The sequence below is a fragment of the Talpa europaea genome (assembly GCF_964194135.1).
Source record: "Talpa europaea genome assembly, chromosome: 6".
NCBI lineage: Eukaryota > Metazoa > Chordata > Mammalia > Eulipotyphla > Talpidae > Talpa > Talpa europaea.
Genome location: NC_140072.1, coordinates 33,058,187 through 33,180,245, shown reverse-complemented (window position 1 = coordinate 33,180,245; position 122,059 = coordinate 33,058,187). Strand labels below are relative to the sequence as shown.

At 37.4% G+C, this 122,059-nt stretch overlaps 4 protein-coding genes across 8 annotated transcripts; 2 read left to right on the top strand and 2 right to left on the bottom strand.

Moving 5' to 3' along the window:
• Window positions 1-6,073: 6,073 nt before the first annotated feature.
• Window positions 6,074-121,066, top strand: LOC311172325 (ankyrin repeat and SOCS box protein 3; the record flags this gene model as incomplete). Of its 2 annotated transcripts, XM_084235660.1 has the most annotated exons (10): window positions 6,074-6,177; window positions 70,527-70,735; window positions 73,223-73,381; window positions 98,015-98,127; window positions 98,712-98,847; window positions 101,370-101,547; window positions 104,211-104,408; window positions 105,765-106,022; window positions 108,897-109,030; window positions 120,861-121,066. In XM_084235660.1, the coding sequence occupies 10 exons, from the start codon at window positions 6,074-6,076 to the stop codon at window positions 121,064-121,066; spliced, it is 1,695 nt and encodes a 564-aa protein (XP_084091786.1). The 2 variants fall into 2 exon arrangements, with proteins under 2 accessions (XP_084091786.1, XP_084091785.1); XM_084235659.1 differs by lacking the exon at window positions 6,074-6,177 and having other exon boundaries at window positions 70,540-70,795; window positions 73,184-73,381.
• Window positions 10,539-12,295, top strand: GPR75 (G protein-coupled receptor 75). The gene has a single exon (XM_084235658.1). It carries the CDS (start codon window positions 10,554-10,556, stop codon window positions 12,174-12,176), a length of 1,623 nt encoding a protein of 540 aa, XP_084091784.1. The 5' UTR covers window positions 10,539-10,553; the 3' UTR covers window positions 12,177-12,295.
• On the bottom strand, window positions 26,998-51,548 carry ERLEC1 (endoplasmic reticulum lectin 1; the record flags this gene model as incomplete). Of its 3 annotated transcripts, XM_084234419.1 has the most annotated exons (14): window positions 51,307-51,548; window positions 46,212-46,316; window positions 45,041-45,121; window positions 44,144-44,221; window positions 43,948-44,011; window positions 43,361-43,395; window positions 41,234-41,457; window positions 41,012-41,141; window positions 36,937-37,098; window positions 36,262-36,321; window positions 33,541-33,665; window positions 30,843-30,920; window positions 30,465-30,540; window positions 26,998-27,069 (listed from the first exon to the last, which is right to left on the bottom strand). In XM_084234419.1, the coding sequence occupies exons 1-14, from the start codon at window positions 51,466-51,468 to the stop codon at window positions 26,998-27,000; spliced, it is 1,452 nt and encodes a 483-aa protein (XP_084090545.1). In that variant the 5' UTR covers window positions 51,469-51,548. The 3 variants fall into 3 exon arrangements, with proteins under 3 accessions (XP_084090545.1, XP_084090546.1, XP_084090547.1); XM_084234420.1 differs by lacking the exon at window positions 30,843-30,920; XM_084234421.1 differs by lacking the exon at window positions 36,937-37,098.
• Window positions 61,166-67,968, bottom strand: CHAC2 (ChaC glutathione specific gamma-glutamylcyclotransferase 2; the record flags this gene model as incomplete). Of its 2 annotated transcripts, XM_084235656.1 has the most annotated exons (3): window positions 61,166-61,549; window positions 62,995-63,030; window positions 67,834-67,968. In XM_084235656.1, 3 exons carry the CDS (start codon window positions 67,966-67,968, stop codon window positions 61,166-61,168), a joined length of 555 nt encoding a protein of 184 aa, XP_084091782.1. The 2 variants fall into 2 exon arrangements, with proteins under 2 accessions (XP_084091782.1, XP_084091783.1); XM_084235657.1 differs by lacking the exon at window positions 62,995-63,030.
• Window positions 121,067-122,059: the final 993 nt, after the last annotated feature.

Here is a 122,059-nt window from a genome sequence, read left to right as displayed (position 1 = left end):
AAAGAAGGGCAGTTGCTAAAGAACTGGGGGTTTGGTGAATACATTTTTGATTGATTGTTGTGTGTGTATACGATGTGTGATTTTGAAAATAAACAGCAACAACAATAAAAACTCTGGCTGGTTGATTTTTACCTGTATTCTTTACAAATATTGTTTGATCCTCCTTAAAAACTGTTATGGAACACTGTTGTGTTCGTGGAAATTCTGTAATTTTTGAAAATTTTTCCCTTGCTTTTTTTTTTTTTTTCCTGCAGAATCGTTGAGACTATTAAGTCTTGATATTTAACTGATTTGTTTAAATGTTACATAGATGTAAAAGACTGTATAAACTGTAGAGATAGCATTGACAAGACTGTACAGATGCAATCTTTTACACAACACCATTGTATAATTTGTAAAGATTTACATGTAGCTCTTTATTATAGTGATTTTTGGCTTTGAACCAATTGAATGCCATTTTTTGTGTTTTTAAATTATTTTCTGTCATGTTACAAAAGCTGAGGTGTGGGTGGGTTTTTTGATTTTTGTTTTTCAGTTCATTTATCATTAGAATGTCTGAATTTTTATGTAACTTTTTTGTGTGCATCTCTAAATATGAACACCACATGTTTGCCTACAACAGATTTGTAGAATGCAAGGTATATTCTAGGCTGAAGTAATTCACAAGTTAGTGAATGTCATCTTATAAACACATCCTGTACAGTCTTCCTTAAAGGAACACTAAAGTATATTTTTCAGTATCTTACTTGCTGAATGACTCCACGTAGACCTAAGCACAGCAGAGGTCCTGGTACAGTATTTAAGTGTCAGCATACACAGGCATCATCCCTGTATAGAGTAGTGCCAAACTGATTAATTCAATTGTGTAACTAGCTTAAAACCCAATAAATGGATTGTTTTTAACACCTGGCTTTTGTCTTCATTAAGAGAAGAAGACAGTTGTATAGGCAGCAACTCTTTTATATTGATAAGTCTGGATTTGTACACTCATGCCTTCTGACCAAAATTTATTATATTGGACCTGTCTAGTACTGTTAGCTAGTAGCACTATATGACTACATTTAAAATGAAAATGCAGGGCTTGCCTGGTGACGCAGAGGTTAAAGTCTCAGCGCTATGAGGCTATCACCAGCCAGTGCTGCATGAGTTCCATCTCCGGCCAGGGAGCTGACACACATGGCACAGCCGACCTCTCCCTGTCTCGCCTGCTGCTCCCCTCAGCAGTGTATTTCAGTTGATCTGCCTGTTCTGCTCCTCACTCTGTCTCTGGTGAACCCTTTCACCTACCCATGCCTCAGGCCTAGACCCCAGTTCTTGTATGCATAAATAAATAAAATCTTTCAAGAAATGAAAATGCGGGCCTCCCCTGGTGGCACAGCGGTTGAGCGCTGGGCTGCCAAGCTGCCCACAGCCGCTGCAGCACCTGTTCGATCCCTGGCGGCCGGTGAGGGTCCCACATGGCACAATAGACCTCTTCTGCCGCGCGCCCGCTGCTCCCCTCAGCACTCTGCCCGTTCTGCTCCCCGCTGTGGCTCTGGTGAATTCTCTCACCCTCCCACGCTTCTGACTGTACTCAGTGCTTGTATAAATAAATAAATATTAAAAAAAAAAAGAAATGATAATGCATTTCACATTGCTCTTTAACCACATCTGGTTAGTGGTTTATCTGTTGAATAACACAGATGAATGTTTCTAAAAGTACAAAGAGTTGTGGTGGAAAACATACTTAGTTGAATGAGTATCAAATGGATATGCCTAGGCATCACATGGGATTTTGTTAAAATGCAAATTCTAAACGCTTCCAGCTCATGATGGTTCCTCATGTTGAGACCATCCGTGAGTAATGAGACTTTCTCTAACTAAGTTATATGAAACTGTTTTAGCAAGGTTCCTGGAGTTGAGGACTGGGCATCTATTATATTCCTCAGTCAGAATTTCTCCAACCTAGGAGTCAGGCATCAAGATCTAAAACTCCATGATGATTCAGTTGTACAACCAGAATTGAGAACTCTTAAGGCTCCTAAAATCCACTCTACACCTAAAAATTAGGGTACCTTAATTGTTTCTAACATGTGACCCATATAATTCTAATGCCTGGTTTAGGAGTTGTGTGTTACCTTGGTATCCCAATTTGGTTATACTATGAACTACTACGTTTTCTGCCACAATAATGAATGGGTAGAAGGATTAAAAGGGACTGGAAGTCTACATCTGTCTGAAAAATCTTTAATGTATGTTGAATCAAAAAGACTAATGGACAGCAGGAATGGTGCCGAGGAAGACTAATTTTAGGGTGGTTAAGAGTTGAGGTAAAACCTATCTAAATGGGATTTTGAACTAATCTTTAGGGATGGATCCTTAAACAGACTTTTTTAAAATTTGAAGGTAAGATTATGACCTATTGATTAAAAAAAAAAATGGTAACTAGGATTAGAAAGGTTTTTTAAAATACTCAAAATACTGGGCATTGCCAGGTCCTTTATGTTGGAGGCCAATTTGGTGATTAGTAGTGTGGGCAGAAAGGACCAGTGTGGAATTTGGAATTTTGTTTTGTGGTAAAAAACAACTTTCTACATACTTTGTAGTTACTTTGTTGACCAAAGAACCTTGATAGAACTTTTTTGAGTATTCCCATTGGTGATCCTCAATATTGTTTTCATTTCTACTACATATAGAAAAATTTAATGAACATTTTCTTTCCTTCAAACTTTTTCTCTTGAGTATTTGTTTAAAATTCATTCCAAGTGGGGCCTCCCTGAGGCATAAGGTGTTAAGTCTCAGCACTAAGAAACAATCTGCAGCCACTGCAGCATGAGTTCCATCCCCAGCAAGGAAGCTAACCCACATGGGAGCAGCAGACCTCGCCTGTCTCACCTGCTGCTCCCCTCAGCCATGTATTTCAGTCAGTCCTCCTTTCTGCTCCTCTCTCTGTCTCTGGTGAATCCTCTCACCACCACCCCCCACACATACCTCTGGCCTGCACCCCAGCTCTTCTATGCATAAATAATCTTTTAAAAAAAGATTCATTCCAAGTAATAAGATTTTTAGGTGAGGAATCTAAACATACTCTCTTTCCAAGTTTTATTGATTTGCCAGTTGTTTAACTATAATTTTGAAAATACAACTTAATACATCTCTGCATATGCTTCACTTACCCTCTAACAAACTCCAATGCCAGTAACCTATCATCTGCCTTCCCCTGACCTCTCCTAACAGTTAAATAATTGTTAACCAATTTATTTTTCACAAAGTATAAAAATTGTTTTGTTGTGTTTTTCCAATTTGTTTCTGTCGTTTATATTCCGCAAATGGGGCAAGCTGTCTAGTAACTACCTTTTATTTTGCTGACTTATTTCACTTAGCATAGTTACTTCAGTGTCATTCTACATTCTCCCAAAAAGGCACTATTTCATCTTTTTTTAATGGCTAATTAATATTCCATTGGGTATGTATTTTACAATCTCTCTATTGATGGGCATTTAAATTGGTTTCATGACTTGCTATTGTGAAGGATGGTGCTGTGAGCACAGGGGTACATAAATCTTAGTGTTTTTCATATGCTTTGGGTAAATACCTAGAAAGTGGTATTTCTGCATCTATTTTTATTTTTTAAGGAATTTCCATGCTGTTTTCCATAGAAGTTGCACCAAATTCCATTCCCTTCAACAGTGAGTGAATATTCCTTTTTCTCCACTCTCACCTATTTTTTTCCTGTCTTATCCTTACAGAGGTGAGGATTCTCATATCTCATTGTGGTTTTGATTTGCATTTTCCTTGCACTATGTGATGGGAATGTTTTCATCTACCTATAGGCAATCTGAACGTTGTCTTTGGAGGGGTATTTATTTAGGTCTTTTGCCCACTTTTTGATTGGGTAATTGGGATTTGTTGTTGGGCTATATGAGTTCTTTATGTATTTTTTGTGTGTGTTGTGCAAATACTTCCTTTCAGTTCATAGGTTGCCATTATGTTTTTGTGGTGGTTTCTCCATACAACCACTTTTAATTTGATGTAGTCCTATTTGTTTAAAGAATCTGAACATTTTAATGGTTGTATTGTATGTCTTCCTTAAAGTGTACTTGTATTAATTTGCATTGCCAATACCAGTGTGTAATTAGAATGCTGGTGTCTCTGGATATTGATAACCCATTCATGTTTTAAAATATTAAAGTCCAGCTTATTTATTGCAGATTTTCCATTTTTTGACTATTAGTAGCCAGTGTCCTTTCCAAATGGGCACACTGTGCTGGTACATTATGTTGACATTTTAGCTTTAGCTTTGCTGATGTACTGATTCTAGAATTTTGGTAGGTCCTGATTTCCTCTTCTGTATCTTCAGAATCCTTTACAACTTGTGAATTGGTGGGGTTTTTTTCCCCTCAGTATGACTATCTCTCCCATATGTATAACTCTGGTGGTCACCTGCCCAACCTAATCTTCCATCAAAGTATCTGGAAATGAACTGGTAATTTATACAGTAGCTAGTTCATATGGGAAGGACATAACTTTGATTAGAGTTCCCATTCTAAATACTAATCTGGTGGTCTTTTTCTGCTAATTATTTCTAGCACCCAAGGTCACCATTATTGACAGTAGAATTGCTGCATTGCAAGTGGATGAGTATTATGTGGGAATTCATTGGAAAATATGCTTGAAATTATTTCTAAACAGAGTTCTGATAGCATATTAAACTTCTGGACTTGATAAATGTGCCAGCCCCCTTGGTTTTCCGTTGAAAGCATAGAGAACTGGGAAAGATAAATTCTATGATTAAGTTAAATTATTTGGTACTTATCGGTGCCAAACAGTTCTGTTTATTTTTTTTAAAAGATTTATTTATTGATTGATTTATACATACAAGCACTGGGTACAGTCAGAAGCGCGGGAGGGTGAGAGAATTCACCAGAGCCAGAGCGGGGAGCAGAGCAGGCAGAAGGACCGAAGTACACTGCTGAGGGGAGCAGCGGGCGGCAGGAGAGGTCTGCGCGCCATGTGGGACCCTCCTCCGGTGGCCGGGAGCGGACAGGCGCTGCAGAGGCTGCGGGCAGCTTCGCAACCCAGCGCTCAACCGCTGTGCCACCAGGGAGGCCCAAACGGTTCTGTTTACATTAGAGGTTTCAGTAGCAATATTCTCACTGAGGTATTTTACTTAAATGGAATGTGCAGGTTTTCTGGCACCAGAGTGAAGGAAAGAGTATCAAATAACATTCTCTATTTCTAAATAGTACCCCTGACAAGGTTTGAAATATAAGATACTCATTACCCAGGTGTAAGAGTTTAACTTGATGGATCTGACACTAAAATTAAGTTCTGATTTTGGACATGTTATGTTACTGATGTCAGAGAATGAGAGGACGGTATAGTGTTTTGTTTTCTGTTCTTGCCTGTTTGCACGTATTGCTGTCAAGATTTTGCATTCAACACAACATTAAATTTAACGTCGGTATCTCTGGGCTTGGCTATTTTAGATGCTTGTACTTTGCAACTCTTGCTGAGCTCCCTCAGGAGAGGCTAGAGAAAAGTAGGTTCCTTAAAAAATTTTACGTTGAAGTTGGTTTATTTAAAAGATGTTACAATAACTTGATTTACAAATTCGGTGTCTCAAAGTTCCAAACGACGACAACGGTTTCAAGTAAGGAAAAGTATTGCCCGCAACCCAGAGGGGAGCTAGGCCGGGACTGGGTCCTGCTGAGCTGCGCAGGGAGCCCACGGCCCAGCCGGCCCCGTCCCACGGCTCCTACCTGCTGAGGCCGCGGCCCTCGGGCCTCTGAGTGCCATCGGTGCCCCCACCGTTCCCCTTCTCTCTGCATGTCAGGTTTTGGCCCCCTCGGGGAGCGCAGACACCCGAACGCCGAGACGACCCGCCGGAGAAGCGCGCGGCGCGGGGGGCCGAGGGCGGGGCGGCGCGGGGCGCCGGGGCCGGGGGAGCTCGCGCGGCGGCCGCAGTGCGGGGGGCGCTGGGGCCGCCCAGGCCTGGGTGTCCCGCGGAGGGGGCGGCGCCCTCCGCGTCTCCGTGACTGCGCCTCCGCGCCCGGGGCTCGCCGTGGCTCCGGGATGCGCGGAGGCGGCGGCCATGGCGATGATGCCTCCAGCCCTGCGTTATCCGGGGCGGCGGGCGGAGCGCGCGTCCAGGCTGCGAGATGGAGGAGGAGGGGCGGCGCTGCGGCCACCCGGCAGGTGAGAGGCCGAGGACCCTCCGAGGGCGGGGACCCCGCGGGGACGGGCGGCCAGGCCCCGGGAGGCCGGCGGGTGAGCGAGGCGCGCGGTGCGCTAGTCCAGGCCCGGCGGCCGCGCACCTGCGCCCCGGGCGGCCTGCGGGGAGGCCCTCGCGCCCCTGCCCTGCGGCTCTCGCGCGCCGCGGGTGCCGCGGCAGCCCTGCCCCGCCAGGCCCCGGGGAGCCCTCCACACCCCACTGACTGCCCCTTCTTTAGCTAGCTTCCCTGGCACGGCCTAGGCCTGCCTTACCCAAAACCTTCCCCATTCCGGGAGCTCCTGAACTTCGCTGCTGCCCGTGACCCTGGGAGACCCCTCGCCCCAGTCTCCCACCCCACCGCCCAACTGGGGGGCTCCACTGCCTCCCCCCGCCCTCATCCACGACCTAGGTCTTCAGGACTCAACACCAGCAGCCGCTTCATCTTCTAGAGAGTCCATTCTGGGAGACAGAGCAAGGGCTCTGAAATCTGATAAATCTGTACCTGGGAATCTTAGTAACCTTGGGCAAGTCAGGTAACTTCCCTGAGGTTTTCCTGATCAATATATACACAATGTGAAAAATAATAATATGGACTCTCGCTACTTGTGAGGATTAGACCCTGAAAATGCCGGCCTGAAGGAATTTAAGTCTTTATGAGACAAACAAAAGGTGGTGGGGGTAGGGGGAGGTTGAGGGCTGGAATACTCCAAGTCATGAGTTGACTGACAAAAGTACATATAAAAATAAGCCAGAAAGAAAAAGAAAAATACCGGATGGTCTCACTCATAGCAGGAATCTAGAAAACTTAAATAAGGGGCCAGGAAAAAAAATAACTATAAGAAAGTAAAAATCAAAATCAACAAACAACTATGAACCAGAGACACTCTATGGGGGGTGGGGGGGCGCGGAAGGGAGGGATTGGGGTCAAAATAAGGGGGTTGTACTTGTATGGGGAATATAAAAAGGAAAAAAAAGAAAAAAGTACATATAAAATGTTTTTATATACACTAAAAAGTTAAGGCAGCACGCTAGGTTTTCAGAGGCTCTTCACACATCTGAATAAGAACAAATTGCCACTGTACAATACATTTTCAGTACCCCTTGCTTACTAGTTACTTTGAGATCCTTTCTTCCTTGTCATAGCAAGATGCATATGAAATCATTCCCCTTTTTTGTGACTAATATGCCTGCTTATCACCGTTGTTCAAATTTAAAATGTTTCTGATTTTATGATTTTATACTCACCTTTTCTTCTAGACCTATGAGTGATTCCAATGCAGTTTGCTTGCTGCATTGAAAATAGCATTTAATATTTGAGGGTAGCAAATAGGTATTGATCTACTCCCTTTCCAAGTCACCGAGCTTCGTGGGTATGCCGTCATAACTTTGTTCTACATTGTGCTGTCAGCCTGCTCTTTGTTAAAGTCCTAGAAATTAGTACTAAGTCCTGGGCTTACTTTCCCTCCACTTCCTTTATTGCTCCTATTTTTCTCTTCCAAAACCTTTCTGTCATCTGCTTTCCCTCCTTTTTCCCTTCCCAAACTCTAATTCCTTCTCCCCTGCCCCCCACCATTATCCCAAAAGGAGTAATTCATAATTACGCTGGAACCGTAGTTATCAGTATTGTCAAAGCGGTACACAGAAGAGTGAGAGAGAAAAAGGAGAGAAAGAATTCAATGTTTGGTTTCCAAGAATTTTCAATTGGAAAAGGATTACACTACTTACTTCAGAGGCTTATAGTGAGAATGAAATAAAGTTTGATAACTTATGTAAAGCTAGCATAAGTGCCTGGTGTATAATAGCCACCCAACAAAGAACAGCTAACAACTTTGAGTTGGCGTTCCCTTCCTTGATTTCTTTGATGTTCTGTTTGCGAACATGGTGGTGAAGATTCTGGGCTTTAAAGAGCAACTAGTAAGAGTCTCACTAACTCAGTCTCCTCATCAGTAAAATGCATGTAAGTTATACTAACTCAGGGTTGTGGTGAGGGTTCAGAAGGTTATTAGTGTGAAAAACTGAGCAAAGTACCTATCATATCATAAACTCTTAATAAAGTTAATATACTAATAATACTGACCATTAATATTATTATATTACTAACCTAGAATTCTCCTTTATTTTTATTCAAATTGGTTTTTCCCTTTTATGTTTTTGACGATTTACTTATGCATATAAGAGCTGGGGTACAGGCCAGAGGTGTGGGGGGTGAGAGGATTCACCAGAGACAGAGAGGGGAACAGAACAGACAGACTGACCAAAGTACACTGCTGAGAGGAACAGCAGGCAGGTCAGGAGAGGTCTGCTTTACCATATGGGTTGCTCCCTGGCCGGCCGGGGGATCGAACTCGTTTTGCAGAGACTGCGGACAGCTTCATAGGTTGCGTCTTAACCCCTTGCACCACCAGGGAGGCCCTCAAATTGGTTTTTCTCTTTTACTTCTGTTTTTCATCATTTTACCCATCCTCCAGTTAACAATTTTTAAAAAAGTAGTCTTTTAAAACATAGGTATCAAAAATTGTTCAGAAATAACTATACAAACTTTAAGTAAATACAATGGGAGTGAGCCACTTTTTCAAGTTCTCATCATGAAGAAACAAAAAGGTCAGGATTTATATTTTTCTCTCTCACAAAACCTGCATAAGGAAGGTGCAGAAAAGCTGATGACTATTCCCAGTGGAGATAGTCATATATTGTCATGATGTGTGCAATTTGAACTTGAAAATATGGGTGAGATGATCTTCTTCATGAAACACACCAGTCAGTTAGATGGTTCTCCCCAGAACTGCAGTTTATCTGATAGTCATTGGCACAGTTGTGCCTGTTGTAGCGTGCTGAGAGACTTCTATATTGGGCCATCTGTAGCTGCTACTTGGAGCCCCCAGTGTCCCCTCACTGACCTGCCCCTTTCTTTGTGCCCTGTGATTCAGCAAAACCTCTGGCATCTGGGATCCAGTTTAGGATCTGGTTACATATTCTGAACATCATCCTTGGACCTCCCCAGTGCCTTTTGTTTTTCCTAAAACCATGAATTAAAGCAAATGCTTTTTCAGTTTTCCAGAGCTTTGCAACAGTCTCCAAGGAACAACTTAAACTGTCTCCCTGGAAGCATCTTTGGGAGCAAGGTGGGCACCAGGCCACATGGGGCTTTGAGACTTGGAACAAAAGATTTGTGTGAGTGCAGTTCAAATCTCATTGCAAAATTAAAAAAAAAAAAAGTTAAGAACTAAGTAAGGTTTTTTTTGTAGAGGCTATCTTACTCATCTCTGCACCTTCAGTTCAATACCTGGCAAAAGGCGGCATATAGGAGGCACATGATATTGTAAGTTGAGCGAATGAACACATGAATGAGTGGAAGCCCCCTGCTTCATCATGAGGATATTCATGCTACATTTATGTAGCAGTTTAGTTTACAAAGTGGTGCTTTATACCTTGTAAATCTCAATTGTAATTCTGACTCTCTTCCTTACTTTCATTTACCCCTCTTAAATATAGTCCTCTACAAAGTTTTTAACAAAGGAGGGTGTGGAATTAGCCAAGAAATTGCAAGTAGGGCAAAGAAATTATAGATCATGTAAAATAAGAGATTCCTCCTAGGGAAAAAACAGGGTTTGTTAGTAATTTGTGGGATTTATATAAAGGTCCACAGTATACCTGAGCAATCCCCCCTGCTTGTATTTCAACCATTTGCTTTCTTGCCTGAGTCTTCCTGCAGTAAAGACCTACCCTCCTTCTAGCTTGTTGGTCCCGACTTCCTGCCATTCACTTTCCACCTAGCTAGTTCCTCATCACCAAGACTCACCCTCTCCCAGTCTCCACCCTGATTGGATTAGGTTTCCCTTCTCTGTGTTGCCATGGTAGCCTACTATAGCATATGATTTGCTACACTAGGCTGTAATTATATAGTTAAGGTTGATTCCAAGTAGATCTCTTTGCCAGAGAGGTTATGTTGGGTCTCCAGTGTCTGGTGTTTTGAAATGTAACATCTCCACGCCCATCAATCAGCACCTCAAGGGGTGAGGCCCACGAGTCTGCTTTTTTAAACACACTCTCCAGGTGATGCTCACACTAGTTTGAAAACCACTGTGTCATAAAACTTAAAATTAGCTGGATGAATGTATTTTGAAGTGTTTGTGTCTGTTCTGTGTTGGACTTGTAGGGGAGAAATGCTTGAAAAACTCTTGTGCTTTTGTAAAAGATCATGTGATCACTATACTCTCTACATTAATTCCTTTCCTTTTCTGGGTATGCATTTTTATGTGCAGGCTTTTCTGCCTTGGGCCTCTTTTGTCACATTTTGCTCATCTGTGAGTTGAAGCCCTGACTCCCTTCTCACTGAAGGAAAAGTCATTTCTCTCTGAAGATGAACTTCACGGGCCACCTTCAGGACGCTCCCAACACCACCTTGCTCCATGTGCCTCACTCCCAGGGAGGAAACAGCACTTCTCTCCCAGACGAAATCCAGGAACTCATCCACACAGCCACCTTGGCAACCTGTACTTTTCTACTCACCATCATCTTCTGCCTGGGCTCTTATGGCAACTTCATTGTCTTCTTGTCCTTCTTCGATCCAGCCTTCAGGAAATTCAGAACCAACTTTGATTTCATGATTCTGAACCTGTCTTTCTGTGACCTCTTCATTTGTGGAGTGACGGCCCCCATGTTCACCTTTGTGTTATTCTTCAGTTCAGCCAGTAGCATACCGGATGCTTTCTGCTTCACCTTCCATCTCACCAGTTCAGGGTTCATCATCATGTCCCTCAAGACAGTGGCAGTGATCGCCCTGCACCGGCTCCACATGGTGTTGGGGAAGCAGCCTAATCGCACAGCCTCTCTTCCCTGCACCTTGCTCCTCACTCTGCTTCTCTGGGCCACAAGTTTCACCCTTGCCACCCTGGCCACCTTGAAAACCAGCAAGTCCCACCTCTGCCTTCCTATGTCCAGTCTGATTGCTGGAGAAGGGAAAGCCATTCTGTCTCTCTATGTGGTCGACTTTACCTTTTGTGTTGCTGTGGTGTCTGTCTCTTATATCATGATTGCTCAGACCCTGAGGAAAAATGCTCAAGTCAGGAAGTGCCCCCCAGTAATCACAGTTGATGCTTCTAGACCACAGCCTTTTATGGGGGGCCCTGTGAAGGGAGGGGGAGACCCTGTCCAGTGTACCATGCCGGCTCTGTACAGGAACCAGAATTACAACAAACTGCAGCATGTTCAGACCCATGGATACACCAAGAGTCCCAACCAGCTGCCAACCCCTGCAGCCAGTCGGCTGCAGCTCGTGTCGGCTGTCAACCTCTCCACGGCTAAGGATTCCAAAGCAGTGGTCACTTGTGTGATCATTGTGCTGTCAGTGCTGGTTTGCTGTCTTCCACTGGGGATCTCCTTGGTACAGGTGGTCCTGTCCCGCCATGGCAGCTTCATCCTTTACCAGTTTGAACTGTTTGGATTTACCCTCATATTTTTCAAGTCAGGGTTAAACCCTTTTATATATTCACGGAACAGTGCAGGACTGCGGAGGAAAGTGCTCTGGTGTCTCCAATACATAGGCCTAGGTTTTTTCTGTTGCAAACAGAAGACTCGACTTCGTGCCATGGGAAAAGGGAACCTTGAAGTCAACAGGAACAAATCCTCCCATCATGAAACAAACTCTGCCTACATGCTGTCGCCCAAGCCCCAGAAGAAATTTGTAGACCAGGCTTGTGGCCCAAGTCATTCCAAGGAAAGTGTGGTAAGTCCCAAAATCTCTGCCGGACACCAACACTATGGTCAGAGCAGCTCGACCCCCATCAACACGCGGATTGAGCCTTACTACAGCATCTACAACAGCAGCCCTTCCCAGGAAGAGAGCGTCCCACATAACCTACAGCCAGTAAACTCTTTTGGATTTGCCAACTCATATATTGCCATGCATTATCACACCACTAATGACTTAATGCAAGAATACGACAGCACTTCAGTCAAGCAGATTCCAGTCCCCTCTGTTTAGAGTCATGGAGGTCAGAGAATCTTGTGTAAACTGTTTTAGTTTCTGATACTAATTGATTTTCTTTTCACTTTTGTGAGACCAGTGGTAGATTAAAACTTAAAAATTCAGCTAAACAATTGGCAGCTAATTCTTTTGTCTGAAGTGTTCGCATCTGTTGATTTGCTTTGTGGTTTCTTGACATTTTAAGATTTGATGTAAAAGTTTATGATTTAGATTTTACCTTGACCTGTGCTTCAATCTTTTGTACTGAACCTTTATATAGATACCAAGAATGCTTATGCTACTATGTTAGAAAATAAACTGATCTTGATCATTTGAATCAGGGCTTGGGGTCTTCAAAGTTCTTATGAGCTGGCTTTTGTACAGAAAGTAAAGAGATGACCTTTACTGAGGTATTACTTTTGTAATGTTGAATTACAAATTTTGATTCCTTGAAGTAGGGAAATGGGGAACAGTACACTTTTTTGGTAGCATGCTTATTTAAATAAATACTATGATGTTAAAGCAGAAAATCAGAAATATATTACCTATAACTATCTTTACCAAAAATATACAGGCAATAGGTACTTTCCTTTGATAAGACAGTAAACCAAGAATATAGTATTAAGCCTATTACCATTTCTTATTATAGAAATTAATTTGTGTCAGTTGAGGAACTCTATACTTCTTTATTTTAAAAAGATGTTTTTGGTTGCCAAAAATAAGTTATTGTATTTTGGAATGATCTTACTCAAGGATACCAGTGAAGAGAACTACATCAGTAGTAGAGGGATGCTACTACTGGGAGAGTAGACATGATCACACTCTCAATTGGGGTGTTGTGCTGTGAGAAGCGATCTAGACTGTTGTTTTATGTTAAATGATCTCTGGTTTTGCTCAAGAAGGCATTAGGATGTGATTGACAGAGTATTTTAATTTATATTTTCCTTTTTGTGTGAGAAGGGTTTGTTGATATGACAGAGTATCCAAATACTTATTTAGAATTTTGTTTGTTTTTTTATATTACTGTGATAGAAAAAGTCCTAATCATCCATTTGCAACCTCAGTGTATTATTTTTCTTCCATTCTGAAACTGGAGATGGATCATAAGGAAAAACATTATTTCTATAGCTAAACCTAATTTTATTATATATTCTGTGGTTCCTAGCATAAGAACTGTAAAGTCATATTTTTATGTCAAAATATTTCCATTATATAGTTAACATTTGAACTTGCTACAGTTTTGGAACTGTAACCACTAGACACAAGATGAGCATTCAGATACAAAATTTATCTTTTTTTTTAATTTAATAAATTTTATTTTTATATTTCCCGTACAATTGCAACCCCCCCATTCTGACCCCAATCCCTCCCCCAAAATTTATCTTTATAAATTATATTCTAGAATTGTTAGTGCAGATTAGAAGGTAGTTTTTTCCTTTGATGAAAGGCATTCAGTTTATAGCACCCTCCCCTGACTGTTCCCAAACACAGCGGTCATGAGAGGCAAGGAGAAGACAGTAGCTGCTCAGCTAGGACTCAGCTAAGTTTCACCTAACAATTCTTACCTTCCAGTATCAGCCAGTCATTTCTATTTCTGAGATCTAAGTATGAGATATGGATTTTATTTTGTTTTTAAATGCACCTTGTGGACACTCTCCTCTCTTCCTTCTCTCCGGTCTTCCTTTATTTTTGCTATTCAATTTTATAAGAGAAAATATCCACTCACTTTTTTTTGTAATTGAATGCTGTTTTTAGAAGTCATTATAATCTATTTCAATCGTGCTTTTATATTTTTAATACAACACTTCTCATTTATTAGTACTCCCACGAGGTAGGTTAATATATTACCTCTTTTTAACAAAAGATAAAGAAATCTAATATCCTCTTCCAAGATCATTTGAAGAATTATGGCAAATTAGAAATTAGACTTTTGTCTAAATCTAAAACCTAACATTTATTCTAATAAAACACACGACTTTATGATTAACATTATACAGGAAGATATTTCACACTTTGTAGGTATGTGTCTATTTTTTGGCCAGGAATTTCAAATGTGATTATATAAAATATTTTTAAAAGTAATTTCTACTTGTAAAATTAAAAATGACAGATTTCCTGTGTGACTCATCTTTGCGAGGTAAAAATTATAGCATAAAGAAAACTCGGCATGTGCATATGAGGTATTCAGTATTTTTATGCTCATTAAGTAATTATTGATTTAACTTGCATGAAATACATAATGGGCTAGATTCTTAGCCAACCTCCAAATCTATATCTATATCTACAGACATAGATAACTTCTCTTTTCATAAGGGCTAAAATGAGAACAAAAAGTAAGGAGAATTCAGTGAATATGACTAATTAATTAGCAGGGTACATTAATCAGTTCTCTTGATGCTTTACTGTGATGCAAAGTATGTGATGTATTTCAATCATTTTATAATTGTTCTGATGTTAACCATTAGGCCAGATTTGTATTTCTGATGCTTTCAATGTTCTTTTAAAATAATGTTTGGAAAATAAAATATTGAAAATCCTAACACTTCCGAACATCAGAATGTAAATATGATGACTTGTCTGTCCATCATTTGAAATCACCAGAGAGTAACAGTGATCATTATTGCCTGATAGATAACAATGTCTTGAAGCTCAGAGAGAGACTTCTTTTCCTTAAAAGACCACTTAACCAAGAATAATTAATTCCAAAGACTAATTATTTACTAAACTAAAATTTTCACCCAGCAGGAAAAGTTCTGAATAACCATTTCAAAAACTTCTTTAAAGTGAGAGAAATTTTGAAAAATTTACAGAATTTTGGAATTTTAAGTTTATCCATCACAACTTGGTTTTAAAACTCAGAAGACATTAAGCAGAAAAGAATTGAATATAGGAAGTTAAATGTTCAGAGATCTATGACAGATCTCCAGAAAGATTCCACAATATACACTACCAGCCTGACCACCATTTGATTTTTCTCATTTAGTTTAATTTATGGTGATACATATTAACTGATATACTAACCTCAAGACAACCTGGCAAATAAGAAACAACTGAGAATAAGTGTTTCCCTACTTATGCCTTTTCAAGTGTCAAAACTGAATTGGTAATTGGAGTATCTCTGGGTTATAGTTTTAAATATAGAAACTCATCTATTTAACTTAGAAAATTAGTCTTTTTTTTCTTCCTGCTTTATTTTTTTGAAGATTTATTTATTTATGCATACAAGAACTGGGGGTGTAGGCCAGAGGTGCGGGGGGTGAGAAGATTCACCAGAGACAGAGTGGGAAGCAGAACAGGCAGATCCACTGAAATACACTGCTGAGGGGAGCAGCAGGCGAGACAGGAGAGGTCTGTTGCACCATGTGGGTAGCTCCCTGGCTGGGGATCGAACTTTTGCTGCAGTGACTGCGGATAGCTTCATAGGCTGAGTCTCAACCCCTTGTGCCACCAGGGAGGCCCACAAGGTGGATATTCTTTTCTAAACTGGGTAGGGGGCAGTAATGAAAGGGCAGTGGCAAAGGAAAACCAGCATGAGGCTTTGCAGAGAAAGTCACAGTAGCCTTCTCAGACAGCTCAGTTTTAATAACCTGAAAGTGAGTGTCTGTAAGACTTATTCACATTCAAGATACTTATATCCCAGGTTGAAGATTTCTATCCTAGTAGAATGGCTGAAGCCTCAGTTTCTCCTCCAGATCTGACTCATGATTAACCCTCATTATTAAATAATTTTCCATAATGTAGACAGAGCAGTTTATGGAGTTTTCCCTTTCTAGTCTATCCTCTTTATCACAGGTCAGTGGCAATGCGCCCAGAACTATTGTGGGATCTTTGTCGCATAGAGACATACCCTTTTCTCCCTTACTCACTAAAAGCAGTTGTTTTTCTTTTCCACTAATGAAAGCGGCCTGTGGTTCTTTGTCAGCAACTTGCCCTCTGCTCTCCTATTGGAGTTGAAAGAAGGAAGGCCATGAGTCAGTGAAGACCATCAGGACTGTGGAATGGGATAAAGAGAGGCAGATAGGCTGATGGGAAAAGGCACATGTCTGTTGGGCAGCTAGGTTTTAGAGAGGCCAGGCCTAGTTACGGGCTTAGACCCACAGGCAAAGCAGCCAAGTTCCACCCAATGGGAGCAGCAACTGACTAGTGATTGTGGTTCAGGGTGCAAGAGGCCAGCTGCATAGTCCCACAATGATGTGAGGCAAGAGAGCCAATGTCTTTTCCAGGAATGAAGGAAATGACTGCTTGAAGCCAGATGGGCTAATCTTTGAGAGGATGGATGGAGAAGAGAAAGGGGTGGGCAGAAAGATAGAAAAATACCTCCTTACGTCCTCCCTCACACCTAAAGATGGGTCTGTAAATTGAGAAGCAGGTGCTGGCAGTAGTTACAATGATATTCAGTCTTTTGGCTTCCAATACCATTTATTTATTTGTTTGTTTGTTTATATTATTTTATTTTATATAATTCTTACATCATTTTTCATTTTTGCATAATGTATGAATTTTCATTTTGGTTATTTTCTCCATACAATTCCCACCCCCCCTTATTCTGACCCTAATCCCTCCCCTCCCGCCCCTCACTGTAGTGTGTCTCTGGTCTATAGTTGCTTGCCGATTTTGATTTTTACTTTATTGCAATTAGTCTTTTTCCTGGTCCCTTATTTAGGTTTTCTAAATTCCTGCTAAGCCAGAAAGAAAAAGAAAAATACCGGATGGTCTCACTCACTCCAATACCGTTTAAATGCTAAAGACACTCAATTTTGTATCTCTTATCTTAACCTGTCCCTGAACTCCATGCTGGTCTATTCAGCTGCCTATTCAACATCTCCACTTGGATGTCTAACAGGCATCTCAACATTTAACATGTACAAAACTGAACACTTGATTAAACTCTCCTCCCCACCAAACTTGTGCTTCCTGCTGTTTTATCATCTCAGTAAATGGCACTGCAATTACCCAGTAGCACAGCTCAATTTAGTGCCCTTGACTTTTTTCTTTCTCTTGCATATCACATCTAATTTATTGACAAATCTTCAATTATCTTGAAAATACACTCTGAATGGATCATCTCTTCTGCCCACATTCCCCCATCATCTCTCACTGAAAGTATTAAACCAACCATATAAACATTTTCCCAGTTTCCAGCCTTTTCTCCTAAAGTCTCTTTCCTGTGAGACAGTGATTCTTTTAAGGTTAATCAGATGTATTACTCTGCTGCATAAACTCTCCCAGTAGTTTCCCATCCTATTTAGAACAAAATTTGAAGTCCTTGCCATGGCCTGCATGGCCCGAATGATCTGATCCCTGGTTTCTCTCTGTCTCCATTTTCCTTCATCTGTACCTAGTGCAGTGTGCTTGACTGGACAGGGTTTCTGGTTCTCTCCCATAACTCAGTTTTGCGCCTATTGGATTAGAGCCCTGTCTGAATGACCTCATTTAATGTTAATTACCTTACTTCTTAAAGGACCTAGCTTCAAATAAAGTCACTCTGAGCGTTAGAGTGTCAACATACAAATTTGAAAGGGGGGAGAAGGGTGAAGGGAGGGGGTGAGGGCACAATTTAGTCCATATTGTTACATACAGTTATTTACTGGCTGCCGCCCCACTAGAATAAAGCTCTAATAGAACAAAGACTCTATTTTGTTCAGCACCAATCCTAGTACCCGTCAGTCCCTGACTATAGTGGGTTTTCTGTGTATATGTATTGAATAAATGAATAAAAAAATAATGCAACAATGAAGCCTGGAAGAACAGATTTGGGATGTCCACCCAAATCTCTGTCTGGCTGGTTTATAATCCCACCCCTCCCCCCCTTTTTTTCTATCTCTCTTTATTTTCCCAAGATGTTTATCAACAGGACTTTAATGAAAAGAGATAGGGTCTTGATTTAGGAGGGCTGCAAGGCCTTGTTTCTGATTGTTTACTCATTTAGGGGACCAGATCTGAAGCATCTTTCCCAAAGGGACCACCCTGGCTGCTTAGGAGCTGCTGGACAACACACATGCGTTCTCATTGGAATTCCTTGACTCATTATGCAGCCTGAAGGCACTGACGTCCAAAGCAACTCTTGAGCAACCACAAAGGAGTGAAAGGAGAAAAGGGGAAACTAGTTCTTGGAGGGAGAGAAAGCAGTATACCACTTATTTTAACATGCATGACAATTTTAATGAAGATATGGAGATAGATTGATAGATCGATAGATACAGATAGAGATAGAGAGATATATATTTAATAGTGAGATTTTGCTTTCCATAAGAGATAGTTAACAATCTGTTTAGGTACATTTTTTTCCCTCTTACTTTTTTTATTTTTAAACAATATTTGCTTCCCCTAGGTACATTGTTTTAAAGATTAATTTTATCGGGCCTCCTTGGTGGTGCAAGGGGTTAAGCACCGCACTATGAAGCAATCCACAGCCTCTGCAGCACGAGTTCGATCCCCGGCTGGCCAGGGAGCAACCCACATGGCACAGCAGACCTCTCCTGTCTCGCCCACTGCTTCCCTCAGCCAGTTTATTTCAGTCAGTCTGCCTGTTCTGTTCCCCACTCTGTCTCTGGTGTATCCTCTCACCCCCCACATCTCTGGCCTGTATCCCAGCTCTTGTATGCAAAAATAAATAAATCTTAAAAAAAAAAGATTAATTTTATCAAAGCAACTTCACCACTTTGGTGATAATGAACAAATTTAGTGAATTTTCCCTTCTTCACCCTAATAAGCGGATAAATTTTTGTTTATTTGTTTATAAATATACCTAGGTAGTGCCAAGATAAGTTCAGTTTGTTTCTGAGTTTCATTTACATGAAGGTTTGCTCTTATGATTTTCCTGAACCCTCCACTGATGAGTGGGAGGTCTTTCAACTGAATACAATGTGGGAACCTTGATTTTCATGCAAAGTCTGTTTTGCGAAATGTAGCTTGTTCAGATGCCAGACCTTAAAATTGGAGCAATTCACAAAGAGTGCTTTATGCCTGTCTTCTGGGACCATAGAATTAGAGCAAGTCTTCTAACGTGTATAAATGCTTCATGTTTACACATTTTTAAAATCTGACATTAGCAAGGGTTTGTTTCTTGCTCATTTGTTTGGTCTTAGCAATAAAGTGTGTCAAATAGTTGTAAGGCTGATTTCATTAATATTACTCTGGGGAAAGATGACTGAGAATTGTGTACTTCAGAAAGAAGCACAATGTTAGACACTTTTTTGAGGAGTTCAGAGTACCTGAGAACTGGAATGTTTTCAGTTCATGTGATTAAAAGGTTGAAAATTCAATTATTTTTATGACCTAAGAGATCAGGAACTTTTTTTCAATCACCGCCCACAAGTGGAGGAAATATAACAGAGGAAGGAGATATAGATACTATATGCTTGCTCTAGGGAGAAACAAAACATAAAAAAGCCAGTGTAAGACAGCAAAAAAATTAATGAAATGATGTGTGGAATCCAAGTGGAAAGAAATATAGATTGAACAAATCATCAATTCTACTTCATTTTCTTTCCCAGTCATTTTAAAAATGAGGAAAATATTTTTTTCCTTTAAAGTACAAAACATTGAAAAATAAGGATGGGCAGGAAACCCATGGGAATTGGAGTAGTTGGGTATGACTTTATAAGATATGGATAAAAGAAGATGAAGAATTCACTCATTTAACAAATATTTGTTGTATCAATTTTATGCAAGGTTAAGGAGCAACGAAAATTAAGGTTTTTTTAATAAATAAAAGGTGAAGGGATTATTTGTATCACTTAAAATCATACATTAAAACTGGATCTAGGGCCTCCCCGGTGGCGCAGCGGTTGAGCGCTGGGTTGCAAAGCTGCCCGCAGCCTCTGTGGCGCCAGTTTGATCCCCAGCTGCTCCCCGGCCATGGGAGGAGGGTCCCACATTGCGCGTAGACCTCTCCTGCCGCCCGCTGCTCCCCTCAGCAGTGTACTTCGGTCCTTCTGCCTGTTCTGCTCCCCGCTCTGGCTCTGGTGAATTCTCTCACCCTCCCGTGCTTCTGACTGTACCCAGTGCGTGTATAAATAAATAAATAAATCTTAAAAAAAAAAAACAAAAACCTGGATCTAGATTCACATTGCTTACTATCTTAAAAGGGTTATCAAAGAGGGGAGGGTTGCTGGCATTTAATCAAACCAGAATTTCAAAGGTGACAGTTTACTAGTGAATTTTTATTTGTTAGATTTGTAGATTGCATTGGCTTAAGAAAAGAGTGATATTCCACACTATAAATAATATATGGAGGAAAAAAACAAACAGGTGTCATATATATTACTAGGATAAAAATCAATTATTTATCTTACTTTACAGGATATTTTGCTGGGTATTTGGTGTGTTCTCTCAGGGGGGAGATAACAGAGCCATTCATGAGATCGACAATTTTTTTGTGAGTAGAAAGTACTATAGTATATTATTTATAAACATAGACTCTGAATTGACTCAAATGTGAACTGTCACCTGTATTTTACTTCAACTCTTTCAGCCTCATTTCCTTATCTGTGAGTTAAAGATAGTAAACCTACCTCATAAGGTTGTGATCTTAGGGTATACTAACATAGTGCTCAGTATTTAGTAAATGTTTAATACATGGCTTTTATTATTTTTATTACCATAAAAGCAAAGTCTGAGGTAGCCTGGGACCTGAAATCCAAACAGTCAAGACCCAGGATTGTTCACAATTCTCTTTTGGGGAGGATGACACATTTTCTCCAAAATGGTTGATGAAAGCTCTTCTAACAAATAACTTTTGCCAACAAGTTTTAAAAATACTAACTGTAGGCCCTGCTGGTGGCATAGGGGTTAAAGACAGTGCTATCAAGCTATCACCAGCCACTGCAGCATGAGTTTGTTCCCCAGCCAGGGAGCTGACCCACATGGTGCAGCAGACCTCCCCTGCTCGCCCACTGCTTCCCTCAGCAGTGTATTTCAGCAGATCTGCCTGTTCTGCTCCCCACTTCATCTCTGGTGAATCCTCTTACCCCCCACACCTCTGGCTTACACCCCAGTTCTTGTATGCTTAAATGAATAAATCTTTTTTTTTTTTTTTTTTAATTTTTTTTATAGAGGCATGTTTTATTTATTTATTTTATTTGTTTGTTTGTTTTGTTTATACATGCACTGGGTACAGTCAGAAGCGCGGGAGGGTGAGAGAATTCACCAGAGCCAGAGCGGGGAGCAGAGCAGGCAGAAGGACCGAAGTACACTGCTGAGGGGAGCAGCGGGCGGCAGGAGAGGTCTGCGCGCCATGTGGGACCCTCCTCTGGTGGCCGGGGAGCAGCCGGGGATCGAACCGGCGCCGCAGAGGCCGCGGGCAGCTTCGCAACCCAGCGCTCAACCGCTGCGCCACCGGGGAGGCCCTTAAATGAATAAATCTTAAAAAAAAAAATACTAACTGTAAGTATGGGAAACTAGTCCTGGGGAAATACAACTTCCAGTTTCCTTCACCAACTATTAACATTTTCTAAGCCATAGGGTATTTGATAGAATTCTTAAATGTGTAGATTTTCTTGCTATTAAATGACCACTGGTGACTAATTTGCAAACTAGTATTTCTTGTTGGACATGGATGTGTTCAAGCTGTTTGAATCTAACAGAGTTCTCTATTTTTGGCTATACTGCTGAGTACATGCACAGAGTAGAGTAGATTTGATATACTGGTTTATACTCTAAGTTGCTGAACTTTCAGGAAATTTGTTTTTAGTATTACATACTTACAAGGTGAAAAGTTATGTTTATGCTTCAGGAAAATATACATGTAAAATATACATATATATGAATTCAAAACAAAGCACCATTTAGTCATTGAAAGGTAATTAAAAGCAACTTATGGGGGCATCCCTAGAGGTCTAGGGTTTGGGTCTCAGTGGTATCACCTCTATGGCCTGAGTTTGATCCCCAGGCAGGCAGCTAACCCACATATGGCACAGCAGACCTCTCTTGTCTCACCTGCTGCTCCCTTTAGCAGTGTATTCAATAAATCTGCCTGTTCTGCTCCCCACCTTTCACCCCTTGTACCTCTGGCCTACACCCTAGTTCTTCTATGCAAAAAAAAAAAAAGATAGAGGTTTGAAATACATAATGAAATGTGTAGCACAACTTTACAGACTCACAAATATCTCTGATAGTTGGGATGTTTATGATTTCCAGAAATTCTCCATTATTTGTTTTTACTGAACACTTTGTTTCAGATATATAAAAACAATACTAAAATGTTTAAAAGTTTAACAGATAAATATGGATGCAAAACACTGTATGCTCTAAATTCCGTTTGTCAACAATTTTGCTTTTTTAAATTTTTTTCAATATTTATTAATTAATTTATTCATTCATTCATTCATTCATTCATTCATTCAAGCACTGGGTACAGTCAGAAGTGCGGGAGGGTGAGAGAATTCACCAGAGCCAGAGCAGGGAACAGAACAGGCAGACTGGAGAAGAAATACACTGTTGAGGGGAGCAGTGGGCGCGGCAGGAGAGGTCTGCCCCATGTGGAACCCTCGCCGGTGGCTGGAGATGGAACCGGCGCTGCAGAGGCTGCAGGCAGCTTCGCAGCCCAGCGCTCAACTGCTGCGCCACCAGGGGAGGCCCTTTTTAAAAAAAAAAAAAAAAAAGATTTATTTATTTTATGCAAGAACCGGGGTACAGGCCAGATGCATGGGAGGGTGAGAAGATTCACCAGAGACACAGCGGGGAACAGAACAGGCAGACTGATGAAACACACTGCTGAGGGGAGCAGCAGGGGAGACAGGAGAGGTCTGCCGCGCTATGTGGAACCCTCGCCCGCAGGCTGGGATCCAATCGGAGCTGCAGAGGCTGCGGACAGTTTCACAGCGTGGCTCTCAGCCGCCTGCACCACCAGGGGAGGCCCCAATTTTGCTTTTCTTTCCATCTTACCAGTTGTGAGACCATCAGGCCTGTGTTTATTTTCGCTAAGTGTTAAGAAGAGGGAATTCCAGTTGTCTTCAAATTGTGATTTATCCTGCCAGGGGAAAAATATGCTCATTCTTCTCAATCACTGGGGGGGGGGGGGGGGGAGGGGGGAGATAAAAAGCATTAGTATACTGTGTTATTTCTAAGAGAAAAGTCTTGTAAACTATCAAGACTGGAGGCATGGCTGGTGATAATAACCGATTAAACTCTAATCTTAATTCTGATTAGCAATGTTCCTAAAAATGTATCCTCTTGATGCTAACATGTCAATTCCATTTTCTAAGAGGTGATAGAGCCACTCATTCAATCTATAATGCTATAATATGGTGAAAGCAAAGAACAACAGTGGAACTCATCTACACCTATAATGCCCATTTTCCTTTTAGGATGCTTTGTTGTTATTACATGAAACCTGCTTTATGAGTGACTCTGTGCATTCTGTCAGTTGACAAATAAAATATTAGTGAAAATTTTTCTTTTGCAGATGAAGAATTAGTAGAATTTACTGTTCCCTTAATTTGCAGGATCATCCACAAAGTGATTATTAGCATAAAAAATAAAATGTGCCCTTGGGTATGTTGTGCTTCATGGTTTCTCTATAATCCCTGTCACACAACTGTAAGAAAGAAATGGATTTTCTTTTTTAAAGATTTATTTTATTTATTTATGCATACAAGAACTGGGGTGTAGGACAGAGGTGCAGGGGGTGAGAGGATTCACCAGAGACAGAGTGGGGAGCAGTTGGCAAGAAAGGAGAGGTCTGCTGCACCATATGTGGGTTAGCTCCATGGCTGCGGATCAAATTTGTGCCACAGTGGCTGGTGATAACATGATAGCGCTGAGACTTTAAACCCTGCACCACCAGGGAGGCCTGGATTTTCTTTAAATCATTATCATGGGAAAATATTTTGAAAACTTTTAGCTTGACATGTAACATCCATGTAGTTAGTGAAGATCATTTCTGTGTTCAAATGGAAATGCAAACACTGCTATATAAAAGGAAGAGTTTAAAATCAAATTCTAGGACAGTTAATATTTTATTTTCATTTGAAATGGATTGTAAATATTCAAAATTTATTTTTCTTAAAGATGTATTTATGCATACAAGAGCTGGGGTACAGGCCAGAGAGGCAGGAAGTGAGAGGATTCACCAGAGATAGAGTGTGGAACAGAACAGGCAGATTGATTGAAGTACACTGCTGAGGGGAGCAGCAGGTGAGACAGGAGAGGTCTGCTGCACCATGTGGGTTGCTCTCTGGCCTGCTGGGGATTGAACCCGTGCTGCAGAGGCTTCAGATTGTTTCATAGTGCGGTGCTTAACCACTTGCGCCACCAGGGAGTCCCCTATTTATTCAAAATTTAAATCTTCATTTTTATTTTCCTGTTTAGCTCAATTTCCTTTATACTAGATCTCTGGTGCTACTGGGTCAAAAATTTGACCTGATGATGTATTAAGATGTTTAAGCATTGTCAGAAATCAGGTCAGGCTTTTGTAGGTCAGAAAGACTGAACAGGACAGTTCATTAGGGACTATACACAGAACATACTATTTGGTTAAGTTGAGATAATTTGTTGCCCTTTGTAGCCAAACGTCTCTCAATCAGGGATAGAAGGGCCATAGGCCCCACCTAGTGGTGTTTTGAAGAAAAGCAGATGAAGTAGGGGGAAAAAAAAAAAGTCTCCATGTCAAACTTCCTGTGAAAATAAGCTACCTTTCCTTGAAACCAGGATTAAGGAGTTTAGTTATATGTGTGAAATTATAAAATTGCAACTCTTAATCTCAATCACTGGAGAATTCATTTAAAATTAAGAGAATCACTCTGGAAGCTTACTTAAGTTTCTAGGCTGTGCCCTAAGGAACACAGGTCTGGGAAGTATCCACATCAATGGACTCCACTCCTCATATTAGGCATATTGCAGCTGAACCCTACTCCCTGCCTACTGGGAATACAGGCTACTTACAAATCAGAATGGCTGAATGGTGGACGCAGCAGTAAACAATTTGGAGATCAAATGTGACTTCATAGATCCAAGGGGACCCAAGATTTAGAAGTGATGGCAAGATAAGGCTTTGGTTTGTTTTTTTTTTAACTTTTTACTTTGAAATAATTATGATTTTTATTTTTAAAAATCTTTGGTGAACTGTAATATTTCAGTATTGTTTTAAAGACTTCTTTCTTTGTTTTAAACATTCTTAAAGTGTTCTCTGGCACTGAATTCACACAATTCTAACTCCCTCTCCACCTATACCTATAATCTCACGTGAAGGTAATTTTGTCTTAAATCACTGATATAATAAATATGATCGTATAATTTACTAAAGAAATGAATCTAATGGCTTTGGTGTCTAATCTTATGCTAATAGGTGACAAGGGAAATATGAGGCTATAAACTAATATTTGTTGAGAATCTAGTGTCAACTACTGGAGTTAAGTTTTTTTACATAAAGTGAAAATGCACTGATGTTGCCACCTTATGAAGTGATCTCACTAACAAAAGAGGAAAGTGAGGCTCAAAGAGGTCAATTGAGCTGTCCTGGATTACAAAGTAAGTTAAAGAGGGGGTCTCCCTGGTGGTGTAAGGGTTAAATCACAGCTCTATCACCCCTGTGGCCTGAGTTCCATCCCTGCCAGGGAGCTAACCCACACACAGCACAGCAGACCTCTCCCGTCTTGCCCGCTGCTGCCTTCAGCTGTGTATTTCAGTAGATCTGTCTGTTCTGCTCCCCACTCTGTCTCTGGTGAATCCAATAGGCCGTGCCTCTGGCCTATACCCCTGGCCTATACCCCAGTTCTATGCAAAAATGAATAAATGAATCTTAAAACAACAACAACAAAGTAAGTTAAAGAGAGTGCACCGAGGTTTGAATTTAAAGTGAATTATCTTTATGTGTTTTCCACAAAAATCTAAGTCCTCCCAAGAGTTAACCGTATTAATCTTTCCCCAAACTAAAATATCTTTGGCCAGAACTGCTGAAAAGGAGGGAAAATAAAGTACTTTATGGCCACATTAATGTCCTTACTCAGGTATATACATGATAATACAATGTAGTGTGCAACAGGGCAATGGAAAAAATAAAGGAACTGCATGACCTGCCATTGACTACATGACAACACTGCTTATGGACATTTTATTCACATTAAAATAAATATTGTGCTGTAAAACTGCCCATATCTAAAATCTGTAGTGCAATGTAGGCAAGTACAAAGCCTAGCCGGAATGGTGTATTTTGTTGGAGTGAACCACTCTTGGTCAGGAGTATCATCACTGACCATCTACACCAGGTACACAGTTTGGGAAAAAACACACTCCTTCCTATCAAGGAGAAACAGATAAAAGTTCTGTGAAAGAAGCAACCTATACAAGTAAGATTTTCTCGAGATTACCAGCATCTACTATGTGCCCAATTTCTAATACAATACCTGGTAGAGGGAAGTTGCTAGATAAAAATTTAGAAGGATTTCAAGCACTAGAATTTACATATTTTACATAGTCTCTTATTTAAACAACTGCCTATCAATTTCTGCATTATTTTTACTTCATTAACTATTTATATATACTGTAATTTACATAATAAAGCTATTATTTGAAAACTTTCAAAAGTGTAACAATTAATGACATTTCAATAGGTTGGACTTTTAATTGCGTTGATGAGATTTATTTTGGAATCACATTATCCAAGCCAAAGAAAAACACAATCAGTTTATAAGACACAACAAAAATGAAAAAAGTGACATAAATGTCTGCCTTAAAAGTTTATCAATAACCTCTTATATACACATATATATTCACAAAGAGTCCTTTTATATGATCCTTTAGATGAGGTCCAAAGGCTGAGAAGTCTATAATGAGACACATGGTCAGACAGAAATCGTCAAGACTTTCAACATTTTCTTTCTCTGAATTTTATTATTCTTTAGTTGGGAAGAGAAAGAAGTCCATTTTCATCTGCTGTATCTAAGATTTTACAGATCACTGGAGATTCAACCTAAAGAACAACAACAAAAAAAAATTAAAAACTTGCTGTCTACTTTATACAGTATTAGTCTGCTGAATGAATAAATGTATAAAAAATTGGTAAATGTATATAAATCCTTGTTTTGGATAAACTATCCAATGTTATTTCTACAAACTGAGCTTTCTGAAAAAGAATTTTTAGTCTTTCATATTAAAAATACCAGATAGGTAGAGAAGACTTTTTATATTAAGTAAAGAGGTCAGAGTTGAAAGAGTAAAGGATAAGAATAAAGGGGGAATACAGTTAGATATTATATAACATAAATTAGAAGGTTATAGCAAAACAATTATCTGTACAATTTAAAACAAAAGGCTAAGAAAGTATAACCCAAACATGGGCCAGGTGTTGAAATGATCAGATATTAAAATAATTATAATATGGAGGAAATAGCGGGAAAAGTAGAAAATAAGTGTAAATGGTTATATACTTTCTGGAGAAAAGAAAACCCAAAAAAGAACTACATGGAGATATTAGAAATAAAAAAGTACAAGAGATAAATTCATTCAAGAGCAGGACTGACACTGCAGAGGAACAGAATCAGGGAATAGTTAAAGGAAATGACCCATATTGAAATAAAGAAAAAGTGAGAATAAAAGAAAGATTAGGGAAGATTTTTGGGATAATTTCAAACTAACATTTTTTTTTTTTAAGATTCATTTTATTTATACAAGAGCTGGGGTACAGGCCAGAGGCGTGGGAGGGTGAGAAGATTCACCAGAGAGAGTTTGGGGAGCAGAACAGGCAGATGGACTGAGGAGAGCAGGCAGGCGAGACAGGAGAGGTCTGCCATGCCATGTGGGACCCTCGCCTGCCGGTTGATATCAAACTGGTGCTGCAGAGGCTGCGAACAGCTTCACAGTGCTGTGCTCAACTGTTGCACCACCAGGGAGGCCCCTCAAACTAACATGTTTAATTGGAGAAGAGAGAGAGAAAGGGACAGAAGAAATTTATGAGGAGATAATGGTCAAAATTTTCCAAAATTGATGAATTATATATCAATCCATGAATCTAAGAAGTTCATTTCAGTCCAACCAGGATAAGTACAAAGAAAATCTCCTTTAGTCATAACATAACCAAAGGCAACACCATAAAATTTCCAGAAGGAAGTACAGGATAAAATCTTTGTGACTTTAGGGTAGCAACATTTCTTATAACTAAAAAAAATCATTTGCTTGAAAGAGAAAAAATGATAAGATGAACTTCATAAAATAAACTTTTGGGGTCTCCCTGGTGGTGCAAGGGGTTAAGCACCACACTATGAAGCAATCTGAAGCCTCTGCAGCATAAGTTCAATCCCTAGCTGGCCAGGGAGCAACCCACATGGTGCAGCAGACCTCTCCTGACTCAGCTGCTGCTCCCTCAGCAGTGTACTTTGGTCAATCTGCCTGTTCTGTTCCCCATTCTGTCTCTCACCCCACTGCACCTCTGGCCTGTACCCCAGCTCTTGTATGCATAAATAAATAAATCTTAAAAGAATAAAATAAACTTTTGCTCATTAAAAGATACTAAGAATAGGGAAGTTATGTCTGTATAGGGATGGGGGTGGGATATGCAATATAACTCCTAGAAATGAACAATAAGAAGGCAAATGAAAACAATAAAAATTGGTAAAAGATTGATAGTCTCTACTTCACAAAATCATAGTCAGGCTCCTTTTTCAACAGTACCTTTTTTCCCCCTTGGGCTCTGTCCAGCCCAATTGTAGCAAAAATCTCTAATTATAGCAAAAATCATGATAAATCAGTTTAAGAGAGAACCCCTTATCCATAGTATCTAATCACCCTTCATATGTAGTCAAATTCTTCATCTCTCAGCTTCTGATAAAGGATAATCCTGACTTGCCTTTATCAATAATCATGTTATTTAGTAAGAATTCTCTACCGTTGATATCTCCTTTTTGTGATTTTTTTCATCCACTTACAGCTTCCATCATTAAGCTTCTTATCTATATATCCTAGTTGTCTTTGCAGTACATGGAGATGAGTTAGCTCTCTCTCCTATTGTGATAGTTTTAACACTCATTACAAAAGTCCTGCCTAAAGTCTATGTTCCTGTTTCAATATCAGAGTAATTTTTTTTCTTTAAAAAGACTTGACCAGATACTTTACAAAAGATACAAGAATGACCATGAGAAGTTCCTCATACCATTTTTCATAAATTAAAACCACTAAAATGGTTAAAATAAAAAAAGACCACACGTTCATAATGGCCCATTGATTGCTGCTCTTTCAAATGGACTAGTTACTATTTATCAATTTTTTTCTCATACTTTTCACTTAGTCCTCTGCATTTTGCCATGTAGAGTTATGCACTTTAGTTTTTTTTTGTTGTTTTATTTCTCAAATTATGCACTTGATTGTTCTATCAGATTGGTTTTATTTTTTTTCTCCACTTGGGAAAATATATCATTTCCTATTATATTCAGCACTCTTTACCTATCACACAGGGATAGGCACAGAGGAGATATAATAATGCATATTTAATGTCATTTTTTAACTTATTAGTAACTTATTAACATTACTAATTTCAGGAATTAAAAAAAAGAGTGACAGTAACAAATGTTTTTGAGGATGTGGAGCAAATGAACTCACACAATGCTGGTAGATGTAAAATGCTACTACTACTTGGAGACATATTTGCTAAAAGTTAAATACATCTAATCTGTGATTTAGCAATTTCATTCCTAGGTAAATATTCAAAAGAAATGAAAACATATTGTTAGGGGGAAATAATGTCCTGAGTTAATCCCAATTTTGTATCGGGGTTGCTCTACAACAATACGACTACTGGAAGACTTTATTTTTATAAAAAAGAATAGTGTTCATAGCAGTCTTATTTATAAAATCCGTATGTCTATAGAAGAATGGATAAGGAAATGCGGTATATAAAACAAATACTGTCCAGTAACACAAAAGAGAATGAAGTACTTACACATGCAACAACACGGCTTAGTCTGAAGGAGAAGCTGAGTCAGAGGTTAGGCACAAAATTTACATGCTACATAAATAACATTTACATGGAATTAAGAGGCAAAATTAATAATGGCATCAAAAGTCAGAATGGGGGTATCTTTGGGACTGAGAGATCTTGACAGGAAAATGGGCATAAAAAAATTTTCTGCAGTGACAGACACCTTGCTTGGGGTGATAATTATATACCAAAACTCATCAAACTCAACATTTGGATCTTTGCATTTTATTATACATAAATTAAGCCTCAATTTAAAAAAAAAGTCAGCTTTTACAGAGGTGATATGGGGGGTTATATTAAATTTTGGAGAGTACCAAAGGCCCTTTCTAGACTTAATGGTAAAAATTAAAACATGGCCTCCAACTAAATTCTTGAGTATTACTTTTTTTACTTACCCCAAGGATATACTGACAGGAATGAGGCTCTAGCATATATACAGTAACAGCATGAGGAGAATCTGATTCTTTACACCTAAAACAGAGAGTACTTTTAACATACTGCCCAAATCATACAAGATTACTTTGAATTATTTTCTTGTTAAGCTACACAGAAATCCCATGTTAGCGGCCCTATATAATAGCTGAAATAATATAATTTAGTAATTATCATAATAATGACAATTTTAGTAGTTTAGAATAAAAACAGTAATTTTATGACAATAAAAATAATCTATAACTTATTATAAATGTAATTACTCATATTTGTATGAATTCTTGTCAATTGGAAACATATGAAGAGAAATGCTTAAAGCATGATTTGATGGTCCAACTTACTTTAGTTTTACAGTCACCTGTCTTGGTTTGTCAGTTATATCACAAATATCTCCATTCCCATAAAAATGTGACACCATCCTGAATCAGAGAAACACATAAGCTTTATTAAACTAAAGCTTCACTAACTTAGAGAAACTGCAAACATAGGATTAGCAGGTTAGAGGGATCAGTTTTGCATTAGTTAAAAAGACTCTTTAAAAAAAATTACATCTTTAGGGTTATATCACAGAGAAAGTCTTTCAGAATCTATAAAGAGAATAAAAAGCTTAGATACTTCATAGTGGTTTAGTTAAAAATAATCTTTGAAGGACAGGCCTCCCCAAATATTCAGACAGGCCTCCCTCTTCTCCTACTAGCCTGCAATTTGATTGCTTGATCAGCCTGAGAAGAACCGAGTGGAGTAGGGGGAAATACATTTGGCATATGTATTATTTTGACCTGATGTCACTTGAGGCCCTTTAGGCTCATGATAAACTTTCTTATCTACCTAGAAGAATGAAAATTGGGGTAATTACCCAGAATTAGGATTTTTATCAAAGTAACCTTTCTATCTAAGAAACCTATTGATATGGCAAGGTAAACAGTTAATTACTGAGCATCTGGTCTTTATCATGGGTTCCTCATCTCTCTCCTTGAAGCCCTAGTGCCCTCTGCCACTTAGTTCAGGAGACATACACCTGCATTTTGCTCCAGTAGCTTGTAAGATCTACACCCATGTGGATTCTCCATATATATGTAATTAAATTTATTCTTTTCTCCTACTAATTTGTCTAATGTTAATTTAAATACTTGACAGGCATAAGAATCCAGAGGGGCTGGGGGAAATGTCTGCTCTGCCCTTATATCTTTAACTTGCATATTATTTCTTCGTATACAAATAGTTAAGGTTAAATTGTTTAAAAGAAAAAAGTTAACTATTTCCCCAGCTCTACATATTACTTACTTTGTAGAACAGTTTTTTTTCCCCTCTTCTTCCCAGCCTCCCTCCAGCTCTGTCCCATTTTGTAGGTAGTACTATGGTGGAGTGTAGGTCAAGTGATACATTCCAAATGAAGAGGATCTGAAAAAGCTTTACTTTTGCTATTCTCACACTCCTATGCTTCATTACTTGTTACATGATACCATGAGCTATTTTCACATGTAACATATATAAGCACAAGAAAAATAGTATACTAAACAGTATACTATAATAGTTAAATAAATGCCTACTTCTTAATTTTGCTAAGTCTGATTTTGGTCAGCACATTGAAAACCAGGTCTCTCAATACTATCTATGGTAGGGACAAAGTTAACACTGAGGGAAAAAGAATGAATAATTTAAAATTCACTCAATAAAAGCTAAAGCTCAGTTATTCTTGGGAAACAAGACATTAATTTACCTCGGTGATACCAACAAAATATACCTATATAGACCAAGAGAGATGTGAGTTAGTTTTCCAAGAAGTTACTGTTCAACTATTTTCAACCACTACCTCATGATGTTTAAATAATGAAGGGACATGCTAGAGTATTTTCAAGTAGAATTCAATAACTTGAAAGAGATAAATATTATATAGGAAGAGGCAAATTCTAATAGCTTCAGACCAAATACCTGGAAATGACCCATTATCATGAACACCATCGCCACTCATGACCATTCCACTGCCCAATGTTTAAGGCAATAAGCCAGGATTTACTGCATACTATTGCCTGGGCATTGTGCTTTACAAGAATCACCTCATTTACATGCCACAACAACCCTAAGAAGCATATACAACTAGATAAAAAAAATGAGATGTAAATTTTTTTTAGTTTGTGCAGGACAGTGTGCAGGACAAGACCTCATCAAGATGTCCAGAGCAGGCCTGAGAAGACCCCTCTGGGCAGGGGGAAATTTTTGCTCTGTCCCTACATCTTTAACATCTGATGTTTATTATTCCTTTGTACTATTATTCCTTTGTATACAAATAGTTTAAGGTTAAATTGCTTAAAGAAAAAAAGTTGTTTTTTAAAGTTAACCATGTAACAATTAACTCTGGCATAAGGACTACTTTGAACTGAGGTCAGTTGAGACCCTCCAGGCTCATAAGAAACTTACCACTCCCTTTTTTAATTATCTAAAAGAATGAAAACTGGGACTATCACCCAGAATTAGGATTTTTATCAGAAGTAACATTTCTACTGGAGAAACTTATCTAATGGCAGGGATACATCTCATCACAGGGTATCTGATCATCTCCATGAGTCACTGTTTCCCGTTCTTGTGACTTCCTTATCTCTCCCTGAAGCCCCAGGCTCCCACCCTATTCCTTAGCTCAGGATGCCCCAACAGCCTTAGAATTTATATACATGGGCATTTTCCACATGTATGTGATTAAATTTTGTTCTTTTCTCTTACTAGTTGGTCTTCTCCTACTAGCATGCAATTTGATTGCTTGACCAGCCTGAGCAGAACCCAGTGGAGTAAAAGGAAATTTCTCTTTGCTCCTACAGTAGTAAGTGAAGTGCCAGCATTTGAATGCAGGTACTCTATTTCCAGAAACTGTGCTCTTACCTCTCATATACTGTGTTGCTTCCCCAAGAAAACAAATCTAGGCTAAAGTATGTCCTTGAAAAAACTGACTAGAGATGTTAACTTTATAAATTTCATGTTTTTCAATATTCTGAGTTTTAAATATTCTACTAATCAGACTCAATGGCAAATAAAATTGATCCGTACCTGACTGTTTGGGTACCATCGTCTTGAAGGTGATAGGCTCTAGCAGTGTTCTTCTTTGCCCATTCAATATGCTCTTCTTGGTTCCATGTCCCCACAACCACAGAGGTTTTCCCACTCTCCTTGTCCTATGTATGAAAAAAATATTTGATAATATATGCTTGACATTATCAAGTAGACATTTATACTAGTGACCTATCAGCTAATCTTTTTATCCTCATCTATATTGCCTGGATATCTGTATTTAGATGTAAAATGTTAGTCAAAGTGGAGGAGTAGAAATTTGAGTTCATTATTTTTACTCTTCCGTTTTTCTGAAATATGAAACTACTTTTTAGTCAGGTTAGCTCCAGTTGTAGTATATCTGACTCTTCTATTTTCCTTCCTCCCCTATCAGTATGATCAATTTTTTCTTCTTGGAGACGTTCCTGGCTACTTCTTCTCTTTTAAATGCAAACCTTCAAGCTATAACTGGTTTTGACACTACTCATTTGACACCACGCTTATTTTAGTATTGATATTAAGACTGTTCAGAAACCCTCTGCCCCACTTCACTCCCCCTCCCTATCTATTAAACATTATATATTGTCTCCTCTGTGGGCTTCCTTTTTTCCTTTTTCTCCTTCCTTCTATTCTCTCTTTTATGCCCTTTTTGCCCCTCCATTTTCGTCTTCATTTTTTTATGCCGGGCACCACACTGGGTACTAATACACATTTGACCAGTAGAATTAAAAACCATTACAATGGGAAACAGGCACAACCACTGCCCTCAGGGAGCTTGCTGCCTAGTTAAAGAAAACATTTTTTTCTACCAACTAAATTGCAAGTTCCTAGATGGATAGGCAAATGCATAGTGAAATGTTCAAGAAGTTGGATATAGAGCAACACTGCCTAGATTTGAGTTTATGTTTCACCATTTATTACCTATATGATTTTATGCAAGTTATTAAATCTTTGCTTTTGTTTCCTCAGTTTGGAATAACACCTTTCAGGGCATTATGAGGACTGAGTAAGGTAATAGATGTAAGGTATTTAGAACAGTGCCTGGTACACACTTAGCACTATATCTACTAGCTATTATTATTTTTATATATCCCAAGTCTCACAGCAGGGTCCCTTAGAAAGTTTTTTATTATATGACCTTCGCTAAATTAAGTTTGATGAAGTCTAGGGTTGATGAGTACACAGAAAATAGTCAATGATAATGGGAATATAAACAGTCCAACACACACTGGAAGTTAATTGTTCAGTATGCATAGAATTTGACCAAATACATTGCTAGAAAAGTGTTCTATAAATGTATTTACAAAAGTTCCCCAATGGGGCCTCCCTGGTGGCTCAAGGGGTTAAGCACTGCACTATAAAACAATCCCGCAGCCTCTGCAGCACGAATTCCATCCCTGGCCAGCCAGGGAACAACTCATATGGCACAGCAGACCTCTTCTGCCTCGCCCTTTGCTCCCTTCAGCAGTGAACTTCGGTCAAATCTGTCTGTTCTGTTCCCCACTCTGTCTGTGGTGAATCCTCTTACCTTCCGCATCTCTGGCCTATACCCCAGCTCTTGTATGCATAAATAAATAAATCTTAAAAAAAGAAAAGTTCCCCAATGGGACTATCTAAAATGCTCACTAAGATGCTATCAGAAGAAAAGCTAGAAACAACTTAAAGGTACATTAGTAGAGGACTGGTTAAATACATAATCCTCTGTATCTGTTGAAAAGAATGAGATCAGATTTGCTGGCATGGAAAGATCCCCAAGATACTAAGTGAATAGAACAAGTACAGAGTAGTGCATTTTGTATTAACCTTTCTGTATAAGTAAAAAAAAATTATACCAAAATTTATACGTACGCATTTTCTTTCTTGTGGAGGTTAACTAAGAAATTGTTAAATGCAGTTGTTTTTGGAAGGAGAATTTTACTTTTTCTTTAAAATTTCAGATAAGCCACTGAGTTTTATCTGGGTTGTAGTTAGATGATACTATTATTGTCTTTTTTCTGTATTAATAAATGTCATTAAAAAATCTGCAAAGCAGCAAGAATAAATGGAAACAATATTGAAATGTTACATTTCAATTTTAGGTGAAGAAAAAAAGTGTCCTTGTTTATGGATGCCTGATAAATTTGGGTTACTTTAAATGTGGAAGGTAAATTGATGATTGTTCCTGGTGTGATTCATCTTGGAATTTAAGATGAGCTCAAAACATCTCAAGAGAGCAACACAGTATCTTTTAATTACTAATCATCATTTCTTTTAGTGGACAAAAGGAGCCTTTTAAAGCCGGAAGGTTAATACTTATTAATTAAAATTTGCCTTCAATGTAGCAGTTTGTCTTAGCAAGTAAAGATAGGACAAATAAATTATTGGGACTTAATCTTCAGAATTAACAATGTGAGAGAATAAACTATCTGATTTGTAAAATTAAAGTAAGAGAGTAAAAAGCCAATAATGGGTAATCTTAAAACTTATTAGTATTTTTTAAACTTACTCTTTTTCTAAGCTTATAGTAATACTAGAATCTAGGTAGTTAACAAACACGTTAATATAACAGACTTAGTCAACATGGAAATTTCTATTTTCTAGAATTTAGAGATACTTTGATGAGCATTTCCATATTAAAATCCTCTCATAATTAAAACTAATACCCCTTCTCTTATTTTCCACAAAATTTTTTAAAAACTTTAAGCCACCTAGTGGTAGAATGATATAAATGTTAATCTGTACCTCATGGTATTGATGTACATGTTTGCCATAGCAGAACTCATATTTCCACCAACCAACACCCTACAGTAAAAAAAAAAGAAAGATCAAGTTATATATAGAAAAAGGGAAATTGGGGCCTGCCTCAATATTGCCATATGACAGTGATGGAAATATATATGATTTTAAAAATAAGTAATAGCAATTGTGTGGTTGAAAATTACACATTACCAAGAAATGAAAAAAAAAAAAAATAGCTAAACACAGAAAACAACTTATACGTCCTTGGTAAAATAAAATAAAATGAAAATTCCCATTGGAACTCTAAGTATGGGAGAAAATTTCACCTTTGCAGATGTCAACTTAACTTTTAAACATGATTACTATATAACTAAAACGCAGGTGATGCAATCATTGACATTCATTCTAGCAACCAACCAGAATCACACAACTTAGTTATGTATTTTTTTCTGTTAAGTACAGGTCAAGTTTTGGCTTGTGAATAAAGAGAACACTACAAAGGCTACGGATTAGATAATATTAACAGTAAGATGCACAGAGAAAATGTCTACTGGGAAGTTTTCAGCATCCCATCATTTCCCTATAGACAAAAATTTTGCTCAGTGCTGCTTGTGCCCCTTGATTAAATAATTGACAAGTAAAAAATGTAAGATAAATAAACCTAAATTCACTTCTCACCCCATGAAAACAGTATGAACCACTAAGGAACTCTTTTATGAGCTGGTCATCTGTCAATTTGGAAATGTGGGTTGTTCCAACAGTGAGCATTGGCTGAGAACCAACAGCAATAGGTTTATGGATTGCTGGAAATCTCTCTTCTTTAGTTGATTGTAAATCTTCCTAAAATAAAACATACATGTTTAAGAGCTTCCACACCATACTTAAATTTTTCTAGTTATCATTTAAGTTACTATTTTCCAAACTGTGAAAAAAACTTGGAAAATAACATTGTCTACTCATTTTTAATGTACTTTTCAGAAAATTTTGCAAAACTTAATAGTACAAGTTTCTAGATAAATGTTAGTTCCATCCAGTCTTAACCTATAATTTTGCTTCATTATTAAGAACTTTGTTACTTGTTAGGTTTTGTGTCTTTGGAAAATTTGGTTACTATGGGTAAAGGAAGGACAGCAAGCAGGGTAAAGAGGAACAAAGGGAGTGTGAATATGAGTATTAGTTATAAATATTCAAATGTAGCAGGACTGAAGGAACCTGCAATTAGTAAGGAAGATGCCAACTAAGAAGGGAGCTGGGAAAAGCAGATTCACAGGGGTAGGGATGATTCAAGAGATTTTTGATTAAGAATTTAGAATTAAGACTTCACAAAGGGAAAAAACTCTTGATTAATTCTTGAAATGTGAATAATTTGTGATTTATATGAACAACCGTAAATGTGTTTTATGTTTATATATGCATATGCATGTGAACTGGAAGAATAAGAGAAAAGATGTGGGGGTATGGCCTGGTATTTAAAACTAGAGAAATAGGGCCTCCCCGGTGGCGTAGGGGTTGGGCGCTGGTTTGTGAAGCTGCCCGCGGCCTCTGCGGCGCCTGTTCGATCCACAGCTGCCCCGGCCACCGGAGGACCCACATGGCATGCAGTCCTCTCCTGCCACCCGCTGCTCCCCTCAGCAGTGTACTTTGGTCCTTCTGCCCGCTCTGCTCCCCGCTCTGGCTCTGGTGAATTCTCTCACCCTCCCGTGCTTCTGACTGTACCCAGTGCATGTATAAACAAACAAAAACAAATAAATAAATAAATAAAAATACATGCCTCTTTAAAAAAATAAATAAATAAAACTAGAGAAATAAGCAGGTGGAAAACTATATAGTGGAAAACTACATAATGCTAAGAAGTTTAGATATTATCTTAGAGCTTTTAGGCAAAGACATGGCATGGCCATATTTTTAAGTAATTACTTTAGCAGTGGCAGGGAATAAGGAATAGTAGGGCAAATCTGGAGGTGGGGAGACAACTTAGGAATTATAGTAACCCAAGTCAGAGACTCTAAATAAGAGGGGACAGAGGTAGGCTGGAGAGAAGAGGCTAGCTAAGAAAGAGGTAAATGAGTTAGATTTTTGTGGTTAACTGGGTATTGACAGTGAGTAGAGACCTGAGGAAATATAATTATAATTGAATAAAATAATTAAAAAATTTAATGATAAAAGGGTTCCCAGTAAATGCAGAGTGGAACATGTTATCTCCTTTTTTCATCTGCTGTTGTTGTCATCAACCATTTATGCAATGCTAAGGAAGGGCAAAGATTGTCAATATGGTTTCCTACTTATTGAAAGGACATTGACTTTTATGTATAACTCAGTACATTCAAAGACCTATAGTAAAGTTGGGATTTATGAAGCTCACTGTGATCAAGCTATCAAGGATAAGACCAAAAAAGAATTTCATTTTTAACTTTTAAAATAGCATTTCAAATCAAACTGCAGATTAATGTTAAGACACCTTTTCTCTCCTAACACAATGCTGTGTCCACAGTAGCCACAAAGAGTCCAGCTGTACTTGTGCTTAAGTTCCCAGTAGGTACTTATGCAACAGGCACTTAATAAGTACTCAATAGGAAGGGGAGAAGTAGGCTTTGTCGCTAAATGTTAATTTAGCTGCAATTATTAATTTAACATAAATATTAATTAAACCATTAAGAATTTACAGATTACCAGTTATCATACAAGAAAACTCCAAAGTAAAGAAAGCATGGTTTGTTCTCTCTCCAGTTTAATGTAAGAACCATAAAAAAGTAACCAATTTTAACCATGTAAGTATCATGAAAGAATGAATATAATACAGGACCACAGGAGAGAAAACATTTATTTCTTCCTGGGGCAATCTATTAGAAGTCCTGGTTCATTTACAAAGTGACACTGGAAACACATCTTCAAGAATAAAGAAGTTCATCAGCTATAGAGGAGAGGGTAAGGTAACAGAAGAAGAAGAGAATATATATATCCAAATATCCAAAGATAAGAGGAGAGTAGTTTCTGGTTCTATGAAATGATGAGGTCCTGAACTAATGACAGGACAAATTTGGAAAGTATTTATTTATTTATTTGTTTGTTTATTTACTTTTTAAAGATATATTTTTTATTTATACAAGAGCTGGGGTACAGGCCAGATGTGTGGGTGGTAAGATAATTCACCAGAGACAGCAGGGAACAGAACAGGCAGACTGACGAAATACATTGCTGAGGGGAGCAGCGGGCGAGACAGGAGAGGTCTGCTTGCCATGTGGAATTCTTGCCAGCCGGTGGGGATGGAACCGGCACTGCAGTGGCTGGGGACAGCTTCACAGCGCTGTGCTTAACCACCTGTGCCACCAGGGAGGCCCTGGAAAGTATTTAGAAGATAATACTCATAGCTTTTAGTGAGTGATTAGACTTAGAGATGTATCAAGAGAAAGGTTAGAAAAATGACTTAGGCTCGTGACTTGGACAAATGGGTAGAACACAGTGTTTTAAAAGAAATGGTGAAGACAAGAAAAGGGTCCATGTGAAAAAAGAGAAAAAATGGTCAGTTTGAGATGATTCAAAATGTATGTGGCTATGTTCAATAGGCATATGAAGAAGGAAGGCAATATTCCAAAACAGAAGGAATACAGAGAAATGGTGAAGAGGTCAGATTCTACAATCTACCAGTTTTGATTCTAATTTCTAATCCGTTACTTGTCACTTCCCCTTTTGAACCTCAGTTTCCTAATCTAAGGGGGATTATAAAGGTCTTGTAGTTTTATTTTTTTCTTTTTGAGAGTATTAGATAATAACTGTTAAGACTCAATATGTGCTAATTATTGTGACTATGATTTGAGTCAGGGGAAAGGTCAGTGTTGAACATGTATATTTGGAACTCCTGGGCATATAAATGAAAGCTGAAAGAATGGGCATGGATGAGTTCTTGAGTTTACTTAAAGAGACTATCCACACAGTGAGAAGAGAAGGCAAGTACAGATAGAACCATGGGGACTACCACATTTTTAAGAGGCAGGATGTAGAGAAAGAATTAGTACAAAGAGAAAAGAACTAGAGAAGTAAAGGGAGGAGAAAGAGTTCAGGTTTCAAATGTTCAGTGTTGCATGCTACTAAGACGAAGTTATATTTATGTCCAGAGAATTTAGAAGTTTCTGAAGAATGTTATTCAATAGTTTGATAACAAAGAGCAATGGGTTGAAAAATAGTGTTAGAAGATGGGCACTACAGTGTATTTTTTAGAGGCCTAGCTGGGAATCCCAGTCCCTGGGTAAAAATTAAAACTACCTGAATAGGAAGTCAAACCTTAAAATATTAGGAAGTCATGAGTGTAAGAGAATGCTGAGAATTTCTGAGAAGTACCAGAATAGGGAAAGAATTAACAGAATTGGAATTTAAAGTTTGGAGTGAGGGGCCTCCCCGGTGGCGCAGCAGTTGAGCGCTGGGTTGCCAAGCTGCCTGCAGCCTCTGTAGCTCCGGTTCTATCTCCAGCCGCTGGGTGAGGGTCCCACATGGCGTGCAGATCTCTCCTGCCGCCCACTGCTCCCCTCAGCAGTGTACTTTGTCAGTCTACCTGCTCTGCTCTCCCCTCTGACTCTGACTGTACCCAGTGCTTCTGACTGTACCCAGTGCTTGTATAAATAAATCTTTAAAAAAAAAAAGTTTTGAGTGAGGAAATAAGTTACTACTACTTACTATAGAAACAATAAACATATTAATAAATGCTCTGAAAGTTGGAAAATGAAGCACTGAGAAAATACTGTTAAGATAATACTCATACCTCTTTATTTCTCCTAAAAGGCACCCTTAGTATTTCTTCCTGTTGTTCCAACTGTCTCAGGGTGAGGGGTTTAAATGGTGATCCTGGCAGTGATTGGCAAAATATGTCATTCACAGGAGATGCTCTGAATCTATTCAATAAGGACAAAGCATTAAGGCTAAGAACACAGACTTTTAAGACATGAGTACGTTTTATGTTTGCAATATTAAACCCACATCCTACCTATATTTAGGATGATTGCACAAGAGTGGTGTCAAAATGACAACTTCATATTCACAAGTTGTAACTTCAGCTACCGAAAGAATTTCATGCTTAGATTCAGGATGACATATGTACATCACAGTACTTGATCTGGGCCGGTTCTGTTTCAAACTACAAGGTGTACCATTTCCCATTCCCACAGGATAGTAGGGTGTCATCTGACCTTCGATATTTTTAGTGGGAATCTTAAAAAAAAGAGTATAAGACAGACCTCTTATTAGAAATGGAGGCAGGGGTAAGGATGAAAGAAGCACTTATTCTGAAAGAAATAAACTACATTTTATTTATAAATCAAAAGAAACTTCTCTATATTTTCTGTGTTATCCCTCTAATAGTCTTTTGATTCATAAGTTATTATTTGAGCAAACAAATATTTTTAGAGCTAGCTCAATACAGCAAAAAGAAAAAAATTTATTAGGTGCTAAAATTAAAAAGCTGAGTAAGTGTACATTTATATAAAAGGCCATGATTAATATGAATTATTTTTAACAGTGTGAAAGAGAGAAGCTAAAATACAGGAACTTACTATACTAATCAGAACTTTCTTGACTAAACCATCAGTGAATGGCAGTCTTAAGATTCTATGTTTGAAGTCTGATTTGTTAAAAAGTGGGACCACAGAGCAAAAAACTATAATCTAAACATTGTACTGGTCCATTAATGTTTATTAATGTTTATTCTTCTTCCCTGTTATTATTAACAGACATACAGTATATAACCCTCATATACGTCTATTCAAGGTCAGCAAAATACAAGAAATTTTCCATGGAATGGGGACTAAAGATGATCACCTCAGAAGGATTCTTAAGGAGTTAGCTCCCATACACTTGTCTACATACACACAAGAAAAATCTAATGTGAACATTTTAATATCTCCAAGCAAGCTCTTTGGAGGCAGGGAGCTCATCTTGTATCACTTTGGTACCCTGTCAGTGCCATGTCCAAACACTCAATGAATAAATGTTTTCAGGGAAAAATATTTGAGATTTCCTATATGCTATTTTCATGCCAGTCTTTGGAATTAGAAAATACTGTAATTAAATCCAAGCTTTGAATATACTATTTTGTTTATGACTTTGATGAAATTTCAATTTTTGTGATTTGTAAAGTTGAATAATAATATATAGTCAAAGATTGTGGGGAGAATTAAGCATTACCTTTTGTCATATGCCTGGCACCGTATCTGGCTTATATTTGGGGCTCAATAAATGTTAGTTTTCTTCCCTTACCCTTTTCTTCCTCTTCCTTTATCATTTCACACTTTGAATTCCATCTTGCTATTCTCCAGAGTCACAGTAAATAAATATTTTATCTCAAAGGTAGTCTGTAAAATTAAAATCTTTTAAAACAGCAATGCTATGTGTCTCTATACTTAGCTTATCAATCCCCCACCCCCCACCAAAGCCACCCTTTTAAGTTACAGGCATCCCTTTTAAGTAACCTTTAAAACCTTTGTCATTTCACTTTACTTCTAATAAAATTACCCTTATAATGAGAAATCACTTATAGAAATATCCTCTGTCAATAGTTATTTAAATCCTAAGGATATTCTTAGGATTCAGTAATTCCTTGAATTACATGGGCACCCTAAGGAGTCATTCTTTTTAAATAATCCTATTTTTCAGTCATTTATGAAGTGCCTACATTATGTCTGGCACTCTACTTTGCACTGCGGGATAAAGAGATAGAAGACAGTCCCTGCTTTTAAGATGCTTGCAGTCTGGCAGCTGTTACTTGCATATATAGGTTATCTGTTCTACATACAGGAGAAGGGGACCAAACAATAGAAACAATGCAAAAGCTCTTATAATTGTTTCCAACTTAGAGGGAACCAATGCTAAGCACAGAGGTGATATACAATACAGAAACTTTCCCAGATAAATGTTTGCTAATATTTTTGTATGATCTTAAAATAAAAATATCACAGTGTAACTTTTCTCAGAAAGGCTTAAATACTGTGTTTTCTTTGCCCTATTCCTTTGAAGATTCTGAGAGTGAAAGAATATATAGTTTGTCAATTAAGTTGTATTAATTCATGCTTCATTCACAGTAGATTTTAAAAGTGAAAAATAAACATTTGTCACTTGCCTCTTTTGATTTTTCATTTTCTTCTGCTTCTTGTTCTACGGAACAATATAAAAGAGTAAGGTAAATGTAAAGAATTACCAGTGGCATATATAAAAGACAGAAGACTAAGTTTCTAATCAACCTTAAAACGTATTTCTAAAAAAGACCCAAAACATACATAATTTTATCACGCTATTTTTAGTTTCCTTGAAGTTATTTTGTTTGAAAAGATAGTCATATTTAATATACATTTTTACCTAGGAGATACTCTATTTCAGGCATAAAAATTGGCCAGAACAATTTTCTTTTGAAGTATTTTTATCTCAATGAAAAATTTAATCTTAAGCTAGTGACTGAATATACAATAGAAATATTTCACAATTTGGGGGATACACTTATATGTCTATATCCATATATAAAAAGTGCTTACACCAAGCAAAAGACTAGTACTATATAAATATAACTAACATCTTTATCTTACCATACTTAGTGTTCTAAGGGGTTGTTCAGAAATTTATTTTAGATGTCATATAATTTTCAACCAAATCTTTTACATTCCAATGTATACATTTATTTTGAAACTGTAAAATCACTCTGTAGAAACAAACCTTTTTCAGACAGAAGGTTTTTAGCCAACATATTCCCAAGGTAGTACTCGTGAATATTTACTTTCTATATTAAAAAAATAAAGATGTAGTAAGTATTTTGCAAAATATTTTTGAAGAATAAAGCTATAAAATATTAATCTCATTATTAAAGTTCTCAAGTTATGTTCTATACTTCATGTTTTGAAGAAAAACATACCTGACCACTTTCTTTCTCTTCATGGTACTGCCGAATGTGTTTTCCATGACATACCTCGTAAGTCCAATAGGACTCGATCTAAGAAAGATGGATGTATTTAAACAAACACCACAAAACTCAATTGAACTACTTTCTGATAATTTAAGTAGTTAAGTCGATTCCCCCAAGATTTAGTGTAAGTTTTTTTTGACATTTATTTTGTCTCAGAAAAAGATAGTTTCTGAATTTTATTCATTGTTTTCACTAATTAGCTCTACATGTGGAAGTTTCATAAAGGAAGTATATTATAGATATACCTGAGTCTATACTCACCTGGCTTAGGATCATTTTCTACAAAGCCTAAATAATAATAATTAGCCCTTTTTTTTAAAAGATTTATTTATTTATTTATAAATAAAGCACTGGTACAGTCAGAAGCAGGGGAGGGTGAGAGAACTCACCAGAGCCAGAGCAGAGAGCAGAACAGGCAGAGTGACGAAGTACACTGCTGAGGGGAGCAGCGGTGGCGGCAGAAGAGGTCTGCGCGCCATGTGGGACCCTCACTGGCGGCCAGGGAACGAACCGGCGCCACAGAGGCTCCGGGCAGCTTCTGCAAGCCAGCGCTCAACCGCTGCGCCACCGGGGAGGCCCCAATAATTAGCACTTTTAATATTAAAATTATACATAAGAATACCTGTTGATCTGAACAATCTTCAAAGCAATTTGGTGAGTGGTATTATTGAACATTAGTATTATTGGGCTTCTACTACATATATTATACTAGAACCTAAAATACTATTAGGCAGCTAACAATCTGATAGAATATAATAAAGAAAAATTGCTGAATTATTTTTAAGGTCATATTGACTATTTGAAATTTACTTTCTAGTTGTATTAAGTAAATGAAAAAATACATACTCTGTAGGAACAACTGCTTTGTTTAAATAGTGGCTCCAATAACTCTCTTGGATTAGGGCCTTTATAATCCTTTTCTTCCTCCTAAGAAAGAACTGGAGTTTAATACTTATAATTATTCTAGAACTTTACCCAACTCTACTATTTGGATATTAATTCATTGGTTAAATCACATATGCTTGGAAATGAAAGAGGGAAATGGTTAAAAATCTTTAAAAAGACTCTATGGTATATTTCTCTTCTTTTTAAAGAATTGAGGTATGAAACAGCGAATCAGAGTAATCTAGAAAACTAATAATTTAGAAAATCAATTTCTGGAGCAATTTTTATATACCTATTTCAGAATTTTCAAATGCTTGCATCCAAACAAATTCTAGCTGAAAAAGTCTCAGAATAGTTGAATTGTGTATAAAATATATTGGAAAAGTTTAAGATACTTTTCAGCATTCTATATATTTTTACATTTCAGATTGAATGCCATATATGTGTATAATTGCATATATGTGTATTTGAATTCTGAGGTTTAATACAAAATGAAATGGACAGCTATCTTTCAGATTTTAAATCTGAACAAACCTATGAAAACATGCACTGATTTTAATATTTCCATTTTACAAATTATAAAAATAATATGTAATTGGCTCACTAAACTTAGTGAGTAGAGAATAAGAGTTTCAAATTTGCTCAAGGTTTTACAGCTAACTATAGCCTATACCTCAACTTCGTGGTTCCCAGACTGGTATCCTTTCCATTTTACCATGCTGCCTCTCCTGTTTCATCTTAAAAAAAGACATTGCCTTGAAATATGGATAGGGGACAGCTAGTGCATTTTCTGTAGAAGAAATGGGCATGAGCTAAGGTAATGAGAAAGAGTAAGATACCTATTTGTTTATTAGAAACTTCGAATAAAAAATGTCACATACACATAAAAATTGTTTCTTGTTTCAAAACCTTTATTTCTATAAAGGCAAGCAAGTGTGGAGTTAGATATTCACTCAAAAACAATAAGTGGTTCCAAGTTGAACTGCAAAAATCAATGACTTGGGGGATAATAAAGTGATTACTATTTTTATGGTAAAACAGAATTATTGTAAAATCTGTCCATTGATTTTATCTTAAAGTATGTGGTTGCAATATGTTGATAGGGATTATCAATATATTTATAAAATTTTACCTCATCCCCACTTGTCACAAGGGGAAGAATGCATTTATATTTTTCCTTATGTGTAGTTGTCATGATGACATAATTATCTTCTTTATATAAAACTCCAGTTGTAGGCTATAAACAGAACAAAACAATATGTTACTTTCTCTAGCTAAACTGTATCACACTAAGTAACTTTTAGTCCTAGAGCAAACTAATTCATCATTTCAACAGAGGATTTTTAAAACATATTTCCAAAGGTAAGGAAATGACTCTACATAATTTTTATTTTATTTACTTATTTATTTTTAAAGATTTATTTATTTTATACAAGAACCAAGGTACAGGCCAGATGCGAGGGAGGGTGAGAGGATTCACCAGAGACAGAGCAGAGAGCAGAACAGGCAGACTGAGAAATACACTGCTGAGGGGAGCAGCGGGCGAGACAGGAGAGGTCCCGCCATGTGGGACCCTCACCAGCCAGCTAGGATTGAACCTGCGCTGCAGAGGCTGCAGACAGCTTCACAGCATGGCGCCCAACCATCTGCGCCACCAGCGGAGGCCCGACTCTACATAATTTTTAATGACAACATGAGGATGACAAATTTTCTTCTGGTGTTACAACAGAATATAGAAAAGGGATCAAAAATAAAGTGTGAAGTATAAAGAAAAAAGGAGTAATGCAACAAACTGAAGTTAAAGTATGGATTAAAAAAATACTAAGAGGGGACCTCCCTGGTGGCGCGAGGGGTTAAGCACTGCACTGTGAAGCAATCTGAAGACTCTGCAGCACAAGTTTGATCCCCGGCCGGCCAGGGAAAAACCCACATGGCGCAGCAGACCTCTCCTGTCTCGCCCTCTGCTCCCCTCAGCAATGTACTTCGGTCAATCTGCCTATTCTGTTCCCCGTTGTCTCTGGCGAATCCTCTTATCCCCCACCCCCACATCTCTGGCCTGTGCCCCAGCTCTTGTATGCATAAATAAATAAATCTTTAAAAAAAAAAAGTACTAAGAGGCAATGAATGTTCATAGATACAACATCATAGAATACTACTCATTAACAATTTTTACTACTGCGAGAATCTATAGACTTCAAGAACATACCCTCAATTTTGTTGTATGGGAAACTTGAATATAGTGGTTTTCACATGTGGATAATGTATGGATAAATTATTTTCTAAAAACTTATATACAACTGCCATAATTAGTTTCAGATATCCAATATAGTAAGTCAATGTTTGCATATATTGCAAAGTAATCATCACATAAACACATTTTCTTGTGATTAACTTTTAAGATGTACTCTCTTAGCAACTTTTGAATATGCAATACAGTATGAATAGTTGGCATGCTTTATATTACACCCCCATGACTTATTTACAACTGAAAATTTGTAGTGTTTGATCCCCCTCCCCGATTTTGTAATCCCTCCTCCACTTTTGTCAACCAATCTGTTCTATGAATTTTTTCATAGAATTTGTTCTATGAATCTGATGGAAAAAAATTCCATGTAAGTGAGATCATAAGGCATTCAAGCACATTCACAAACCAATATGACCCAACATAATTCAAATGACCACTTTGATTAATAGAACTGATATTTAATTTAAAAAAAAAAAACTCTGCCTAGTGATAGCAAACATGTCACTAACTACTAAGGTATTTTTCACAGTCTATATATGTTTTGTGATAATTCAACTCTCAATCTTTCCCGTCTGACAGTACTGTGAAACCACTAAAATATCTGGCTATCTTTGGCAAGAAAAGAAACATTAAGTACATTTGTTCTTTTCTTAATTGAACAATAACAACTCTAAACCATACTATTATTTGATATTAACATCATCTTAAACACAAATGCAAGTTATAGCATGTCACCCCAAGAAAATAAAAGCAACAAAAAAGCAGTAAATATTAGCCATTTATGTTAGTTATACAGAATGATGTTTTAAGTCCGTTATACTTAATAGGTTCATTGGTCCTCACTTTACAGTAAAGGAAACCAAAATTCAGAGCTTAACTAATTTGTCCATACAGCTAGTGAGCAGCACAGGCCAGAATAAACCCAAATAGACTGTTGTGTTCTTAAATGTTTTAACATATTCAAATCAGCTTTTGTTAACATTTTTAAAGATTATAGACTCTTCAATAATGGTAATGGGTTGTTACTGAAAAGATCATTTATAAAGAGGATAAAAAACTTGTTTTACATAACACCTTAAAGTATTTAAACACCTTAAAGTATCTCTTAAAGAGATTTAAGACTATAAAAGTATTTTAAAGGGTAATATTAATGATTTGATAAAATCAGATTTTAATTTAATGAAGTTAATCAAAAGGGCCTGGGTACTTTAAGGTTAAAGAACTATAAAAATATTTTAGCATGGCAGAAATTTTCCAAGTTTGACATGAATCTGCAAAAATTTAGAGAATGAGAGACTGAATCCCTATTCTGGGAGAGGCTGTAAAATAATTCAGTGGTGCAACTTCTCAACATATACAACATCATGGTACCATGGAGCTGGTCGCTATAGTTCCCAAGCATAGTGTATGGGGAAAATTTCTGACTGAGAATATACTTCTATATAAATAACAGAAGTAGAGAGAAAATTAATTTTGAAGTTTTGTTTTGGTGAAATCCATGAACTCTATGAAGCAAGGAGCAATTGAACACTAATGACACGTTATTTCAGAAGGAAAAAACACATATAGAAACAAAATTAAAGCAAGAAACCAGTAAACAGGCCCTCTCTGGTGGTGCAAGGGCTTGGGACACAGCCTATGGGGCTATTTGCAGCCACTGCAACACGAGTTGGATCCCCGGCCAGGGAGCTACCCACATGGAGCAGCAGACCTCTCATGTCTCGGCCGCTGCTCCCCTCAGCAGTCTATTTCATTCGATCTGCCTGTTCTGTTTCCCACTCTGTCTATGGTGAATCCTCTCACTCCCTACACCTCTGGCCTGTACCCCAGTTCTTGTATGTATAAATAATCTTTTTTTAAAAAAAGAAACCAGTAAACAAACATTTTATGTAAATATATACTTTTTTTTTTGCTTAATATTTTTTCTACGTAATGTGAAAGCAAAATTGTAAAGAATATATATTGTTCTGTTATGGGAAGACATAGGATACTGACTTAAAATGCAGAAGAATTTTAAAGCTAAAAAAAATCTTTTAATCCAGTCTGTTCTAATTTCAGATGACAGAGGGATAAAAGCCCTTCTAGTTCATGCAGTTGCTTAGATATCTACAAATGTCCAATCAACTTATCCACTAAAAAAAAAAAAGCAGTGCCAGATGAGGGGGCAGCAGATTCAATTACATGAAGTGTAGCGATTTAAGACTATAAAAGTATTTTAAAGATATCAGAAGAAACCACATAAATTATTTTAAAAAACATCAAAAGACCAGTGAAAATTACTCTTCTACATTATTTTTATGTCATAGACCTTTTGTCCACTCATAGAATATCATCTCTTACATTTTTCTCAAACTAAAAAGAAAAAATTACTCCCAAATCTTCAAATGTGCCTATCTTAGATTATGTTGCAATGTCAAAGAAAAGTAATTAAAGTGACACTTCAAAGTAAAATTGATAGGTGATATGTGAAAGTTTGGTATGGTATACACTAATACTTGGGTATTTTTCTGAAACATTTTTTGATGGAGCAAACAGTGCCAGAAAGAAAAGTGAATGACAATTTGAAAGTAACCCCTAAAGAGATCTGCTTTCATCATCCATGTATGGGTTAGCAAATTTTCAGGACTGCATTATCAGCACACTTTTATATTTAAGTAAAACACACACACACTCACACATAGATGCAAGAGTAAAAAATTTTAATGACCACATTCCCGTTCATTCCAAGTGTGGTCTTGTAAACAGTAACAGAGGTTGGACTAAAGTATTCTCTCCAAACGCTTACTGATGTATCTGATTTAAAACAAATTTTTATATAATTTTTTTAATATATCAACATCATGGCATAATGCAAAGAAAAACCTGGCTTACCAGACAAATATTTATTTAGAAAAACTTGAGAACCATTTAATTACTAGAATGGGGAAACTGAAAACAAAGGTGGGGAAACTGAAAACAAAGGTGGAGAAACAACCAGGTGTGAAACACTAGCAAAAAACCAGTATTTGCACAAAAAACTGTTGTGATAATGACGACATCCATTATTCAAACCTTGGAACAAGGGTAATACTTATTTATGCTTCAACGACTTACACACAATAAAATACCAAGTTGAATAACTGCATGTAAGAGGAATAAGGATATTTTTAAAAAGTTTGCATTTTCCAGGACTTCAATTTAAACTAAATGAATTAATCACTATATATCAAGTATCATGAAGGCAAAATTTTTATTGGTCTGCAGTTGCTACTGCAGGGGAAGACTTTTCAGCAGTCTACTCCCCAAAGACAGAGGGACTGCAAATTTTCATTCTGAAGAGGTCATAGGTTCTTCACTGCGGGAAAACTGATCCTAACATTTCATGTCCTAGTGTCTTAAATAACCATGGCAATGCATCAAAACGACAAGGAATTCTGCAAAGAGCGTCACTGACATCTCACGGCCTCATAACCCAATCAGAACACCTTGGAAGGGGGAAGGGAAAAGGGCTGTGCGTATTATGTGCATGTATGTGTCTGTTTGCAAAGCGCATATGAGAGAACTCGTATCTGCAGCACAACTGGGCGTGTGAATAGGGTGGTGTGTCATACTGAAGGCGAAGGCGAGGGCTACCGGCACAGGAAGGGCTGCGAGTGTGACTCTCCAAAGAGATGAAATGTGTGCGCCCGGCGGGGTCTCTGAAAGCTGCTTCTATCTACCGCAGCGCTATCTAGGAAAAAGCAAGATCTAGTGACACAGATTTACAAGGAGGCGAGCAGGTGAGCGCTGGATCCTTACGCTTCCCGCGGCCAGCGCATCCACATGCAGAGCAGGCGCAACACCTGCCGTATGAATGAACGCGGGGCAAGGACAGCGCTGGGCTGGGGAGGGAGGCACGCGCCTGGCCAGGTCCTGCGGGCAAAGCGTGGAGGGCTGAGGCGAGGGGCCGAACCCTTAGCGTCAGAGGCAGAGAGATGGCTGCGGGGCTCGAGAAGGCACTGACCAGAGAGAACTCGGTGCCGGGCCAGTTGACTCGGAAGGGGATGTCGTCGCTGAGCTGGGGGAGCGCTCGGCCGCCGCCGGACGCCTCCAGGAGGCCGCAGAGAACCAGTAACACCGGCCCGCCGGGGACCAGACTCCGCGCGCCGCCGCCTCCTTCCTCCATCCTCCGCCGCCGACGTCTCCAGCCGCCGCCACAACCTCCTCAGCTCACAGAGGGGAGGAGGCCGGGAGGAGGGGCGGCGGCGGGACTGCTAAGCGCCCGGGGAGCCTAGGACCCAACCGCCGCCACGTCTCCTTCCGGAGAGCCCGGCAACGCCGCCCCCGCCCCCTGGGCCTCCGCCCCCGCTTCCGGGGCAGCGCGCATCAACATCCGAGGCCGGCGGGCCGCCGTCTACGGAAGCCGGGAGGCCGGCCGGGCGTCGCGCGTTGCTCGCAGCCGCAGTCGGCTGGTTGAGAGCGGGCGCCGCGGCCTTCCGGAGGGGCGCCCGGAGCGGGCCTCCCACCAGCCTTCGCGGCGGAGACGGGTCGGCACCGAGAGCGGTGAGTTGGGCGGGCGGCGGCCGCTTCCCCCCGCCTCCCTCGCGGCTCTCCCGCGGGTGGGCGGGGACTGGGCTGGCTCGGCCCCGGGAGCGGGAAGGGGAGTGCGAGCCGGCGGCGCCAGGTGAGGCGGTGCCAGGGGGCGATGGTGGTGTTCCCTGCTGAGCTCCGCGCGCTGCTTCGCTGTTTGCTTTTCTCTGCGTGTGGCGTCTGTGCACTTCACCTTTCCCGCGGGAAGCTTCTCTTCGCCTCTTCTGCTGGGGCTCGGTCCTCAGCAGCTGCTGGCTAAGGCAGGGTACTTTGCTCAGTGTCTGCAACCCTGGTTCAGGGAAGACCTGAGCTGAGGAAACCTGCCGTCCTCCCCACTGTGGGAGCACCGTGAGTCTCCAGAGTTGGCATGGACGGAGACTTTCCTCGTGGGGTGGGGTGCTAGATATTGCAGACCCTAAATTTTGACCCCACTTGGTCATCCCAGATCGGAGGAGTTTTATGAAGGGAAATGATAGGTATCCTAACGTGAGATTCAGAGCCGGGTGAATGTGAGATTGTGAACTTCCCTGACCTTAAGATACATCTGTCTGTATTAAAAAGTAAAACAAAAAGTTTTGGGTTTTCCTCTCTCTCTTTAAAAAAAATGCCACTGCTTTAATTTCCATTATAATGATACATATATTACATATATACTATATGCACATGTATCACCTGTCATTCTCTTGCTGGTAAGTGGGAAAGGCTAGATCTTGCTAGATCTGCTAAAGATCATTTTCCGTCCCTCACCCTTTTTTTTTTTTTTAAAGATTTATTTATTTATGCATGGAAGAGCTGGGGTACAGGCCAGAGGTGCTGAGGGTGAGGGGATTCACCAGAGACAGAGTGGGGAGCAGAACAGGCAGACTGACTGAAATACACTGCTGAGGGTGGCAAGGAGCAGTGGCAAGGCAGGAGAGGTCTGCTGCGCCATGTGGGTAGCTCCCTCGCTGGCCCAGGATCGAACTCGTGCTGCAGTGGCTGTGGACAGCTTCATAGGTTGCGTCTTAACCCCTTGCGCCACCAGGGAGGCCCTCCCTCACCCCTTTTCAATCAAATTAAAAAGAAAGAGCAGTCCGTTTTTCATCTTAACATTTTTTTATAAACACGAGGAATCCACAGTGTCTAAGAAAATGTTTTTATTCTAGAATTTGGGTTTCATTCATTAATTTATTTAGTATATATTAATTAATTAATTAATACAAATAATTCCTGATATATACTAGACCACTGGAATTGGTAAAATGGCAAATAAACAGCTCTTTGTCTTCTGTTTCTGTCTAGGGACGGAGATTACACAAACAATTGCAAACCTATTATGGTTGTAATAGTAGTTAATGTTTATTTATAAATCATTTACATTCTGCTGAGCACTAGTCTAAGTACTTTATATATTTTATGGGACAGTAGAGGGTTGCTAGAATGGAAATATAAAGAAGGAAATGAGGCACTCTGAGATTTGGTCAACGAAAGCTTCCCTGGAAAGGTGACATTAGAACTGGGACTTTAAGGATTTATGGGAATTTGTCAGGCAGGTGGGGAAGTACATTTCAAGTATAATTCTTGTAGATGGTCCATTAGAGCATTTTGATGTGGTTCGAGGACAAAGTGGAATGGAATCATTATCCAGAGTGATGGAGAACAGAAGCAGTTAGTTCAGTCAAGGTTGCATATGCCCTGAAGAAGTATTTGAACTTTATCCAATAGATCGGAATTTCTAGAGGTGGTAGACTTTTTCAGTGGATTCATTTGAGATGACCCTATTTTTTAGGTATACAAACATTAATTCCAGATGGATTAAGTATTTAAATGAATAACAAAAAGAAAGTAATAGAAGAATGGAATAGTTTTGGTAAGTAAGATAGGAAATCATAGCCCTGGGTTAGTTGCTGGGGCTCTAGTGATAGAATCTGCCTCAGAGCTTATTTGCAAGTCAGATTTCTTTATCTAAATAATAAGAGTACTATGTCAGCAACCCTGCAGCAATTAAGAAAGGGAAGTCATGGAGCAGGCTGTGGGATGTAGAATGCTGCTGAGAGTAAGATCTTGGCCTTTTTATTGACAAAGAAGGGTGGGTCAAACGGAACACTGGATTTTGGCTTTAGAGAGGGTGAGTCCAATGATATACACCCAACTCCCACCCATGGCTCCAATCTTATTAACAAGACGTTCCACTGATCAGTCCCTAGTTCCGCTGGCATTCCTGGTCACATACCTCTGGATGTCTGCCTGTTGCCTCAGGGCTATCAAGTGTCTTGCTGTTGCCTAACTTGAAAGAAACCTTGTAGGCTATACCCACATGATAGGGTAATTTCTGGTAGAGCAAAATGCTTGCAGACAAACTAGGGTTGAAAAGATAATACTTTTGGAGTGTTCTCCTTCGGTAGATGCTTAGAGTTAACATCTGTGAAGAATTGACACTCGAGCTGTGACTTGAAGTGATGAGGAAGCCCCATAGAAATTTCTATGCAGAGGATCACAGGTAGGGATGAACTTGATGTATTGGAGGGACAGAAAGAAAGCCAGTGTGGCTGGACTGTAAGAGGAAAGTAGAAGGAATATCATATTTCAGAGGCTAGAAGAGGCCAGCTGAACACAAAGCTGTAGGCAGAAGAGTGACATGGCCAGATACACATTCATGAAAATCATTATGGCAGTTGTATGGAAAATTATAGGGGATGTTAGGGCTGAATTGTGTTCACCAAATAGAAATTATATCTTAATACTTGTTGCCTGTGAAGTTACTTGGAAATAAGGTCTTTGCAGATAAAATTTGGACACATAGATTGGCTCATTGAGAATGTGCTTTGTGAAGCTGGAGGAAGAGATTGAAGTGATGCTTCTACAAGCCAGGGAACACTAAAGATTGTGAGTAACCTCCAGAAGTCAAGAAGAGGCAGGTAGGTAGTATCTTCCCCTCCAGGTTTCAGGTGGACTAGGCCCTACTTTTAGCTTGATTTTGCACTATTTGCCTCCAGAACTGTGAAACAATTCCGTTGCTTTAAGCTATCCAGTGTGTGGTAATTAGTTATGGCAGTCGTAGGAAATTAATACAGTGAGCAAGTGTAGTAACAGGGAAACCACTTAGGAAGTTGGCAGCAGTGGAGATGGAAAAAAGTGACCTGATTTGTATATATTTTTTAGATAGAGCAATTTGAACTTGTTGGTGGATTAGATGTGACATTTTCTTAGAGATCAATTAATGATGATGCCTACACATTTTTCATGAGTGACTGATCGTGTAATTTCTGAAAGAGGGAAGACTGATAACTTACTAAAAGAGGAAAAACAGCATATAGACTGATGGGAATCTTTTTATTTTAAAGTAATTTAAAATTTACATAAAAATTGCTGGAATCAAACTCAGATTCCCTAATAGATGTTTTGATTCCGATAATAACAATTTACAATAGTAATCATTATCAACATCATCATCAAGAATCCTCTTGGAGGGCCCCCCAGGTGGTGCAGGCAGTTGAGCGCAGCGCTGTGAAGCTGTCCACAGCCTCTGCAGCGCCGGTTCGATCCCGGCCGGCCAGCTAGAATCCCACATGGCGAAGCAGACCTCTCCTGTCTCGCCCGCTGCTCCCCTTAGCAGTGTGTTTCGTCAGTCTGCCTGTTTTGTTCCCTGCTTTGCCTCTGGTGAATCCTCTCACCCTCCCGTGCATCTGGTCTGTACCCCGGTTCTTGTATAAAAATAAATTTAAAAAAAAAAAATCCTCTTGGATATGCTATAAGTTTTAGATATCAGTTGGATATCTAAGAGCAGCTGATCAATTGTTTAAGTAAGTCTGTAGCTCAGGGGGAGTCAGGGGTGGAGTTATAAATTTGGATCTTATCAGCATGTAGATGTAATCAAAGTCATGGTACTAGCTGAGAATATATAGGGAAAAAAGGAGGATGACAAAGGGAAGACAAGAGTTAACAGAATGGACTGAGAAGGTGTACCCAGTATAGAAGAAAGAAAATCAGGAAAGGGAGTTATCAAGGAAGTCAAGAGAAAGCAGTGTTTCAAAAAGGAGGGAATGAGCAGCTAGCTCAGTCAAATGCTGAAAAGTTTGCAAGATGAGGATACAGAAGTAACCATTGGATTTGGCAGCATGAAGGGAGACTAGAGAAACATGGGGCTTGATGGTTATTAGGCTGAAGTGGAAGACGTCCTATGTATATATTGAAATAAGAATGATGTGTATTTTGCATTTTAGCAGTTTGTCAAGCTTACCACTGTTGACATTTTGGGCTAGATAATCCTTTGTTTTGAGGGATATCTTGTGCATTGTATGCTATTTAATAGTACTTCTGGCTTTGTCCATGGAAATGCCAGTAACAACTGCCCCTCTGTTACCCTCTGTGACAACCAAAAATATCTGCCAATATTTCTAAATGTCCCTGGTTGAGAATCACTGATTTTGACTTTTAAATGAAAAGCATGAATATTAGTGATGAATTTTTAGGCATTAGTTTACCAAGTGGGAAAATGTTAAGGAGTGAAAAGCACTCCAAAAATTTTGCAATGTGGTGAATATTTACTTGCCTATAATGCAGATGGTCCTTTTTGTTTAATATCTTTGATTATAAATTATTTAATCTTTAACTTGTACTGATGTTACTATTATGCATGTTGGCTATCATCAGAGGATTTTTTTTTTTAATATGAAGACACTTCATTATTTTTTTACTATGTATTAGTTATTACCCCAGATTGCATTTTATCAAGTGGCAAGTGAAACACAGGATAACATTTCTCTTTGATTCTGAGTACTTTGGTTCTGTCATTTGGAGGGTACAGTTTCTTATGACGTCTATGCTACTCTCCACAAAGATACCAATGGTGATTAATAGTAAAGAACATTTTGCTAAGGTTTTGTTCTCTCTTGCTCAAAGTGTTCACCTTTTTCTTCTATTCTGGTTTTCAGCACTTGATCATATGTTTCTTCATCATCATGTACAGGATCTGGTTGAGGGATAGGTTTTATGTGTTCATGTGGAATATCTACAGAAGGATGGTAACATACTATCATCCTGCTTTCAAGTGTCGAAGCAAGCTCTACTTTGCAATTGTATTTATCTGGAAGAGAAGAATATGTAGATTTATGACAAAATATAAAGCTCCGTTTCAAATTGGAAATAAAAGTTTCAGGATAGTTCTGTTTGATATCACCCATGTTACTGCTGCTAGTACCAAGGTGAATCAAGAAACTATTTTCATCCCTTGACAGTCGGTCAGTGCAAGGCCACCATCTTGCCTCAGTCTATAGAGGATTTTGGATCTAAATATGTCCGGAATCTGTTAACCCCCACCACAGTCTAGAAATTGTTATTTTAAAAAAATACTATCCATTTAAAGTCTTTCTTTTTCTTATATAAATATGGTAGAGTATACAATTTTAAATTTCATATATTTTAGCTTTCTGATTCTTGGATTCCAGAAAATTACCTCTTTATCTGGCAAAACTACCTCTTTCTGCATGCAGAAGAGTTTTAATGCAGCAATTTTCAGTTAACTGTAGAACTAGAGATTTGGGGAGAGATCAAGAAAGTTGTGCAGTTTCATCCAACAAATATGGCTTGGAGGCACTAAGTACTAAGACTGCTATAACTCAGATATAGATTAAATCCTTTAAAACATCACCACCTAGAAAGGGAGATAGGACTCTATTTTTTATTTATTTATTTTCAAAGATTTATTTACTTATTTATACATACAAGCACTGGGTACAGTCAGAAGCGCGGGAGGGTGAGAGAATTCACCAGAGCCAGAGTGGGGAGCAGAGCAGGCAGAAGGACCGAAGTACACTGCTGAGGGGAGCAGCGGGCGGCAGGAGAGGTCTGCATGCCATGTGGGACCCTCCTCCGGTGGCTGGAGAGCAGCCGGGGATCGAACCGGCGCCGCGGAGGCTGTGGGCAGCTTTGCAACCCAGTGCTCAACCGCTGCGCCACCAGGGAGGCCCCAGGACTTTAATTATATTAAAAGTAAGGAGCGTTTTAAAGAAATACAGTACAGATTAACTATTGTAGATAAAGAGAGGTGATTAGCTCTAGCAAGGGATGAGAGATCAGATAGACTTCTTAGGCATTTGTATAGGACCTTAACAAATGATTTGTATTTACAGAACTGGAGAAGTCCTATTTTAAATGGATGAAAGAGCATGTATCCAGAACACATACAGAAATCAAAAGTAATTGGTTTGGATATCTGTAGGGGGCTTGGAATGACATAGTGAAGTTTAATATGTGACAAGGGTGATATTTTACTTTTATGGGAAAAGGCGTTTTATTAAATGTTGCTAATGCCATTTCCTGTTTATAATAAAACTAAACTCCTTTATCATAAATAATTTATAGAATAAATTATATATCTATATGAAGAAATTATAATATTTATGTAGTTGGAGTAGAAATGGCATTTTTCAGTGAGAGGAAGTCTAGATACTGTAAAAGGAAAGATCTGCTATAATAAACTTAAAATGAGTAATTTTTATTAAAGATGATGTGCAAACTTTTGACCTAGTGATTTTATTTTTTTGTGTTGTTGCCTTTAAAAGCAAAAGCCCTGTGGCCTCCCTGGTGGTGCTAAGGGTTAAGTCTCAGTCATATGAAGCTATCCACAGCCCCTGCAGCACAAGTTTGATCCCCCAACAGGTGAGTGGAGGGGGGAGACAGACCCATATGGCGCAGCAGACCTCTCCTGTCTTGCCCACTGCTCCCCTCAGCAGTGTATTTTGATCAGTCCACCTGTTCTGTTCCCTACTCCATCTCTGGTGAATCCTCTCACCCCCCCCCCCCCGCACCTCTGGCTTGTACCCCAGTTCTTGTATGCATAAATAAATAGATCTTAAAAAAAAAAAAGCTCTGATATATAAAGGTATATGTAAAGAGATATTGATGATGCATTATCTGTAGTGGCAAAAAAAAAAAAACCCACCAAAAACCTGTTTTTTTGATTGGATATCTGATATATGATTTTTTTTTATAGCTGGTAGTATTACTTTGTTTTTATAGCACATCTTTGGCTAGTCTACTCATTTGTCATTGAGCACCTGGGCTTGTTTTTATAGCTTAGCTGTTGTAAATAGTGCTGTAATGAACATAGGAATGCGAATATCCCTTCAAATTCATGTGTTTTCATTCTTCGGGTAGACACCTAGGAGTAGGGTTGCTAGCATATATGGTAGATCCATTTTTAAAGTTTTGTGAAACTTTCATACTGTTTTTCACAGGGGCTAGACCAGTCTACATTCTTACCAGCACTTGTTTTTTCTGGTCTTTTTGGTGTGAGCCATTCTCATTGGAGTAAGTAAAGTATCTTTTTTTTTTTTTTTTAAATGTCTTTTTGCCATACAGAAGTTGTTTTTTTTTAATTTTAATGTAGTTCCATTAATTTTTGCTTTGACTTTCACACAGTGCAGTACTACTTGGCTACATAGGATGAACCCTTGGTATTGGAAGGGTTGGAAGTGGAGGAGATTATGCTAAGTGAAATAATTCAGGAGGAAGACAATACCGTATGATTTCACTCATGTGGACTATAGAGAAACAAAACAAAGGAACTGAGAAAATTAAGTAAAAACAAACCCTAGAAATTTGACTAAAGAATTCAGACCACTCAATAGAAGGGGATGGAAGGTGAGGGGGGGAACTAAGTAGTGAAAGGCCTAATTGTCTAGGGCAGAGGAATATGGGTGCTTTGGTGGTGGGCCTGGTGTGGGGACATATGTTTGAGGCTGTAAGAACCTATTCCCTTAAATCATATATAGTGTTGTAAACCATTGTCTCAATAAAAACATTGAAAAAAATATTTTGGAAATATTGTTCATTAGGCAGAGCTTATGTTTATAAAAATATATTTTAGAAAAATCTTGTGTTTTATAGTCAGAAAGACATGGATTTCTGCTGTGTATTTCCACATCTGTAACTATGTGGAAGGTACTATGCAAACAAACGAGCTCAGAGTTTTTCAGAAGATGCGTCTATATATAAAATACCTACCATATTTTTACCAGATACCCAGAGTGAATATTAGTACCCTTCCTATTGTAGAGGATAAGTGAAATGTCTTCTGGAAAATTATACGGAAAATGTTGAAAAATATTTAAAAGTTACACAAAGTTGAGTAATTACCAAGGTGTTCATCGTAAATTGAAAACATGGAAAAAAGATTACTGTTCCTACTAGGTAGGGCAGCTTTATTTTATGTGAAAAATTTTTCTACTAATTATTAGCCTTGTCTGGATTTGAGAAGCTTTTATTGTTTCACAGTAGATTTAATGTGATGCTCATATTCTTTTTGAGAGATGTAGAGAGACTATTCTATTGAATGACTCACCTGTAATCAAGAAAAACTTAGTCAGAATTGAGGCTAAGTCTATGAATTAATAAGGTACATGTATGTTTCCGATAGGAGTAACATCATGAACACTATTTAGTAGATACCGTTGTTTAAGTGATAAGACACTAGAAGGGAATAAAAAGCCATGTAATAAATGATCCAGTAATGCTACTTTTAAAATTTCAAACACTGAATTTCATTATATATATTTCTTTTGGCTGGTAAAATCAGAAAGCCCATCTTTAAGTTTTAGTGTAAGAGTAATACAAAGTCAATGAAAAACAACATTGTTAGTGGACATGATTTGTACAATGTAATTTGTGCCCTTTTAGCTTAAAGAGTTTTCCAAGTAAAAAAATGCATTTATTTGAAGAAGAGCTATTGCACTTTATAATCACAAGGAAATTTAATATTAAAAATGCCAAGTTTTTTGGCTTAAATTTGAAGTCACAATCAAGACTGAAATCTGTCTGTATTACTATATATTTCAAATTACACATAATTTTAAGCTATAATTTAAGCCATGGTTACAGATTTATTGTATAGGAGTATACTAAAAGTATAACCTTATATTTATAGGACTTTTGGTTTAATTCTCTACAACTTCAAAATAGTATTGTGATATGAAACAACAGAATTTTACTCTGATTATATTGTACTCTGATAATAACAAGCTCTGAACTGAGTCCACTGAATTTTTCTGGAGAACTCACTTTTCATAAGCAAGTATTCAGTATTATATATTTGGAAATCATAATATTATTAGAACTTGAATTTTTCTTTAACCCTCAGGATTTTGAATATATTTCAGGACAGTTGCAGTTAAACTAAATTTTGAGGATATCTTGACTACATTAGAGATAAATAAGATCTTAACACATTTTCAAATCACACTGTTAATGTGCAATGAATCTATTCTCTGAAGACTAAGAACTGTCCTTACTTGAAAAAAGTCAGTATTGGGTCTTTATATGCAGTTGAGGTTTGGTTTTCTTTCTAAACGTTCCTTTACTAATTTTTCCAAAGAGAAGAGATGCTCATCTGCATCTTCTGGCACAAGGTTTCTAATAGAATTTGCAAGTTCAAAAAGATATTCTGTATTTCTTCCACTAGGACCAGCTGCATTAAAAATTTGTTCAGCAATGTCTTCCAAAGGTGCAGGACCAAGATAATTAGGATTATCACATGTTCCAATATATAGCAACACACTGAATGGTTTTGTTGTGGGATCTTTCGGATAAAAAATGACTGTTGTTGTCATGTAGCCGCCTTTCTCTCTGAAATCAAGGTATGCTTTTACTTCTTCTTCCTTTCCTACTGGCAATCTGTAAGCAACACCCCATACACAACCCTGTGAAAAATGAGAAGGATATATATTTAACTTTACAAGGCTAAATAAAGTTGAAGACCTATGCAGTGTGATCTAAGAAAATATCTTGTATATTCTTAGAAAAATCAAGGTAGTTTTCTTCACTTTAAAGTATACCGACTATGTACATACTTAACTGTAAAGACAACATTTAATATTCTTAATTTTGAATAAACATTTTTCCTGTGTTATATACATATCAGGATGTTTATCTTTTCTTAAATTTTAAAAATTAGGCCTTTTTCTTTTAACTAAGGACTGAAATGAAAAATAGGTCTTCACTTAATCAGTAAAAATGTGGTAAAGCTTTAAATCCTCATCCTTTTACATACAGGTTTTTTTCTTATTTGCAGAGAGGATTCTATATTTTAAAAGCTCTATAATCACCCACTTAAGGCTCATTTTATTTGTTCCTATCTTCACTGAACTTATAAAACTCCTTTGTAAATTACTCCATCCAGAATGCTAAAGGAGCTCATGAACAAAGAGTTGGTAAAAACAATGTACCTGAGCTGTAAAGCACTTAGTTTTAAAATTTTTTAACAAGTTATCAGTGATACAAGCAAGACTTACAGTTTGTAATACAGATTTTCTAGTTTCTTTAGTTATTATATTAAGCATTTTAGTTACTAACATTCTTGAATGAATTAAAATTCTATGGAAAGTGTCATTAGTTAACTGTTTAATTAGGAGTGACAGCATTTGAAGCCATTTTTATAGTTTTTCCCTGAATATAAATTATGAAAGTATTTCTTAATCTGTATCATTCATCTGCTATTGTTTTAGCTGCTTGGTTTTTGTATATCCTTTCAAAAGTAAAATCTTTAACTTCGCAATACAACATTTTGAATCTAAATTCCAACATTTTGAATCTAAATTCCAACGAAATGGGGTATTTTTGAAATGCTAATATTTCAATATCTTGAAATATTGAAAATATTTTAGAAGCGGGACTATTGGGTAAGTAAAAGTTTTCTGGTGTTGCATACATGTTCAAAAACCTGTTTTGCCATTTATATATTAGGCAGTAAAGAAAGTAAGATATCCTGACTAGATTTTTGCTGTTAGATTCAGAACAAATTTGAGGAGAGCTTTAAAGATTCCATTTTATTAGTGGTAGTCTGACTATCAGTCTCAAAAGGGGATTGAAAAATTCTCAGTCAATAAATTCATTAAGAAAAAAAGAACTATATGCCATTTAGTTTTATTTTGTTGTCTACCTTGCATTCTACATTCCAACTTCTCCACTGGCCTCATTTCTACAGACAAACATGAAAGAAACACAACAGAGATAGAGGAATTCTAGATCTAGTGTAAACAGAATTTTCTGTAATGACTAGTAATAAACTTCATTGATTATTAAATCTGAGAAACATCTCAAAATTTGATGTGATTGAAGACTACAAAAAAGAATAATTATACCATACCCCAGGATCTTCAACAAGAGTGACAACTCTTCCAGGCTGTTTTTAAGTAAAAAAAAAAAAAAAAAAAATTTTTTTCTGAGTTAAAAGTTCATTAAGCATTAGCAACTTATTGTTGACATACTTTAACTTCATTTGCTCATAGTAAGCACTTTTATAATAGATAAATTTTAAAATGAACTAAGTACAGTGACGTACTTATCTCCAAACAATCTTGTCTTTTCTAAGATTCCTTTGGATTTGTATTTATTACATATATTATGTTTACTTAAAATGGATATATTTAAAAACACACCAGTAACTAAAGTTCATCTAAAATGAAAGGCAAAGGAAGAAGCAATTATAAATAAAAACTTTTAGTCATCCCATCCCCCCCTCTGGGGAAAATGATTTTATAGTTCTATTACAGAACAAAACATGACATTCCAAAGTGCTTTCCTATACAGAAGTGGTTCTTGAACTTTAGTATAGATCAGAATTACTAAGAGTGCCTGATAAATACTCACTTCTAGGTCTCATTCCCAGTTTCTTATTCTGTAGGTCTGGAGCTGTCTCAAAATTTTCCTTTTTTAAAAAGTAAGATTCCTACCTGGCACCAAAGGCTATGTATCTACTGACATGTTGACATCATCAGTGAGAATGTTGAGTTGTAAACCACAATTTTACCTATTTGTATGCCCATTGTTTAGGACAGAGTAAGCCCTCAGTCATCCAGATGTTCGTGTCATTTTTATTATTTCATCCTAGTTTTTGTCCATTTGTATAAATAATTTATAATCATGTAACACATTAGATTTTGGCTTATGTTTCTTGTTTCATTATATTTTCCTGTTGGTTTTGCCATACACTTAATGGTTATATAATATTCCATCATAAACTATAATTTGATTTGTTTTCTATTAAGGGTAATACTATAATGAGGATAATACATATATTGGCATAGGTTATATAGGTATGGCCACATTACTTTCAACTTAAGTACAAATTAGGAGCTATTTTATTGCATCAGAGAAGCTAGAACCTTAATTCTTGCTTTCAAGAACTTATACTGTAATTTTGGAATATGAACATTTGAAATAAGTAGAGAATAAGTAAGGGCTAAGATGTATGGTATCTATTAAGTGCAATAAGGATTCTGGTTTGTAGGTGGGCAGAAAGAAAAACAAAGTTTGGCAAAACAACACCATGATTGGGGGCCTCCCTGGTGGCGCAAGGGGTAAAACACAGTACTATAAAGCTGTTGCGGCCTCTGCAGCATCCCCTGGCCAGGGAACAACCCACATGGCACAGCAGACCTCTCCTGTCTCGCCCGCTGCTCCCCTCAGCAGTGTATTTCAGTCACTCTGCCTGTTCTGTTCCCCACATTGTCTCTGATGAATTCTCTCACCGCTGTCCCCCTGACTCCCCGCACCTCCCTGTACCCCAGTTCTTGTATGCATAGATAAATAAATCTTTAAAAAAAAAAAAAAGTACATCATTACTTATGAATGAGGGCCTAGATAAGTACCACTCCATCAGGCCAAATGTCTTGACTATAGGGATGGACCCCTATGGAGGGAAGATGATTCAGAAAGATAACTGGATAAATAGGACCAGAGTCAAATTTGAAATGCCAGAATTCAGCTGAAATGGCGTTGAAATCCAGACAATGGAGTTGAAGTCAGAGGATATTAGAAAAAAGAAAGCTACTAGAATTTGGGAGAAATAGAAAAAAGGAGCAACTGTAGCACTTGAGTAGTAGGGAACTGGCATGATCAAGGAAGTACACTGGGAAGATTGAGAACGTGTATAGTTATCAAGTTTGAGTGGAAGGAGGTAGATGCTCAGTAAGAAATGTTTAAGGTCCAGGTGCTAAGTTCTACACTCCACCTGTCCTTGTCTCCCCTTCCATCCTGCTTAGTCACCAATTCTAGGTAAGCTCTGTCTTCTGATTACCAGATGAATCTGCTTCATCTTTATCCTTCATTTGCTTCCTTAGGCATTTCATTGCCCTTCCCCAGTTTAGTTTCCCTTAAGTCTGGTACTTTTGATGTAATGACCCTCTGGTGCAAAAACATTAGGCTACACACTCCAGTGCTTTGAATTTTTCAGGGTTGTTAATATTCTACAGAATTAGATAACAATTTATTAGAATGACTTAACTATAACCTCTTTTACCACTCTTCCCCTGAAGTTGTGATGAATTATTTATAACTTTTATAAACATTCATGTATTTGAATATACCAGTGCCCAGTGCAGAATGCCTTTCCTCCCTTTATAACCTTGGGATATTTTCCCACTACTTTCTCTATAAGGCCGTAGCTGACTCCTCTTAAATTCATATTGCTTATTTTAAATTTAAATTTGCAAATGTACTTAAGTAGATTTGTGTGTATGTGTGTGTGTGTGTTGGTTTTTTTTTTTTTTTTTTTTTTTGCATTGAAACTGAAGACAGGGTCTTTCAAGCTGAGTAGAACTAGAGGATGTTGTGAAATATGAGTCTCGATGGGCGTTTTCATTGGGTAATAAGTAATGTTTCTGCTTATCTAGGTAGGGATTTAGTAAATGTTCACGATTATCTCATGTTAAAATGTTTCCTCTTTTTGAAATTGAAGTATATTCTCATGTGAAAAAATTTTCATGTTTAAATAAATCCTTAATTTGGTGAGAAATGGCCAGTTTTATGTTATATAGACAAGATACTTAATTAAATTCAGGGACAAATTAAAGTTTAATGGAGCTAAAAAGTAAGCATAATTTAATAAAGCAAGTAGGTCCATATTTACCCCACAAATGTCACACTGCAGTGTGTGGATATGAGTATTTGTTTAATAATATCATATTTCACATGTAATGACTTAAAAACCATAGTCCTATATAGCATCTACATTCCTTTTTTAATTTACTGGGTATTTCTGTAGGCTTTTGTATTCTTTTCTTAAAGTTTACATAAAGCTAGTGGTCCATTAATAAATGTAAAGTAAATGTAAAATGTAAAGTAAAATAATAATGTCCTTACTATTTTTTTAACCAAACAATATGCTTAGAAATTGTCTAGTACTTAGACTTTAATTTGCTATGATGGATTCTTTAAATAAAAGTAGATGTAAATCTATTAGTGGTTGCATTATTTTCCCCCTAATGTATCTGCCCCGTATTTCAGTAAATTTAAGTAAAAGGAGATGCTGGCTTTTATAGTTTCCTTCTTTTAAAGTCAGGAACTGTTGTGTTGACTCAACAATTTCTTATCAGTCTTTTTTGACAGTGTAATATCTCAAAGTGCTATGTAACAAGCACATCACACATTTTGGTTGGGACTAGTGTAGCAAAGTATGCTATTTATAATTATATTCATAAGTATTTAATACTTGGTCATTAAAATTGGAGCCTGAGTTAGGGCTTTTCTCTTAAGAATGGTGATTTTAAGCATTCATATTTGTCAGCTCAAGGTATTTTATTCAGCTCAGTTCTTTAGAGTCTTCAATATTGTTTTATTTGAGCAGTTTATAACATTCTTGGACATAACTTGACCATGAAGTTTCTGCTGTCCCATAAATGTTTGCCTTAAGTCACTCCCGGTTTCAAGTTATCTGGCTGCCTTGAAATCAGATTCTTAATTTACCAACTCTAGTTGAACTCAGGTTCTTTTTGTGATTTTAAATCCTGTGTCTTTTTTATGAGCAGAGGCAAACTAAGTTTTAGCCATTCCCTCTTTTGTTATGACTGCAGGTATTTCTTTGGAATTAACCCCAACCTTCTACATCTGATTTCTAGCATTGTAGATATTTTGCTTTTGTTGCTATTATTATTTTTAAAACACAGTAATCAAAGTCATATAATTTTCAAAAGTATTTAACAGAACTATAAACAATAAAAATGTACTCTTTCAAAAAAGTTAGGAGTGCTCAAATTATCAGAATTGTTGCACAAAATGCAGTTTTCCTTAGTGTTTGGGGGGCAGCCGAATACAAGGGTGATTTGCATAAGCAGTGAAATGCTCCTAAAGCTGGACACATATTGAGATAAATGTCTTTGCATGGTTGACTGAAAGACAGAGGAAAGTCACATTGATAATTTGGGAAACCATGGAGAAACATTAACATAACGATGGATGGAATTTTCCTGCATTTGGGATGGTAGTGTAAGCGTAGATTCAGATTGGATTTCATTCTCTACCTGTGTACTTAGAATATTTTAAATAAATTTGCGTATCTGTAAAAAATATGCTGGCTGTATTAATGGGTACAGTGTCACCAATATAACAAACTGGGAATTCCATTTAACTTTAGTTCCTGACAACCAAATTGATCAGAGTAAAAGCTCCTTAACAACTGGAGATACTTTTGGAAACAAGTTTTTATATGACCTTAGGTGACATTAAAAAAAACAAAAACAAAAAAACTTTGGACAGATACAAAGAAACCCCAGAAATAAGCTACGTTTTTAAACCAATGAAAATTTTCCAGAATGCATAAATGCCAACAAATTACCCAAAAGCTGAATTTCTAAGTTGATTTTAGTATTTAAACGCCGTGGTAGTGCGATGACTGAACTTCTCGCCTGTTTTTTTTTGGGGGGGGGAGGGGTTGGGGGGGGTCAGAGGTTGTCTAGAGATGGGGCTCCCTCGCAGGACGCCGGCGCCTCTCGCCTCAGAAACGACCCACCCGGAACTCGGGCGGCTACGGGGGGAGTGAGCTGGGAGCGATGGAGGGGGCAGGTGGCCCAGGAGGAGGCGCAGATAGATTATTACCCGAACCCACGAGCTCGGGGGCGGTGGACTGCGGGCCTCGCGGGGCTGGGCTCCGAGTTGGGGAGCCGAGCTCCGGGGAACAGTAGGTGTGGGGAACTGGCTGGCGCCTCACCTTGCCGGGGACCCCGCGGTGGTCGGTGCTGCCCTGCCAGAAGCGCCTGCTGTAGCCTGTGATGTATCCGACCAGCTTGTCCTGATAAGGGAAATCCACCTTCCAGATCAGGGACCCGTAACCAAACACCCACATTTTCCCCGTTATCCGCCGCCGCGGCTGGCGCCTCAGCTGCGGTCTCTGGGGTGCTGGCGGGATTGCAGTGTCCCCGGCGCGAGTATCTGGCTGCGCAGGCGCAGGCGCGGGCGCTTTGGCCTCACAGCCGCCTTGGGGCGCAAAGCACACTGGGACTTGTAGTTCCATTTCTCGGTTCAGCCTTCTTTAGCCTTTAGATATCAGAAAGTGTTGTCATGTATAGTAACCCGTGGCTCCTTTTAGCGTTTCTGGAAATCACCCTTCCGTCAGATGCGCTTGTGCAGATGACTACTATACCCACAATCCTTCGTAGGTTTTGTGGTTTTGAGGTTGGCAACTGTTAGCATTTTACGGAGGAGCAGAAAAGGGCAGGATCAGTGGCTGGCGAGGTCTAGATACCGGAGGAGCTTTATGGGCACCGCAGATGGCACTTAGACATTTTGTTCTACTTTGAAAGTTGGATATATGCCCACATGATAGCAGCCAGAGGAGCACAAGCTGGGAATGTAATCGTATTGGACTATTTTTATATTATATATATATTACGTATTTGAGTTTTATGTGAAGGGACCTTATTCATCTTTAGTATTCTCAGCAGTTCACTTAGAAAAGAGTAGGGAAAATTTAGCTCTTGTACATTTGGACGCCATCTGGGAACCCTCCTGAAATTATACACAAAATTTGGGCCTGTGTGTATTTTTCTGGGAAGAAGTTTTTATAGTTTTCATGAATTTCTCTAACGAATTAAGGATCCTCAAAAATGTTAAGATCTGCTGGATAGAGCTGCTGCCCAAAATATTGCTTTGGAAGCTTTCTTGGATTATCATGGTTGTGTTTCTGAATGTGAAAACAGAAGCCTTTCAACATGATTGTTTTTTATCGAGGACTTCTATTTCATGGTCTTTAACTTAATTTAAAGAATTCTAAAATACCCAAGCACAGAGTATTATTTGTGGTTCAAAAAAATCCCGGCGAGGGCCTCCCTGGGGGCCTAGGGGTTAATTTCCAGTATGCTCACCACTAAGGCCTGATTTGGATTCCTGTGCCAGGGAGCTAACCCACATAAGGGGCAGGACAACTCTTCTGTTTCGCCTGCTGCTCCCCTCAGCAGTGTATTTCAGTATATACACCTGTTCTGCTCCCCACTCTGTCTCTGGTGAATCCTCTAGCCCCCCTCTCCCACCTTTGACCTACATCCCAGTTCTTATATGCAAAAATAAAAAAAAATAAGTAGATAAATAAATATATAAAAAAGATTTTCACTTGTATTAAAGTAGACTTGTTGACATTTCCTGAACCTACTACCTGAGATCTTTAGAAAATCTAAGAGCATGGGTGGGATCAGAATGTTATTGAGAACTACTCCTTGGAGTAAGTATTCTCCTGAGAAGCCTGAATCTTAGTGCAGCCTGCCTCATAGAGTGACTAACAAGAAATTGTATTTGTGAGGGTCATAATACCGAGAGCTATGCTGTATGCTAATTCCTGGGGAAACTCACATGAACTTTGAAGGGAGATAATGAGGAAAAGGACAATAATGCTAGGAAGAACGAAATTTCTGGACTGTGGAGGAAAGTTGGACTCCTCTCTTTATAATGTTCTTTGTCCATTTCAGTATATTCAGTAAGTGGGGTTCTTTCATCAAGGAAAGAAAATCTGAGGTTTAGCTTCCTAAAATAGAACCACCTGGGGCAAATAACTAGAATTATTGCTTGTCTTTGTGTTTTCATGTCTTTCATTCTTTTTGTAACCTTTTGGGTTTTGCTTATTACTTTTGGGGTGTAAATTAATACTTTTATTTTTTAAGATTTATTTATTTATTTATTTATTTATTTATTTATTTATTTATTTATTTATATAAGTACTGGGTACAGTCAGAAGTGCGGGAGGGTGAGAGAATTCACCAGAGCCAGAGCGGAGAGCAGAACAGGCAGACTGAGGAAGTACACTGCCGAGGTAGTACACAGCAGCGGGTGGCAGGACAGGTCTGCGTGCCATGTGGGACCCTCGCCCAGGTGCTGGGGATCGAACCTGTGCTGATCGAACCTGCACTGCAGAGGCTTCAGGCAGCTTTGCAACCCAGTGCTCAACTGCTGCGCCACCGGGGAGGCCCGGTACAAATTAATTCTTAAGACAGCATTGATGGTAGCTAAATGGCCATGTCTGCATAATAAAGTATGCATTTGTGATTAGCTGAAGGTATATAATTCTTTATTATCTATAGAGTTCCAGTGAGTGCATTTGGTAGCCTATAAATAGTAACATAAGTCTGCAGAAAGGAGCTGCTTGGACATTTCCATGGAAGGAAAGATAGAATATGTAGAACTCCCTTGCTATCTTTAATAAGAATGTTCCAAGGATTCTTAATTCACCAAAACTCAGAGACTTTCTGCTTTAGATTGCAGTAGAGGCTGTGGCTTGACAGTTGACTTCTCCCCCTCAGGCTCTTCCTTAAGCAGTCATGTGAAAGATGCTAGACAGGCCCTTTTGCCATGTGTTAATCTTTAAGAGTACATGTTTTATTGATTATTGTGTTTTCTTTTTATCTTGTTTTGTAGACTGGTCAAAAGAATGGATTTTACAGAGGCTTATTCTGACACATGCTCCACAGTTGGACTTGCTGCCAGGGAAGGCAATGTTAAAGTTTTGAGAAAACTCCTCAAAAAGGGACGCAGCATTGATGTTGCTGATAACAGAGGATGGATGCCAATTCATGAAGCAGCTTATCACAACTCTGTAGAATGTTTGCGGATGTTAATTCATGCAGGTAAAGTAAATTCAAAGTATGGGAGGGTAGGCACAGCGGGATTAATAACGCAAACAAATGGTAATACATGACTTATTAACAATAATATTATTTCCCTTTTTATAGCCATAAAATAACTGCCTACAGTTTGTTTATTAAGAATGGTAAGATTGTCTGCCTTGGATTATATCAGAATGGTGTTCCAACTGGATATCTGTAAAAATCCTTTATGTAGATGTGCTTGTGCCTGGCGCCTTTTTACTGTCAGAGCTAGGTGATGTGGCAGAAGTAGTCTGTGGTTTTAATGTAAACATTTGGTAGTTACTGGTCATGTTTATTCTTTCTTCCTTTTCCAAACAATATGAGCACATACTGTTGCTGAAATTGAGGGTGTGAATGTTTAACTTGTATTAACCTGTTTTTTTTTTTTAAATACTTTTCCTGTTTCCCTTAGTTTGGGAATCGTTCCAATTACTTTGACTTTGTATTTTCTGGGGACACAGTACAGAAGAGAACAGAAAAGTTAACTTCCTTTGTGGTCTTTATATTCAGGGTTGTTGAACAATAAATACCTAAACAAAAAAGATAATTTCAAAAGTTAAAAGGTCTTGTGGAGAAAATGGAGTAATGGGACAGGGAGTAATCATGTGCAGCTACACATTATTTCCAACTGTATATTAGGTTGACTTCATGCTTATAACTTGAGATCTGCAATGTGGGAATATTTACACCACAGAAATCAGCCACTGCTACAAACCCAGTTTTTTCCCCCTATTAGAGAGTCAGCTTAACATGAACCATCACACCATTGAGTGGAAGACTTGGTGAGATTAGGCTCAATGAGAGATTCAGACACTGGGGAAATGGGGAAGGAAGAGAAATAACAGTGTCAATAACTGGTCATTGCTTTTTAACAAGCATTGTATTAGATGCTTGGCTTATGTTACCTATTATATGCAAAACTGTTACTGACTCATTGTTAGCCCCATTTTATTGGCGAAAAGATCAAGAGAACTTTTGACTTTTCTAAGGTTATGTAACAATAACTAGTGTATTTGATTTGAACCCATTTCTCTTTGACACTGAAACTCCAATTTTTCCCATCGTAGCACGCTTCCAACATTTAATCAAAGTAAACATTTGAAACATTCAGTTAATTTAAACTGAGGTTGAATATTACATTCCATATTATAGCATTCAGTGAGCCATTTACATTCCACTGATCACGAATATTCAGAGTCCTCTTCTCTGTGTACTTGCCATAACTAGGTATATTTTCCTAAAAATTTAGATTTCTGGGTCCGTAGCTCATTAGAATGATTAACTCTCATTACCTCATGAGTGGGAAAGGAATCCCCCAACTCATAGCGCAGGATATTTGCCATTACTGCTTTTTAAATCACATGTTGTAATGTCTATTGTAGTTGAATATTTAAAGATAATACAAAAATACACTTTATGCCTCACATTTGAAAAACTTAGTATGGGGCCTCCCGGGTGGCCCAGCGGTTGAGCTCTGGGTTTTGAAGCTGTCCGCAGCCTCTGCAGCACCGGTTCAATCCCCGGCTGCTCCCCGGCCACCGGAGGAGGGTCCCACATGGCGTGCAGACCTCTCCTGCCGCCCGCTGCTCCCCTCAGCAGTGTACTTCGGTCCTTCTGCCTGCTCTGCTCCCCACTCTGGCTCTGGTGAATTCTGTCACCCTCCCGCGCTTCTGACTGTACCCAGTGCTTGTCTAAATAAATAAATAAATAAATTTTTTAAAAAAGTAAAAAACTCTTCAAAAATTTGTTAAAAAAATTTTTTTAAAAAATAAAAAATTTAGTATGTATTTTCAGAATCTGAAGTTGATTATGTAGCTTGAGTTTGCAGACTAGCTCTAGTGACACAGAAATGTATTTGAATATTCTTTACTAGTCAGAAAGCTCATCCTGATATACTGTTCTTTCTCTTTCCATGTCAGAATAGTTATTTTACAATTTTTCCCTTCAGCTGCTGAATAGATTTAGTGCATTTTATTATTTTAGAAATGCAGTCTTCATTAACTATAAGACTGTAGTCCTAAATTAGGAAAAGAATATTCTAAACTACATTCATATTATTAGTTGAGTACAAGAAGTAATGTTAGAGATGAGAGCATTTCCCTCATGGAAATGTAGAAATAAATCAAATTTATTTGTATTTCAGTAATAATAACAACAACTTTTGCTTAAGCAGTGTTTGCTTCATCTTCTTCAGATCTTGCTTTTTGTGTTACCTTTCATCTTCTGTTGCTCTCCTCTTAACCATCAAAAATTAGAGAATTTTGGGGCAGTGTTTGTGTGTTAAAAATACCAGGGACTGTTCACACTGTGACTTCTGTAGTGTTTCTTGATTTTCTGGAGTTCTAAACTAGGAGAGTTCCTACTTAAGATTACTTATATTTCATTACATTTTTCTTGGAATCTTTCTTTTTTAATTCCAAGAAGTAGATAAGATCTTCTACTTGTTTTTTTTCTATTTTTTCTTAGAGTCGTCGGAAAACTACATTAAGACAAAGACTTTTGAAGGCGTCTCTGCATTACATCTTGCTGCAAGTCAAGGACATTGGAAGATTGTACAGATTCTTTTAGAAGCTGGGGCAGATCCTAATGAAACCACTTTAGAGGAAACCACACCACTGTTTTTAGGTGAAGTATGCTATTTGTGGTACAGATGCAATTATTTTACTTTAATTAATTAATAATTTTCTAAAGTAACAATGTTTCATTTTCCCCTAGAGATATTATATTTATAATTTATTCTATGACAAATATTATACTGCCCCTTTGATTCTGACACCAAAGGTATATTTTTAAAAGTTCTGCCCTTGTTTTCTATCTTTTGGTGATAACATTTGGGAATATCTTTATTTTTTATTTTTATTTTTTTTTATAGAGGCATGTTTTATTATTTATTTGTTTGTTTGTTTGTTTTTTTGTTTATACATGCACTGGGCACAGTCAGAAGCGTGGGAGGGTGAGAGAATTCACCAGAGCCAGAGCGGGGAGCAGAGCAGGCAGAAGGACCGAAGTACACTGCTGAGGGGAGCAGCGGGCGGCAGGAGAGGTCTGCGCGCCATGTGGGACCCTCCTCCGGTGGCCGGGGAGCAGCCGGGGATTGAACCGGCGCGCAGAGGCCGCAGGCAGCTTCGCAACCCAGCGCTCAACCGCTGCGCCACCGGGGAGGCCCACATTTGGGAATATCTTTAAATGTTTATTTAAAGTTGTAAAATCCGTTCTGAATTTAGTCGCCATTGCTGCTGTCCTCAGTGTCCTTTTGAAGACCAGGTAGAGCTTAGTAGTAGTAGTAGTAGTACTTAAAAGTTTACCTATGACTGTTTTACATTTTCATTTGCTTTTTCTTAGCATTAAGAAATCGGTGTTAAAGACTGTACTTTCAGGGATCATTTCTATAGTTCGTTACTAGAGAAGTTTCTCTGATTGTGTAGAGCACCGGAAACCATGAGGAGGAGGCGCAGCGTCCTTTCCTGAGTGTGAAGCCGGCTCTGAGTGTTGCTTGCGCAACTGCTCCTTGCCATTGATGATCGTTCTTCTCTCCATCCTGGGGAGTTAGAGGGAGAGGACGCAGTCTGAGTGGCTTCTGTTGCTAGGAATAGATGTAACTGGTTTGTTCTTTCCTTTTTAGCTTATGGCTTCATTGTGATTTGTTGTGTTAGAGCAGTACCTTAAATTAAACTGCAGACACTTTCATGTACTGAGTATTATGGTTCATGGCCCTCATCAAGCAAGTGCCGGGTGGTCTGCATGAAGGGTGTGCTAAATGAGGAAGAGCGCAGTTAAGTCTACAGTTTTCTAATCATTGATTTTTTTTCTGTGGGTCTAAGTGAAAAGGTTTGAGGCATAATCAAAGACAACTGTCAGGGGCCTCCCTTGGTAGCACCAGGGGCTAAGTCTCAGAGCTATCAAAACTATCACCAGGTACAGAAGACCTCTTCTATCTCACCAGCTGCTCTCCTCAGCAGTGTGTTTCAGTGGATCTGCTTGTTCTTCTCTGCTTTGTCTATGGTGAATCCTCTCACCCACTCCACCCCACCCTGCTCGTCTGGCCTACACTCCAGTTCTTGCATGCATAAATAAATAAAAATAAATCTGTAAAAGAAACCCCCCCCCAAAAAAAAAAGAAATCAGTGTTAAATGGAAGAAATCGCAAGCTAATCCATTAATGCCAGTTAATTTGTTGCCACTATTGGTCACTATTGAGACTTCTTCAGTTATGAACTTTGTTTGTTTTTAAAGATTTTTATTTATTTATACAAGAGCTGGGGTACAGGCCAGAGGCATGGGAGGGTGAGAGACTTGACCAGAGACAGAGCAGGGAGCAGAACAGGTAGACTGACCGAAAACACTGCTGAGGGGAGCAGCGGGCACCACAGGAGAGGTCTGCAGTGCCATGTGGTGATCTCCCTGGCCCGCCAGAATAGAATCTGCACAGCAGAGGCTGCAGACAGCTTCGCAGCGCTGCGCTCAACCCACTGCACCTCTGGGGAGGCCCCAATGAACTATTTTTTAATTCCTTAAAGACAATGGCCAGATTCTAAATGGCACATTTCAGTAACTTTTCCCCTTCTTCCCTTTGAATGTATTTGTCTTCAGGGACATTATGACTCATAAAATAAGGTGGAACATGAGGAAATAACATTTTGTATAGTCACTGTATCTGGACTAAAGTTTTGGTCTCACCATATGTAGTTTGTATATTTATTTATTTGCTATGTGCTTCAGTTTCTTCACTAATACAATGAGAGTAATAGTACCTAACTAATCTTTATTGGGCTGAAAATAAAATGTCTATGAAAGTATTTTTCCTTTTAATCCTTAAAATTTATATACACTGTAATTCATTGTTTTCAGTATATAGATCTGTGAATTTTGATACATACATAATGACAAGATACAGAATAATCCCATTGTATCAAGTCCTCAAATTCCATCATACTTCCCATTTTCAATCATCCTCTCCGTCCTCCCCTGCCCCCCAACCTTGGACAACCACTGATGTTTTCATCCCTGTGTTTAGCTTTTTTGCAGAATGTCATAAATATATTTGGAATAACATGCAGCCTCTTTCACCTACATAATACTTTTAAGATGTATCCATGTTGCTATATGTATCATTTCTTTTTATTACTATATAGTATTCTGTTATAGAAATGTACCCTAATTTATCCATTTACCAGTTGAAGACATTTGAGTTGTTTTACTGCTTGGTAATTATGAATAACTTGTTACAAATACTTACATGCAGATTTTGTTTGAATATAATTTTTAATTTTCTTGCATTAACATTTAGGATTGCTGGGTCACTTGTAAATGTATATTTAACTTTGATGAAAAAAATTTTGAGTGTTTCTTATGAACTGATTTTACTGTTTTGTGTTTCCTCCAGTTATGTTTAATAGTTTCAGTTGTCCCACATCCTCAACAACAGTTGGTATTTCTAAACTTTTTCCCTTTTACATTTTAGTTTAGTCTCATTGTCATATTAATTTGCATTTTGTTAATTGCTAATGATGTAGAGTACCTTTTCATGTGATTTTTTGCCATCTTTCCTTTTTTCTCTCTCTTTTTTTTGTTTTAAAGATTTGTTTTATTTATTTATGCATACAAAAGCTGGGGTGCAGGCCAGAGGTGTGGGGGTCAGGGGTGGGTGAGAGGCTTCACCAGAGACGGAGTAGGGAGCGGAACAGGCAAATCGACTGAAATAACACTGCTGAGAGGAACAGCAGTCTGCTATGCCAGTGGGTTATCTCCCTGGCATGCCCAAGAACTTAGCCTCAGGTCACATTGGCTGGTGAGAGCTTGATAGTGTTGAAACTTTAACCCCTGCACCTCCAGGGAAGCCCCTCTCCATTACTTTCGTTTGCACATTTTGTTTGGAATGATAGTAATAATAATAATGGAAATATTCAGTAATGGTACAGAGGATTCTTACTTTCACCAAAATTTTATTCTTTTGCCATATTTGCTTTATCATTTTATTTCTCTGTATATATTTTTCCATACTTTTTTTTCCTTAGCACTTTGAGTTTAAATTATAGACACAGTGCCTCTTTATCTATAAATACTTCCATTATGAACTTCCTATAAGCAATGAAATTCTCTTACATAACTGCCATATGTGCATCAAAATCAGTAAATTAACTTTGACACAACTGTTATTTCATCTACAGATCTTTTTTAATTTTCCCAACTATTCTACTAATGTAATTCATAGCAAAAATCTTTTTTGTTGCTCTAGGATCCCATCCAGTATCACTTGTTACATTTAGTTGTCATGACTCTTAACCTCTTGTAATTTGGAATATTTTTCAGCTTTTATCTTTTATGTTTTTAATATTTTTGAAGGTTCTGGCCACTTATTTTGCAGAATAATTTTTAATTTTGGCTTATATAATTCTTTCTCTTGATAAAGTTTAGGTTATGCATTTCGAACAGTAATACCACCTAAGTGAAATAGTAGCTCAGCAAATCTTACCAGAAAGCATGTTTCATTACTAATAATGTTAATTTATAAAAATACTTTGAATATATGAAAAGTATAATTCCAGATGATATGCAATCTCTATTCTAGTTGCTGTTTTCAAGAGGAGGAGTGAATGAAGTGAATTAAGTCTTGTAGAGCGATGAAAGTAAAGGTTGCAGATATTAAAAGAGGGAAAAATAAGTCATCCTGCAGTGATAGAGGAAGATAGATAGTACTGTATTCATTTTAGCAATGACATTTATTTAGCATAGAGTGTATACCATGCCCTGTGTCAGGTGTTTTACATAAATTAGCTCATTTCATTGTCCCTACTTTTATAATTGAGGAAGTTACAAAAACCTGCTGGGTTGAGAATCACCCTGCTGTTACCTGTGTACTGGTTAGAATCACATTTCTTGACTTGATTCAGTGAGCTATAAATAGGTGTTCATTGAGAAAAGGGTTCCTGGGCCTCCCTGATGGCACAGGGGTTAAAGACAGCACTATCAAGCTACCCCCAGCCACTGCAGCACGAGTTCGATCCCCGGCTGGCCGTGGAGCAACCCACATGGCACAGCAGACCTCTCCTGTCTCACCTGCTGCTCCCCTCAGCAGTGTATTTCAGTAGATCTGCCTGTTCTGCTTCCCACTCTCTCTGGTGAATCCTCTCACCCCCCCGCACCTCTGGCTTAAACCGCAGTTCTTATATGCATAAATAAATAAATCTTTTTAAAAGAGAGAGAGAGAAAAGGGTTACTGATCACATATGTGAAATGCTATGTAACTTCCTCTGTTTATCAGTCTGAAGTACCCTGTACTCTGCTATACTGTTAACTCTATTCATAGCTGTTTTCACCTGTTGCAGTTATTTTATTTGATTGCTTCTTTGTTTATTGAGTGTCCCCTCCATTGGAAAGTAAGTTCCATGAGGTCAGAGATTTTATTTATCTCGTTCACTTGTTATACCTCTCAAACCCAGACCAGTGCCTGGAACATGGTAGGCATTCAGTAAATTATTTGTTGATTGAAAAAATGAAAGTCTTTTACAAAACAATCATTGTCTTAAATTTTATCCAGCACTTTGAAATGTATTTATTTATTTATTTTAAAAGATTTATTTATTTATGCATATAAGAGCTGGGGTACAGACCAGAAATGCGGTGGGTGAGAGGATTCACCAGAGACAAAGTGGGGAACAGAATAGGCAGATTGACCAAGTACACGGCTGAGGGGAGTAGCGGGCGAGTCAGGAGTGTTCTGCTGTGCGCCATGTGGGTTGCTCCCTGGCTGGCTGGGGATTGAACTTGTGCTGCAGAGGCTACGGATTGCTTCATAGTGTGGTGCTTAGCCCCTTGTGCCACCACGGAGGCCCCTGAAATGTATTTAATATAATATTCTTTGTGGAACACATATCTCAAAGAGCACTGACATTCCTTGGGACTATTTGAGAAACGCTAATTTGGTCACTACAATGTATTTAAAAATATTAAAGTCCCATTTATGAAATTCAAATTTTTAGAGAAAATTTAAAATAAGTCTTTGGAGCAAATTAGAGATGCAATATTTTTAGTGGTTTATATTTCAGGGTATGGTTAACTTGCAATTTTTTTATGTTAATGAAGGAAAAGTTACTGAGATAATCCAAATCACTGGAAAATTTTTAATCAGTTATTTGTAGTAATAGAATTTATTTAATTTCTTTGGCAGCAAATATACCATCCTAATATGTTTCTTGTTGCCTAATACAAAAATAATTTTACTTATGCAGGGGGATTTAAGCCCAAGGAGGTGGGCCACATTTAGTATTCTTATGTGTTCAAGTGCTTCATTAATTGCATTAGATTCTTTCTTGGAAGGAGGTACAGTATTTTTTTTTTTTTTAAAGATTTATTTATTTATTTATACAAGCACTGGGTACAGTCAGAAGCGCGGGAGGGTGAGAGAATTCACCAGAGCCAGAGTGGGGAGCAGAGCAGGCAGAAGGACCGAAGTACACTGCTGAGGGGAGCAGCGGGCAGCAGGAGAGGTCTGCGTGCCATGTGGGACCCTTGCCCGGTGGCTGGGACCAAACCGGCGCTGCAGAGGCTGCAGGCTGCTTTGCAGCCCCGCGCTCAACCGCTGCACCACCGGGGAGGCCCAGTACAGTATTTTTTAAAGAAGAAAAGTACAGTTCTTGGTTTTTGCAAGAACTTACCTTGGAAAAATGAACATATAGCGTTAGGTGATCTGGGCTTCAGTGTCTGCTCTGCCCCATAAAAATATTAGAAACTTTAGCAATCTGCTTTGCTTCCGTATGTGTTTCTACTTAGTTTGAACAGTAATTCAGTCTACATTGGAAGAGATTTTCTTACTAAGTGAAATCCAGAACTCTTCATGGTTGCAGTAAAGATGATAATTTCTAGATGAGGAATAGTATTTAAACTAACTAGATGTAAAATGAGGAAAGAAAGGCTGTTCCATCTAGTATTGCTTCTTTCCCCACCTGTGGAGTTACCTTCCAAAACTGTTTTTTGCTAAAACTTCAAAGTATGTTGTATCCCGATGGCCAGGTTGCCACCTAGACTCTTGCTAGAGGCTACGGAATGTAAAACCTGAGGCCCAAGGTTTAAAAATGAATACAGAATTAAGGAAACTTATGTTACTGAAAAAAAGTCATTGACATCAGTGATATGTAATGATAATTGACCGTAAGGTTGAATGCAATGGGTTAGAAAATCTACTTCACCATTTATAATGGGAGCATCTTTCCTACACTGAATTCAACAGGATTTTTTTTTATTTATACAATAACTGGGGTACAGGCCAGAGGTGTGGGAGGGTGAGAGGATTCACCAGAGAAAGTGGGGAGCAGAACAGGCAGACAGACTGAAAGTACTGCTGAGGGGAACAGCGGGCGCGATAGGAGAGGTCTGCCACACCAATTGGGAATCTCCCTAGCTGGCTGAGAATCAAACCCACGCTGCAGAGGCTTCAGAAAGCTTCAAAGCGCCGTGCTCAACCTGCTGAGCCACCAGGGAGGTCCTCAACAATACTTTCTTAAAAATGAACTTCAAAAGAGAACTCTTCAGTTTGATGGCAGAAAGAATCAAAATGGGAAAGGCATACAGAGAGGGGAAATCCAGAAAACTTGAGAACTTTTCTCTTTCCATGAGAAAATTGGCTTTCTAGAACTTTTTTTTTTTTTTTTGGCTAATACACATTAAAATTTATGTTTTAACTAATAATCTGCCCCCTTATTTCTTTTCTCCATCCTTCCTTCTCCTTTCCCTTCTCCTTTTTCCTTGCAGATAGGTAAACATAGTAAATATTCTAAGGATATATTTGTCAACTTGCTTTGGAGTTACCAATATCCTTATTTGTAAATATAGTAAATTCTAAGCGAAAATCCAAATAATTAGGTAGGAAAGACTTTCTTTTTATTTTGCTATATATAAAACAAGGTGATAAATTGGAGTCTTAAATCCAGCACAGTGTGACTTCATAGAACAATTTCTGTGGGAACTGCACAGCATGCAGTTTTGGCTTTTGATAGATTGTTTTTCATTTTTTGTTCTTCTGAGTCTCTGGTTATTCTGTGTAACCTTCAATGTTAAGCGTAACAGTGATGTTTAATAAGAACAAAGTGTTTGATAAATAGTGTTATGTAAGGCTGCCTATTTCAATATTTAACTGTAAAATATATCATACTTTAGCCCATGTGGCATATTTTTTTAACTGTGACACTGCTGATATATTCCACACTTGAACAAATCACTATGTATATCACTTTTCACTTGTATCTTCATGATTTTCATGGGTATTTTTTTTTCAAGTGCCAGGAATTTGAGATTTGGTATTTGTGTATTTAACACATACTAATTAAACTTTATCTTGGAGTTATTTTTAGATTTTTTCAAAGAACTGATTAATCATCTTCCTTAGGGATGGTAACATCAACATTTTTACTTGAGGGCATGTTTTTGGTTTTTTTTTTTTTAAAGATTTATTTTGTTTATTTATGCATACAAGAATTGGGTTATGGGCCAGAGGTGCAGGGAGTGAGAGGATTCACCAGAGACAGAGTGGGGAGCAGAACAGGCAGATCTACTGAAATACACTGCTGAGGGGAGCAGCAGGCGAGACAGGAGAGGTCTGCTGCGCCATGTGGGTTATCTCCTTGGATGGAGATCAGGGATCAAAGAAGTGGGGTATAGACCAGAGGTGTGGGGGTGGTGAGAGGACTCACCAGAGACAATGTGGGGAGCAGAGCAGGTGGTGTTAGTATGAAACTTAACCCCTGTGCCACCATGGAGGCTTCCCTGTGTTGTTTATGTAAAGTTGTAATATCTTTTCATTCCTCACTGTAAGCAATTATGAAACTAGGTTATATGTTATATTTCTTGTTACACCTTTATACAATTAATTATATTTATACAGCCTTTTACTTTGTTAGTCATGTTTGAATAATCGATTTAAACTTTCAATTTTTAGTGATGAGGAAATCAGTATCTTTTGTTTTATCCTTTTGTAACTCTTTCTCACTTTCTTTGCCAGTATTTGTTAGTTACATCTCATTTTCATTGTCAGTGGAAATAACATTTTCATCTTGTTCTGGCATCTTAATTCCTTCACTTTATTTTTAGTTATATGATTAAATGACTTATAAGTTTATCCAGTTAGTTTACCATGGTTTTTCTAGTCTTTCTTAGGTAATAAAATTCTTCCTTTAGTAGAAGAATCTATGGAAAAAAATGTGTCTTGAGCGCTTGCATGTTCATACTTAGATGATAATTTTATATTTGAATAGCAGTTGGGTTTGGTTTATAATTCTTAGATCATACTTTCTTTGAGTTTTTTTTAAAAAACAATGATGTTATATTCTGGAGTTGGAGGCTAGCCTGATTTTCTCTTCTTTTACTGTGACAAAGCTGTTTTTCATGTGTGTTCTCTTATCAGCTGTGAAGCATGGTATGTCCTTTTTTAATATATAGATTTGGATTTTCTTTATATAGTAAATCTGTCTAGAATTATATCTTTTAGGTATTTTATCTAATATTATGGTGTTCTTCTTAGGCTACAGTTATTTGCATATTGGATACCTATCTCTTTGTACTTGTCTGTTATTTCCTCTCTCACTGTCTTTTTTTAAAACTTGGTTTTAATAACATGTGCCCCTTTTCAGGAATATCTATTCTGTTATATTTTTCTGATTCCAACTGCATTTCTATGATTGTTTTATTTTTTCCACATATTTTCTAAATTTTCCAAACTTTCTAAATACATATATTACATCATCTCCTGTCATCTAGCCATCTTTTATTTGAATATTTATAATTAATTGTTGCTCCTTTTTTTCACTGACTTTTAAAAATTTATAGCAAAAGGTTTAATCACAATTTTAATTTTCTTCAGTTTGTGACAATATTTTTACTATAAGAGGGTTTGTTTTTTTTTTCGGGGAGGATGCCTATTAATAGTTTTGTGAACCCCTCCTACCCCTTTTGTACTTTTGTATGAATTTGTGCTGGTTCTTTGTGATAACTCATCTGTAAATGTGAGTTTTTGCTTGATCAGCTTTTTTAGGAAGATTTTTAATGGGAAGGAGCTAGAACCACATTTCAGATTAGCTAGTTTTCCTTTTGACTTAAGATTTTGGGGTGTGAGTTCATTTAGCCATCTTTCAGCAGTCAATGGACATAGGTATCTGTGGGGATTTGAATTGCAGTTTCTCTTCTGTGGTAGTAGAGGCAGACTTCTCTTTCAAATGTAGCTTCTTAGTGTGTTTCTTTTTCAGATCCAGTCTTCTGAGTTTCAGATTTCATCTGGTTCCAGAGAAAGTCTTGCTGCTAGTCCATGAATTCTTTCTCTCTGCTGGAAATTTATGTTTTACATGTCACAGTTTAACAAGTTTACTTGGCTAGTTTTTGTGGGGTTTTTTTGTTTTTTGTTTGTTTTGTTTTTTTGAGATATGCAGCTGAAACATCTTCTCTCCCCTTCTCACAAATAACCAAGATTAACCTCCATTTTTTGGGAAGCTCTTGTACTTGTTTATCAGTTTACTATTACTTAGAGTTTTAGCTGAATCATAGTTTTGCAAAAAACTGAAGAATTTCTACTTCTAATTTTCTTTGCTGATTTTGGATTAATTGATTTTCTATGCTTTATACGAAGAGTAAGGAGGAATGTTTGCCACATCATTTTTAACATTACACAAAAATTCTTTTTTTTTTTTAAAGATTTATTTATTTATTTATACAAGCACTGGTACAGTCAGAAGTGCAGGAGGGTGAGAAAATTCACCAGAGCCAGAGCGGGGAGCAGAGCAGGCAGAAGGACCGAAGTACACTGCTAAGGGGAGCAGCGGGCGGCAGGAGAGGTCTGCGCACCATGCGGGACCCTCCTCCGGTGGCTGGGGAGCAGCCGGGGTCAAACTGACGCAACCCAGCGCTCAACCGCTGCACCACGGGGAGGCCCAAAATTTTTTTTTAAACATTTGTTTATTTATGCATCTAAGAGCTGGGGTATAGGCCAGAGATGCAGGGGGTGAGAGGATTCACCAGCCAGAGTGCGGAACAGAACAGTCAGACTGACCGAAGTATACTGCTGAGGGGAGCAGCGGGCGAGTCAGGAGAGGTCTGCTGCGCCATGTGGGTTGCTCTCCCTGGCCGGCTGGGGATCGAACTGGTGTTGTAGAGGCTGCGGATTGCTTCCTAGTGCTGTGCTTAACCCCTTGCGCCATCAGGGAGGCCCTCATTCTGTCAAAACTTTTTACCTTGCTGAGGGACAGTTTTCAGATTGACAGCCAATCTGTGAAGGATACTGAGTAAAAAGTACTGCTGTATAGTATGCCTTTGTGGCTATCAAACTGCATCATTACATAGTGAATGCAAAACTATCTTTCAATTCTTCATAATTATTATCACTATTGGCCAATTAATTATATATAATTATCACTGACTATTCCCTGAAAAAGAAGTGTTGTTCTTACAAATCCTTTGGATAAAGGATAATTTGTCCAAATACTTTTTCTCTTATAGGAACTTATGAGTATAATGGATTATTTCTCTCAGCTGTACTATGGCGAGCATACTTACAGCAATGGCTCCTATAGGAAGAATCCTGATATTTGAATGCTTCAGAAATGTGAAAATTACAGAAAGTGGCAGAATTCAGTGTTACCGTTCTAGAAGAAGGTGTAAGTTCAGGGACTGTGTTATCTAAATCAGATGTTTTTCTTCACTGCTCCTTGGGAGGTATGAAAAAATAAAGCATAATAAGACGATGGAATTTTAGGTTCATGACTTTTTATGACCTACATGTGATTGAAAGATGTGCTTTTTTGATTTAGTCTCCTATATCTAATTGGCCATTATATATCTCTTTGTCGGAAACCATGACACCTGTAAGTGCCCTAGGTAGAATTGGATTGGGTATATACCATACCTTTTTGTTAAATTCTTAACATAATGTGTTTTTCTCGTAAGTATACATCTTTGAGAGTTTTAGTCACTGGGTAGACGTGAAATACTTAATAAGACAAAAGTGTAACTTTTCATTATAATTTCAAATTTTTTTTTTGCCTAAATATCAACAAAATACCATACTTCAAACTAGCCAGGACACATTATATGAGTCTATCTTGATATATAGAATGGTTTGAAATTATGTACATATCCTCAATAGGAAGACCTTACTTTATTACTATTCTGATTGTAAAATTTAATTATGAAATAGGTAACTGGGTAATCCTGTTTACCCAGTGACATTCTTAAAATAATAGTGAGGATTTTACATACTTGTCAGTCACGTTACCACGTGAAGTGTTGCAACTAATGTATGCCATTGTTGGAATTAGGATAATACTTTGATAGTTCAGCTGTCCTGGGTTTTACCAAGGTTCAGCTTGGAAGAAACAAACTCTGAGGTCACAGACTAAATTAGCAACACTGATGTCACAGACTAAATTAGCAACACCCTTATCATTGCCATGGAGTTTTTTTTCCACTGCCACCAGATGTCAGTGTAACCCCAGAAGCAGAGAAATACCGACTAGATAAATGACTTATGAACATTCTTTTTTGTTTCCTGAGACAGGAGGAAACGTTACAAATTAAATATACAGTAGAAAGATTACTTTGTTTTTGAATTATAGAAAAAAAATAAAGTGCACAATGGAGAATTGAGTGCATGTAGAAAAGCATGGATATAATTTAAACTCATATATAAATCAAATGTACTAATAGAATATATAGGTAAGCCCTGAGAGTCTCAGAAATTGCAAGTCTGCTGGTGTAACTAGAAGACAGCCTGTGGTTAAAATGTTCATTACAGCCTCACTGACTATGATGGTTTTCATGTCAAAATCTGAGCCTCAGAATGAGAGTATATTTCTAGTTTATAGAAGTAAAATTTGGGTTTTTGTACAAAACTTGCCTATAACAGTTTTCAAGAAAACATATTAATAGTGGGAAGTTTTCCAAAAGAACATTCAGTAGGATAATTATACTTCTAAAGATTCCTTTTTAAAAATGTATTCTTTAATGATGCTGCATTGAGCAATGATTATTGTTCACCACTCCAGGTATATGTATGTAAAGGTCTGCCATATTTCTCCCAGGTGAGATCCTATTTTGAGTCCCTACCTGCATGAACTCTTCGTGTGGGGCTTATTGTTGCAACTGAGTTTTGATTTTGGTCCAGAGTTTTATGTGAGTGAAAGACTGCTTCTATTTCTTTTGTTACTACCTTTCAAAAATATTTTGTTTTTGAAGGATATGTTTTCCCAGATTATTTCTTTTTGCTTTCTTCTTTTTCTGTCTAATTTAGGAAATGCAAAAACTTGTTAGTTTTTTTTTTTCAAAAAATAAAAAATATCTCCACAGAAATTATTGCAGCAAAGGATGTTTCCATGTCATTCTTGCTTTCTTAGACTTGATCTTATATGTTTCTTCAGTACTATAATAAGAATCATTGCGGGAATGGCGATGTTTCTACCTGCCGAACTTCCGTTTTTTCTTTTCTGCTGTTTTAACTAGAGTTTTATAGACATACTTGCTTGACTGAAAGGAGGAAAGACTGTTCAGGTTTTCTATTTCTTTCTGATTCAGTCTTTTATGGCTGTATATTTCTTAGAATTTGTCCATCTCTTTTAGGTTATTTATCTAGCTAGCATGCAAATGCTCATAGTAATATCTTATGAGCCTCTGAATTTCTGAGATTTGGGTTGTAACTTCTCTTTCATTTTTGATTCTATTTATTTGAGTTTTCTCTCTTTATCTTGAGATGCTTGCTAGAGTATGTATTTTGTTTATTTTTAAAAACAGGATTTTGGTTTAATTAATCTTTTGGATTGTCATTTTTGATTGTCTATTTCATTTATTTCTGCTCTAATTTTTATTATTTCCTTCCTTCAACTGGCTTTTCATTTTATTCATCTTTTTCTAGTTCCTTAGGGTGAGAGATAAACATTTAATTGAGCTCTTATTTTTTAATGTTGGCCTGTATTGTTGTATACTTCCCTCTTATTTCTGGTAGCTTGTGTCCTCATTTTTATTTATGTCAAGATACTTTTTGATTTCTTGTTTGATTTTCTCAAACAAGTAGTCAGCTCTTTAGTGTGTTGTTCATTCTCCACATATTAAAGGTTTTCCTGCTTTCTTTCTTTTCTTGTGGTTCATTTCTAACGATACCATTGTGATGAGAGAAGATACTTGGTATGATTTCAGTCTTCACAACTTGTTGATACTTGTTTTGTAACCCAATGTGTGTTCAATCTTGGAGAATGTCTTGTGCATTTGAGTGGAATGTGTACTCACCTTTTTTGGAGTTCAGCACCATATAGATGTCTATTAAGCTCATGTGTTCTAATTCTTTGTTTAAGGCTCTAGTGTCCCTTGTTTATTTTCTGTGTGGTCTATATGAAAGCGGGGTGTTGAACCTCCCCCCTCCCCACCTCTAATGTGTTGCTCTCAGTGTCCCTATTCAGATTTGATAGTAAGTGCCATGTATATTTTGATGCTCTTCCGTTTGTCGAATGCCTATTGATGAGAGTTATGTCTTTGTGATGCACTTTCTTAATAATTGTATAATGTCCATCCTATCTCATGTTACATTATAAACTAGAAATCTGTTTTATCTGATAAAAGTATGATATCTCTGCCTTCCTTTGGGTTCTGTTTGCTCCTTATCTGGAGCTCAGGTCTATGTGGTAAAGACAGTAGAAAGTTGGATTCTGTTTTCTGATCCAGCTAGCCACTCTGTGTCCTTTGACTGGTAATTTTAATCCATTTACATTTAAGCTTATTATTGATATATAAGGGTCTGCTATTGCCATTTTATTCTTAGTTTTTGTTTGTTTGTTTGTTTGTTTTTTTGTCTCTGCTCAATTCATGTGGATGTTCTTCTTGGAGGAGTGGTCTGGTGTTGCAAACCCTTTCAGCTCCTGTTTATCTGAGAAGGCCTTTATTTCTACTCCCAGGATAGCCTCACAGTATAGAATATTCTTAGCTGGTAATTTTTATCTTTTTAAATATTTTGATCATGTCATTCCACTAACTCTTTGACCATACTGTTTCCTCAGACGTCAGTTATAAACCTGATAAGGGTAGCTTATCTGTTTCTTTCCGGTAGCTAACATCAATATTCTTCATTTGTCTAGACTGCTTATAAATTTCACCATTATGCGTTTTGGTGTATGTCTCATTACATTTTGGTAACCTGGTGTTCTTTTAGCTTCATGGACTTATATATTTAGTTCTTTCTCCTTGTTTGTTTCCTATTTATTTCTTTGAATAACTTCTCTGTCCTGTTTTCTCTTCCCCTTCTAGAATGGCTATTCTTACATTGGATATATATACTCAATATATATATATATATATATATATATACACAATTATAAAGTGTTCCTTAATTTTTACCTTCATATTTTTTTTCTTCCACCTGGATTCTTTAGGCATTACCATCTTTGAAGTCACTGATTTGTTTGTTTTTTAAAAATATTTATTTTTTGTGTAGAAGAACTAGGGTGTAGGCCAGAGGTGTGGGGGGTAAAAGGATTCACCAGAGACAAAGTGGGGAGCAGAACTGGCAGATTTACTAAAATACACTGCTGAGGGGAATCAGCGGGTGAAACAGGAGAGGTCTGCTGCGCCATGTGGGTCACCTCCCTAGCTGGGGATCGAACTCATGCTGCAGTCGCTGTGGATTGCTTCTCAGTACTGAGATAACCCCTTGTACCACCTGGGAGGCCCCTGATCTACTTTCTTGTCTCTTCTCTCTATTCTGTTTCTTTGGAGTTTAAAACATTTTTTTTCAGTTAATATACAAAATATAACTTTAAAATAATATTTTTGAGTAAGTTGAACAATATTCAGATAGACTTTTATTCTTATATGTTTTTTAAAAATTCAGGATATCTTTGTGCACATGAGGAATACTTTAGAGACTCAGTGATTTTGGAATTCTCATTTGAAATCATTTTCAGAAGTTGTGGCATTTTTTAAACTTTGTGGACAATTTCAAATATGTACAAAAGTATGGAGAAAAATGTAATAAATTGCCTTGTGTCTCACACCCAACTTCAATAGTTATCTATTCAAGGCCAACCTTGTTACAGTTATAGCTTTTTGCACTAGTCCCACGCTATTATTTTGAAGGAATACCCCATTCATAATGTAATTTGAAACATAGATATTTGTGTACATATCTCCAAAGAATATAGATTAAACAAAAGTACCACAATACAATTAATGCTTCTAAAAATAAGAGTAATTCATTACTATCATCAAATATTCAGTCAGTGCAAAAATTTCTCTGTTATATATGTGTACATATATTTTTCAGTGAGTTAGAATCAGGTTACAACTAAGATCTCTTTATTATAATTAGTTTATTTGCCCTGTATGTCTCTTAATACAGTGTTTTGTCATCTCTACTTCATGTAATGTTTGTTACCTACGTAAAAATTGATTCTAGAACAAAGTATTGGATAGACAGTGGCCAATGATTTTTAAAATATCTGCCAGGATTGCTAATAGCATTCTAAAAATAATGTGATATATTTTAAGAGTTGAGTCCATTTTCCTTCTGTAGATGCCATTTTGTGCACAGGTTGTTGCTGTGCTCAGTTGTACACATGTTACTTGGAAATTCTGATTAGGAGATATTATGATGTTGCTACCTTTGACAGAGACACAAGAATATAAGGGAACTATGGATCTGTATTGCTGAAATGACTGGTCCTAGTCATCTGTACCCATGAAATAGTTTCCTCCTCTTCTTCCTCCATTCTTTTTCAAAATATCCTATAGAATACTTCTTATGTATATATAGTTATCCTAGTTTCATGTATAAGTTTGTTGTGTTTGATAATATCTGAAAATCATTGTTTCTTTGCTTAGAATCAGTTGAGCTGCGAAGATACCTTTAAATCAAATAAAGTTGGTTTTACCACATTGTTGAGGAAAAGAAAAGAAATTTTAGTTTAGTGTTTATATTGTATATACAAATATGGTATCCATTCAGGTTTTACAGTAACATTCTCTCAACATCAAATAATTCTCCAGCCTTATTGTAGTGATTAGTTTGGTGAAGTATTTGTCTATAAAATATGTTTGGCAGCTTCTATGAATGACAGTGAGTGCAAACATACATTTGAATTACATCTATATATTGCAATTGCAAATTTAGGTAAATAGAATTTAGTTTACAATAAATTCTTTGCTGGCATTGGTTCATGAAAGAGTATGGAAAATTTATGAACATTGATGAGTGAAAGGTTTTTTGTTTGTTTGTTTGTTTTTTTTGCTGAATTGAAAGGAAGGCATTTGAGTGGCATTTGATGTCTCTTGAGTGTGAAGTTAGTGACTGTATATAGACCTAATATGTCCAGTCAGTCAAAGTATGCAGGCTGTCGTCTTGGAATTTATATCAGAGAGTCTGTCAAGATTTGTCATTGTCACCAATTGCATCCTATTCTTACTGAGACATGAGAGAATGAACAATTGATACTATTTAGCCCATCTAAGGAAATATGTTTAGCATCTGTGGAAACTTAGATTGGAAATGGAAGGGCAAGAAAAAGCATAAAGATTCTGTGTTGACAGCTTCTACACACATATATAGCCCCACTTGTGGTTTTTGGAAGAGAAAAAAAATCTGGCAAGTGAATGGCTGATTATGTAGAGAGTGACCATGAAAAGATAGAGGATTATGGACTTTGGATTCCTTTTTTGAAGATAAAAAATAGTATACATGTTTGCAAGATTAACTGACAAGAACAATATTACTGTGGAGAAGGCATGGTAAACATTCATTTGAAACAATTAATTAGTCATAGTTATCAATCATGGAGGAAGTAAATTTGATAATGAATTGGGGAAACTTCAGCTTCTGGATAATAATCACTTCTGAGGGAACTTGAATATGCATTTCTTGTAATGCTGGATGACAGTTACAGTCAATTTTGTTATTGGACAAAGGAGCTGATTCTGCAAAGTGAAGAGGCATTTCTTAGGGTTTAGGCACTAAAGGTGACTCATAATGAGTTTTATCAGGGAACTTAGACTTGATGATTGAATTTATTGTGCCCAAACCCCTGATGATTGAATAGTTAGGCGTTTGAATATCCTGTTTGTAATGTCATAGACTGGATTAGGAAAAGATGTATGACCTGTTATGTATTAGGAAGGGGAAAGAGGAATTGAGGGAGGGAAAGAAGAAACACTAATTAAAAAGCTACTATATTTTCTTATATAATTAGTTTATTCAGTCAGTATAAAGACCCATGGGTAAGTAGATTATCCATATTATCTGACTTCAGTTGAGGTTCAGAAAATATATAACCAGTATTTATCTAGTATATAACAGCTGGATGGTATTGGAATATACAGTCTGTATTCTTTCCACTAGGATTAGGGTACCAACTTGATCCTAATCTGTAATTCAGATATGTTTGAGATATCTGAGCACTTGTGTCATCAGTTAGTTAGATGGCAAATTCAGTGGTAGAATCAGTGGAATGGTTTCTAAGAGGAGGTTGTGAGTGGTTGGGTGGTGGAGGGGCTTCTGAGAGACAAGGGTACAGGAACAACTTGGTGTTCTAGCTACGTGGATTCATAGTTGAGCCGTGTAGAAAGAGGAGCTGAAGTGAGGCAGATGCTGTAGGACCTGTTTCCTTAAGAAGTTGTGAGCAGTCCTGCTCCACAGGAGGCTCTATAACTGAGCACCTTGTAGGTTAGGGAATAGGTATCCTTTGCATTGCTGCTCAAATATGTGTTTCCTGTGCAGTGGGCAATATAGAGAAACCAGCATCACTTTGGCATTTTGAGTTTTCAGAATTGGGAGATAAACAGTGCGTATGGCCTGGGTGATATCATTCCTATTGCCAATTATAACCCTAAAGTGGCATTTATAATTCTTGGCATCAGGAGGTGTCTGAGAGCAGAAGACGACACGATTGTTTAGGAGATTATAAATCCCTGATGGGGTAGAATTTGTCAGGACATGCAGCTTCTGTATTATGCTTGTGGGCCATAAACTGGTGAAAAATATAAAAACTTTCATTGTGGAACATTTCAAGTATATCAGAGAGTTGAGTATAGTAAACCAACCCATGTACTCATTAGCCAGCTATAGCTGTTATCAAAATGTTTCATCACCTCAATTCCAGAATTTGAATTTTTAGTTTACAGTTAGCATAATTTCATTTTTATCCATAAGCTAATGAATTCTAAAGGAACTCAAGATAAAAACTATTATATTTTTATTTATTTGTTCATATCTTAACTACTTCCAAAGAAAAGTTGAAATGACTGATAATAAAGGTAACAGTAAATATACATCCACAAGAGTGACTAAAAAGAAAAAGACTGAAAATGTCAAGTGTTTATAAGGATGTGGATCAACAGAACATGTAAATACCTGAGGACTTACTTCCTTTCTGCTTTTTTAGTTCTGTGATAATATAGGTTTTCTTTGGGTCATATCCTTTATCTTTTACTTTGTGAGTATCTATGGCTTTCAAGGTTTATTATACTAAAATTTGAAAAAATGTTCAGTTAAAATTTAATAACTTGTAACAAGAGGATCAACATTATTAGGTATGAGGGAAATCCATATGACTTCATATCTGACTGTGGTGGCTATAATAAAAAAATGAACAAATGGGCCTCCCTGGAGGCGCAGGCGGTTGAGCGCCAAGCTGTGAAGTTGTTTGCAGCCTTTGCAGTGTGGGTTTAATCCTGGCCGGCCGGTGGGAATCCCACATGGTGTGGCAGACCTCTCCTGCCTCACATGCTGCTCCCCTCAGTGGTGTGCTTTGTCAGTCTGCCTGTTCTGTTCCCCAACTTGTCTCAGGTGAGTCCTCTCACTCTCCCAAGCATCTGGCCTGTACCCCAGCTCTTGTATAAATAAAATAAATCTTTAAAAAAAAATTAAGACAAAAAAATAAACAAATGTTACCAAGAATGTGGTGAAACTGATGCCATCATACAATGCTGGAGAGAATGTAAAATTTTATAAAAGTCTGGCAGTTTCCTCCAAAGTTAAATCTAGAGTTAACACATGACCCACCTATTTCACTCCTATGAATTTCCCTCTAACAGGCTAGAAAACATATATCCACACAACACTCTTACACAAATGTCTATTGCAGGATTATTCATAATAGTGGATTATGCATGATAGTCAAAAAGTGGAAGCAACCCAAATGGTCCTTCCACTGATGAAGGGAGAAATGAAAGGTGGTATATCCATTCTTTTGAATATTATTCAGCCATAAAAATGAAGTAATATTGTTACACAGTATGCTACAACATGGACTCTTATTAAAAAGGTCAGGCACAAAGGCCACATATTGTGTGATTCCATTTATAACATATGACGTGAAATGTTGAGAATAAGCAGATCCATAAAGATAAGGTTAAGTTGTTAGTTGCCAGAAGCTGGTGGGAAGGGATGTGACTGTTATTGGGTACAGGGGCTCCTCTCCCGGGACTAATGGCCTCTCTTCATTTTGTGCTTTTAGTCTCTCTTTCTTTCAAGCTGGAAGTGTTTCTGTTAATATAATTCTTTTTAAAATTTTGTGAGTTTTCCGTGAACCTTCTTAGAGTTCATTTTACTAGATAAAACCCATAATCAAAAAACTCTGAGATAAACCCTTCTTTGCTTTGAGCTTCTACACAGAGTAACTACGCTTGTAAGCTTCTTAGAAACCCTATTGTTTGAGTACATCTGTGAGTCACATCCTTAAACTCTGTATAGGACTTTTTATGGCTACTATTTTGAGAAATAAGCAAGATATAAACTATTTTGGGGGAAAATATGAGAAGATAAAGGTTAATAAAGGAAAGATTTTTAAACATTAAGGAGCCAGGACTTGGTTTTGAAATAGCTCACTCTCTAAGAGCAAAAGTCTTAAATTAAGACTTCCAAGTAAATATCAACTAAGGTCATTTCTAGGGAAATATGATATATAAATAAAATGTAAAGTACTCTTGTTAAAAATCTCTGAGTCACCAGCGTAGTGTCTGTTTCAGAGAGCTGACCTCTGCCCCCTGTTTTAAAGTAGCATTGTCATTGTCTCTTAACCCAGTCAATTTCTTTTACAGTGTTCTTATCAGAACTTACTTTATTTATCTTTTGTGCTTGTTTAATAGCTGTCTCTCCTACTAGAATGGAAGCTCCATGAAGGCAAATGCTTTAGGTCTAGTAAGTTATAACTTGTGCTTAAATACAATTTCTGGCACTGTTGAATGGTTACATTAATTTTTTATTGCAAAATCTTGTAGGACATGGTCAGATGGGAGATTTTAAGTGCAAATAAAATTCTTGAAAAAATTTAAGCTATTATAACCATTAAATTGATTTCAGTGACTTGTTTACAGCCCCTTTTCTAATTGTTAAAGTTCTTCTGCAGAGCTGTCAGGTATGTTTCCTTGGTCGTCCTTAATTTGCATTCATGTGAGGTCATGAAGAGTATAGTAACTATTCAAAGCACTGTGGTTTGCTGATTTTCTGGGATCTGTGGGACATTGTGGCTTTTATTTTGTTTTCAAATAAAATTTTGGATAATTTCAGCCATTATCCCTTGAAATATACATTTTCTACCTCATTATTCTTTTCTCCGTTTGGGACTCCAGTTACATTTATGATGGTCTATTTAATGTTGTCCCACTAGTCCCTGATGCACAGCTGATTTTCCTTCAGTCTTTTTTCACTCATTTAGGTTGGATGATTTATATTGATATCTTCAAATTTGCTGACTTTTAACATTTTTACTATGTCTTATCTTTTAAGTCTATGCATTTCTTTACTTGTAGAATTTCCCTTTTTTTTTTAAGCTTTCTTTTTCTCTGCTGAGGTTCTTTATGTGTGTCTTTGTGTATACTGTGTGTGTGTGTACATCAAAAACACTGAATATCTTTTCCCTAAATTTTAAAGGCATATTTATAATAGGTGCTTTAGTTAATTTGTTAAATCCAACTTCTGGGCCACCTCTGGGTCTGTTTCTGTTGACTGCTTTCTGACTTGTATGTTGAATATTGTGATAATATGTTATAGAGACTTGAATTCTGTTATCTTCCTCTCAGAAATGTTGATGTAAATTTTTTTTTCCCTAATAGGTAAATCACCTTGAATTTGTTTAGGTCTAGTTTTATGCTTTTTCAGACTAGCTCTGTGGAGAGTGTAAGGTATTTCCCAAACCCTCCAACTTATGAGACTCAATTCTTCTGCCTTTTTCCTGATTTTGTCAGGCTTATTTTTGGCTTAGTTAGAGCAACCCTAGAGTATGCCTCACTCTCAGATAAAGTCCTTAACTCCTCGGGCTCTGCTTTTTTGGGTGTTTCAGGGATCTGTCCAGAGTGTTACAGAGGCATCATTTGGTTTCACCACTCTGTCTGGGGCCAAAACTTCTAGAAGTTTCATTGCTCCTCAGCACTCTTCGACCTCTGGTAATTTCCAGTCCATTCTTACCCTTTCACAGTTCTCTGGTAAGATTCCTCTTGGCTTGTACATGTGTAACCCACACTTCAACCAAGGATTCTTAGGCAACTTCTGCACAGGCCTCCCCTCTCCATAGCTCTCTTTTCTCTGGGGCCTTGCCCCACAGATTTTAGCTGCTTAAACTCTGTAATTTTTCCCTCCTAATTAGGCTCCAGTGGAATGCTGTATACTGCTTGAACTGTTTACTATACTTGGAGTATTCTTTCTTCAACTTTACCCTAGGTCTGCTTGAAATTCAGATCTCTATACCACAGTCAGGAACTCTCTCTTGGAGCAATCATGGTACACACCTCCTTGTTTCCCTTTCTTCAACAGTCACAGTCATCTGCCTCTTCTTAGTGCCAGAAAAAGTTGCCTTATATATTTTATCTACTCTTAAGATAGTTTATGGGAGAATGGCCAGTTTACTACCATTTATACTGCCATCCCAAGTTATTTTGAAATAACTAGTAAGAGCTATAAAAATGCTATTTAACTGCTCATGTTTGGTTTCACTATTTTTGCCATTAGAAAATGTTTTCACTTGAGATGTAGAAATCAGATATTTTAATATGTTTGTGATATTACAAGTGAAACCAATTTTCCTCTCTGACTTCTGTAGTGTATTTAATAATCAAAACAAAATTTTCAACTTTCGTTATTATAAGGTCAACCTAACTCATGAAAAACAAACTTATCTTTTACTCTGTTTCATATATCACTGCTGACAATCTGATAATCTTCAACTCAGGGTCTGGTTATAGAATGATTTTTGCCAACAATCACTGATAATGATATATGAATTGGATATGAAATAGATTTTCTTCCTTTTGTATCATGACTTCCACCCAAAATTAGATTAACTTTAGATTGATTATAGAAAAATAGCTTAGCTTGAAAAAAACTGTTGTTCTTTCCCTGGCCAAATGCCCTTGAATGTTAATTTAGAACTGAGATCTGTTAAACTTCTACTACAGTGGTGTTATTGCAACCAGGATGGTTACATTTCTGACACCTTCCATGAGAAGAGAATTCTTAGTTCTGGCAATCCTTATAGTGGGAAATAAGCTTTGGTATGACTTCATTACACAAAATTAATATTATATCAGTGGCATATTACTCTCATTCAGTAATAATAAGTGCATTTTATTATTTCTTGTTTATACTTTTAAGGATTTTATCTTCCCCATAGTTTAATTTCTATTACCATTTTTCAGACATCGTCCAAGTATCTATTTTTTAATTTTTGACTGAAAGTTGTTGATTCTCACTTCCTGCCCCTATAGTAGAAGGTAGAGAATAACTGTATGTTTGAAATGAAGTTAAAAAATCTTGTTTGTTTTTCAAACCTCCTTACCAAGCACATTAAGTTAGACCTTATCCACATCTCTCCTCTCTCTTCTTATAGTCACATTTCCCCAATCTTACAATATTAAGAAGTCATTAAAATACCCTTACACCTGCAATATTCACAATGTACCTTATTTACTAGTAATGTATATGTGTGTTTACTTATTTTTTTTAGTACTGTATAATTCTCTTTTCACATTCTGGTTTTTTCATTAACTGTGTTTATTACTTCTTCATAATTACTGTGAGCTTCATAGCAAAGCTTTGTAATAGGTGACATTCTGCAAAGTTTAGCCCCACTTTTTTGTTACATCAATTTTATTTATTTTTTTAAAGGTTTTTATTTCTTTTCTTTTTTAAAAAAGATTTATTTTTATTTATGCATACAAGAACTGGAGTACAGGCCAGAGATGTTGGGGAAGAGGGAGTGAGAGGATTCACCAGAGACAGAGTGGGAAACAAAACAGGCAGATTGACTGAAGTACACTGCTGAGGAAAGCAGCGGGAGAGTCCGGAGAGGTCTGCTGCGCCATGTGGGTTGCTCCCTGGCTGGCCGGGGATAGAACTCATGCTGCAGAGGCTGTGGACCGCTTCATAGTGTGGTGCTTAACCCCTTGCGCCACCAGGGAAGCCCTGTTACATCAATTTAATATTATTATAATTATGTTCATCCTCACTAGGTAGGGTTTATAAACATACATATATATTATATTAAATGACATCTATCTTATGCTGTTGGATATGTAAAAGAAAGTAATTGATTGGGGGAATTAGCAAAAGCATACATGATTCTTTAGTTTCTGTAGTCATGCAAAATATTGTTTCAAGGGATCTATTTTAGCAACAACTTGGGAATTAATTCTTATACTATAGTTAATAAGTATTTTTTTAAACAACACTCCAGTTTATCTGGAATCCTGTTTTATTTCAAATAAGCAAGATTTTACTATACTTTCATTGGTTGATACCAGAACATTTTAATAATTGTTATTTATGATGGTAAAAAAAAACCAATTAAGGTACAGCAGTTACATTATTGCTCTTTCAATTTGTTTGCCAGTGACTTATTTGTGATGAAATAGTAATGGTAGCAAATCTTACAATACTTCAGAGCCTGTCCAGTTTGATGCTGTTTCTTCTAAACTTTTACCCCACCCCAATTACATTTTAAACAAAATAGAAAGGTACTGTTTCCATTATCAAAAAAAGTGTTTGTCTCTTGCTTCCATTTCCTCTGTATCTTTTAAAATAGAATTGAAAATAATTTTGTTTTGTACTCAAACGATGTGTATGTTAATTGTCTTGGGCTAAGACAATTGTATTAACTGTTTTGGAATTGCATAAGGAATATGGTTTGAATCGTTGATAAGCATGATCAGAACATTGTGGATTCTGAGGTGAATAAGTGATGAAAATATCACCAAAATGTCCAGTCACACAAACATGCCTTTTTACTGACAGTCATTTTTTTGACTGCTGTATTGCAGCTGTTGAAAATGGACAGATAGATGTATTAAGACTGTTACTTCGACGTGGAGCAAATGTTAATGGATCCCATTCTATGTGTGGATGGAATGCCTTGCACCAGGCTGCTTTTCAGGTAACCTCTGAATTTATTATTTCATTTCCATGTAAATTGTGTGTTTTGCCCTTTTAAAATGACAGTTCTATACAGTTTTTGCTTCCTACTTGCATGTGATTTATGATGTTTAGTGCAGTACAGAAAAGCCAGTCTAAATGCTAATGATCATTCTGAATAAGCCAACTGCTCTAGTAGTTCTAGCAGCTTTGGACTGCAGGGATTATCTAAATTTTTCAAATGTTGATAGCATAGTTAAGAGGCCATCAGAATATTTGGGATATAAATTGATAATGAACAATGGCTTATTTTATTTAAAGAAGTATCTTTAAAAACTGTGATCACTCCTTAGACTAACAAGCTAATTTTGCAGGATTTTTAAAAGAATTATAATTCCTAGAAATCAGTGTTTCATCTGTATGTTTAATGGGCTAAATAAAGGTATAGAATAATTTGATTATTTAACATTTTCTTCCCATCCTAAAATATACTTACAAAGAAAATTTTCCTTTAGTAGGGATTAAAAAAACAAGCCCAAAACAAGAAAAGAGATACCTTCTATTTTCTTTGTTTTCTCTTATTTAAATTATGAATTTATGCTTTAGGAAAATGCTGAGATCATAAAATTGCTTCTTAAAAAAGGAGCCAACAAGGAATGCCAGGATGACTTTGGAATCACACCTTTATTTGTGGCTGCTGAATATGGCAAGCTAGAAAGCTTGAGCATACTTATTTCTTCAGGTAAGATTAATCCACTAGCCTTTTCACTATTAAGATGAGTTTTATCTTTGTGACTTCGTAAGGAGAATAATTCCTGACCAGATATAAATCAGGTTGTGAAATTTATGATTCTATGTTAGTGGTAAATAAGAATACATATAATAAGTTGATTTATAAGCTTGCTTAGTAAGTGTCTATTGCCAACATAATAGAATGCCCAGCTACTAATTTATCTGAGGAGGAAAATAATGATCCATCACTAAACCAGGTTTATTGACAAGTTGAGTGATGGGGCTGTTCTTTCTAACAGGGTTCTGAGAAGATCCAACTCTCTAGGGTAGAAGGCTAGTTTAGGTTTAATTAATTTGTTAGGTAATTATTTTATATATTAAGTCTTTGAATTATCTGTTCTAATCAATTGGGTGATTATTTAAATGGGTTTATTTCAAAGTATGTTATACTTTATTATGTTAATAGTAACATAAACCTGATGAACATTTCTCCATGACAACCAGTGCACATTCAGCATTGCCAGAGAAGAAAATATTAACATGGTATTCTTGCTCTATCATTTCTGTGACCAGAAATGTTTATTATATAATGACTTTTAAATTCCTCTAAGCACTGTGTATGTGCTCATGCTACTTAGCTGATGAGACATGAATAGTTAAGAGCAGAAAGGAAATACCACTGTGCTTTCCAACGGGCAAATTTTTCCCTTCAACACTAGGCTTTTTAGTTATCTTCTGCATTAGACTTTTAAATTAACTGCAAGTATATAAAACAAAGTTTGTTTACTTAGCAAGGCATATATTTTATTTCTTCTTTTTCATACAAGCCACTAAATACTCAAGTTGAAGTAAGAAGCAGAACATTCATTGCCAAATTAAGGTATTCTTACATTGAGTTTATTAATCTTAGAGTTGAGAGTAATCTCTAAACTCATTTATTTAAATATGTATGTTTTTGATCAAGAATTCCAGACCCTGAGTGTTTCTGTGCCTTTTCAAAGATCTGGAAGGTATTTCCTCACAAACTGAAGTCTTGAACTCAGGTCTTCTGACTTCTTGTCTTCTTCTACATTGCTGAGGACAGTCCTGATTTTTTCTTTTTTAATATTTAAGTGAAGTAACAATTGATCCTGAGTCTTTTTATGGCTTCCAGTCCTATAAGTTAATATTTAGAATATATAATTAGTATTCAGAATAAAATGGGTTCACCTTATGGCCCAACTGGTCTTCTGGACCACTAACTACCTGTTTTGTTTTGTTTAGTTCTTTTTTCCCTTTCTCCTCTATGAATAGTTATGAAGAGAAAATTGAAAAGGTGTGTAGTTATGTTTATAATATATGTTTTTTACTCCTAAAATGACTTTTCTTTCAGTGAATTCTCTTTCATTTTCCTGACATCTCTACATGAAATCTTATAGAGATTGGTTTCTTATTCTTTTTGATACTTTGAAATTGTCAAAATTTAACATTGCTTAAAGAAGAAAGTCAAGTAGGTTTCTTTCTTAGTCTCTTTTCTGAGATCAACACTAGGTGAAGCATCTATCTTGTGTAAATCAAGAAGATGCTGCTTGTCTACATATGTTGGATATCAAGTTAAAATTTCTGAAAATTCCATAAACTTTAACCATTTGTGTCTACATAGTGTTGACACATCTTGGATCTTTGTTTTATATAATATGCATTTATGGCAATCCTTTTAAATAAGAGTCTTTTTCCATCTCAGAATGATGGCTTTTCCACTGAGATGTTTCAAATAGTTAACAATTCTCACAGTCATGTAAATAACACTATACTTAGCATATTTAACACATTATTTGTCAATGAGAAGAGTTTATGGAAGTCTGCTATTTTTAGTACCTTCACAAAATTTGAGGTTATTTTCAATTTTTTCAAGTCTTTATATACTGCTGCCTAAATGTGTTCATATTTTTGCTTTTAAAAAACCAGCCCAGAAACCCATTTAAATAGATGTTTCCCTTTTTATTCTAAGCTCTATCATGCAGTGGTCATGATGAAAAGGGATGTAAGAAAGAGTTTCCTCAATATTAGTTTGAAGACATAGCCCCTATGTATGTCACATCTACCTGAAGTTGTTTTCATAACTCTTATTGTGAATCATTTAGTGACATCAGTAAAGCCTCACAGTATTTTTCTAAACATTTTCAGATAAGAAAGGTTATTCATATTTGATCATTTGCATTTTTTGTTTTTAGAAAATTACTTGTTGGACCCACATAGTGCTTGCTGAGGAGGAATTGGAATGAAATGAATCCTTCATTGAATAAGATTTTTGTTTTAGCTTAAAAATGAATTATGAAATATTCATCACTTGTTTTCTTACTAGCATGAAAATAAAAATAATTTAAACAGTACTCAATAGTTAGGAAAATCATTGTTTACACAACTATAGCCACTGAGGAGGAAATACTGGTCTATGAAACTCTTTTATGGCATCTACTTTGAAATTTATGTTATATATATATTTGCATAAATGAAGATTGTTTGTTAAATGTTTCATTTTGTTTGTATTAGGTGCAAATGTCAATTGTCAAGCCTTGGACAAAGCTACCCCCTTGTTCATTGCTGCTCAAGAGGGCCACACGGAATGTGTGGAGCTTTTGCTGTCTAGTGGGGCAGATCCTAATCTTTACTGTAATGAGGACTACTGGCAGTTACCTATTCATGCAGCTGCACAAATGGGCCACACAAAGTAAGTGTTAAAAACAGAAAGTTAAAATGGTCTCATGATTAAAAGGCATAATAAGGAATAAATCTTCTGGGCCAGATCTTTCACCTCCAGGCAAAATCCTTGGCATTTCCTTTGTTACCATTCTGCTAGGTGAGTAGATCTGCCTCTCCTATCTCCCCCTCTCTTGGAGCCCATGCCATCCCTAACTCTTCTTAGTCTTGCACCTTCCTAGTGTGAGACATTGTGATTAGAGAGAGAATAACCTTGTGGACTTTCTCAGAGTGTTGTCTTCTTGTGATTTAACAGATTATGGCTATACAATCCTCTCCAGTTTTATCCTAGGCATCTTTAGGTTGTAATCTGATGAGTTTATTCAGCTAATGTTGCTTTCCTAACCCCAGAAAGCTTTTGAGTTTGTTATTCCTGTTGGAATTGAGTCTTTCTTTCATGTGGACTGGGTCATCCTCTTCATATTGTATCATTTGACTGAACTGTATCCAATCTTAAGTCCAACCCTGGTACTTCTACTTATTTCTGTTACTCTTCTTCCTTAGCCAAAACTTTGCAGGAAATTTTTAGTATTTTCTGGAGAGAGATAGAGAGAGAGACAGACAGAAACAGTCACTGACTGAAAGAAAAATTAAACTTAACATTGGTCGTTCCAGGAATCTTTATACCTGGCTATGAAATATTGCAGTCTATCTTAACATGAATTGACACTGAATAATTTTACATCATTCCTTTTTGTACAATGTATGCTTTCTTCTCTCAGGTGTAGTCCTCGTAGAATTCCCACCACCAATTCACCCATGCATCATCACCATAGTCCCTATGCTCTTCACTCCCTCTTCCTCCCACTCCCCTGAAGAATGTCTCTGATTTATAGTTGTCTGTTCATTTTGGTTTTTCATTTACTATATTTTTTCCCCCTGATCCCTTGTTTCCCCTGCATTCTTCCTATTATTGAAGCCATCTGATATTTTCTTTTTCTTTCTGGCTTATTTCACTGAGCATGATCCCTTCCAGTTCCATCCATATTGCTGCAAATGGCATGAGTTTATCTATTTTAATTGCTGAGTAATATTCCATTTTGTGTATATATAACATCTTCCTGATCCAGTCATACATTTTTGGGTATTTGGGTTGTTTCCATATCTTACGTATTGTAAATAGTGCTGCAATAAACATAGGGATTGCAGGTATCATTTTGAATTAATGTTTTTGTATCCTTTGGGTAGATACCTAGGGGTGGAATTGCTGGGTCATATGGAAGCTCCATTTTTAGTAGTTTGATGAATTTCTACACAGCTTTCCATAGTGGTTGGACCAGTTTGCACTCCCACCAGCAGTGTAGGAGAGTTCCCTTTTCTTCACATACCTTGCCAACATTTGTTGTTGCTAGTTTTTTAAATATGTGCCATTCATTGTGGTTATGATTTGCATTTCCCTCATTACAAGTGATGTTGAACATCTTTTCATATACATGTTGGCCATTTACATTTCTTCCTTGAAGAAGTTTCTTTTTAGCTCTTCTGCCCATTTTTTGACTGGATTGTTTACTTTGTTCTTGTTGAGTCTCATCAGCTCTTTGGTAGATCTTTGTGGTTAGTTCCTTATCAATAGTATTATGTGTAAAAATTTTCTCCAGTCAGTAGGATGTCTCTTTGTTTTGGTTAACTGTCTGGTTTGCTGTACAGAGCTTTTTAGTTTGATGTGGTCCCAGATGTTCATCTTTTCGTAAAAGTGAAATATTTTACTTAAATTTAGTGAGATGGTCATTATTTTAGTATATTTGCTAATAGAAAACATTGTGCAATTTGGTCATTATGCCACTAGGTGGCATGGTATTTTACTACCATTTCCTTAAAAATCTTTGTTGTAAGCATATTTGTGTGTTGAGTATAATTTTTCCAACCCTTTAAAAAAATTAAAAACATTTATTAAAATTCAAGAGACATTAACTATATCCTTTATTTTAGCAAAATGCTTTTTTGCTAAAAATAAGGGGACAAGGATGCAGAAAAATTTCTTTAAATTAATGAGTGGATGACTCTTAAAATATGTTACAGGGCTTCCCTGGTGGTGCAAGGGTTTAAGTGTCAGTGCCAGCCAGCCACTGAGGCATGAGTTCCATCCCTGGCCAGGGAGCTGACTCACATGGCACAGCAGATCTCTCCTATCTCACCTGCTGCTCCCTTCAGCAGTGTATTTTAGTTGATCTGCCTGTTCTGCTTCCCACTCTGACTCCAGTGAATCCTCTCACCCCCTGCACCTCTGGCCTACATCCCACTTCTTGTATGCATAAATAAATAAAAAAGTATATATATGTTATAAAAATGTTGTCTAGGGCCTCCCCTGGTGGCACGGGCAGTTGAGCGCAGCACTGTGAAGCTGTCTGCAGCCTCTACAGCGCAGGTTCAATCCCGGCTGGCTGGCGAGATACCCACATGGTGCTGCAGACCTCTCCTGTCTCGCCTGCTGCTCCCCTCAGTAGTGTATTTCAGTTAGTCTGCCTGTTCTGTTCCCTACTTTGTCTCTGGTGAATTCTCTCAGCTTCCCGTATATCTGGCCTGTTCCCCGGTTCTTGTATGCATAAATAAATAAATCTTTAAAAAAAAAAAGAATGTGTCTATACTAATATGCCTATAAAAAAATGAAATGCCCCTTAACTCGTATATTTGCAGAATCTTGGATTTGTTAATACCACTTACTAACCGGGTCTGTGACACTGGGCCAGACAAAGTGAGCCCTGTGTACTCAGCAGTGTTTGGAGGGCACGAAGAATGCCTAGAAATGTTACTCCAGTGTGGCTACAGCCCAGATGCACAGATGTGCCTCGTCTTTGGATTCAGTTCTCCCATGTGTATGGCTTTCCAAAAGGAGTATGTATATTTGTTCTATTTTTCTTCTTTTCTGCTATATAGAGATATATTTTTAAGTGAAAATAGTTTTGTTTGTCGAAGTGAAATACATCTCTATATAGCAAATGCCTTTCTTTTGTGATGAAATTTAATAATGAGTGCTAGATTGCTAATTTAAATACAAAAAACCAGACAAACAAAATTCCTTCTTGATAACCTTGTACAAAGTATAATAAAATTGTCGTGATCTTTTCAGATTTATTTCCTTCCCTCTTTGAGTCTGGATTATATTTCTAGAGTGTATCTATTCTAGGGTATACTTTCAATGTATTAAAGTAAATGAAGGATTCTTCTGATATCCTTGGTCTTCAAAACAGTTAAGAATCAAGACAAGTTTTCAGTTGTATGAGTAAGATGTGAGGATCTAATACACAGCATGATGACTGTAGTTAGTACACTGTATTGCATAACTGAAATTTGCTAAGATAGTAGTGCTTATGTGCTCTCACCAAGAAAGAAAAAAAGTTAAGTATGTGAGGTGATGAAAGTGCTAATTAACTAAATGTATGTATAGCAAATCATCAGATTGGACACTTTAAATACTTACTGTTTTATTTGTCAGTTATACCTCAATAAAAATGGGGGGTAGGAAATTAAAAATTGCTTTATCAAGTAAGATACTATGGGGGCCTCTCTGGTGGTAGCCTAGGGGTTAATGTCACCACAGCAGCCTGAGTTAAATCAGCACTTTGAAATCAATTCCTTATCAGTTGTATGTATGTATGCAAATATTTTCTCCCAATCAGTAGGGTGTCTCTTTGTTTTGGTTAATGTATCTTTTGCTATATAGAGCTTTTTAGTTTGATGTAGTCCCAGTTGTCTATCTTTTCTTCTCTTTTAAAAAGAAAAAAATTTATACGAGATTGTTTCTTTCCATTAGAAATTGAAAAAAGGGAAATTGGCTATGGCTATTGCTAAAGAAAGTGATATCATGGAGATTGCTCACATTGTTTATTAACTTTTTTATCAAGTATTTTGAGTAGAGGTATTTAATTGCATAAATCTATCATAATTATAGTAATTTTCAATGTATCAATGATGATAATTTTAAAAATTATTTAAGTTGAATGTTTTAAAAATCTGAGACTGCTCCCTGTTCTAAGGGAAAAATGATAAACTGTAGGAGTGTATATATTAAAAAGTATTGCTCTCCCCAATTCTCCACCCCACCCCCCAATTTCAATCTATTAGACATGTAAAATCATCTGTTATTCCATTTGCCATTCCTTTTCTGCAGCTGTAAATACTAGTAACTATTTGTAAGAATTATGTTTTATGTAAGAGTCTAACTTCTCTTCTTTATTTTTTGTGGTGGAGCTGTGAATTTTTTGGAATTGTGAATATTCTTTTGAAATACGGCGCCCAACTAAATGAACTTCATTTGGCATACTGCCTGAAATATGAGAAGTTTACAGTATTTCACTACTTTTTGAAGAAAGGTTGCCCGCTGGCATCATGGAACCATATGTCTGAGTTTATAAATCACGCAATTAAAGCACAGACAAAATATAAAGAATGGTTACCATCTCTTTTGCTTGCTGGATTTGACCCAGTGAATATACTCTGCAATTCTTGGTAAGAAGTCCTACCATTGTGGACCTTATCCCTTATTAGTGAACTTTATATTTAACTTTCCCCAGTTTCTTGGATTTCCTGCAAAGGTGTTTGTCTTCTGACTCTGATGACTGGGTTGGGGTAGAGTTGGGAGACTGGTAACAGTGAGATTAAATGTAAAGATACAGTCCTGGGAAAAAACAAGAAGTGACTAGAAGGGAGTAAAGACTGCAGTGTTTGTGTTTTTAGCTACTGAACTATGTTGCCTTAGCTGTGTGTATCCAAAGGGATTTGGCAGTTGCCTAACCTTGGTGATCTGTACCAACTTTTCTTGCCCCTTCCTACTCTTAAATTAGGAAGAACCTCTGCAGGAAAAAAAAAAAAACTTAAACATTGCCACTTCTTTTCCTTTTCAGCACATTTCGTGTTCTGATGGAAGTAGAGGGAATTTTTAGCTTTATTCTGCTAGAAAACTGTAAAATATACTCTTCCATTCCCAATTCTAATACAGCTTCCGCCCTCCCCCCCATGTGAATAGTCCATTTGAGAATTTTTGTGGTAATGAGCCTTTGGGTATGTGCTATATTTACTGGATGTGTTAGGATAGAAAGAAGAACCTGTAAGTTATAAATTATTTTTTAAGTAAACTGTAAACTTTTAGTATCTGAATTGAGACTGCCAATATATGTATTTTTCTCTGAAGGAGTAACTTTAGTCACTTTATATTCATTAGAAAAAATACAATGGAAAATTTCACTTTAGCAATGAAAATGCTTAACACGGTCAAATTTTTGTTCACCAATCTTTTATTGAATGTATAAAACCAGTGTTTATGCTGAATATGATAAATGTTTTGCTTTCTTTGATCAAATTTACATTCAGAGAGCTGTTATAAGAAAAATCTCCCATAAAAATTCCAATATGTTGTTAAAGTGGATTTGCTTGTATCTTATTTATATCACATGTAAGTCTGTTGCTTAATCTTTGTCCTGTAAATTATAAATGTCTTTCGTAGGTATTGCTTGTCTTAAACAGTTTTAAAAATGTATCTGGCTGAATAATTGCCCTGTCACAATTTAATCTACAAAGTTGAAATATTTTTCCAACTTTAAATGCAAGACTAAACTCACCCCCAATGTAATCAGCAAATAATAGAAAGTAAATGTCATCTCTACATTTAGTTGATTAACTGTCACTTGTTTATGATTGTGCAACTGCTTTGTACAATGTAATGGCCAATGTAGTACAGTAACAATACATTTTTGGTGGCATTATCAGCATTGGTAAAATAAAATCACCATTATATTAACTAGAATTGTGTAAACCTATTTGGCTTTTGTGTGTATGTTTAGATAACTGCATAAAAATGACTTTGTGTTTGGTTATAGTAAGACTTAAAGGCAAAAAATGAACCATTAAGAAAGAAATAAGGAACCAGATCCAAATAACCTTTCATGTGGGGCTCCTAGAAAGTCAAGGAGATTGTTTGCCTTCGAATCTTTTTTTATCATTTCACTTACTCTTACTTCCTTATGTTATGATTTCACCAAGAGCTGCCCTAGAAGGAAAATCTTTTCCAAAGCTGTTTGTATTACACTTGAAGTTCTTCTTCATACATGTTTGCATATTCCAGAAGTAAGAATTTGGGAAATAATTTTTATGCTTTTTAATCAGTCATTTCAAGGATATTTTGAATTATGAGAAATAAATTGTCTTTGAGATGACAAATACAAAGTATTTAGTTTCTTTCCTTTCCTTCTGTTTATTTCTTTTTCAGTCCTTGTTTAGTAATGTTGCCAGAAAAGCCATCTTGAAATGAATTTCTGTTTTTGAAGTAATTATCAGAGACCCTAATCATTTTATTTATTTTTCTTCAAATAGTGTTATGGTAGGAGGGAATATCTAAATACAGGATGGGTAATCTTGTTAGAGCATAGAATTCTCTCTGAACTTTGACTGCATTTCATGTGTACAGTGGTATGAGATCTACTGGATAAATAGTTCTGGTAATTTCAAATAATTATGTATCATTTCATAGTTTTAAAAGTATACTTATAATCTCATTATTTCCACAAATAGTTCACTGAAATAGACAGGTTAAGTGTTATTCTCATTTTAGTGACCAGCATCAGGGCTTAAAGAGTTTAGGCATCCTGTTTGTAGGTAGTAGAGGTAGTACTAGAAATTAGAACTTTTCTTAGACTAATGCTCTCTCATTTAGGATTCAAGTTATTATAAAATTGGAGAAGCCTCTTTTGGGTGCTGGGAAATCTGACATAATATTGAAAAATTAGAGGGAGAACTGTTTGATTTGGACACCTTCTTTTCATCCTTAAAGACACAACTTACTCCAGTACATCCTTTAAAGCTGAATGTATAATGGGGTAGATTCTTAGAGAAGAACAGCTGTATGTCCCTGGGAGTTAGGTGGAAACAAACGATCTCCCCTGTCTACTCAATTTAGTGATATCTTTTGGTGTTTGGGTTTTATCCTTTCAGGACTATTAGAAATGTGTCTGTAAAGATAACCAGTCTAGATTTGGCAAGACGGTCCAGTTAGGAGGAGATAGTGGCAAATCCACTGCTGACATTGGTGCTGTCTGTCTTTCCTTACCACTGCTGCTGGGAAACTGCAAGGAGTCTTCCTTCTGTCTACAAGAGTAGAGATTCCTCTTATTATCTATTAGACAACTAAACACAGTTAATTCAATTTCTTGTAGGAATCATTGAGTAATATACACTGAACTTAACTCTAGTTACCTGAGTATTTTCTGTACTCTAGATTTCTATCTTTTACATTAAGATATTGTAAGAATAGGTATGTGGTATTTGTTTTCAAGATGAACACTTGGTATATTTTGTGTCTAATGGTGTATTAACATCTCACTAATTTAGGATTGACTCAGTCAGTGATGACACCCTTATCTTCACATTGGAGTTTACTAATTGGAGGAGACTTCCTCCAAATGTTGAAAAGATGCTCTCTATTCGTGCCTCAAACTCCTCTTGGGCGCTACAGCAACATATTGGTAAGAAAATACCACTTTTAAACTCACTTCACTACTATTTTTCTCTTCCTTCTTTTGCTGTATTGTAATTTTAGGTGGTGTCTTCAGAGAATGTCTATTAAATTGGGCACCATTTTCATTTTCTTTATGTGGGGGAAGATTAGGACTGTGGGTAGTTACAGTCATTTCCTTCAACAAAAATCATCTGATTTTGGAAGTTTAGCCTAAGGAATATAAATAGAAAAGGAGCTGTTACTAATATTTTAATGTAATATCCTTTTATTTTAAATAAGGATTATGTGAACAGTAGTGAGTCCTAAAAATCTTGTTAGTGAATATTTAGTTCATGGTCAGAAAAAATGCTAAACTTTATTGTCTGTTTGGAATGTATATGGATTTGTGTTCTTCCTTTAATATTTTATCAGCTGTAAAAAAAGGAAGTGTTATCATCCTTTATACCTGTCCTTACTGATTATATGTCAGTATGTTGGTATGATATAACAATGGCGGGAGCTATGGAAGAAAACTCTGTGACTTGATTACTATTTTAAATGACTTATAGTAAATCCCTCTTACCCTTATTAAAAAGCTTTAAACCTAGTTTAAAAAATTAGAGTACTCGGGTTTTATACAAGGAAACAAGTCTAAATATAATATATGCAAAGTATTCCTATTCCAATTTATTCTACTTTATTTTATTAACCACATTATGTCTTGTTAGAAAAATTATTTCTTCACTGATATTTTACATGAAATGTAATTTTTCATAAAACATGTTGAATAGGTTTTTAACAAGTAGGCTTTATGCATATGTAGAAACGTATCTAATTTCTTGGGAAATTACATTTAAGTAAATTTTTTCAATCAAAAACAGACATTCAGGAAAATGTGCTCTTGAACTAAGTGTATTCAAAACTGTTAAAGGTTTCTGTTGAAGCAAAAAATATCTGTTTAGAGTCTTTGAGCCGTCTAGTACAAAATTTCTTTAGTGATAATGTTGGAAAAACTCACTTGCATGTAATTCCTAATGTTGAGAATTGCATCTGCTTTTATTAATTATGTATTTGCATCAGAAGAGAACATTTAGAATAGATAGACTATGGGACAATGAACTTGGGAACAAAAAGTCAAAAGAGGGAGCATATGCCAAATGGGAAAATTATCACAGCATATCAATTAGTAAAGATATGTGAGAGTTTACTCTGAAGACTTTCACATATGGCAGATTGGTCCAGATGAAGGTAAAAATTGTGCCTGAGTACATTACCCTGCAGTAGACTAAATCTGTCAAGGGGTTCTTGTTTAATTAGGCACTAGGTAGAGTTTGTGTAGGTAATAATCATCATCTCTAAGAGGATTTTATTTTGGCTAAGAATTGCAGAATCCTTTAGCAGAGTTGTTAATATAGCTAATGCTTTTCTGATCTATTTCTTTAGTTAAGATATCTTTTCTTGCTTCCAGGCCCATATTTCCAACTGACTTTTGGATGTCTCCATTTGGTGCCCCACAATTGGCCATATCCAAAACTTAAAATTGTCATTTTCCCTGCAAATCCTGCTGTTTCTTCTGTTTCCTGGTTAGGAGATAGAGTAGTGTGATAGTACTTGTAGCAAAGAAAGTAAATCATCCCAGGCAGCTGTTCACTGTTTCTTTTCATATGTTCAGAGGTTTGCTCATTGTCTTGTGACCTGTGCATGGGTTCTTGATCTTAAAGATGAATTATGTGCTTTTTCCTCCCCAAAAATAGAGCCCTTCCAATTTTCTTAACCTTTTTTTTCCCTTAATGACATGTAGCTACCAGTAGTATACAACCTAGCACATATTGTCTAAAATTTATGTTGAATTAAGCTCATGATGACATTTTAACTAAGTGAGAAAGACACTTTGTTATGGGAAGATGATTTTGAAAAATAATATTTCTGTTGTTACCTGATTTTCGTACCAAAAACAGTGCATGTCACCTACAAAGACTCTCATTTAAAATACTTGGAAATAATTTCCCTGGGTTTTGAGTGCATTCAATGTAAATGCAAAAAAAGCAAAACTTTTTTCTTTAGTATCTTAATCCAGTATTTTTTAAATAATTGTATTTTTTAATTGAGGTAATATTGGTTTACACACTATATATGATTTAGGGATATAGGCTCACCTCATTCACCATCCACCCACTCTGATAGTCTCAATTTTGCAGTCAGGTTTTTAGGATTTGGATTCGTTTTGGTTTAGTTTTACTGTTTCTTGGTTTTGTTTCTTTGTATTTCATATATAAGTGAAATCATCAGTATTTTTCTTTTTTTCTTTCTTAAAGATTTATTTATTTATGCATACAAGAACTGGGGTACAGGCCAGAGGTGTGGGGATTGAGAGGATTCACCAGAGACAGAGTGGGGAACAGAACAGGCGGATTGACTGAAATACACTGCTGAGTGAAGCAGCAGGCGAGTCAGGAGGGGTCTGCTGCGCCATGTGCATCACCTCCCTGGCTGGGGATTGAACTCGTGCTGCAGTGGCTGCAGATAGCTTCATAGTGCTTCAACTAAACCCCTTGCGCCACCAGGGAGGCTCAGTATTTTTCTTTTTCAGTGTCTTATTTTGCTTAGAATCCCCTCAAGGTCCATTCATGTCGTTAAAAATGGCAAGATTTCATCCATATAGCTGAGTAGTATTCCATTGTGTATATATACTATATTTATTTATCCATTCCTATGCTGTTGGGCACTTTGGTTATACAACCATAGCTTTGCTGCTGTAAATAGTGCTACAGAACATAGGAGATCTAGAGATAAATTGGATTTAACAATATTAAAAATGATTGGGTCAGAAAAATGACTTAAAAAATTGCATGGATTTAGATATCATATTCTAGTCTATGATCAGTGTCATAATCTGAGAGAGTTTTTTTTTTTTTTTTTATAAATTTTATTGTTATATTCCCCATACAATTGCAGCCCCCCATTCTGACCCCAATCCCTCCCCTCCCGCCCCCGCCCCCCTAAAAGTGTCTCTGGTTCATAGTTTTTTGTTGATTTTGATTTTCACTTTCTTATAGTTATTCATTTTCCTGGTCCCTTATTTAAGTTTTCTAGATTCCTGCTATGAGTGAGACCATCCGGTATTTTTCTTTTTCTTTTTGGCTTATTTCGCTGAGCATGATCCCTTCCAGCGCCATCCATGTTGCAGCAAATTGCATGTGTTTATCTTTTTTGAATGCTGAGTAATATTCCATGGTATATATGTACCACATCTTCTTGATCCAGTCATCTATTTTTGGGCATTTGGGTTGTTTCCAAAGCTTAGCTATTGTAAACAGTGCTGCTATAAACATAGGGGTGCAGGTGTTCTTTGGAATTGATGTTTCTGTGTCCTTTGGGTAAATACCTAGGAGTGGAATTGCTGGGTCATATGGAAGCTCTATGTTTAGTAGGTCCAGAAATCTCCACACAGCTTTCCACAGTGGTTGGACCAGTTTGCACTCCCACCAACAGTGCAGAAGAGTTCCTTTTTCTCCACACCCTCGCCAACATTTGTTGTTGCTAGTTTTTTTAATATGTGCCATTCTCACTGGTGTAAGATGGTATCTCATGGTAGTTTTGATTTGCATTTCCCTGATGACAAGTGATGTTGAACATTTTTTCATATGCCTGTTGGCCATTTGCATTTCCTCTTCAGAGAAGTTTCTTTTAAGCTCTTCTGCCCATTTTTTGACTGGATTATTTTCTTTGTTGTTGTTGAGTCTCATCAGCTCTTTGCAGATTTTTGTGATCAGTCCTTTATCATTAGTGTTGGGTGCAAAAATGTTCTCCCAGTTGGTGGGGTTTCTCTTTGTTTTTGTTATTGTCTCTTTTGCTGTGCAAAAGCTCTTTAATTTGATGTAGTCCCAGCTGTTTATCTTTGCCTTCACTATCACTGCTTTGGGTGATGTGTCTGTAAAGATGTCTTTGATGTGCAAATCACGTAGTGTTTCGCCTATATTTCCTTCTATATATTTTATGGTTTCAGGTCTTATGTCTAGTTCTTTAATCCATTTTGAGTTGATTTTTGTGTATGGTGTGAGGTGGTGGTCAAGCTTCATTCTTTTGCATGTAGCGACCCAGTTTTCCCAGCACCATTTATTGAACAAACTTTCTTTGCTCCAATGCATATTCTTTGCTCCTTTGTCAAAGATTAGTTGACCATAAATCTGTGGGTTTATTTCTGGATTTTCTATTCGATTCCATTGGTCTGTATGTCTGTTCTTGTTCCAATACCATGCAGTTTTGATGATTATGGCTTTGTAGTATAGTTTGAAGTCTGGGAGTCTGATGCCTCCATTCCCTTCTTTTTTTTTCAGGAGAGCTTTGGCTATTCGGGGTTTTTTGTGATTCCATATGAATTTCATCAATAATTGTTCTATTTCTTTGAAGAATGACATTGAAATTTTGATTGGAATAGCATTGAATCTGTATATTGCTTTTGGAAGGATGGCCATTTTAATAATGTTTATTCTTCCAATCCATGAGCAGGGGATGTCTCTCCATTTCTTTGTGTCTTCTTCTATTTCTTTTAACAGTGTTTTATAGTTTTCTTTGTATAGGTCCTTTACCTCTTTTGTTAGATTTATTCCCAAATATTTGATTTTTTTTGTTTCAATAACAAAAGGGATGGTCTTTTTGATTTCTTCTTCTTCAGATTTATTGTTTGTGTATAGGAAGGCTACTGACTTTTGCGTGTTGATTTTGTATCCTGCCACTTTACTGAACTGATTGATGAGTTGAATTAGCTTTTCTGTGGAGTTTTTGGGGTTCTCTATGTATAATATCATATCATCTGCAAATAGTGATAGTTTGACTTCTTCTTTTCCTATTTGGATTCCTTGGATGTCTTTCTCTTGTCTTATTGCCCTGGCTAGGACTTCCAGTATTATATTGAAAAGCAATGGTGAGAGTGGACATCCTTGTCTTGTTCCAGATCTTAATGGAATTGCTTTCAGCTTTTCACCATTGAGAATGATACTGGCTGTTGGCTTGTCATAGATGGCCTTTATGATGTTGAGGTATGTTCCTTGTATCCCAAGAATTTCAAGGGCTTTTATCATGAATGGGTGTTGCACTTTGTCGAAAGCTTTCTCAGCATCTATTGATATTATCATATGGTTTTTATATTTCTTTTTGTTGATGTGTTGGATAACGTTGATTGATTTTCGGATGTTAAACCATCCTTGTGCCCCTGGAATGAATCCAACTTGGTCGTGGTGAATTATCTTATGGATACATTGTTGGATTCTGATAGCTAAAATTTTATTGAGGATTTTTGCATCAGTGTTCATTAGGGAGATTGGCCTGTAGTTTTCCTTTTTTGTGTTGTCCTTGTTCGGTTTTGGTATTAGTGTAATGTTGGCTTCATAGAACGTGTTTGGTATTGTCCCTTCCTTCTCAATTTTTTGGAAGAGTTTGTGAAGGGTAGGCACTAATTCGTCTCTGAATGTTTGGTAGAATTCATTTGTAAATCCATCAGGTCCTGGGCTTTTGTTTTTGGGGAGGTTTTTGATTACCATTTTAATTTCGCTAATTGTAATTGGTCTGTTTAGGTGTTCTATTTCTTCTTTATCTAGCTTTGGGTGATTGTAGAGTTGTAGGAATTTGTCCATCTCCTCTAGATTGTTAAACTTGTTTCCATATAACTGTTCATAGTAGTTACTGATTATTCTTTTGATTTCTGCTGTGTCCGTTGTGATTTCTCCTCTTTCATTGATGATCCTGTTTATTTGTGCTTTCTCCCTTTTTTCCTTTGTGAGCCTGGCTAGGGGTTTGTCTATTTTATTGATTTTTTCAAAGAACCAGCTCTTGGTTTCATTGATCTTTTGGATTGTTTTTTTAGTTTCAATTTCATTTATTTCTGCTTTGGTTTTTATTATTTCTTTTCTTCTACTGGTTTTGGGGTTTTTTTGTTGTTCTTTTTCTAGATCTTTCAGCTTCGAAATTAGGTTGTTTCTTTGCGTTCTTTCTTGTTTCTTGATGTGAGCTTCTATTGCTATATATTTTCCTCTTATTACTGCTTTTGCTGCATCCCATACATTTAGGATATTGGTGTCCTCCTTGTCGTTCAATTCAAAAAATTTTTTAATTTCTTCTTTGATCTCCTCATTAGTCCAGTCGTCTTCCAGTAGTGTGGTTTTTAATCTCCATGAGGTAGGAAAGTTCCTTGCCTTCTTTTTATGGTTTATTTCTAGTTTGATGCCTTCATGGTCAGAAAAGATGGTTGATATGATTTCAATCTTGGTGTATCTGTTGATGTTTGTCTTGTGCCCCAGTATGTGATCGATCCTGGAGAATGATCCGTGTGCGCTTGAGAAAAATGTGTACTCCGTTTTTTTGGGGTTTAGTGTTCTATAGATGTCTGTTAAGCCCAATTGCTCTAGGTCTTTATTTAGAGCTTTGGTTTCTTTACTTATTTTTTGTCTTGTTGATCTATCCATTGTTGATAGTGGTGTGTTGAAGTCTCCCACTACGTATGTGTTTTCTCTGATGTCTGTTTTCAGAGAGGACAACAGTTGTCTGATATATTTTGGTGCTCCTTCGTTTGGTGAGTATATGTTAATGAGTGTTATTTCTTCTTGAAGTATTGTCCCCTTGATCATAATGTAGTGACCATTGGGGTCTCTTTTTATCTTTTTGAGTTTGAAATCTGTTTTATCTGATATAAGTATAGCTGTTCCTGCTTTCTTTTTTGGTCCATTTGCTTGTAGGATTGTTTTCCATCCTTTAACTTTGAGCCTATTTTTATCTTTTGTAGCTAAATGTGTTTCCTGGAGACAGCAAAAGGTTGGGTTTTGTTTCTTAATCCAGGCTGCAACTCTGTGTCTTTTTATTGAAGAGTTTAGTCCATTTACATTTAGAGTTAATATTGATATGTTAACATCTGTATTTGCCATTGTGTTTGTCTTTCCTTTGATTTTATTTATTTATTCTTTTAATAACTTTTTTTTTTTTTTTGGGCCTTCTTTCATTGTTATTCGTCGCTCTGAGGTTCTGGCTTTAGGACTCCTTGTAGTATTTTTTGGAGTGGGGGTTTAGTTGCCATGAAATTCCGGAGTTTCTGTTTGTCTGGGAAGGTCCATATTCTTTCTTCAAAGAGGAAGGAGAGCTTTGCGGGATAGAGTATTCTTGGTTGGCATCTGTTTTCTTGGAGTCTGTTGACTATGTCCGTCCACTCTCTCCTTGCCCGTAGTGTTTCTTCGGAGAAGTCTGATGTCAGCCTGATTGGTTTTCCTTTGAATGTTATCTGTTTCTTCCCTCTTGCCAGCTTCATTATTTTTTCCTTGTCCTGGATTCTTGGGAGCTTTACTATTATGTGTCTTGCTGTATTTTTCCCTTCGTCTTGGAAGTTTGGTGTTCTTCTTGCTTCTTGTATATCAATTTTCAGCTCCTTCTTCACATTTGGGAAGTTCTCTTCAATTATCTCTTTGAATATTTTCTCTGTTCCTACATCTCTCTCCTCTCCTTCTGGTATTCCTATAACTCTTATGTTTCCTTTCCTCATGGAGTCAGATAGTTCCCGAAGTCTTTCTTCATTCTTTTTCCTTCGTACTTCTCTTTCCTTTTCTGTTTTGGTTCTTTTTATTTCTGTGTCTTCAAGATTACTTATTCGTTCTTCCATTTCATCTATTCTGCTTTCATTGCTTTTCCCAGAATTCTTTAGTTCTTCCATTAATTCTTTGATCTCCTGCATTTCTTTTACTTCCCTCTTTAGGGACTCAATTTCTTTCTTCTGACCATTGTTTTCCCTCTCTAGGGACTCAATTGCATTCTTCTGATCGTTGATTATTTTTCCCTTATCATTGTTTTCCTTTATGACTTCTGTCAGTTTTTTAATCACAGCAATTTTAAATTCTCTTTCTGGAAGGCTCAGAAATTCTTCCAAGTTATTGTCGTTGCAATCTGGGGGCTGGCTTTCTTTTTGTGGTGTGCTTTTTCTCTGGAGAGTTGCTAGGTTGCGTGTGGTTCTTCTCCTCCCTACTGTCTGTTTTCTAATTTGCCGTATGCGTTGGGACACTGTGTTGTTGGGACTTGCCGGCATCTTGGGTGGGCTTCTCTGTTCCCCTCTGGTTCTTCCAGGAGTCATCTGTCAGTTTCAAGCAGCCTTTACTGGAGAAAGGTCCCTGTTCTAAAATGCCGATGTGGGGACACACTCCCCTGTGCGCCTGGTCTGCCCCGGCGGTGGGTTCCTGCTCCCCTCTGGGCTTGGATTGCAGGCCAGAGGGGGTCTGGCGTGGGCGAACTTCCCCCGCTCACCTCTGGCTCCTGAGGAAGCCTTCTGCAGGTAGTCTTTACTGTAGAAATGTCCCTGTTCTAAAATGGTGATGTGGGACACACTCCCTGCGCTTCTGGGCTCAGGCACACTCTTCTGCGCACCTGGTCTGCCCCGGCTGTGGGTGCTCGCTCTCCCTGTGGGCTCAGACTACTTGTTCAGAAGGGGCCCGGTGTGGGCTAACTCCCCAGCTGGCCACTAGCTCCTTCAGTAGCCTGTGCTGGGGTCAAGTCGCTAGGTGGCACCAGAGATCTCTCCTAGAGCCCTTGGGGAGCTGATTTTCCACCCCGTGGGACAGGGAGCAGAGCGGGGATGGTAGGGTACACCTCAACGGCTTTGGGGTGCTGTGTCTGCCTTGTGCCCCACCGTCGTGGGGAACCCACGCCCCTAATTTCGTGCCCCGGGTCTCAGTTCCAAAGCCCTCAGTTCCAGGACGCGGGCTGGAGCCCAGATCAGTGGCGCGGGAATGGCGCCTTTTGAATCCCGCTCCCCTGCCTGGGCGCCTTGTTCCTGCTCACTCAGGGAGGGCCTCCGCCCGGGTCTCAGTTCCAAAGCCCTCAGTTCCAGGACCCGGGCTGTAGCCCAGATCAGTGGCGCGGGAATGGCGCCTTTTGAATCCCGCTCCCCTGCCTGGGCACCTTGTTCCTGCTCACTCAGGGAGGGCCTCTGCCGTCTCCCCGCAAGCCTAGGTCGCAGGCGCAGGGCCCTGGGCAGCTGCAATCCGAGCGCTGCTTTTGCGCAAGCTTACCGGGCGGCCGGGGCTGTGTGCTGGTGCTGGTCTCCTCCTGGTGGGTGGGGCTCTCTTTAATGGCGTCTGGAGCTCACCTCCGCGGCGGATCCTGCAGGGTTCGCCTCAGCTCCCGTTCACGGGGTGTGGTGGCTGAAATAGTTCCTTTCCACTCACAGTCCCACTTGCTGCATCCGTTTTTCTTGTTGGGCGTTTTGGTTTGTTGTTTCCCTCGTCTCTGCCGGTCGGAGAGTGCCGCCTCTGTGGGCGGGGGAGGGGAGCAGGGTTCTGCGCTTCCCTCCCTTCTCGTCCTCTTTTATGGCAACTTTCTTCTTCGGGCAGTTTGCTGGAGTCGTCCGTTTATCTTCCGTGTCCCAGTTCTCACTGGGACCTGCCGCTTTTCCTCCCTATTAACTTTTTTTAATGGGAGATCTTACTCGCAGCGTCTCCTCGCCGCCATGTTGCTCCGCCCCTCGGTCCTGAGAGAGATTTATTTAACAAATTAAAATATGGTTTTAACAGATTTTCATGAAAGTATGTTTTACATACAGCTTCTGGGCTTTTTCATATTGTAAATTCAAGGGATGACGATCTTTTCTCAGCCTAGTGGCAACACATCTGGAAATACTATGCTTCACTAAAACTTTCATACTAATTTTGCATGCTTTGAAATATTGCATATATGATTATAAAATTCCCTGGCATATTAAATTAAGATGGCACTGATTATTGTCTGTGTTAATAATCTACAGGTGAAAGATTTCCTCAGTCAAATGAATATAGTTCTTAACGCTAATTGTTCATCAGGCCAGTGATCTGTTGTGCTTGTAAGAATAAAAACAAAATGGTATGATTAAAATGGGAGCCATTGCTTCTCTTTTTGTATTCCTTTCCTTTTTTTTTTCTTTTATTAAATGGAAAGACCTTCTGAAACTTATGATAGTTCCAGTAATTTAGAAAATGTTAGGGAATTTAAAGGTCCCAAGATGTAGAGTCACGTCGTTGAATCTATTATATTATCAACTGTTGTTGATGTGCACTGTCAATGTGGGCAAGTCATTCCAGCTTCCCATAACAAATGTACTTGTCTATTTTGACATGATCACAAATAATTAAGCTCCACACACATATAGCATAAGCAAAGAAATGGTTTATTTAGTTGTGTAGTGAAAAGACCTGGAAAGACTTACCAGTGGTATAGGAGGCTTTGGAGCAGCCAGAGGTACTCTGCTCAGTCAGCCTGAGGATCTGTAAGTCAGTGTTGTCTGTCAAATCTGAGAAGCTGGAGAAGCATAAAGGTTTCCTTAGGTACTAGTAAGCAGCTTTCCTCTGGGTTGTATGACAATCCTTTATCTTCCTTCACGGTGTCTATATTGACAAGAATGTGCAGAAAGAAGAGATGCAGTTTAACATGACACATATTAAAATCCAGCTGAAGATAAGTTAAAATTATCTTAACTAACCTCACTTTAACTCAGTGCATTCAGTTTTGTCACTTCTTGGTCAGTCCTACCTGACTATTTACATGGCATACTCTGCGTCCACAGCTGCTAGGCTACTCTCTGGCTTTTCAACATATGTTTGCCCCTACCAGTTGAGTTGTGTGCTAAGTTATGCTTATTTCCACAATTTTATTGTATTTGTTTATGTCCTGTGGCTTTAGGATCAATTACTGTCCCTGATCTCACTGGGTTACAGGACTTCTTTATACCTTTATACTTCTTTTTTTTTTTTTAATTTATTTATGCATACAAGAATTGGGGTACAGGCCAGAGGTGCGGGGCATGAGAGGATTCACCAGAGACAGAGTGGGGAACAGAACAGGCAGATTGACTGAAACACACTGCTGAGGGGAGCAGCGGGCAAGTCAGGAGAGGTCTGCTGCACCATGTGGGTAGCTCCCTGGCCTGGGATCAAACTCATGTTGCAGTGGCTGCCGATAGTACTTGTCCTTGCTGCTCTGATCCTGATCTGTTACATTTCCCAGGGATTAATAGAATAATATTTTTATTTACATAAAAGCATGTTTTTAACTCTCAGTTTCCATAGACATAACTTCTTTAGTTAATACTTTTTATCTTGGAAAATGAAACTACTATTATACGGTTCTTAATTAAGTATTTGTGGATTCTCCTTTATTTGGTGATTAGCTTTTGGCAGCAGTGGTTGTAGTGGCTGTGATTAAATGTTTACACATTTTGGGGTTAGTTACACCTGAGTTTGAGTCCGGGCTCTCGCATTTACTTGATGTATGACCTTTGGAAAATTAACTTAAACCACTACTTTCTTATGTCTACAAGAGTGTGATAAGATAAACTTCATAGGATTAATGAAGATTATATAATGTATGTGTGAAGACTACGTATGGCATGTGAATTAATCAATAAATGTTCCTTTTGTTTCTGTGCCAGTTTTAAAGTTCCATTCTATGTGATGGATAAAAAGAGATTAACTCTAACTGCATATTTACTCATTTGATGTGGTAGATCTGTAGATCATTTGCAATGAAAAAGAGAGGAATATAGCATCTGCTGTTGTGAGATTCTGTCATTTTTACTTAATCCATTTCTTAAGCACCAACTGATATTATTGGACCTTTAGAATTTGAACATTTAGTTTTATGTAACCTTGAGTAGTGATTTAGACTATGTCACCAATAGCTGGTAATCATCCTAGTATAAATAATTTTTCAAAGTAAGTCTAAACAACATAATATCTCATATTTTACTACATAGTAGGGGAGGTATTTCTTTTAATATGTTATTATATTTACTATATATTAAATATAATATTATATTTCTATTTAAAACTTTTTTGTATCCTTTTTTTTTTTCTCAGCTTCTGTTCCATCCCTGACCCACCTTTGCCGTTTGGAAATTCGGTCTAGTCTAAAGCCAGAACAACTACGATCTGACAGTTTTATCTGCCAGTTGCCACTTCCCAAAAGCTTGCATAATTACCTGCTCTATGCAGATGTTCTGAGGATGAATGAAGTTCCAGAACTGGCAGTTATTCAAGATGGAGAAATCATTGGAGCTACTTAATATGGCTCATGTCTTACTCTGAAAACCACCAAGACAAGGCACCATGGAGTACAAATTCTTCATGATTTAATAATCACAAAAATAAGATTTTTGTTTGTGTGGTTAGCTAGATTTTGGGGGCAGTAGTTTAATGGGAATGTTTACAATTGGGCTTCCTGGTAAAAACATTGTAAACCTCATTTATGTTACTCTATTGCAGTTTCATTACCATTTTATGTTGTGATATTCAGATTTTAAACCATTTTCTGCTTTATTCTGATAATGAACTGTGATGCTGCTTCTAGTGCTAAATATGGCATATTTTCACCTATGATCCTGGGCTAGGAGTTTAGAATGGAAAGCATAAAATTTCACAGTAAATGACACAACAGTGGGCTTGAAATTATTATTTTATTTGAGGTTGAATATCTGTTAAGTTTATGAAAAAAAAGTTTTCCTATCTTCTCTTAATTCAGTCACTTTTATGACAACTTGATATTCACTGGTAAACTCAGGGAAGATAATAGTCTTAAAGAATATGGAAAGTGAATAATTTTGCTGCTTTTTTTTTTTTTTTTTTCAGTTCCTTGGTACTCTTTGGCTAAAAAAGACTCCATTTCTAATCTGCAAAGGCATGAACAGGCCTAAACACAAGGATACGTTCAATTGAAAAAGATTAGGTCAGTATTGAGATAAATCAGCATTTACCACATTCAGAATACTAATCAGGAGACCAGGAAGAGCATTTCTGAGGCACCATCTTTAAAGAAAGTATGTGTCCCTGAGTCACTTAGTATCAAATAAAACATTAACGCTCCATTCAACCTTCAATTCAGAGGGCAACTTTGAGCCTATGAAGCAATCATAGCCAGTTCTATTGATATTGTAATATTTTTCCTTTTTATTACCAGATAGGTATTTAAATAGTCCATGAAATTTAAATCTCAGAATCCTAGGTTGATGAGATGCTGCCCCATTGGTTTCAGAATTGCTCGATCTGAATCTAGAATCAGA

What these genes read in the sequence shown, in the direction of transcription:
- GPR75 (XM_084235658.1), top strand. Translation starts at nt 10,554, where the DNA reads ATGAACTTCACGGGCCACCTTCAGGACGCTCCCAACACCACCTTGCTC.